This window comes from Falco peregrinus, chromosome 4, assembly GCF_023634155.1.
Source record: "Falco peregrinus isolate bFalPer1 chromosome 4, bFalPer1.pri, whole genome shotgun sequence".
Lineage (NCBI taxonomy): Eukaryota > Metazoa > Chordata > Aves > Falconiformes > Falconidae > Falco > Falco peregrinus.
In genome coordinates this window covers 66,389,414-66,496,640 of record NC_073724.1, presented here as the reverse complement: position 1 = coordinate 66,496,640, position 107,227 = coordinate 66,389,414, and the positions used below count along the sequence as shown (strand labels likewise).

The 107,227-nt window shown below is 43.1% G+C and overlaps 2 protein-coding genes across 3 annotated transcripts; one reads left to right on the top strand and one right to left on the bottom strand.

The window, feature by feature from the left end:
* Positions 1-645: 645 nt before the first annotated feature.
* CLDN10 (claudin 10) lies at positions 646-65,914 on the top strand. Of its 2 annotated transcripts, none has more exons than XM_005235620.4 (5): positions 646-859; positions 56,673-56,834; positions 56,999-57,080; positions 63,571-63,678; positions 64,432-65,914. In XM_005235620.4, exons 1-5 carry the CDS (start codon positions 646-648, stop codon positions 64,544-64,546), a joined length of 681 nt encoding a protein of 226 aa, XP_005235677.2. In that variant the 3' UTR covers positions 64,547-65,914. The 2 variants fall into 2 exon arrangements, with proteins under 2 accessions (XP_005235677.2, XP_055658750.1); XM_055802775.1 differs by lacking the exon at positions 646-859 and adding an exon at positions 50,108-50,361.
* Positions 65,915-66,279: 365 nt separating this feature from the next.
* On the bottom strand, positions 66,280-106,910 carry DZIP1 (DAZ interacting zinc finger protein 1). Its single transcript, XM_055802774.1, has 19 exons — positions 106,797-106,910; positions 101,768-101,837; positions 101,186-101,689; positions 98,315-98,399; positions 96,643-96,767; positions 93,395-93,556; positions 92,519-92,656; positions 91,146-91,208; positions 89,845-89,985; positions 87,399-87,447; positions 86,036-86,092; positions 75,449-75,594; positions 74,929-75,124; positions 74,432-74,561; positions 74,186-74,236; positions 73,151-73,353; positions 72,685-72,815; positions 67,620-67,791; positions 66,280-66,816 (listed from the first exon to the last, which is right to left on the bottom strand). The coding sequence occupies exons 2-19, from the start codon at positions 101,768-101,770 to the stop codon at positions 66,734-66,736; spliced, it is 2,439 nt and encodes an 812-aa protein (XP_055658749.1). The 5' UTR covers positions 101,771-101,837; positions 106,797-106,910; the 3' UTR covers positions 66,280-66,733.
* Positions 106,911-107,227: the final 317 nt, after the last annotated feature.

Sequence of the window (107,227 nt, the reverse complement as noted above, 5' to 3'; positions counted from 1 at the left end):
GCAGTAAATTTTCTACACTGACCAAAGAAGTCTCAATGGGGGCTACACAAGGTTCATTCGGCTGACTACTGCAGTTGCACCACTGCTCAGGGATGACTAGCTGTTTCCATTGTTGCCTCCAAGATGCTACTGTTTTAGAGGTGCTTATATGGTAGCTAGTTATGGCTGAACTAATTTCACAGCCTTTTAAAAATTTATTTTTCAAGTGTTGCATGATCCTGCTAAAATGTTATGGTAATCTGTTAAATAGCGCTGTACAGTTTGGACTCTGAACTTATTTTGCTAGATGCAATGGTTCTAAGTTTCCAATTAACTAAAAATTAAGCATTAACTGGAATACCTTAATTGAAAAAAATATTAAAACATTTTAATTAATTTTAACAATTAGAAATTAGTAAGTAAGTACTAGTAATTGCCTCCCATAAGATCATAACTCGACTTTATTTCTAAACATTTGTAATGCCTAGGGCTTTTCTTAAATCACTCAAGCATGACAGTTTCTTTCAGCCACATTAACTTTCTGTAGCGTTACTAAAGTTGTTCAAGTATAATTTGCTTATGTTATGCCTTTTTGCTTACTCACATGACTAAAGTACTTTTCTCTCCACGCAGTGGCATTACTAAGTCCCTGGGTTACAGAGAAACATGCTAGGAATACAGATTATAGCTTTCATATTTTGTTTCTGTGGGCTAGGAGCTGCTATTGCTGCTACTGCATCAAATGAGTGGAAAGTCACTAGTCGAGCATCATCCGTTATCACTGCAACCTGGGTTTTCCAGGGTCTTTGGATGAACTGTGCTGGCAATGCACTGGGTGCTTTTCACTGCAGACCTCACCTTACCATCTTCAAAGTGGAAGGTAAGTAAGTGTAATTTTACTGGAACATACAGAGAGCTATGTGTATTGCAAGATGTGAGCCTGAGGAGAGAAAGATTATTTTGGCTTGTACAAGAGATTACGATTAAAGCAATGTGATGAATATAAGCAAAGGATATTGTAGGCAGAATATCAGAAACAACTTTGCAGGAAAGGTTTGTATTCCAAAAAAGACAGTAAACTCTACTTGTGGTTGGTAGCACATGATAAGTATACCGGACAAAGTTCCAGTAAATACACTATCAGTAACAAACCACTGCTAGCAAAAAGATGGACTAAACTGTCTTCCAGCTTTATTTTCCATGCAAAAATAAGCATCCTGCTTGCTGGATGAGGAGAAGAGGAAAGATAGCAAGGCCTGTGACACCTACCAGTACTCTTCCTAGTATCTAATGAAATTAGATAGCAAAGAACCACATCCATGAATACTATGCAAATATTCATATGCTGGTAATTAGGTGTGCATGTATGTACTTTCTGTATCACAGGCTAATGTTTTAACATTGAAAATCAAAGGTGTTCTGTTTCAGAATGTCCATTTTAATGGAAAGCATTGGATTCGGAAACTGTCTATCAGAGCGTAAAAACAAGGGGGATCTTCTTGCCTTGTATCAGGAACAGGTTTTCTCAGAGACAGGGACTAACCAAAAATTTGCTACACAGTGTGTTTTCTGTTTTGCTCTGTGTGTAAAGCAGTAAATGAAGAGGTTTGTTTTCCATTTGCTGTTAAGCCTTGAGACAGTAAGCAAGATAGTGTTTTCAGTGAAACAGTATGTAAGCATTCATGAGGGCAAGGGCAGAGGGACTGCTTCTCCTGGATGTGGGCAGCACGCAAGCAAGATGGAGTCAGGCTGGAGTAGGAAAAATGGATTAAGACACTGGAATTTTAGGCAAACAGAGAAGAAATCCAGACTAGACAGAACCACTCTTCCAAAGCTTTTATGAGACCAGAAAGAAGCACAATTCTCAGATATTAACAGGCAGTGGCTGAATGAGATATAAAATGTACTGTTGCACGGTTGTTACCATATTACATAAACAGGGTCATAGACGCACACCACACCTCACACACACACATGGAAACATGGAATCATGGGGACGTTACAGATCCATACCTTTTCTTGCCTTTCACACCCCTGCCACATCAGACTGTGTGCTGAGACATACCCATCAACTCTTGCATGTACAGAGGATTTTGAGATAAAACTCATTATCATTTTTGTACACATTTTATCATGCCCTGCTCCAAACCATCACAAATCTTACATGAGGGATGTGAATGGATAAGAAGAGTTTTACTTCTTTTAAAGAATGCTGTTCATCAAAAATGGCTTAAAAGGCATAGAAATTCACACATATGCTTTAAAAGTGAATATTATGTATCTTTGCAAATAACCATTTATACATTAATTCTGCTGAGATTTAAAGAAAAAAAGCACCAGCTTTTCTGAGGTACACATGATCAAATTTTTTTAAGCAATGTAAAGTACTTCAGTAACTAGAAACTGCCATTATTGCTATTATTAGTAGTACAAAAACTGCTTTCAGAACAATCAGCTGTAATCCATTTGCCACTTTGTGTTGCTACTATTATTTGATCAGTAACAGATTGGAATCTGAATAAACAAAACACACATCACTACATGTGCATTCATTAAATATGTATTTATCTAAGTAAGATTTTGCTTATTTGCTGTTTAGAGTAACATAGACAACAAATTCACAACAAATTAAAGTACTGTACTCTTGTAAAGTAAGAGAGTAGCAAGTTGCTGTAGTGACATTTAGGAAGTCTAATTTTAACCTGCCAGTGCATGCACCAGCAAAGGGTAATGTTACATGTAGCATTAACACTACTCGGAAGGAGTGAGGCATTTTGTCTGGAAAACCTGCTAAACATAAACTCCTGGTAATCCAAGGAAAACAAGAGTTCAACAGGGAAAGAGCTTTGCACTCTCATTCCGTCCTACATTGTAAAACAATAAAATGCTCAGATTAAAGAAGTACATCGTCGTTATTGACAAACTGACGTCAGGGTGGGCTGGCAATATAACTTTTTCTTCTGCATGTTTATGATTTTATGGAATCTATTTGCATTTTATCCTATAGACAAAGATAACTCTGTTACACAAGCTCCTCACTGCATTCCTACCTATCCATCTTCAGGTTATCTCACAGAAATCATTAGTAATAAGTAACATAAGTCATTCTACTCCAAAGCAGATTTATTTGATCGTTAAAGTTTTGATTGTATTTTTGGGATGATTTTACAGGAGAGGCTTCTATGCAAGCTTTATGAAGTTTTAAGATTTTTTTACTATTTTGACAGTAAACAGAACAGACTCCAGAGGTCTTTCTTTGAACAGGATTACCCTGCGGTCATAGGCGGTATGTAGGTATTTGCCCGAACTGACTTTCAGCTACAGGACTAGTTGTGCTGATAGGAGCGTAGCCAAGGCAATAAGAGCTCACCTTCTGCAACCCAGCCCACCTACAGATCTTGAGGGGTTCATGTTTCTGGAAGTCTGGATTAGCACAACCATGCTGCTAACAGTATACAAGCTGGCTGGGCTCTTGTCAAATTGTACATTCACATGTACAGCCACAGTGTACTCCACTGCAGTGACCGAAACATTCAGATGAAAGATCTTGGGAGGAGTACAACTTATTTAATGTAGCACAGATAGTAATACTGTTGTAGCTACAGTCATTTACGGCAATGTTTGTGGGAAGAAGCAGTATCTTTTATTAAATCAGCTGCTTTGGGAGAAGTATGAAACAAAGTCATTCATCAGATCTGACACAAAATACAGCAAGCTAAATGTTATCTGGGAACATTGCCTTTTCAGTTAACTTGGTTATGATTATCAGTGTGCTGGATATACTCACGGAAATTATGGGATCAAAACCAAGGGACCATTACACACAGGCACAAACTCAGTGTCAACAAATGCCAGAAATTAAAACTAGCAGAAAGACAATATTGTTTAACAAAACCACTAACCTGTGATTAACCTCTCAGTCCTTACCAGTAAGAAAGACCCTCAAGACCCTTCAAAGGGTTAGCCTGAGAACTAAAGCTCCTGACTCCACTGGAGTCAAAGCTATCATGGACTCCAGAAAGATACTGTTTATGACAGTGTTTCCACCCACACTGTCTCCTGCTAACTCCTCAGTGCTCTCTCTACAGGCAGTAGTTAACTCTATTCTCATTCTTCTCATGTTTATCATCCTGATTTTTACAATCTCAGAATTATCCACAGTTGACAAAAACTAGCTTTTAGTTGCCTAGCACTGCTTAGACGCTTTATTTAGGTATTTTGCCATTGGTGATGCAACAGAGAGCTGTTTCATTCACATAAGACAGAATTGTAACTAGCAAAATTTATTGTGCCCACATCCCTTTTCTGTGACACTTCCCTCATCTGTCAGGGCAGCTACTAGGCTTCTTCAAACAATTAGTTCAGCATCTGGCAAGCCTTGCCTACAGCGCTGTTTCATGACTCCTTTGCACTCTGATTTTCCATACCATACATTCAGGAAGGTGTAGCAGGAAGTAGAAGAAAAGATTCCTTGAATCCTTGCTTGTTAGAGCCTCTCATCTTCCGCTGGCATCTCTTAGTCTTGCTAGTGCCTGTTTTGATGGAGCCAGGTAGGGCAAGTAGTGCTATCCTGATGGTAGCCAATATGGAAAGTGCAATGCCCATGCATTCTGGGTCACATTGACAGGCAGATTCAGAGCTCCCATTTCACAAAGCTGCCACTGTAGTGCAGCTAAGGAGTGGAAGGAAGCTGAAACAAGGCAACTGCTATTGCAGCACCGGTACCCAGATCAGCCTTGCACAGTCAAACACCAATTGAGTTCATCGGGGTGTGGAGAGCAATTCCAGCCACGCTTTGGGGTGGCACTAGCAACTTTCCCAAAGGGCTCAGCCTAGAGCAGGAAAGGACTGACATGAGAGTTTCCCTCACTAGTCAGAAACTTACTGCCAAGGAAAACACACTAGCCATTTGATTGCTGCCAGCCGACAATGACCTGGCCAGATATTTGCGTGGCAGCCAAGGCCAGGCTTCTCCTGAGCCTATGAGGAGCAAACCTACTGCTAAGTCCCCCAGCAGCCAATGTTGCTGCTCCACACACATCACAAGTGGGGTTACATGGCGGGCAGGCTGAGTGAGGACTGGGGCCAGCGAATGCACTCCTGCTCCTCCCTGCCTACCTGCTGCCTGCTGCCTGCCAGATGCCCATGCCCTGCCCACACCCTGCCCGTTGCCCACTGCTTGCTCTCCCTCTGCGTCTTGCTGCCTGCCGCTGACCACCTGCTGCCTGCTCCCTGCCAGCTGCCTGCCCACTCCTTGCCTGCTCTTTGCCCACTGCCTGCCCTCCCACTGCCCGCTCCCTGCCCGCCTGCTGCCCACTCCCTGCCCACTGCCTGCCCTCTCACTGCCCACTGCCTGCCCACCTGCTGCCCACTCCATGCCTTCTGCCTGCCCACTCTCTGCCTTCCCGCTGCCCATTCCCTGCCCACTGCCCTCCTACTGCCCACTCCCTGCCCTCCCGCTGCCCAGTCCCTGCCCACTCCCTTTCCTCCTGCTGCCTGCTCCCTGCCCACTCTCTGCCTGCTTCCTGCCTCCTGCCCGCTCCCTGGCCGCACCCTGCCCCCTGCCTGCTTCCCGCTCCCTGCCCACTCCCTGCCCCCTGCCCGCTCCCTGCTCCCGCCCGCTGCCCGCTCCCTGCCCGCTCTCTGCCCGCTCCCTGCTCCCGCTCTCTGCCCGCTCCCTGCTCCCGCCCGCTGCCCGCTCCCTGCCCGCCCGCTGCCCGCCCGCTGCCCGCTCCCTGCCCGCTCCCTGCCCGCTCCCTGCTCCCGCCCGCTGCCCGCTCCCTGCCCGCCCGCGGGAGGCGGGCGCGCTCCTCTCTCCATGGTGCTGCAAGGCGGCCCCGGGGACGCGCGGCCGTGCCCGGGGGGTGCCGCGCCGGCCGGCTGGGCCCGGCCGCTCCCTCTGCTCCCCGAACGGCCGCGTGCCTCGGCCCCGGCTTCCCCGGGCCGGCGGCAGGAGAGGAGCGGTGCAACCCAGCCAGAGCCGCGGCGGAGCAGCAGCAGCGGGCACTTCTGGGAGGTCCAAAGGGGAGAGGGCCGGGCAGTCACGCGGGGTGGATGGCTGCAGCCATCAGCAGGGAGAAATCCATCCGGGAGGTTTTCTTCAGACTGATGGCCGGCCAAGGAGAAGTCTGCTGAGGGGTAGTCCGGGTAGTCAAAGGGACCGAGTCACGGGGGTCTGATACTCAGGTTAGAGGATAACTGTGCCTAAGAACTTTCCTGTAGCAAGCAAACCCTTCTAGGAGAAGCGCCAACAGAAGGGAGGTATGGTTGATTTGTGTTCAATAGACTAAGCTACCCCTCCATTAAGTTTTTCTGCCCAATGAGTACAATATCATTTGCTAATTTAGAAAAATAGTCAAAACAGCATTAGCAAAGTTGCATCAATATAAAAAGAAATAGACACTAGGATCAATAGCGCAAATTCGGTGACCGTGAGACATGGCCAGAATTTATCGCAGAGTTTTATGGCTTAATTCCAATGTAATCGCAATTTCTCAGCAGGCAGAAGGGTCACTGGACTGACTGAAATGCTGATTCCAGCACAGGGACTTTTGTGTATGCAGAGAAATGGTGTTAAGCCCTGGTAACAAAACGTTCTCCACTCTCACAGTTTGCTTCTCCATTGTAGCAAAAGCCTCTTTCCAAGCTCATGGCCTCCATTCTAATATTAGATGACTAGGCCTGCTCCCAGTCAAACAGGGTAGCCTGAAATGCATGTTTGGTCTCTAGGGGAAGCTGGTAATGCACTAGAGGTCACGAGACATTGTTACAATATACAGCAATATTTTTTTTTTAATCTGTTGTATTGTATATTGTTGCCCACCCTCTCCCCTCTCCCCACCCCCAACAGTGAAAGAAGAACATCAATTGAAAAGTTCAGCCTGGGTAGGAGTTATTCTGTTTCAAGTAAGGGAAGGAATTGATTCGTATGCAGTAGAGCCATTCATGAAGCAGAGAGCCATGTTTGACCTAGAAGTCCCTGTTAGAACAGATGTGAACTGAAGGAGGGGGCTAATTCCCAAGTATCTAAGAGATTTCCCCCTAGTGAGCTCCACCAACAGCTTTGCAGTAGCTCCAGAGCAAAACCCAGGGCTTCTGTGGAGATGGAAGGATGCTTCCTAGAGGAAGCGTTCAGAGCCCAGGAATCCCCCAAGAGGCAGGACAACTCTGGGAAACACACATTTATGGATCTCAGAGCTGGAACACAGGTTAGAGATTTTGAAGTGGTTCACAAGGAATCCTGATGCCAAATTTTGTTTTCTCTTTGAGCTCTCTGTTTCCAAGATTTTAATCTAGAAGCTCTGGAAATTCATGAATCTAAACCACAATGAATCACTGTTTACTGCTATTTACTGTGAAGACTGTCTGGCTCTGACCAACTACTTGCGCCAGAACAGACCAGAGCTATGGGGCAGACTGGAAAGAGGTGTGCCTACTGCAGCCAGAAAGATACACAAAGTAAGTCCAAGAACTGCAGGACCAGACTGCATGGGCCAGCTGGAAAACACTGACCGTGGAGGTTTTCACAGACAGCTGCCATTTTGGAGGAGAAGCTGGTGGCAGGTTACAAAGGATAGGCTCTGACACTGCTTTAAAATCTGCAGGATTTCAGGAAAACATAAGGCATTGCAGACCAGCTGTCCTTTTTAGCTCTTGTTTAGATCTGGCGATTTGACAGCATCTCTTCAATCCTCTTTTTGTGCTATAAGCCTTCTGTCTTCCCACCTCTGTACAAGAGCAGAGGTTATGGTGCTGAGATCTTTTTCACTTTTCTCAAAACCTGGAGAAGAGCTTGTGCCAGGTGGACAGTCCCCCACAGGTGGTCTTCATTTGCAGAAAATCAGTGAGGCAATCTGGAAGGTGTAAAGTGCTGCTATTTGCTCGCATGGTTTCCACAAAGCTGGTGCAAGGATGGGAATGCAAAGCTTGTTATTGGGGCATTAATAACAAAGCCCTTTCATCTTCTAATACTCATGCCAGGATAGATTGTTATCTTTATTTTGCTTTTAGCTGTCTTTGATTACTCCTACATAGCAGCAGAGAGTGTACTGCAAAATGAATAGGACTCAGCAGTAATTGGTATGCAGCCAATGTCTTAAAATACCTTTGTTCAAACAGGTTTTTTACCCTGGTCTGCCTTGTGAACACCAAGGTGGGTGGGGAGCTTCCCTCTAGTGTGCACTGAGGAGCCTAAGGCTAGTGTACCTTTTCTAATCTTTCTAAGCAGTTGTGCTACAACCAGCACTTCATTCAAAGTTACAGAGATACAATCCATTTCATTTTCACAAATCCCTGCAGCAGGAGGGGAGAGGAGACCTGGCAAAAACAGCCATGGTAGGTGGATGGGTGAGAGAAGGAGAGAGAAATACAAATCATTAAAACTGATTTATCAGTTTTGGAATTCATACTGCTGAGATTCAAGATTTTAAATCTTTAGCCTTCTAGCACATACGACATTTTCCGGGAGCGGTACAAGGGGGAGGAGAGAGGCTGAGCAGCAAAGAGCTGGGGAATGGGTATGGGAAAATCAGTGTAGCCAATGGTCATGAGATGAGAAACTGGGGGGGGGGGGGGGAGTGTGTGTGTGTGGTGTGTGTGAAGTACTTAAAAATCATCTCTGCTGTGGATACCATATGGAGTTGGCTGGGCAAGTGTGAGTTAAGTGGCAATTTGGTAGCAAAAATAAATTGCTACACAGACAATAGGGGTATTAAATCCCTCAATGCAGGTGTTATTCTGTCTTACAGTACTTACACATAGTTTTGCAATGTCAAGCAAGATGCTAGATGAGTGCAGCCATTTTGATAGAGCTGTACACATGGGATTCCTCTCCATATTCCACATGCACCTAGCCCTACAGTGTCTGGTTATCCTTATAAGCCTTCTCTGGAGTGGGTGCCATGGGACTCTGGTGGTTTAGAGGCTGATTGATGTATCTTCTTGGGTGTTTCACTGATTCAAATTAAATCAAATACTTGGAGCAGAGGTGTTACCAGGGGTGTTACTGAGGGCTTCAGATTCCCGTTTTTTCAGAGCACTTGTTCCTTGACTCAGTCCTAGCGCCAGTGCTGTGAGGGACTTCTGGCTGTGCCCAACAGATGCCAGCAATCCACTCGGTCTTCTCTCTACAGAGTAGACATTGAAGTCCAAGGCTCCTGCATGGCTTTTCTCTCCAGGGATACATTTCCTAACAGAGGAGAGAGGACATCAACTCGGGTGGCTGTGCCTTAAAACAGGGCTTTGTTATTTTCTAGGGCACTTCTTTTTCGTGCTCACAGTCCATGGCCTCATTTGCCCAGCACAACCAGGCAGCAGCCCATGGACCTGATGACCAAACAATCAGCACAGGGGCAAGCAGCCAGGGGTGCAGGAGGTGAGGCAGAGGTCTGGAAGCTGGGCAGCTGAGAAGGGTCCCAAGCTGAACGTACAAGATAAACAGGCCTGGCAGCAGGGTACCTGGCAAGGAAAGGAGCACTTCCGATGACATTTCACTATTGAGGTGAAGAAGCAGCACCTCCCTTTTGATGGTATTCAGGATTTAATAATGGGTTTGTGTCATTAAAATCTTCCTGGATTTTATTACTTTTCTTTTTTTTTAAGACACATATATTCGAAACAAAATTCAGGTCACAAAGCCAAGCATTCAAACCTTCATTCATTTCACTATTAATAATAAGCTAGCAAAGTCTTCCTGTTCCAAGGGATTCTTTCTGTTGGACAGAAATGAGCAGAAAGGCATGAAACCAGGATCAAAGGAAACAGAACAAGAGACGTTAGAAGGAGTAATTTGATGAGGTGGCACAGATAACCAACAACCCTGCCAGAATCTGTTAGTGCTGACCCTATGAACTCACATTTAACTAGCTGAGGTCACTCAAGAACAAAGATGGTGGCTAAATAGGATTGACCTATAGAACAAGATGGCCTTATTTCTACTTCATGCCTGGTGCGGGACTGACGGGGGATAAGCAGATGTGCTGGCCTGGAGAGACAGTTGGAAAAACAGATTCCTGTTCTTCACCTACAGTGACCCTTTATGGGATGCTAGGAGAGCCTGTTCAGCCTGTCCAAATATTTTAAAAAATAGAACTTAATAATTTATGGTATTAATCTGACAAAGCATATATTGAAATTCAGGCACATGCAAAGTTTCCTGAGAACATTTTGTTCATCTGTCACCTTAAATACCTTGTACTGGTCACCCAGATATTTGCCCTCTAAATTTCTAAAAGAGGTCCTGAAACAGTTAAAAAAGCAGAGGCACTGAAGACTTCTGAAGACCATGCCCAACAGTCTACTGATGTGATCATTTTACAGTTATGTTTCTGTTTTACCGCGTTAACTTTTCCAAAGTAAATGTATGTTAGTCTGGAGGTAATTAACAAAGCTGTAGTAAAATGCATCCTCAGGATTAACTTCCTTAAAGATAGAATTTTAAAATTCCACGTCCTGAGCTAAGATTTATGTTATACTATCAAACAGTTTTCCATAAATCAAGACTTCCATGCCATAGATTTTAATACTGTACACCATCAACTGGATATGTTATTCATCTGTTATAAGGTGATTTTAGGTTAGACTCCAAAATTTCCTTGCTAGCCCCCATTTCCCCAAAAGTTCATTACAGACACTCTACTGGTATTTGAAAGAGTATGACTGCATAACCTGACAGTCAAAATGAGAAGCAAAACTGAATACTTGAATATTCTCACAGATTTGCTTTCATAATAACATATATACTGGTTTTCTACCAGGTCCATTCTACCAATTTTATACTTGCTATTATTTTTGTACCCAGTGGAGATGTGAGGATACTCTTCTGCAGATTGCAGTCAGGCACAAAGATGTGTCCTGGGCTTATATTCAGGGGAGCAGACAACTGATTCATATTTCCAGAGGAAATGAGAGTTCCGAAGTTCTGAATTTCCGCTGCAGATGGAAATCCGCCAAATTCTTCTAATATTTGGAGACTGCCTTTTCCTTCTTCACAAATGAATTTCTAAACAATAACACAGAATGTCAGATAAAAGCCTTTCTATTGATATTCCATCCTGTAAGCAGCAAAAACAGAAACCAAACCCCAGCCACTAAGAAACAGTGAAAGTTACTCACTAACCGTATCCTGGGTGACCAGGAGAACAGGACTCTCCAGAGGTATAAACAGCTTCTCCATTGCAAGACCACCATGAGCCCAAGCAGCTGCCCCAGGCTGGCATCCCATCCCAAGCAAGCAACACACCGCATACTGGGCCCTGAGTCATCCACCTTTTGTTAATAACAGAAGTAGCTATGTCACAATGTGGGGAAAAGAGGCATTTTAATTAACCAAATAATCATTAATGACATCTGGCTTTTCCACAGCATATTTTTAATGGAAATGTTCCACCTTACAAAACAGATGATACAATTATATTCTAGAAAAACTGATGCAATGAATTTACACCACCTTTCAACATCTTCATGCTGCAAGTATTTTTGCTTTACTCAGTGGCAATTACAAAACCTCCACTATCATGTTAACTTAATATTGTCCCTAGAAACTCAGTTCTTCACAGAAATTCAGCATTTCTTCATATTCATTGAAGAGTGCTGGTGAAGAGGGCTTTAAACTAAAGTTGCCAGGAGAGGGGAACTTCACTCCATCCCAGTCTTACCAGTTTGATGCCAGCGACAGCAACAGATGCCCAGAGAGTGGAAAGGGATGGCAGGGCAGCAGGAGAGCACCTGCAGAGCAGCACAAGAGAATTCCAGCTGCTCCAGCCAGGAAGTTAGCTTCCTTGGGGACCCAGCTTAAATACCTCTACGCAAACACAGGTAGCATGGAGAATAAACAAGAGGACTTAGAGACACGTGCATGCCTGCAGGGCTGTGATCTTATTGGCATCATGGAGACATGGTGGGATGGCTCCTATGACTGGGGTGTTGGAATGGAAGGATACAGGCTCGTTAGGAAGGACAGGCAGGGGAGATGAGGGGGAGGTGTCACCCTCTATGTCAGCAACCAGCTGGAGAGCATGGAGCTGTGCCTGGGGGTGGATGAGGAGCTGACTGAGAGCTTATGGCTCACAATTAAACAGAGGGCAGGGACAGGTGGCATTATAATGGGGGTCTCCTACACCCAAACAGGCCACCCAACCAGGAAGACTGAGTGGATGAGGCCCTTTATAGGCAGATGGGATCTGCCTCATGTTCACAATCCCTAGTCCTCATGGGGGACTTCAACCACCCTGATACCTGTTGGAGGGACAACACAGCAGGGCATGGGCAATCCAGGAGGTTCTTGGAATGCCCTGACGGTAACTTCCTTCTCCAAGTGCTAGAGGAGCCAAGGAGGGGAAGTGCCATGCTGGATTTTGTTCTCACTAACAAGGAGGGGCTCGTGGGGAATGTGGATCTCAAGGGCAGACTTGGCTGCAGTGACCATGAAATGGTGGAGTTCAAGATTCTTAGGACAGTGAGGAGGGTGCACAGCCAGCTCACTGCCTTGAACTTTAGGAGAGCTGACTTTGGTCTCTTCAGGGATCTGCTTGATAGAGTACCATGGGACAGAGTTCTGGAGGGAAGAAGCACCCAGGGAAGCTGGTTAATATTCAAGGATCACCTTCTTCAAGCTCAGGATTTGATGCATCCCAACAAAGGCAAAGTTGGGCAAAAACACCAGGAGGCCTGCATGGATGAACAAGAAGCTCCTGGAGAAACTCAAACACAAAAAGGAAGCCTACAGGTGGTGGAAGCAAGGACAGGTAGCCTGGGAAGAATACAGAGAAACTGTCCGAGAAGCCAGGGGTCGAGTTAGGAAAGCTGAAGCCCTGACAGAATTAAATCTGGCTAGAAACACCAAGGGCAACAAGAAAAGCTTCTATAGGTACATTGGTGATAAAAGGGAGACTAGGGAAAATGTAGGCCCTCTCCAGAAGGAAATGGGAGGCCTGGTTACCCAGGATGTGGAGGAGGCTGTGGTACTCGATGACTTTTTTGCCTCAGTCTTCACTGGCAAGTGCTCCAGCCACACCGCCCAAGCCACAGAAGGCAAAGGCAGGGACTGGGAGAATGAAGAGCTGCCCACTGTAGGAGAAGATCAAGTTCGAGATTATCTAAGGAACCTGAAGGTGCGCAAGTCCATGGGACCTGATGAGATGCATCCATGGGACCTGAGGGAACTGGTGGATGAAGTGGATAAACCACTCTCCATCATATTTGAGAAGTTGTGGCAGTGTGGTGAAGTTCCCACTGGCGGGAAGAAGGGAGATATAACCCACATTTTTTAAAAGGATAAAAAGGAAGAGCCAGGGAACTACAAGCCAGTACGTCTCACTCTCACCTCTGTACCTGGCAAGATCCTCCTGAAAAGTATGCTAAGGCACATGGGAAATAAGGAGGTGACTGGTGACAGCCAACATGGCTTCACTAAGGGCAAATTGTGCCTGACAAATGGCCTTCTGTGATGGAGTTACAGTGTTTTTGGATCAGGGAAGAGCAACTGACATCACCTTCCTGGACTTGTGCAAAGCATTTGACACCATCCCGCATGACATCCTTGCCTTTAAACTGGAGAGACGTGTTTGACAGATGGACCACTGGGTGGATAAGGAATAAGCTGGATGGTCTCACTCAAGGACTTGCAGTCAATGGCTTGACATTCAAGTGGAGACCATTGATGAGTGGTGTTTCTCAGAGGCTGGCATTGGGACCAGCACTGTTTAACATCTTTGTCAGCAACACGGACAGTGGGACTGAGCACACCCTCGGTGAGTTTGCCAGTGACACCAAGCTGCATGGTGGGGTCAACATGCTGGAGGGAAGGGTTGCCATCAGAGGGATCTTGACAGGCTTGAGAGGTGGACCCAAGCAAACCTCGTGAAGTTCAACAAGGCCACGTGCAAGGTCCTGCACATGGGTTGGGACAACCCCCAGTATCAATACAGGCTGGGCAGAGAATGGATTGAGAGCAGCTCTGTTGAGAAAGATTTTGGTGTGTTGTTGAACACACCAACAAGAAGCTCAACATGAGCTGGCAAAGTGCACTTGAAGCCCAGAAAGCCAACTGAACCCTGGGCTGCATCAAAAGAAGCGAGGCCAGCAGGTTGAGGGAGGCAATTGTCCCCTCTACTCTGCTCTTGTGAGATCCCACCTGGAGTCCTGCCTTCAGCTCTAGAGCCCCCAACATAAAAAGGACACGGACCTGTTGGAGCGAGTCCAGAGGAGGGCCATGAAGATGATCAGAGGGCTGGAGCACCTCTCCTGTGAAGACAGGCTGAGAGAGTTGGGGTTGTGCAGCCTGGAGAAGAGAAGGCTCCAGGGAGACCTTATAGCACCTTCCAGTAGCTAAAGGGGGCCTACAAGAAAGCTGGAGAGGGACTTTTTACAAGGGCTTGTAGCAATACAGCAAGGGGTGATGGCTTTAAACTGAGAGAGGGTAGATTTAAATTAGATCTGAGGAAGAAATTCCTCACTGTGAGGGTGGTGAGGCACTGGAACAGGTTGCCCAGAGAAGCTGTGGACGCCCCATCCCTGGAAGTGTTCAAGGCCAGGTTGGATGGAGCTTTGAACAGCCTGGTCTAGTGGCAGATGTCCCTGCCCATGGCAGGGGGTTGGAACTAAATGATCTTTAAGTTCCCTTCCAACCCAAACCATTTTATAATTCTATGATTTTCAAGTGTCAGTGACTCTTGTGCCTCTGTGTGCAGCAAGGCTCAGGTCCTTTTCAACAGACCTATTTGCCTGCCTTGTTGCAGGGCTGCCACCCAACAGGGTTTTTGACCCTCATGAATGCATCCCTGTTCAGATTGAAGCTCCCTGCTTTCCTGTTGAGCTGGGTGTCATCTTACTAGGCTACAAAAATCTCCATGTTGGGTGTACGCAGAGGTGGGATTTGTTGAAATGCTGATGCAACCTGACAAAAATGCTCCACCATATGAGAAGTCACCCATTGTCCGACTCAAAGCCCTGGACCTCAACTTTTAAAACAAGGGCACCCACCACAGCCAGGGACAGGATGTAAGTGGAAGGCAGAAAATTTGTTTTCCTCCTTACCAGGGATTTGGGTCAATTCCTGCTGAGTCAGAAAGACTCGCTGCCCTGATGGCAGCCAGAACTCGCCCCACAGTCCCAGAGGTTGAGCAAGCACCACAGGCTGGCACTGTTCACTGAGCTCTGCCAGGGACCTCACTGCCTGGGGCACTGTGATCACAGTATGGCCATCCTGCACACCCCCTGCCAACCCCATGGACTTCATCTTGTTTTCTTTTCTCCCTCAACCTTATTGTCCCAAGGGCATCTCCAGCTGAGACCATCACAGGGCTCCTTTTGTGTTTCTGGCTGACACTGGAATCTGACAGCACAGGCTGCAGAGGGACCGCGATGTTACTGCTGCCTCTGTGTAGGTGTTTGAGATGGGTACATCCTTCCAGGAGGTGCAGGGAACTCGGCTGAGGTAGAAGATGGGATTGTCAAAGGCAAAGAAATAATCTACAGCTGGAAATGTGTGTCCCTGAGAGAACAGGATGCTACAAACGGTAGAGCCACCTTCCCCTAAAGCAAATGCGATGCAGCATGGTTGGAGATGTTCAGTGCAGGGGTACAGCAGGGAGCAAAGGGGTTGTGCTTCTCCAGCTCTGTGCATCTCATTCGCTTTCCAGCCTGTGGTACAGGGCTCACTCTCAGAGGGTCAATGGCCAGTTGGGTCTCTGGCTAGGACATCCTGCACTGCTATAGCCATACTTTGGCCTGGGCTTCACCGGGGGTGCAGACACCCCCAGCCTATGGCTCAGCTAACTTCCTTCCGAGCGGTGAAGCTCCCCTGCCCTGGCTGCTGGTAGTAGTTCCTCTCAAGGAGCTGTGCCTGCCACATCTAGGGAGAGAGGCAGGAGGAGAGACAGGCAGCTGAAGCCAGCATCCCTCCCTGCAGGCAGCAGTAACCGTTTGTGGGCCAGCTCCTGCCCAGACATGTGGCATAGGGGTGCGGTGAGCTGCGCGGGGGAGTGCTGAGTCCTCCCCCTCCCTCCCCTCTGCACGCACCGAGCTGAGCCCTGTGTGTGTTAGCAGGAACAAGCATAAACATTTCCAGCCAAGGTACTTAACACAAGTCTGTTTGCCAAGTGGCTTCACTACCTTCTTTGGTTAAGGTTAAGAGAAACGTTGTTGCTCAAAGGAGAAAACAAGTGGGGGTGTTTTCCCCCTCACCCTTCCTGTCTGCAAATCCAGGCATCTCTGGTCTGCAGTTCCTTATAAACAAAAGAAGGAACTTTTGTGGAGGCTGTTGATAAGAGATACTCCACACCACCCCACATCCCACAGTCTTTTATTATTATTTTTATGTTTGCAATAATATGCAAATGGTTGAGCACTTCCTAGGGTCACTTGCTAGTCCTGCTGCAGTGTGGTGATTGCTCTGGATACTGCAGAGACCTAAGGGCAAGCCCAAGGCAGAGTAAGGCACAGTGGTTATCTGGGCCAGCTGATAGGACTTGCACTGAATCAGCAAGATCTAAGTATGTAAGACTGAGATGCACCCCAGTGAAAGGAGAGTCAGGAAGATAGGAATGGCTTTCTCTTGCACTCCTCTTGCTTGGGAACAATTTGCAAGGAGCCCAAACACTTGCAGCCAAGGGAAAGCAAGTCTGATCTACAACAGCTGGGTCATGGGGCAGGGAGAGAGCTCTTGACAAAACATATAGGCCACAGCCACCCAAAATACATCAGATAGTTTGATGGAAGGAGATGGTTAGGAAAGCCGAAAGAGTGCATGCAAAGTGCAAGGCTCTGCTTTGACCTGGTGGTGACAATTTGGCCACGATGTTCAGCACAAGAGGGACCAGGCTCAAGTTCTCTGAAATCTCAGCAAAGGCTAACTGCTCAACTGGGAAAAATTAGATCATTTCAAAAAACTTCTAGGATTTTAATCAAAAGAATGAGTGGGAACTCTTATTTAAAGATTATGAGTGCTTTCAACCACCTGTTCTTTACAGTTTTACCATCCTGGATCATTTCAAATAAAAATCTGTGTCCAGCAACAGTTCCATGTTGTGCTCACTTGTGCACGCAGCCCTGCAGCAAGACGGTTATAGTTCATAATACTGAAGGGAAAGCACCGCTCTACAAGGCAGAGGAACTAGGAAGCAAAGAATTGTATTTTAGGTGTTCAAGGCTCCTGAGTAGCTTTTTAAAAGAAGGAATGATGAGGAAAGGTCTATTTCCAAACAAGATTAATTTCGATTATGCATGAGTCATACAAAGTGATTTTTAGAGACAGAGATTTTTTTCACTGTCATTGCTCACTTTTCTCAGTAAGCGAAAGACATAACATTACTTCAGGGTTTGAAGTTCACTGGGTTACATCTGCTTTCACTCAATTCTACCAACGGCAATATTTTCTAAATGGATTTATTTCTTTTTTTTCCCCTTTTCTCTCAATATCTTTGCAGCCTTACTGTCTCCTTCATGCCACTAGCAGAAATGGGATCATAAACTAATTCAATGCTATGTCTCATCTGGTACTGTTGCTCAAGCAATGTCAAGTTCTTATAACCTATCCCCTCCTTTGCCTCAAAATATCTACCTTCTCCTTTCTGAATAACTTACTAGAAACTCAACAGAAAAAAGCTCCCGCAAGCTTCTGGTCAGCTATCAGATCTGTGTAGATGGACCAGCAGGGATCAATCCAACATCCAGGATCCTCTCAGCTGGGATCAGACAATGCATGACATACAGCTTGTGCTGTGCTGCAAAAACAAAAAGCAAGTCTTTATAAAAAACATCTTGTCTGTAAGATGTGAAATGGCTTCTGCTTTGCCAAGCAAAGCCTCTGCTGCAGTACTGTGTCCAGCTCGGGTACTACACTTGGAGCAAGATGCAGAGCACTTGGAAAGAGCATGCAGATAAGAGCAACTAGAATCCCTCAAGTTTACAAAACGCGACCTATGAGGAAAGACTGGAAGAGTTAAGGCTGTTTGGTCTAAAGAAAGGCAGAAACTTTAGGCATGAAAACAGCCTTCAAATACTTAAAAAGTGGCTGCAAACAGGAAAAGCATAATCAGTTCCCCTTGCCCAGTGGTAATACCACAGGAAATAGTGGGCCTGGGTTACCACAAAGACTATAAGCAGTTTTAGCATTCTAACCTAAAAGCAACTGTCCTTTTTTGTCTGCCTACGAACCGCCTGCCTCTAACCCTTAGCTTAATTTTGTTACTCTGCAGTTGTTTTGCTCTGTGGTTACCTGGATCAGGTCAGCCTTGTGGTCAGTTCTAGCTGCCAGAAGTGAAATGTGCCCCCTGATGTCCTCCCTCGCCTCTTCTCTGTCAGACTTCCCTTTTGCAGCCAGCATGCTTAGCTGGAAAGCTATAATTCAGAAAATAATTTATAAAGTACCTAAGGCCCATTTTTAAGTAGCCTTTACTCTGCAAAGGTCTTTTAGTGGACTTCTGATCTGCAAAGGTTGGTTGGTATTAAATCCTCTTGTGCTTTTTTATGTACATTTCCTACTCCCTGCCTGAATTTGGAGTGGGCATTTTGCTCTATGCTTGCAAAGCCCATAGTCCTGTGTAACACATTTGATACCAATGATTCAGCCTAGATGTTGCTGAGAGATCCACAGTCCTAAGCAAAGGCAGCACCCTCACATTCATCCTGTTTCACTTCCCTGTGCTATTGTCTCGTCCAAACAATATTCTCCTAACATATCTGAAACAGCCCAAAATGGAGGAGGCGGGGAGACAGTATAGGCCAAAATGCTTTGAGTACTCAAGCTGAACATTATCTTCCTTGTATCAAATATAAACAGCATTTAGACTCAGCCTGAACAAAACCCATCCAGTTAATGGCCAGCTCAGGAAAAGAGTCGAGTGAGGCTGGCAGGGAGAAGCAATGTTTTGAATAAGCTTGATGTCCTCTGTAACAGCTGGGATTTGCCATGAGATTGTAATCCTGTGTACAGAACGGAGAGTCACACATCAATGATCTTGAATTGTGTGGGTCCCCTAGTTTTTCTTTCTTCCTACTTAGGAAATGTTGTCCTGCTTTATCAGTCACCTGAAGTTAAGTACAGATGAGGTGCTAAAATTGCTGTACCACATCTCAAGCATAGGATTAGGATTTATCCCAGACCACTTTAGACATCTGTGGTGTAAAATGCTGTGTGTGAGCTAGTCACCCTGTGATCACCAGCCAAGAGGAACAGGGAATCCTGTCCCCTTCTAGGACAGGATCCGTCCTATCTCTGGGAGACACCTGTACCAGGTCAGAGGAGCAGTCTAGACATGCCAGTTGACAATAAAGTAGATGGATGATTAGTGAAGGTATAGGCATACTGGGCAGGATTCAACTGAATCCCACCCTGACTCAGTAGATGCCTGCAGGTGAATCCTACCCTATCTTAGATCAGCTGGATGTAATTTATACCCACAACTTTCAGTCCAAACCAGAGTGCACACAGAGAGCCATTTCATTCTTTCCTCCTGCAGCTAATTTTTACATCTCTCCTCTCTCCCAATCTGTGCTCAAAGGGAGCAACACTTTCACCAAAAGCTGTTACAGGGCTAAAACACTGCAGCTCTTAAAAACTCGCCTTGGGTTGAGGAGCCCCTCTCCATCCCACATTATTCAATGTTCATTGAATAGATCTTTAGCTGACCAGGACTCAAACTTTCCTTGACGTGCAAAGCCTTGTTTCCTCCTCTTTTCACACAGCCTACATGCCCCGATGAAATCCACATTCTTCTTCAGCTATAGTGCAGTGATGGACATGAGTATGGAAAACAAGTCTGATAGGCATTCACTGACAGCCAGGATCTCACTCATGCAAGAGATAATACCAACTGTTTCAAAAACTAAGCCTGCCATTTATTCTTTTGATAGAGCTTTTACATAAAACATGCTCTGTGCACACACACGTGCACACAGTCATAGAACAGAATCGTAGAATGGTTTGGGTTGGAAGGGACCTTAAAGATCATCTAGTTCCAACCCCCTGCCGTGGGCAGGGACACCTTCCACTAGACCAGGTTGCTCAAAGCCACATCTAACCTGGCCTTGAACACTGCCAGGGATGGGGCATCCACAGCTTCTCCGCAAGTGTTCAAGGCCAAGTTAGATGGGGCTAGTCAAGCTGTCCCTCATTGTTCTTGTGCAGAAATAATGCTATCCTTCTTGAAAGATGCTTCACTAATACCAGGCTGGTGGAGAAGTAGTTACAGTGAGCAAAAAGGCTAAACAAGAGGAAGGGCTAGTTAAGCTCAGTTGTTTAAGGCTATATCATTGCTAGACAGATTTTGGGAATCAATAGATATTTTCATAAAGTGGTTAATAGTTAGAATGCACTGAGAAAATATAAACCCTTTCCAAAGGAGCCCTTTGTTGAAAAGTTGGCAGTATATCTCTGGCTGGACTCAAATAAATTAGTCATCAGATAAATCAGTCATGCCAGCTATGAGAGTGACACCAAAATAAACAGAATGTTTTAGTCAAATCTATGAAACAAAAGGATCAGCAAATCTTATTTAAAATTCCCCCATGTAATTGATGCATAATTAAGCTTCTAAACATGAATGCAAGTATGCTGTTCCAGAGTATGTGACGATGAAGATTACATCTTTAAAAGTAAATGGGGATCTCCGGATGTGATTAAAAGCAATTTCTGAATTGCTGGCTCCAAGTTCCTACTGGCAAAATCCAAGAAATTCAAAGCCTGAGTCATTCCTAAATTACTGCATTTTTAACGCCAGGGAAACTCCACAGGTTTTGATGGAGTTACATCAGACTCAGACTGAATCAGGCCAATAGAACTTAGTCCTATTGAAAGCATATTGTCAAATTTTTAAAAATAAAATGTCAGGATAAGTTTATAGAAATCACATTCTACAACAACAACAAAAAAATAAAAATTGGGGGGGTGTAGCAAGTGGCAACATGAGTTGGGATAAGGCAACATGACTGTGTTGCGACCCAAAAGGAGTAGTTTAGGACGACCTTCCTCCCTTTGGGTTCAAGGAACAAGTTCATGATACCCTTGGACTCAATTAAGGTGAAACGACACCAACCAACCAGTTTTATGATTTATTAATATGAAATACAAGACATGTGGTTAGATACGATAGCTCAATTGCGGTTAACTGGATAAGCAAGTCCTGTGCCGTACGTTGTTACTCATATCTGGTCAGTATTCAATAAAAAGGGGGGGGGGGGGGGGGGATGGGGGGGGGGATGGGGGGGGATGGGGAGAGGGAGAAGAGATATCACCACCCGTGGATTCAGCAGTGTCCTATTAGTCCTCTTCACACTAGGTGTCTTGGGGGGGGTGTCCCACCTGAGTTTTCATCGATTCGAATTTCATGCTCTTGAGAGGACACCTCATTGACATACAAATTTACATACCTGTGTCTGTGCAAGCTCATGGTGTGAGCAGTGGTCACAGGGCATCCTCACTGGTGGTTGTGAGGGGTTTAAGCAACCCCTGCTGTGCACATGAGCAGTTGCCTTATGTTGTACCACAGCAGTTTTTTCCAGGACACGCCACCTAGATCTTGCCTGCGCAAGACCTAAAGCCTTTTCACCCTGGACCACCTTATGGTTACCAAGTTAGGCAACAGTGGCTCACTGTGCAGCTACAGCTCATTTTAGCTCCTCTCCAATTTGAGCAGAACAGGGTTTATTTCAGCAGCTCTGCTTGAATTTGTGCATTAAGCAATGTTTAAGGCAATTATCAATATATTGGTTCCTTACAGACTGCCTTATCCCAGATATGTTGCCTTAAGTAACTTACCTTACTAGGTCTAAAATACACAATCTGAACTCTTAATTTTTTCTTGTCCTAAAATACAGGCAAAATAATAACAGATATATAACATTCGTTAATATATTATTAAATATAAATCCAACCCAATGTCATTAAATATATAAATATTATTTAATTTATTTAATTAATCAATATAATATTATTTAACGATTTATATTATATAATCAATATAAGATATTAATTTAATAAATGTAAAATAAAAACAGATACCTTTATAATTATTCCAGTTATCCTTATATTTAGCTCATATATTAATCATTATTTCCATACCAAATACTTTTAAAAAGCTACTTCTTTTACCAGTGTCCTTACCCCACTCCTTGGGATGCCTGTCAGTCTGGTAAAGGACCCAAGCCCTGGGAGGGGAGAAGTAGGGCATGAGAAAGAGACCATCGATTGTAGCAGTGTGACCAGGCAGCAGCTTGTGGGAGGGAAGAAGCACTGCTGTTAAATGGGTTGGGGAAGTTTGAAATGTTGCAAGAAAGCTTTTCTTATCCTGTTGGTGTTTGTTTCCTAATAGCCGCTATCTCAGCCCAAAATATTATGCTTTGGGTGCCTAATGTCAGATAAGTAATCGGTTAACTGGCCTTGTGCATAAAGGATGCAGTTCTCACTGGCTTTGTTGTCTGAGCCTCTGAAATCAAGTCCAGAAGGGTTTAGGGGCAGGTTCTCCTTTACCCAGAGCATATTTAGATACATCAAGTCTCGCAGCTTTGCAATGAGCCTCCCACCATCCTCCCACCTCATGCTTCCCTGTGCCAGTGTCAGTGCCAGCGCTACCCTTCCCGTGCAGCCATGGCCACCTCTGTCCTGCTCCAATCCTCCCTACACCAGGTGCAGCTGGTGATCATGTCCTTTAGGCAAGGAGACCTGCAAGGGGATGGCTTGAGTACCAATGACCCATACCAAAGTATTAAAGCAGTTAATCCATTTCAGCTCGGATTGATGATGGGATTCCCAACAGAAGCAGTACAGAGAGGTCTCTCAGAGGTAGAATTTCCCCTCCTTTGCATTACTGAGCGCTTGTTTCCATGAGATACCTCTCCCAAACACTAAAAATGCTCCTCACTTACCAAGTCCCTTAGTAGGACTAAAAGTCCTAAAAGTAACAGCCTTTGTCACATTTATTCATTGATAGTCTATTCAACATGCACATACAAGAAAGGGCAGGCCATCAATTCTGTGCACACTCACCAAATTCCACTGAAAAGACACTAAGGAAAAAGCTTCAGATGTATATGCTTTGGTGGAATATCCTCAATGCAGAGAAATTTCACATTTCCTCCCGGAAATGGAGGAGCTTTGTTGAGATTTGGTGATGTGTCTGATAGTAGTGCTAAGGTTTGACTAAGATTACTTCCCTTTTACAGTAGCTTGTATACTATTGATTTCCATAACTACATTTTAATTCCAGCGATAATGTTGCATTCTTTCTCTTGAAGGATCAAACTGAAGTCAACACTGTATTTGCATTGGAAAGGCTGTGCCACTTTCATTATTACCCTAAACCACACAGATTTTAGAACTGACAAGGACTAGAAGGAAAATCTTGCTCTGTAGGGTGCTTAGGGCATTTGTGAATCTGTTCCTGCTTCCTGAGAAATTTTCACGGCTCTGCTGATGGTCGGCTACATTCACATATTTGGGGGATTACCTCTGTCTTATGCAGTGCTCCACCAAGGAACCAAACACAGGCATTGTGCTCTGTTTGCACTTAATAGAAACCACTGAAACCAGAACAAATATATATTATTTATTATTATTATTGTTATTGGCTTCTAGAACTAAATCTTGTAACTGGCACTGTGCAAACACAGAGCACAAAGCACAGCCCTGTCCCAAAGCATTTCTAATCTAGGGAGCAAACTTCAGAACAAGCAGGTAGGTTTATGCCATGAAAGAGGAGGAAGAAGGAGGTGGAAGAAGAATGAGCTTGTTTGATCACACTGCTTCACAAAAAGCAAAAAGAGAAAATCCATTGGATTGGTGGGGTTTGTAGGCTTTTTGTCAGGCTGTTCCTCCAGGGTTCTGGGAGTTACTCCACCAGTCACTGCTGCGTTTCCCAGCTTGGAATAATTTCTGTCAAAATCAAGAAGGTACAACATTTCGGCTCTCCTTTTGAAATGTTTTATAGTTTATAGTTCTTTGGCATCTTGAAGAAAAGGATCAAAATATCCAGTCAGGCCACACCCAGAAATGAGATGGGAACGAGAACCATTTGCCGCAGCGTGACCGCTGGATAGGAAAGGGCATCTGTGGTGGCAGCAGCGGGGGGCTCAGCAGACCCCCTGCTCCGCAGCACCCATGGGACTGCAGGGACACCTTCCTCTGCTGGGTGGTGCAGGTGGGCAGCCCATGAATGGCAGAGCGTTAGACATGGGAAACTGGATCCAGTCCTCTCCAGCTCTTGAGTTTCACACTAAGCCTTGGTGCATCTTAGGGCAAAACACAGTCTATATGATGAGAGGGTGTTTTGGGGTGGTTGATTGACACTGGAGCTAGAGAGTAAGCTTGCGGAAAAGGGACTAATTGTGGAAGAGAGAAAACTCAGTTCTGAAAGCCCGTGGCCATGTTCTCAAATTGTTTAATGATTTCTGAGTTGGTGATAGCACCCGAATACTTTTCTGGTATCAGTACAAGATTCAAATGGTGCCTCCACTCACCACCTAGACAAGTCACATTTTAAATTGATTTATCTGTTTTCCAAGGAAGAAATAATTTAAACACATAAAGGGTTTGACTGTTTAGCTCCAGTCTGTTTTACACAGATAACGCTTTTAAAGAGGGGGGTTGGATTACAATAATTATTTTCTTGAGAAGAGGACATAAGATAACGGAGATTTCCTGTGAGAAAGATGTCTCTAACTTTTACTCTATTCAAACAACAAATCTGAGGCCGAGAAGAATATGTGTAGGGAACATTTATATAATTGGATAAAGACTGACGTCTTGATCATACAGATTCTCAGTAACCACCATGGAGGCAGAAAGTCTCAGTGGTGGAGATTCCCCATGCTGTCCCTCCAAAATGATCAAGAAGGTTGTCAGTTGGTACAACCTAGGAAGAGATAGGGTAGTTCTGATCAATAATGTGCTTTTAATTGCATAATTTGAAACCTTTATCACACAAAACAATTTGGATTTTCCCCTTTGGTACAGTTAATGTAGCTCACACTGTGCTCTTCTTTTTTTATGTGTTGGGAGAAATTAATCTGCGAGCATGGGAAGTAAGGTTCGATGTAGGCACCAGTCTGGCCCTAACCATCTGAGCAGGAATAGGTTGTCCACTTATCTGAGCTTCTGTATTATACCTAAGAAGAAACAGATGATTTCTTTATGTTTGCATCTTGCTTTTGTGCTAATAACTGATTTTTCTATTTTTATATATATAAAATTTAATAATAATTAATTGTCTATTAACTTGCATATGACAGAAGCTCTTATATAGCCAGTTACAGCTGACACTAGGGTCCAAGGAGCAACCATTAGAGGAAGAACTTTATGTAAATGCATCAAGAATTGGCATGGTGGCAGTTTTAAAATTTTTTATGTGATCCTCTGGGAGAAACATGTCTAAAAAAATTATGTTGGGATCCCCAAATTACTATGCAACACAGGAAAACAAATCTTTCTCACCTAAAGACAAAAAGGAAAGTGTCACATTACCTAGGCACAGGAGTTTTTTCTTTCTCAAGTTCCTCTCACTCTTTATGCTGGCCTGTTCAACCGGACTTAACTTGTAAAGAGGAGAGGTTCTACAGTGGATAATCCTTTTTGTCCTTGAAATGCCCTAGAATGTGAACCTTGTTGTTTGCCTGTTTTTCTCCTTTGAATTTAACTCCTATTCCTAGAGATTCAAAAGTTCATCAGTAAAAACCTAAAACTGTTCTCTTAGGCTGTTCAGTCCAATTGTGACTAAAACATGTAATAGTATACAAACCCAGTAAGGTTTCTACAACATATAAAACATTATCCAATGTTGTTTACATGTTTCATTTGAAATGTTGTCTTGCATAACCCTTGGATGTTAACGTATGTGATTAAAGCTTAAACTTACACCCAGCACTTGTTAATCTGCTTATAGCTTGCCTCTGCAATATCAGTGAAATGGGATACACCAAAGCTGATGTAATCAACCTGGGTTTATATGAGTCTGGGGCATGGCATTACCGTGTTCAGCTCTAGAGCCCCCAACATAAGAAGGACATGGACCTGCTGGAACAAATCCAGAGGAGGGCCGTGAAGATGATCAGAGGGCTGGAGCACCTCTCCTATGAAGACAGGCTGAGAGAGTTGGGGTTGTGCAGCCTGGAGAAGAGAAGGCTCCAGGGAGACCTTATAGCACCTTCCAGTAGCTAAAGGGGGCCTACAGGAAAGCTGGAGAGGGACTTTTTACAAGGGCTTGTAGCAATAGAACAAGGGGTGATGGCTTTAAACTGAGAGAGGGTAGATTTAGATTAGATCTGAGGAAGAAATTCCTCACTGTGAGGGTGGTGAGGCACTGGAACAGGCTGCCCAGAGAAGTTGTGGATGCCCCATCCCTGGAAGTGTTCAAGGTCAGGTTGGATGGAGCTTTGAGCAACCTGGTCTAGTGGAAGTTGTCCCTGCCCATGGAATGGGGGTTAGAACTAGATGACAGCACACTCCAGAGAAGGTATGTCTTGGGGACAGCCAGTTGGTGTGGCCCAAACTGAGCCATAAAGTTGTACAGCTGGCAGCCGATGTCCCACCCTAGGGCTCATTGCTTGGACTTTCTTTACAGAGAAATATGCAGGTACTGAAAATTGCATGAACTTCTCTAAGACTGCTTCAAACTCATTATCTCATTCCAGGCTACAACTAGGACATCTGCCTGCTCTCTGTAAAACAACAGCCCTTGTTCGCCCACAGTGTGGCACACAGGCACAGTGCCCTGGCTGAATGCCCGCTGGGGAATTCCCGCCCCATCAACGTGCCTCCGAGACATTAAGAGGACATAGCAAGGGCAGAGAACTTTATCCATGGAGATTTTGCTGCCGCTTTTGATCTTTAAAGATTTTTTAAGTTATCTTCTGTCTTTAAAACACTTTTTAGAGTGAAAGGAATGCTTCAGGTAGAATTACAATGTCACACATATCACAGCCCTTCAAATATGAATCATCCTTTAAGAGTTTGGCTCTAAGTCTGTATCTAGGTTTTTTTCAGACAACATTTTTGCCTGATCCCTCACAGTAGAGGGAAGTTGGGAAGCTTCAGGTCACAAACCATGCTTCAGGTCACGTCAAATCATGCTTTATAATGTTGGACAGAAAGGCACCTCTTTCCAGACTTGATGAATACCACTTGCATGTGCCCTGGATGTTCCGGCGGTTCTCTGTCATCCCCAAATACTACTCTCATGGGAGCTTTTGAAGGCTAAAGGAAGACTCTCCAGATAAAGCAGCAAGGTCTCCTGACCCTAGCAATTTAAAGTAACTTAGCCCTGACTTCCTTCGCTTTATGAGAGCTTTCCCTAAAAAAAAAAAAAAAAAAGTGAGGGGTGTTTAAAACTCACCCAGTACTACACGGGGACATAGAGAACAAGCCAAGTGCCTCGGCTTCGGGTTTGGTTACCAAGATCTCGCAGCGCGTTCCTGCGAAATGCTTGTCCCCTAGCGCTCCATGGATTCTTTGGATCTGCTGCCCCCTAAAGGCCATCCGGTGAATTACGGCGTTGCCCTGAACGTCAATCAAGTCTTCATGCAAAATCAATTCTCGGTTGTATTCCTTATCTGGAGCGGTGTTTGAGCTCTACGAAGGAGAGGAATAAATACTTTAAGGGTTACTTCTTGATGTAAGAACGTTTAAGTAAAGTCAGATGTTTTATCAGCAAGCAGAGGTTTTCATGATAAAATTTATCTAAAACTGAGTCTCAAGCATAGATGTGTTTAAAGTAGTACCTTCTTGTACAGAAAAGCGAAACACGGAAGTGAACTGGGTTGTCCAAGGCAGAAACCAGGATCTGGCCACCCTTGCTGCCAGCCCTGTGCTCACAGGAGTAAGTGATTCTCTCCAAACACACTGGGGCCTTCAGCCTCTCAGGTGGAGCTGCAGTATTGCTACAGTTTCGTGTGATCCCAGGCAAGGAACTTTCTGGTGTAGTAGAGTCTGGGCAGACTGTGTCTTACTTCAGATGGTGAATTGCTCCTTCGGATGAGACACTCAGATGTGCCATGAAAGACCTTTAACTGAGGTGCTGGATTCCCACAGCACCCAGTGGATAAAGAGAAGCCCAAGCTGGAGTGGCACACTAAGAAGCTGGTCATTTTGTTTGCTTGGCTAGGAAAAAAAAACCCAAGGCATTTAAAGTTTACCTGCTTGTTATTTGGACAGACCATGAGAAATAGCATAATCTCTAAGCATACCTGTAATCTGAGTAATAAACATTGTCAACCAGCGTTTGTGCTGAACTTCAGCACTATGCAGACATCTCTGGAGGGGAGGGGATCAAACCGTAGGTAAATTAAGTACCTCTCTCCAGTCCTCTCTGCGAGAGGAGCACAGGGCAGTTATACTCCTGAATTAAGTGGGATGAATTGGGGCCTGAGAGAAAGGCTCATCTAACTTAGACAGAAGGGAACTACTGAGGTGTTTAAGCACAGGTCATCTTAAAAGACCTTAAAATATCTGAGACTTTCCACAGTCCTGGCAAATACAATAGAGGAGACCCACATCCCACAGTCAGGGCAGTACAGATTGGCTCTACCAATAGCCAACACACTCTCCTACACATGCCGACATGTTATACTGGGATGCGAAAACTTTAAATTCAGTTTCACAACATAAAAACACTGAAAAAAACCTACCTTAACATTCATAATTATGTCTTAGAGCCATCACTTAGTATCTGGAAGAGATCCAAACCAAATTATATATCATAAGATCCTGGACAATTAGCTTTAGCGACAACTAGTGAGTGGACATAAGCCACCCTGCAAATTTGGCCTGAGAGCACCGTCTCATCCCCAGGAGTGCCTTCAGCTATGCAGAGGCAGCCCATAATTCTTATTCTGTTAGGGAGGTACCGAAGCTATGCATGAACACAGCGGCCAACCCAGCTGACCACGCTGCTCACAGTGCTCTCTCAGTCAATAGCAAAGCCATTGCTACTGGCCACCTGCCAGAGGTATGAGTCACAAAGGTATTGCAAAGGAAATCCTCTGCAGATCTTTACCCTCTTCAAAGCAGACAGAATGAATTCAAAATTAAGCCACCTTGGCGATTTAGGTTCTTTGGACTAGATCTGAATCTTGAGCTACTGTATCCTTTCACGACGGTGCACCTCCTTTGTTCTTCAAGCTAATCCTGAGTCCAGTTTCAGTGTTTCTTAAGACTGCTCATCTTTGCTTTGTGCATCCCTGCCTTGCAATCTTCTGCTTAACTCCTTCTGTTAATGAGAGTACTGCCACATACCTTGCACTTTCTGAGGTCAGCCCAAAAATATAAAGCCCATACAAGCAACAGAACATTCAAACAAATGAGAAATTGTTAAAATAGGTGAGAGAGCAGATATCGCCGAAGGTGTTTTGGAATGGCTACAAAACATTACACATAACCAGTTTTGCAAGAACTGGGTCCAGAGTATCTGCAGAGTCCAAACCTCTGTGAGAGTCTTCTGTGAGAACAGAGAACAATATACAGTAAAATGAGATATCCTGAATAAAGTTAAGTATTATTTACAGAAAACACTATGTTCTTTGGCAGGTGATGGGGGCACAAAGAGGTGTTAAGATGGGGAAGGATATAAGGTACATCTTCTAACTTCATAGAAAGTTGTATAAAACCAGTGAGATTTTATCACTTGTAGACCCAATGCATCCTACAGCAGTAACTCAGTCCAGTAAATACGGAGATAAAAAGGTTAGTAATTATGTTCATTAGAAAGCACTGTTCAGAGTACAGCTGGCTTGCAGGAAAACTGTTCTCAGAACTACATGACAGACCTCAAGGTCACTCAAGATTAGCCAGTCTGGGATTCCTTGTTCATATAAATGTGCAGAAAGTGCAAATAACTATTTCTTCTGTCAGGTAGTTCACTATCCTGCAAATGCGAAGAAAAATATCTTACCTTCTTTCAAACACCATATGATTGAAGGTATCAGGTTGTCACAGCTGAAGATAGAAATCCTACACTGTCCAAAAAATGGATGCAAAGAGGACGATAAGAATTAAATAACTAACTTCTGCTCTCCCTACTGTCAAGAGAACGAAAGAGGCAACTTGCCCCACCTATCTCAGACAACTGTTTTTGGATATCATGTCCTCTCCCTCTGTTGTCTCTGTCTTGCCTATAAAGAGAGCCTAGAGAATTGGCATATACTATCCCCTGAAATTTTAGTCTGCTTAAGTTGGACTAGATGAGAAGCATCTTAACAGTGCAAGTTTCTTGCATGGTGTTTCATCCTGGAGCTAGGATGATCACCTCTTTTAAGAGAAGTTTATTTACCTATCTGTGACACTGGCAGATGGTCCATGTGTACTATTTGTAATGGTCATTTGGTGCCTGGGCACCTTCCGTAGCTGTCTGTGCAGGTAATTTTATCTCCATAATCTGAAAGGACTGGCTGTAGAGTCTGTAAGTTACGCTCCCATTTTGCAAAGCCTAATTTTAGTAAAGGTTTCCAGGGATTAAAGTGCCCTGTACTAAAGCCAAAAAAAAAAAAAAGGTCTTGGTAAATTTGAAAAGAAAGTTCATAGAGGTGTAGTTTGGTTACCTCAGGAGCATTTGGTACTAGACCAGTTACCCAAAGTATCACAAGTGCCTCAGCTGAGAACTCTGCTGAAGCACTACCATGTCAGGGTCACTACGACCCTGTCCTCGACTAAGCCCTGTAGGTACCACAAGCATTTTCCCCTCCATCACCTGGGGAAAAAGTTTGAGTTTAAATAAAGGTTTAAATGTTCCTTGTAGGAGTGCCTCCATGGAGTGCTCAAGGTTAGAGAAATGAATCTGTAGCACTGATAAATACAGAAGATAAATACAGAAGCCATTGAGAAAACATACAGAATTGTGTTTCAAATACTGCAAGTCTTAGGTATGAGAAACAAAATGATATGAGGAAAACAGATGCTTTCATGTGCTCAAAAGGACCACCAACCAGATCACTTGCTATGATTTATTTTTAATTCTGCTGAAAGGCTGAAATGTAATAGTACCTGGAGAACTGATGTTTGGGAGGTCAAGCAGACTCATTCATCAATTCCAAATAATAAAAGTAGCATTTACTAAGTACCATCAAGACAAATACATAGGGAAAAAATGAGCAGGTGTAACACATCAATACCATGTCAGCTCAGCTTTTTATAACGGCAAAGGAAAAGTGGCAGAACGTCCCAAACACACACAGGTCTCTCCCCTGCAAGAGCAAACGCGTGCCTCCTGACCAGGAAGCAATGTGCCACCAACTGTTGCTGCAAATGGAGCTTGCCTTAGAAGTGATGGGGAGGGACAGCTTTATGGGTCCTTGTGAGAGGGAGGCAGAGATGGCCATTTTATGCTGTTACCAGCATGTTGGTTCCTGTGTTCCTCTCTCATCAAAATGGGAATTAATCCCCTTGTCCAAAACACTTTTGCACTCATTTTACAATTACGATGTAGCTAAGACACAAGGAATCCTCAAGAGCAGAAAATAATGTTTCCTGAAATATAAGGTGTGCTATAATAGAGGATAGAATGTAACTTGCCCTGTAATAGCTGAAACTCTTCAACGGGACACAGAGATAGTTGGGCTTATGAAAGAGAAAAAATAAAGAGTAACTAGGTGGGATAAAGTTGAACAAGTCAGTATAGAGGGAAGGAGCGATCCATATCCTTGGCTTAGGGCTGTGAACGGGAAGAAAATAAATACACAAGAAAAACAAAAGTGATGACAGAAGAGTAAAAATGTAGCGAAGGACTTCGGGTAGGAAATGAAGCAAGTGAAAAGCTGTTCCCTCCTCCACAGAGATGCCGTGAAGTGCAAATGAATAGATGTAAAAGCCCGTCAGATACCTTAGCTGAAGAGCATCATGATGGTTTGACCAACAAATGCTCAGCCCTACTCTGGCAAAATTTGCAGTAGACCTTACCCAGGAAAAGCATTATATGTAGGACAAAACCACTCACACTGGAGCTTTCTACTACCTCACCAAACGCCAAACAGAAAAAACCCATCCATTTCCATACAGATCACTTTGCACAGAATACATTTGTCTCAAAACCTCTCATTGACTCCTCCATTTCCACGCCAAAAAATGTAGCAGTCTCTTAACAAGTGGTGAGAACAGGTGCAGACCTACTCCCAGTGAGCAGCTTAGAGGTATATGTTGATCAGCTCCCAATTCTGCAAGCGCTGCTTGGTAAAGCCCTTGCTTACCTTCCTCCCTCACTGCCCACCGAGCACCAGAAGGACCCGGTACTGGAGACGGGAGCAGCAGCACCCTGTCACATCTTCCTCCCAGAGGCAGTGAATGACTCGATGAACAAGATCTATGTGAATAGATACCTGAAGAGATGGCCATAATTCAACTGAGGGCAGTAAGAGGACATGCCAAGGCAAACACATTCCAGATGACTTGCAACACTGTGTGAAATTTCACCCTGTCATAAATAACACAGTAAATACAAATGTATTTCCCAAGGTACTGGTCAGACACATCCTTTTCCCTAAGGAGCAGATGTGGAGGAAATGTAACATCCTTGCTCCTTACCCCTGAAGGGCAGATCGGAGGGGTTCCTGCTGCGAGGATGATCATGGTGCCCACTGATCCCACCTGCTGCCTGCCTGGGTAGAGAAAGATGCTTCAAGAAAAGCTGCATACTCTGGCAGCCAGGGTGCACACTGCCAGTGCATTACATAAACACTGACGGTTCCTGGGAAGACAATGAACAAAGGTGTATTCCTTCCCCTTTCCCAGTGTGACCTTTTCCTTGTGTTCTAGCTGCCTGCAGCACGACACCTCAATCCCACAGTCATCTGAGGCCATATCCTTCCACATGTGTAAAAGCCAACCCACTTGTTACGCTGAAACCAGACTTTTTGATTGTGTCTACACATTATTAGTCAATAGCTTGGCTCATCCAACCATGGCTGGAGCAGGCATCATCGAAGAGGAGAGAAATCTTTCCCAGCTGTGACCACAGGGTCTGACCACAGACGGAGGATGACACAGGCAGGCACCAAACTGTTGGCAGTGTGTACGGTTTGTCACTGCTCCAGAAAGTTGCCTTTCCAGAGGCGCACAGAAACAGTTGCTCATTTCAACAGCACTAGTGCTTGAGTTGAGCAGTCGTAGGAGGTGGGACTCACCTCACCGGTTTTAGCAGTCTAAAGGGGATGTCCAAGGTAATCGTCTTGAACTCCTTCTGCAGTAGGTGGAAACAGACAGACGTCCCCAGAGGGCAATGCGTATGAGGTCAGTGGGCTAGATCACCTCTGGAAGCGTCCATCCACTGTACACGGAGTTTAAAGTCAGTGGCTTAGGGTAAATCCAAAACTTCCAACAGCAAAGTTAAGAGAGACAAATGCCATCCAAAATGGGTATGTGGCTCAGGCTTGTGGCTCATAGGTGAGGCCCATGATTTGTGTATTACAGATTCTCCGTGGACTCCTCTATGTTCATAGCTCTATTACATGAAGAGTAAGCCTTTCTTACAAAATGACCATGTATCTCATTTTGCTGTGCCTTCCTACCTCTGTGCCAAAACACTCCTAATTGCTGAGAGGTTCTTCCTCAGGTCTTGTTACTACTTCTCATGCCTGTGTTTTCCCTGCCCATGGGCAGCATATTCTGAAGTACCACACATTTCCAACTTTCCTGAGTCCACAGGAGAGAGGTTTCTTTCTTTCAGGTTTGTTTGAGACTGATTTGTTTCCGTCTTTCACTTTCTCATTTTTTTTCTGCCTTCCATTCCTGTTGCAGCCTCTGCATCCCCACGCTCCCATGTTGCTCTTACAGAGCATTGAAGTGTGAACAGACCTATTCCTCTGTCACAGTGCGGAGTTTGGGAACTCACGGGAAATTCTGTTCCCAAAGAACAGATTTTTCCCATCCCTGTTGCTGTAAGGTCCCAGTAGCAAAATGTGTTCAGGTCCAAGATCAGCTGGAGTGCAGGAAGCCGGGCAGCCCTTCAGGTCCGCAGGAAGCAGGAGCCACCGTCAGTTTGCACAGGCAAGGCTGGGAGTGGGAAGCAGTCAAGGCTCCCTGGGTGCAGAGCTTGGCCAGAGCTGCAAGGTCTCCATTTCAGGGCATGAGATGATGGTTCTGGGGACGGTGGGGGCCACCGGGGCTCTGCTAACCCTGCATGGCTCTGCCCACTGCACAGGGATGCTGGTGGTTGCTGCAACGCCCAGCACTGAGCAGGAGCTGCACGGTAGGACCCCACACCTTTACCGATGCAACACGGGGGCATTTCCAACAAGCCATTTTTGTGCAGTTGTAGTTAAGAGCAGCTTCACACCCAGCCTGCTCTTTGTGGAATGGCAAAAGGTTTAGACATGAATTTTTTCTTTATACTCCAGTGTTAGTCTTTTCCCCCAGAGAGGTGGTGGGTCCACATCTTTGGACATCCATATGCTGCCCCCTTGCTCCTCCTTTTTCAAGGACAGGTAGCAAAGCTAACACCTAACATCCCAACAAAGGGAAGCTAACAGTCGGGCCATTGTCTGACTTGATCCTGCCTTATCCAGACTGGAGAAGAGAACTGGCCTGACGGACAGCTGATGTCACAAAACAGATCTCATTTCTTCTCCCTAGCAAATCTTTTCTTTCTGAAGCTCAAAATGACTGGAGGGAACTGACGATTCCTGTGACCCTTTTCAGACCGTTGGCTAAGACTCTGCCAAAGATGTTATGACGCATCATTGGTCTGTCAGCAGTACAAATAGTAGTTTGTGATCCTCACAATTGTAACACAGTAAACCCATCTGTTGACAGAAGTGTTTATTTGCTATTCACTTGCTGATACCTGGCCAGCATGCAGTAACCTTCTGAGTGATCACACACCTCCAACACAACTGCATAGTATCAGTGGAAAGCAGATACCCTGCAAACACTTCTGCGGAGAGCATACCGACTGGGGACGCTGGTAACTAACTGCTTGCTCCATTTTAGTTTATCCTGCTTAAATGAGAAGTTTGGAAGAGGCGTCATTCAGCTGAATAGGATGAAACTACTGAGAGACAGGAACGTGCAGATCCCACCTGGGAAGTTGTCTATACTCTTCTCATGCCCCTTTTCACACGTGTTTCAAGCATCAATGAACCTCCCACATGAGTGGGTGAACTGATAGCTCTCCCTTTTTTTGATAGCTGAAATTACCGTTCTTTCAAGGACAGACTCACTAGGTCCAGCCCTTTCTTTTGCTTGCATTATCAATCTGCCCACATTTCAGCCTGTTCAGGGAGACAAGGTGTGTGATGTAGTCCTGAAAACTGACACTTCTTCTTACAAGTGGAATCATAATTGCTGTTTTGTTTCCTATGACTGGATATGGGATCTGATTATGAACCCAGAGCTGCATAAATCTTAACAGTGTAGATGTTAATTGAGTGATGTTGCTATAAAACTGCTATAGTTGATTATATACAGACTTGTCGGGTCGTTTTCTGCTCTGGATTTTCCAGGTGAACAGATACCAATACATGTTTGTTTGGGGTTTTTTTTAATCTTTGTTTTCATTGAGCTTTGGTGTATTTACTTGGAAGTCATATGTCACAAGAGACCACAGTCTGGTTATTAACCTCATCAGCAGATAAATTCACAGATTAGGAGCTATATGTACCAATACATGTACATGATCAGAACTGAACGAACAGTCAGCATCTAAGAAGTTGTTCATTGTGCCAAATCTCCTCTAGGAAAATTAAGAGAGGACTTCACTGTACAATCTTTTTTTTTTTAAATATTTTTACATCACTGTGCCAAACATTTTTTCCAGAAGAGGGCGCAAAATTTATCTCCAGCAATACAAAAGAACTACGCTGCTGCCAGCCTGCATTTGCAAATGCCAAAACCTTTTCAGGTTGTTTCTATCTTCATTTGTGAATATGGAATTCGACATTAAAGATAGTAAAAATCCCATCTTGTGACATTTATAATATAGATGACTATGCATTAATCTGTCCATCTTGGTTCCTTTTACAGTCAGTAATATGAAACAGACACTTCAGGGGCATAGTTCACCCCATTTCACCCTATATTTGATCAGCTGAGTAGCTCTCCAGACTCCTTTGACTATATTGCCTGCAGCTCTAATGACTAGCCCAGATGTGAACATCTGTACTTTGGACATCTAAGTTAAGAGAGAATCCCACCTCTTGCATTTGCAGGTAATGCTCTGCAGTAACAGTGTGGGACAGGATTACCCCTGCTGTGCTTACTGCCAAACACCACTTGTCATATTACATCATATAAATTGCAAGTTTAAGTGAACTTGTGGAAATTTCCAATTCCTTTGTTTGTGGAGCTGTTATCAACATTGCAATAGAGACCAGGATGAAGGGCCCCTTGCAGAGGCACGAGAGAAGTCATAATAAAAATGCCTGGCAAGGGAAGGGAGAGGAAGAGGTGCATCGCTGTGGTTAGACAACACTGCTACTTATGCCAGCTGTCGCACAGATCAATAGCTCAGTTTATTCACGTGTCATCAATCCCTGTTACCATTTTGCGTGGCCTTTGTCAGCTCACTTTAAACTTCACAGACTGACAGATCTTGAGGAGCGGTTGAAAGCTTGAAGTCCTTCCTGCTAAGTCTTCCTCATAACTGTCTGCATGAAAATGTACAAGTGTGGATCATTATTCAAAATAATGACTCATTTCAGAGATGTACGTGTTTTGTAGATTGTGCCACCTCCACTGGCTAAGATACAATCTTCAAACACAGTCCTTCTGTGATTTATGTATTCACAAAGGGTTGCTTTCAGCTCGGAGATGTAACCCTGCCCCTTAAGCATATATACAGCAGTCATCACACAAAACCACTTCTGTTAAGGTGTCTCTGCATACTCAGGTGCAAGGCAAGCATCACATTTCTAGCTGTGGTCCAGCCAAATGGGGAGATTGCACAGATGGCCCTCCTGTTGTCTCAGCCTACACAGCTGGGAAAAATCTTGCATTTCTCTGCAGTTTTCCATCCGAAGATTTCTTCGCCGGCACAAGCACATTTTAACCTCACCCTTGCTCCCAGCAAACAGGGATAGCTAATAATTATGTAGTAGTATTGTCTTAGTTTAAGAAGCAACAAAAGTAAGTCTAAGATAAATTCATGAGCATGTTAATACACAAGGCAAGCTCAACCATTACTACCACAGTTTAGAGAGCCTTCCTGAAATGAGCATCAGAAAAGGGTTTGGGAGCTGGAGAAACAACATTCACAGCTTCACACCTACATTAAAATACTCCCATATTAACGTCATAACAAACTAAGTCCCTCACTGACTTGCTTTTTATGGTGTTGATCTTTCACTGCTTCCAAAATAATAATAAAACCCACCAGGATCGGGCTTGTAATGACGAAAGAACCACAGGCAACTGGGTTTGGATGTGAACTATTTAGTGAGCCAGTCGTGAGCAGACATCATTCAAATACGACTGTACGTTGCTGGATGCAGAATGCAGAAATAATTGTGCAAACTGACGACTGGCTGTTCTGAAGGAAGACACCAGGCAGAGTGGGACTACAGCAAGTTTACATGAGCTGGCAACTTCATCCTTTTAACAGAAAACCTGGCAAGCTTTCCTGATGAGTACAAATTACTCCAAAATTACACACACAAGAGAGTGCTTATACAGGGCCACCATCAAAGCTCTGGGTACTCCCAAGCTTACAAATATATTGGGACAGTAAAGCTAAAGTCGCTGAATGTGATGGAATGCTAAAGTGAAAATCACTGCATTGCAATGGTACAGAGTGTGCCTGCAGAAATGCTGAACGCTATCCTTATTGCCCACAGGAGTATCAGCAAGGGTTTGAGATAGCTTACCTTGCCAGGCATTACTGCTCCCATAAAAGTGAAATCAGCATCAAATGCTAGAAATCCACAGAGAAAGAACCTCAGAAACGCCTCTGTTCAATGCTACTGCAGCCCTATTGAAAACAAATGGAAATTACTCAAGTAACTTACTTCCCCCACTACAAAAATCCCAGCCGCTGCACAAACAAACCAAGCCAGAACGTCATACTTCGTCACAACCTGCAGTTTGTGTGGAGGTGATGAAAGATAACAACCCATGATTCATAACTGACTCATTTGGGAAATCTCTAATGGATTTAACACATTAAAGCAAGTTCTAACCACCAAGAACACTAATAGTGCAGAAGGGGGTAAAAAAAAAAAAAAGAGGATGACAAGCAAAATCCTAATTATATTAATGTCCTGATGGGTATTTTTAGGCCAACGATTTTTAAAGCAAAACAGCAAGGAATCTGTTTTCAAGTAGTTCTAGATAATTCCTGACAAGGCTAATGAATTGTTGTAATTATTACATGCCCATCCCTCTTCTAGTCATGAAAAATCCTAGTGATATACAGGTGGTAGGTGGTAGTGTGTAGGAATATCTAATGCAGAAGAAATTCTGTGTATAAAGAGAAGCCCTGTGATCAGACACCATTTGCAATCTCCAGTTGTAGCCTTCTGTAAGGAGAGGGAAAAGATCTCATTTTTATCTGCTTAAGGGAGGGGTGGGAGCTGGGTTACTTTGGTCTCCTCTACTTATCCTAAACTTTTCTTTCTCTCTTGCTGTTTTATGAATTGGCTTAATTAATTTGTAGTAGCAATACTTACTGAGCTGTACATGTGTTTAATTTTGTTAAGAAAAGGTGAAACTGTGGTTGGTGGGTTTGTTGGCTAATATTGTTGCTCCTGTATCAAGGAAATAGCACTTTTGGTAACAGCTTGATCTCTCTTTCCTGTTCTGAGACATAATATAAGGCAGGGATACAAAAAGGTCTTTGTATCACATTCTTTCAATATATACATCCATATATATGTATTTATATATATGAGTGTACTTGTTTGCTTTGTTTGAAAATGTGAGAGATTTTCTTTGCAAAAGATTAGTGATTGGTATTTCAGTCTGTTTGATAACTTGCAGAGAAAATTTTGCTCTTAGGGACATGCATTCTAGTCTAATGGCTTTATTTATTTACTCATGTATATTAGTATATTCAATGGTGCATGTGCCACATAGAGGACTTGGGATTATTTCTCAGCATGATGAATATGTGGCATGAATTGTTGCTCTAGGTGCAGCTACAGGCTTTGATGTATTCAAGGGTAGGCTTCCTCCGCTAAGTTTAAAGTTCAGGAGTTCAAAGGCACTTCTAATTAGAAATTAACCACGACACTTCAAAAACAAGAAGGGAACAACCTATTCCACGCCTGAAGAACTTGGCAGGGGGCATTCTCAGAAGCCAGCAGACACTGGCGTGCTGAGAAGTGTCTTGCAGAAAAGGGGTTGAGTTCAGGGGCAGCACAAACAGGAGAGTGACCTCTTACAGTCCTGCGTTGGAAAACAGGCCCCTCGGCTCCTCTAGGCCCTGTCTTGAGAGCAAGGTCTGCACCGTGAGCTGTAACAGGCTTTATTTACAGCTGTCTATATCACTCCGACCACATGGTAGATATCTAGCTGAATATCCAGATGGATGCATGCCCTCGGGGCATCATACCAGCCCCAGCCCAGACAGTTCAAGCAAATCTTTAACTTTCCTGTCTTTTCTGGTGTGGCGCAGAAACTGAGAAGCTGACAGACAGAGGCAGCAGGTTAATCACTGAAACGCAGCTGGGCAAAGAGCCTGTCAGCTGCCAGGCGTGCATCCAAGGATGCTGCTGGTCCCTGCCAAGAGCCAAGAAACACACTGGTGCCTGAGAGGTTCACCGGGCAATGGGGCAGTTTCTGCTTGCACGACATGCTCACCTGCGGCAGCCACTGTTAGAGGCGTGAGAGGGGCCGATGGATGAGGGTGTTAGAGACGTGAGAGGGGCTGATGGATGAGGGCTCGAGACTCGGAGATGTCCATTTGCTGAGCCACTCATGCCATGACTCGTCAGGGTGAGAGCAGCCAGCCGACGCGTACCGTTAGGTGGGAGGCCTGGAAGAACCCAGGACAATATTAGGCTGGTTGGAGTGGGCAAGAAAAGGCTGCTCGGTCAGCGCTCCAGGAATCAGGCTTAAAAATATGCACAAAAATAACTTTTCAACTTTTGTTGAAAGTTTTGTTCGAGGATTGAACTTTCCCTTTGTTTTAACTGTATCTTTTCCTTTTTACACTTTAAACTCAAATCCTCAAAACCCATCATTCCTTTAATGTCTCTGGTCACCCCGTGTAGAGGTCGGGCATAACTCCTGCCTGAGACTGGTGACCTCCAGCCGCATCCCCTGCAGCAGCAGTGGCTTGAAACAGAGCTGCTATGGGGCTCTGCAGAGGCAGATCACAGGCAGGTGAGAGGGGCTTGCGCCTTGGGTCAAGCTTAAGCAAACCTCAGCCTGCAGAGGTGTCCAGCACCGGGAATTGTGCTGCCAGAGCTGGAAAACATTTGTGGCAGAGGTGGGTAAAACCTCCTGCAAAGTACTGGCAGCAAAAGGGCCAGGAGCAAACTCCAGGGCATTGCGCTGGTTTGATGAGGATCTCAGCCTGAGGTTAGCTCCTATTTGGGATGGGAGGAAAACTGAAACTAGTCCAAGCGTGTGATCCCCAAATCAATATTTTCTCAGCTCAGAGTATGTGATGTGTCACCAGAAAGTGCCCGGCAAGGACAATGGCTGGCATAGGACCACAGCTCCACAAGGCTCTAGTAAGCTCTGCCACTGACCAGCCTGCTCACAGGCATCCATAAGCTGATGCTTACGCCGAAGGCAGTCCCTCTAGGTTTCCTTTACAAGCAAGAGAATTCCTCTCATAAATCAGCACATCTTCCAGAGATGCCCTATATTTAATGGGGCTGGAGGAGGGAGAGTGGGATTTATGACAGGGAATTGAATTTCATGCATGATTATGTTTTGCATTCATACTAAAGTGCCGTATTTTGCATTAACAGGATATCTAGCAATAACACAAACACTTCCTCCAGCTGAATTTTAACATTTCTGTCAGGTTCTTTAATGGATGCAAGAAACGTGTAGCTGTTGCATGCCAGGTTATGTCCTAACTCTCTTACCAAATCAGGTTTGTCCCGTATGTACATAGAAAAGTTAACACTTCTCAGAACCCCACATGAAAAAAACGCTCTGGGTGATCTTTCCAAATAAACCCTTAATCCTCAGACACCACTGAAAGTCATTTTTGTCAATAGTGCACTATCTCATGGAAAAGAAAAAAAAAAAGAGTAGTTGCTACAATAAGCACTAGTGTCTCCAGCCTCACTGTTTGGCATCTGCTGGCAGTTATATTTTGTTGGTATTTGTCAAGCAATTTAGACTCAAAAGCCACCACTTTGCCACACTGAGACTTCTGAAATTTATGAAATTGCTGTTGGAAGTTTTTCTGATTCCTGCCTACACATCAGGTAATTACACCAGACACTGGGAAAGAAAAAGAAACTAAATTTCCCCAGAGCACAAAGTAAAGAGGTTGCTTCATTATTCCATTTTCTCCCACTTTACAACTTTAGTTACTAAAAAAAAAAAAAAAAGTGCAGTGCAATATTTAAATCCACATAAAAGCCTTACTATCAAAATCAGAAGCACCGGCTCTGTGCATACAGCATCATTCTGTGCAGCAAACTTTCCTTACAAACAGGAGTTGTCAAAACTGTTTGAGAATTTCTCTTTTTTCTAAAAGTTGGAATGTGTTTCTGACATGAAAAAGACTTTACATAGTTTTATTACTAAATTCTCAAAAGTACCCTTCTTCACGTGGCTTGCAGCTAAAATGAATTAAAGAGCTAGAATGAACATCTAAATGAGCCACTGAAATAAACAGCTGAGAAAAGACACTTGAACAAAGAGGTAAACAGAAAAACACAGTGGAAAATGCTTTATTTCTTTACAAGGGCAATAGCAAGGTAGAACTTCTGCAATGTAATGAAAGAATTTTTTTTCTGTATGGGAAAACGAAAGCATTAACATAACAGGCAGAGCACATTGTGTCCTGTCCTTGGCGAATGCCTTGTTGGATACTCTGGACTGTAACCCAGCAAAAATAAGCAGCCCAAATGCATTTTCTCCTAGGTAATATACTGCTCCATTTACCATGTGCAGTAGACACTGGCAGCCTGGTTTTTTTGAGAGTCAGTGTGGGGGCACAGCATTGCTACTGAGGAGTAGGAAGACCCCGTGCTGCACACAAATTGCACACAAAAGGAACCGAAGCACTGCTTCGTACACTAAAAAACCTTCTGAGTACATTTGATCCATTTGATTTTTGACAAGGCAGTGCTCTTGGGGGATGGGAAGACAGGGGGAACCTAATCATGTCCCCCAGCACGTGCACACTCCCATCTGCATCTATGGTTTTAAAGTGTTTTTTTCTGGTCTGATCTCATTACTGTTAGTTTTATTTGTGATTCTTTAAGCTCAGCAAGTTTAAATTTTATTTTAGATCTGTGCTCTTTATCCAAGAGCTTCTGTGCTTGCAGGCAGCCCCCCTTTTTGCTGGAGGGTTTTACCCACTTCTGTCAAATCAGTCTGGCTATCACTCTATTTCAAATACACACACCACTTCAGAAACCAAACCAAACCAGCAGGCTCAAAAGAAGCAGTATTGCTCGTGGATCAAATGCATGTTAATTTCAACCCGTTTATTGATTTTTTTTTTCTTAATCTGTATTGATCAAAACAAGTCACATATTATTTCCTTATTCCCATTGTTTCTGAGTTGCTTGAGCATGTTGATCTAAGTCAGCTTTTAACTGTGCTTTGTCACTGTGACCTTTTTTGATCCCAGCCCATTTGCTCTCAAATGAAGTCACGCTATAGAAGCTCTTTTGCTCCTTGTTGTGGTTTTCATGCTCTCAGTTAAATGAAACTTTTCTATGTCACCGGCTGGGGCAGCTGGTACCTGGTAAACAGCAGGGCCAGAGACGGTAAACCACAGCACCCTCCTCGTGGCACAGCCCTTCTCTGAGTAAGTAAGGGACCACTGTGGGAAATGGGGAGAAGAACGGGAGGAGGGCATGGAGAAGAGCTTGCCTGCAGATAGAGATACTGGTGGGAAGGTGTGAGGCCACTACCTTGACTCACCTTCAACTGTCTCCCCTTCCTCCCAGCTGGAAGCTGGGAGAAATATGTGTTGAGGGCTGTTGTACCTAAGCAGGGCTAGGTACAAAGAGCATGGTGTAAATTATCACCCCTTGTCCATGCTCTCCTGCAGCTTATTTCTGTCTCCTCCAGGGATTTTGCCATGCCTGTCAGTCACCTCACACCGTGTCATCTCCTCAACCAATGTCTCCAGTTGCTACCACCCCTATTAGTTGAAGCACACGCTTATCAGCTTTGTTCCTTGCATCCACTTGGGAAATGAGTCCCTTTTTTCCAGAAGCTCGTCTCTTCTCTTCATCCCTGCCCTACTGTCTCAGGAAGGTTATTACAGTGGCACAGCTAAAGACCTCCGTGTCATGCTCCATGCTTTAGCATATCCAGAGGCATCCTCAAAAAAAAAAAAAAAAAAAAAGAAAAAAGAAAAAAAGGATGACCATTGGAAACATTTCCCTATGAGTAAACAAACAGCTGGCAAAGTAGTTAAATGTACCACTGTTATGAACTGAGATACATGTATTGGTGAAAAGATTTCGGCACGTGGGCTGAGTAACAGGATAGCAGGAACCACATGCAATCGTGTTCTGAGTGTAACATATAATATATAATCATTAGTGCACCAGTGCGCCACTTAGAGCTATAATAAGCCAAATGCCTCCCAGTGCTACCACTCTATTTGCTTCAATGAGGTAACAAAATCATAGGGTAATAGAGTAATTCAGGTTAGAAGGGACCTCCAGAGGTCATCTAGTCCAAACCATGTCTGATCAGCTGGGCTTGTTCAGGGCCGTGCTCAGCTGAGTCTTGAAGACCTCGAAGGATGGAGATTCCACAGCCTCTCTGGGCAGCCTGCTCCAGTGCTTGACCACCCTCATAGGGAACATTTTTTTCCTAATAACTAATGGGAATTTCCCATGTTCCAGCTCATGCCCCTTGTCCTGTTCCTGTGCTTCTCCCCGAGGGTCAGCTCTAGCTTTTCCAAGTCCTCTGACCGGGAGTTATCCTGGTGTCTGCAAAAGGTGACAGGCTCCTTGTGCCCAGATCTGTCAGGTGCTCAGGAAACGGCAGAGACCTGCCCCTGTGTGCCGCAGCCGAGGACACGCTCGGTGGGAAAGTGTTCCCACTCTGGGAACACCAAGGTCTCAACCCTGTCCTGCAGCTCAGCCACCGGTAAGGACTCAGCCTCCTCATCTTTACGGCTCACTGCAAGGATCGTTTCTGAACACTGGCTGCTTTGGAAAGACATTTGCTTATCTGCCTCCCACCTCCATTAGATCCTTTTAAATTCCATCAGACACCGTGTTCTTTTATTGTGCAGACACTTTCTAAATCACATTACGTAAGGCCACATGTTCTAAAAATGAGCCTGAAAGTTTCCCTCCTTTCCTCTGCAACCTACCTGCATTTAGCAAACCTTGATTTGATGTGGAGGCAATGACGAGAGCTGCACCTGTGCTGTTGACCAGGTGGAATGCACCTCCAGTAAAGTAGGAGATGCACTTCTTCACATTTCCTGCTTAGTTTGTTAAACTGGTTATATCTATTTTTAAAAGCATTGTATTACATCAGGGAACAACACAGGCTTTTTTCAACAAAATTAAGCTGACCAGGAAAAAATAAAAAAGAAATAACGCATTAATCTCAGTGTCAAGAAACAAAGTCTGTAATGTCTGAACGCGCTGCACAGAATGGGAGAGGGGAAAGTTTATTGGCATGTGGAATGCAATTTTTCACTCCTTTAAAATGTTCTGGGTTGTCACTTCCTATTAATTTTTTACTTTTTGTTACGTAATAGATGAACTACATAGCTTAAAATCATTCTTGTCCTGGCAGTTTACAAAAGACGTGCAGTAATTTAATTTAATTCCATTTCTGATAGCTTAAGAAAAACAACAGTGGCGGCCCCAGCAAGGAGTGGTGATTATTAACTGATGTTCCCACTCCAATGGATTTTTTTTAGGCAGTGCAGAAACATACATTTCTCTGCTCTCCTTTGGAGAAGAGGATCTGGTTGCTCATTTTTTAGGCAGCACTTTTTGTTCTGCACAATGCAGAACACCACGCAAGGCTCCTCATTTTACAGTTGTGTTAATCTCCTCTAAAGCATACGCCAATTCGAGATTTATTCCCCAGATCTATCACCGACAGCAGACCTGATCTTGCCCTGGTGATGACACTCTTACGAGCCTGCCTATATTTCCCACATATCTGCCTTATCTTATCTTTTCAATATTCAGATTCTCAGGGAAACCCTAGCAAACAAGGAAGTTGTCCTTCAGCCTTAGAAAAATAAAGTTGGGGGTTTTTCTTTTGGCACCCTGCTCTTGGCACCCTGGAAATCATAACACGGCAGAGCCAGGAAAGAGTCTCAAGTTGCCCAACCTATGCATGGTAAAATTACAAGAAAAATTACTCCGGTACAAAGGCATGACGACCCTAGCTTGCTTATCCTGGCTGCAGAACAAATGTTGTTGTCACCTGGTGTTTAACTTATGAGGCAATAACAATTGCTTGTGATTTTGATCCTGCAAGAGCTAAAATAATATCCTGTATTTCAGACTTGAGAGCAAAACTGTTTCTGAAGGACTCTTCCATACATAGTAATACAATAAACTTTTGTACATTTTAAAAATCCAACTATTTAATAATATTCCATTCTGATTTGTAAAATACACACAGTTCAAAAATCTTGAGATTCTGGAAAGTTCCCCCCTAGCTGGAAGCTAGCCGATGACATTCCAATTTACAAGAAGGCCATGAAGGAAGACCCAGGAAACCACAGACCTGTTAGTCTAACCTCAGATCCTGGAAAAATTATGGAGAACATTATACTGGGTACTGTTGAAAGCCACATAAAGAACAATGCAGTCATCAGCCACAGTCAACATGGGCTTACAAAGGGAAAGTTTTGTTTAAATAATTTGATATCCTTCTATGATAAGGTCACCTGCCTGGTGGATGAAGGGAAGGCGGTGGATGCAGTTTTTCTGGATTTCAGCAAGGCTTTTGATATTGTCCTTCACAGCATCCTACTGGTCAAGTTGTCCAACTGTGGGATGAGCAGGTTCACAGTGCGCTGGTGAAGAACTGACTGAAGGGCAGGGCTTAAATCGTTGTAGTGAATTGGGCTGGCAAAGAGTCACCAGCGGTGTTCCTCAGGGCCAGTCCTGTTCAACATATTTATCAACAATCTGGATGCAGGAGTTGAATGCACCATCAGCAAGTTTGCTGATGATACCACACTGGGAGGTGCTACTGGCTCTTTTGAGGGACAAGAGGTCTTGCAGAGAGATCTAGACAGATTGGAGCGTTGGGCAATCATCAGTGGGATGAATTTTAAGAAGTCCAAATGCTGGATTCTGCACTTGGGACAGAGTAACGCTGGGCACAAGTATGGTTTGGAGGAGGAGTGGCTGGAGAGCAGCCCTGCAGAAAGGGACCTGGGGGTGCTGGTGGGCAGCATGCTCAGTGTGAGTCAGCAGCGTGTCCTGGCAGCCACAGGGGGAAACTGCACCCTGGGGTGCTTCAAACACAGCATAACCAGCCGGTCAAAAGAAGTGACCGTCCTGCTGTATTCAGCGCTGGCACAGCCTCACCTTGAGTAGTGTCTGCAGTCCTGGGCCCCACAACTGAAGCAGGATGTTCATGTGAATGTGTCCAGAGGAGGGCAACAAAGCTGGTGCCAGGGCTGGAAGGCATGTCCTGTCAGGAGCAGCTGAGGACTTTGGGCTTGTCTAGTTTGGAGAGGAGGAGGCCAAGGGGTGACCTCGTTGCTCTCTGCAGGTTCCCAGGAGGGGAAGTGGGGAGGGAGATGATGATCTCTTCTCCCTGGGATACAATGACAGGACATGAGGGAACGGTCCAAAGCTGCACCAGGGAGGTTTAGACTGGACATCAGGAAGCATTCCTTTGCCAAGAGGGTGGTCGATCACTGGAACAGGCCTCCTCGGGAGGTGGTCGATGCCCCAAGCCTGTCAGTGTTTAAGAGGCATTTGGACAATGCCCTTAATGACATGCTTTCACTTTCGGTCAGCCCTGAATTGGTCAAGCAGCTGGACTAGATGATTGTTGTAGGTCCCTTCCAACTGATATATTCTATTCTAAACACTTACTAACAATTCTGCTCAAAATGCCATTTTTGTGCCCAAGAGTCAATGAGACTTACCACAAAAAGTGAACCACAGGGTTCAGTTTTCTTACAAAAAGGTGTGAGCACATTTCTTTCGCAGCCTGAGGGAATAAATCTACACTTCTTCAAATGACCCAGCACAAAACTGTGTGAATGCAGTGATCTGATCAATTCATGTCCAGAAAAAAATAACAGGAATCAGTCCCACAGCGGTCTGAGCATCTTAAATAAATAAATTCCCCGAGTCATAGCTTGTCCCAAAACACAGGAACAAGAAACAAAGCAAAGGCCAAGTCTTTCACTCTACTACACAAGTTAAAAATAGCTAAGAAAGCCAAGTAAGCAAAGCCACAGCCAGAGCTTTGGTAGCAGGAAAACAGAGGCTTGAAGGGAGTTATAGACATGTCTTCACATGGGTGTGAAGTTCCTACCACAGCGATGGGGAGAAAAGGGGCCATTATTTTCTGGAAAATTGTAAGCTGGAAGATGTGTAATTTAAGCTCATGACAGAGGGACTTGCAGATGCACCAGAGAGAGGAACTGAAGATGTAACAAGGGGAGAAACACAGCCTCACAGATGAATGTTTTCCAATGTCTAATCCCTGCAGATCCCAGCCAACACAAAGAAAATGCCATGGGGAAACCGTATCTCTTGCAACTTCCCTTACACTTCAACCTGAAGTGAATACTCAGCCATGCACAATGTCACTTGGGGTTTACACTACCACAGGTTAGATCAGAAGCTCATCACCTTACTTTGACTTTAGATGAGAAAGACAGTAACAACCGGACGAGTAATGCAAACATCCTCAGAAGCAGCAATGTCAGGAGCAGAAAAAGACAAGCCTTTCCCTGAAGCTGAAGTGACTCTGGTCCTCACATATGCTGAGGCCACTTTACATCATTCTGGATAAAATGTGGTTTACAAGGGAATGAACATTTTAAACCAGCCCTGCTTGAAGGGTCCTTACTGACAGGCAGAGAGTGGGTTTGAGGTGGAATTAATCTCGTCTGTCCTAAGCCACCTGCATGGGCTCTCCCTGAAGCCCCTGGCAGCAGGGACACATGGATCCACACTGCAGCTGAAGTCCAGCTCTGCTGAAAACTTCACAACACAGCGATCTGGGACAGCAGAACTGGTTATCAAACAGCCCGAGCCCGCAGCAGCTTCAGCAGGGTCACCCACCCAGCCTGCCCCTTCCACAGCCCCTGACTGTGTGTCAGGAACCTCCTCTTCCTCCTCCCTCTTCCCCGGGGTTCAGGCTCAGACCTAGAAGTCCTCAGGCCATGCTCCTATCCTTCAACGCTCACTCCAGCCCTCTGGTTATAGTGTGGCAGCACGCTGAAAGCTGCCGTGGGCCCTGGCCAAAATTTGCCCAGACACTAGTCCTGGGGTTCCACAAGCTTTACACCAAACAAAGCGGCTTCATCACCAAGAGAACAGGCGAGCTCCCCACATCAAGAAAACACGATGACCCAGACTTGGACTCCAGTCTCCTACCCCCGACTGGATTCGATCCCAGCTGATAGCTGCTTGGATCGACCTAGCTTTCCACCATCAAGAGAAACCCAGTCTTCAAGACCTCAAAGTGCTATGATGAGGGAAAATATTCAAAAAACCTTTTCTTTTTTAATCCTTTCCGTTGCCATGCCCTGCTATAAATAGATCATAATGTCTTGTAGATGAGACTTGGATCTACAGCCATGCCCCTACTCTTTGACCCAGAAGCACTTCTCTGTGCCCCAAAGTGGGCTCTGGCTGCAGCCTGACACCACGGCAGAGTGCAGCTCACCCACATCGAGACCCTTTCACCCTCTTTTCCCTCCAGGGGAGAGGACGCCTCGGCAGGGAGGCTGAGCGGGAGCTGTAGCACACTCTGCGAATGCTGCCGGGCAAACAAGCCCACTGCCTGCTCCCCCCTTCTCCCTCTTCCCTGCTGGTGCCTCTGCGGGTCACCCGCGTGTCAAGGGGTACCAAGGAGGCAGAGAGCGGGCAAAGAGCCATGGCATCGGTAAACGCAGCTGCATACCCCATTTTATCCTGCTGGGGCATTAGCAAATCAACAAACAGCCCGTTCCCACTGAGCTCTGACAGGCGTCCAAGGGTACACCTCAATAGCTGTTTGGTTTAGTTGTTTTTTAATGTCTGTAAGGTGACTGCATCCGGGTTTGTGTCCACACAGCAAAACCAAAGAGCATTCATCAGAAGAACGGTGATGTAAATGTGGCTTCTTATCCTCCAGTGATTGCCCGTCTGGCAAAAAGGTTTAGAAATTGTAACAATAGTTTTGAAATAAATAGGAGGAAAGTAAAGACCGGCAGTGTACTTTCCACATCAATGGCAAATATATTACTGGTGTGGAAAGCAAACAGCTTCGAACAAGAGGAGAAGCCGTGGTTGATAACCACCCCCGTGAGCTGCAGGCTCGAGTGCCAGCGCATCAAGACCGGGGTAGAAACCCCAGGTCCATCCCCTCACACGGCAAAACCAGCTGTCAGAGGCCGCGCCGCCTGCGGCCGGGCAGCAAGGGGAGCCCAGCTGAGATTCGGGGGATTAAACCCCCCTCGCCGCCTATTTCCGAGCTTACCTCCCGTGTGAACGCGGAGCGCCCGGTGTGGGCGGCACACCGCGAGCAGGTCCTCACCCCCCCGCCCCCTCCCCGGGCAAGGCTGTTTGCGGGGGCGGGGGGCGCCTCCTGCGTGCAGGATGCGCAAACCTGACCCAGCGCTAAGGAGGGACCCGCCGCGCTGCGGCCGCCCCCCCGCACCGCTCACCGGCGGGGGACGGGGACGTCGGTTTGCCTTCGGGTCCCGTTACTGCACGCCCGGGGCGGGCGGCAGAGCTGCCCCCTCCCGACCCGAGCGGCCGGGGGGACCCCGGGGGCGGGGCGGGGCGGGGCGGGGGCGGCCCCGGGGGCGCGGGCAGGTCCCTCCGCAGCTGGGGCCGCCCCCGCCCCGCTGCGCCCCGCCCGCCCGCCCGCCGCCGGGACTCCGCCGCCGCGGCTCCGCGCCGCCCGCCCGCCGCCCGCCCGCTGCCTGCCTGCCGCCGGGCCCATGGCGAGCACGTCGGCGGAGATCATCGCCTTCCTGCTGACCATCTCGGGCTGGGTGCTGGTCTCCTCTACGCTGCCCACCGACTACTGGAAAGTGTCCACCATCGACGGCACGGTCATCACCACCGCCACCTTCTGGGCCAACCTCTGGAAGACCTGCGTGACCGACTCCACCGGCGTCTCCAACTGCAAGGACTTCCCATCCATGCTGGCGCTGGACGGTCAGGCTCCCGCCGACCCCCATCCCACCCACCCACACCCCCCGCCCCCGCGCCGGCCCGGGGCTCCGGGGCTCCTCCCGGGCGGGGCCCGGAGCCGGCGGGGCCGGGCGATGCCCCCGGCGGGGCTGGCGGGCGGGGGGCGGCGGGGGCGCCCGCGCGGGCTCGTGGGCAGGTGCCTGGGTGTCCGTGGTGGCCCCTCTGGCTTTCCCTCCCTCCCTTGCCTCCCCCCCCCCCCCCCCCCCCCCCCGCCCGCCCCGAAGGCTCCGTGCGTGTGGATTTGACACAAGAAGAATGCGGGCAGATTTTTCTTGCTGATTAATTTTCCGACTGTCGTGACATTCCACTTTTTTGTGGTTTTGCCAGCCATGCTACAGTCGGTGGAGAAGAACAAGCCGTGGCGTCGTTTTGTTTTAATTTATGTTCCTTTGCTTTTTCTTTTTGCTGAGCAGTTATTAACTCGGATGTAATTGCTTCATTGATAAATGACAGTGTAAAAGCTTGGGGCGGTGAGGGATGCGCAGGTATGGCGAAGTGATGCAGAGCTCAGCCTGGGTTTAGGCGGTGTTATTTTGAAGCAAAGCTGAGAGTTTTGCTGTAGGGCCTGAAACCAGAGGCTGCCTTGGGGCTGCGCTTCTTCCCTGGTTAAGGGCTGCTTCCCTGGTTAAGGGGAAAGTGGCTTGCCCTTTTGGGAAGCCCTGCTGGGAAACTGGGTCTCTGCAGGAAAGGTTTGCAACTAAACTTTTGGTTGATAAGTCTGCGCTGATGATGGCTGGGAGAAACAAGGGAAAGTGAAGGTCATGCGGGTTTATGGGCTCAGGAGTGACTGTAAAGGAAGGAAGAAAAGGTTTTTAAAATTATGGCACCTTTTCCAAGTTTTTATAGTCATAAACAAATGCAATATACAGTGTTCCAGTGGCTTTGATACAAAAAAATTTTAATAAATCAGGCCTATTGTTCACGCTCTGGCCAGGCACTCCCTTTGCACTGGAGTCTGAGAGTGGATTTTGCTGTGAAAGGTTTGTTTGAAAGGAAAAGAAAGTCTGTTAATCGAATTACTAACAGAGATGAATGTTATCATCACAGGGATTAATGTTATCATGAAGCTAATTAATACCACTATCAGAAAACCTTTAACCTCTGTTTGTACAAAGGACTAAAAAGAGGTAATGCAGGCAGCCCTTAAGCATCACTGTTGCAGGATGCTTCCCTTGGATGGAGAAGTACCATTCCCCAAACCTTCTTTTGAGCCAGCCCCGTGGTGGCGGGGGGGTTTGCCAGTTCCTCCAAAGGGCTGGGAGGCCGGGCTGGTCTCAGTTGGCATCAGTCACCCTGTCACCCTATGGCTAAGTGTAGCAGCTGAGAACGTGGTTTCCAGGCTGAGGCAAGGAGCTGTGGTCTGTGTGCAGGTGGGCATGGAGCGATTGCCAGTGTGTAACCTTTTGGATCCACCAAAATTTAGCTGTTCTTTTAGTTCTGCATTAATCTGTTTTCAGAGTGAGAAAAGCATAGTTACAAACAAGGTGTGCAGAACTGGGAACACTTAAAACTCCGAAAAGAAGAAGAGACTTGACAGCAAAGCCCTTACCACCCCTTCCTCCAAACACTGGTGTGTTGAGATGTGGTGTGTTGGGTAATGTGTTCTACTTGCCCAAGGAATGAGTTTCTGAGGCACCTTGTGCGCAGTGAAGCAGCCATCAGAGCACTAACGCATTTTGGACAGAAATGAATCTGCAATGCATGTCTGGAAGGGCCTTATCCCCTCCTCCTGGCCAGACTGTTTGTCAGTAGTGGAAGTGGAAGGTTCTTGGCATCAGTGTTTCTCAATAACATCTCTAATACGCTGTGGGGCCAGGTCCTGGTGTCCAGGCACAATGTGAACGAAGGGCAGGCTGGAGAGAAACACCATCCGCACAGCGTGGGCTAGGCAAGCTGGGAGGGGGCGGAGGGGCAGCCACCGCAGTCAGAGGTGCTCTCCACAGCTGGCCGAGCCCAGACTCCCCTCCTTGTGGTTACGGGCTCTGCTGGAACCCGTTAGTGTCTAACAGTGGGTTAGACATCCTCTTCTCACCCTAACCCTTCCCCGGTGCAGGAGTGTACCTCAGGGTTGCGATACGTCACACATCACTTTGGAGGATTCGTGTGTCAGCACTAAGGCAAATCTGCCTTGGCCCCCGAGTAGCCTCTCCCTTCCCTCCTTTCTCTCTTTGCACAGGCTTGCAAAGCTGCATCCCATTCCCTGTGATCAGGAGCACGGGAACTTCCTCACTCCATCCTCAGGTGGGGGTCTCAGAAGACACAAAAAAGGACAGATCTGGCTTCCCATTGTCCCTGAAGAGTTTGTGAGCAGAAACAATAACCCTATAGAGATATATGTAGTGATAACATGTTGCTCTCCTCAAAACGCTAGGGCAGGACTGGGAAATTACTAGAAATACTGTTGTTGTCCCAGGGAAAGGTGGCTCCGTTCCCCTCCTTCACACAGCTGGAGAGAATTTGCCTGGCAGAGCAGCTCCTGCTCTATGGCAATGCGTTTTTGTCAAATCGGAAACCTCAGAGTTGTGTTGGATTTCTTGTCTAGAGAGACTCCTCAGGTCTGCCAGAGGTTCAGAGGCAACACGAGGGGGTAAGAAGTCGGGGTGTCACCATGCCAGTTGCTGGGTCTCTCCTCTGGCATGCAGGAGAAGTGCTTCCTTCTTCAGAAGCGGTGTTGCAGTTTGGGTCAGGAGTGATCCAGAGGTGGGTCCCTCTTACCCTTGATTTGGTTTGCACCATGGAGTGGTCTTGGACTGTGTTCCCCGGATTGCTGTGAGGTGGCATGGCCGCAGGGCTGCCCCGATGGCTTTCAGCCCATCGCTCCACACGAGTGGCTGCCAGAAAAAATTGCATGCGATGCCCTTCCACATTTATGCATTCCTGTGCAAGAAATCAATTGGGCCAGCCCTTGTTAAGGGCTCAGCCCCACATTCTGTATGCAAGCAAAAATATTCTTGCTGTCTGCGGGACTTTTGTGTGCTACCAGTCGTAGGTAGAACCTTAGTGATGAAACCACCGCCCAAAAGAGGATGTATCGGTTTCCCTCTTTCCAACGGTGGATCCGATGACCTTTTGCTAGAACAGAGCTGAACAAAAATTTACTCATGAGTTAAAAGAGGGTATTAGAGCTTAGAAAAACATACAAAAGCAATGGGTGTGTACTTTTGGAAGGAATCTGTGCTGTATCCGTAAGGCAACCTCTTCCACTTCACGTGATGCAAACTGCAAGATGCCACCAGAGGCACTTATTGTGAAAGTGACAATCCCCAGAACTTTGCATATTTTTTTTCTGAGTGTCATATGATATGAACATATGAATTCCTCCTAACTCTTCATGAGCATGAGAAGCAACCGTGGGGGCAATGAGGCAAAAAAGATGAAGATCTAACAAGATTAATTTGAATGCAAGACAAAACACATCTGTTTAAAAAAAAACGCACCTTGAAATAGGTTTCTCTTGGAATGCTGCTAAACATGACTTTATAAGTAATGGATGTTTGTCTGCTTGTCTGTTTAAAACACATGGCTTTTTGTTGCTTGGGAGCTTCATTTGGTTAATACGTACATGACAAGCTCCCTACAGGAGTTGGTGCAAATACAGAAAATAAATGTTTGGAAAAGGGACAGTTTTTGATCTTGAGTGGAGGAGTGTGGAGAAATAGGCAGCTCCCCTTCACACTTCTCTGCGTTATAACCCTTGGTAAGCAATATAATGTTCTTGCTTTCCTGCTTTCTAGCAAGCCAAGAAAAAGTTTAATTACTCCTACAGCCAAGTGTTATGCATCGTTTTAACTGAGGATCCAGATAATAGGAGGCTGGATTTGGTGAAAAGGTTAATTTCATCCTTTCACGCATCCTAATGCTCCAGTCAGCCTAGTGGGACTAACTGAGTCTTTTGCTCTTCCATGTTACTGGTGTCAATTGTGATTTTCTTTTTTTCTCGTATATTTTGTTTTAAAAATGTGTGCCAGTTGGATGATTACACAGAGTCTTCTGCTTTTCCACGTTATTGGGTGTAGATTGTGGGTGGTTTTGGTATATTTAGTTTTAAAAATATGTGCCAGTTGGGTGATTGCTGTGGTGAACTGAAACAAGTCCCCCTGTGGTTGGCCGGCCCAATTCGGTGAAATATTTAGTGAGGAAGGTTATTCATTCAGCAGAGCTGAGCAGTCCCCCAGCTCATGCTGTTTATAATTGAAAATGATTTCTGGGTGAGTTAATTATTTCTTGCTGTCTCACTACCCTCTAACCCTCTACCTATTCTAAAACTGTGTATTGACCTTCAGGAATAGCTGAATTTCAGCCCTGTGGTTCCTAGCATATGCTGGTTATATTGGTTGGGGTGAATATTTACTGTTTCTCCTAGGAGGTTCAGACATAAATAAAAGTTTAGAGGACCTCCGGGTAAATATGTTCATGGTTCAGCACTTTAATGTGTCAATTAGCTACTAACAGTGTCAATAAATTGGACCTGTCAAAAATAATAGCTTCCTTGCCAGTTTTCATCTCCTGCTTTTTACCTGTGTGCTACAAGAAATACATTACACACAAGTAAAAGTAGTAAAAGCCAATTTTTCTGTGCCTATAGCAAAAATTAACAAAGCAAGCCTGCTTTCTTCAGACCTGGGTCTTGCACAAATGTGACTTTCTTATATTCCAACATGCGAGTCGTACAACGCTTACAGTTATTTCATTGATTATTGTATTTCTTTAGCAGACGGGTTACAGAAGCATGTTGCAAATGGAAGAGGGCTGTATGTGTGCCAGCAGGTGTAGGTAAATGCCAGCAGGTTGCACTCACAGACGTGCAGCACAGCACCTAAGCTCGATAGGACTGATAAAATGGGGTGTTAGGAGCTACAAATCGCCTCTTGTGAGCTGCTTGTTACACCAAGCTATGATTCAATGGGGTTTTTTTAAACGTTGTTCAAAGACAGAGTGGTCGTCCTGGAGCTGATATGCCTCCAGCAGCGGCTAAAGTGGGCAGCAGTAAGGAGAACAGAAGATGGCCAAGCATCCTTGGTGGCCATCTGCAGCTCAAGAACCTGCCGGCCAAACACAGATTTCTCTTTAATGAATGTATCTAGTCTCTTTTTGAATCCCTGTAAACTTTTAGCATCCACATATCCTGTGGAAAGGAGTTCCACAGCTTCATTACATGAACAAGTGCATTTTTTGTATTGAATCTGCTCCCTTCTGGTTTCATTAGATGTCTTCTAGTTCCTGTTTTAATATATTAATCTCCTATATATTAAAGACTTCTATGCAGGGGTGGGGTTTTTTTTGGTTTGTTTATTTGTTATTGCATAAAATTTGGTGTAATAGGCAATGAAAACATGGTTTAGCTTTCAGCATTTCCACCCACTGGAGATCAAAGCGAAAGGAATGAATACCCTAACAGTGGCAGTACATTTTCACTTTAAATGAGCAGTAACAACAGGTTATGAAGAAAAATATGTTGTGATGGTTATTCAGCTGTGTAAGATTGCAGTGTTCCACCCTCTACACAGTGATATGAGATTATCAGTCTTTCAATTACAAGATAGTCTCAGAAGAGAGAAGAGGCCAAGCAACCCATTGTCCTGCTGAAAGTTCCTGGATGAGGGAGGTCCAGCTCAGAGCAGTCTCAGCCAGCACATCAAAATTGTATGTGGATAAAGCCAGCCACAAGTCGTTACTCCAGGCCTAAATACAGCAGTGATTTGTTTTATATCAAAGGGCTACTGCTGTCCATAAAGCTGAGCAGGTGTTTGACTTCCCTGCAGAATGGGGGTCTTCTTGCTGGATCTGAATCAAATTGGTGGCATGTCCAGGCAGGGCCAGGACCCCAGCCACAGTCAGTGCTGCCAACCTGCTGTCAGTCATGTGGCATCTGCAACACACATGCACAACGTGACTGACATGTAAGTCTTGCTTTGTGTGCACAGAGTGGCTCTGCAACCTGGGACAGCCACTGCGCAGACCACATGGAGTTGCTCTTCAAAACCTCATGGGTACAACCTCTTGCAGATACTGTGCCCAATACCATGCGATTGTTCTTTGCAGCCCTGAATGCCGTTCATAGTATGTTTCTTATAAGCTGGGCTCAGGTGATGATGCCCTGTGGAGGGTGTACATCATCTAGAAGAATACGCTCGATGGTAAGGTGACATTACTCCAGCCAAGGTCGGACTGAGTTGGCAACAGTGAATGCCTAACGCTGTGCAGAGGGAGAGGAACTACAGCAAAACCTGTTGTGATCCCAGTTCTCACAGTAGTCTCACTCTTTCTCACTGCAGGTTACATCCAAGCCTGTAGAGGACTGATGATCTCTGCTGTCTGCCTGGGCTTCTTCGGTGCTGTTTTCGGACTGGTTGGGATGAAGTGTACAAAAGTCGGAGGCTCCGATCAGACTAAAGCAAAAATAGCTTGTTTAGCTGGACTGATTTTCATACTTTCTGGTAAATATACTTTATTTCTCTAAGTTTGCATATTTGAAGTCATACCAGAGCTGCTTCTTTTCTGCAGAAATCCATGCACAATTCTCCATGACTTCACTGGCTTCAGGGTCAGGCCCAAAGCTCTTCTGCTGGTTCCACTGAATGGTTTGTCTTATGCTTTTCAGGGTTGTGCTCTATGACTAGTTGTTCCCTGTATGCAAACAGGATTACGTCTGAGTTCTTTGATCCTTCTTTTGTTGCACAAAAGTAAGTACTTTCCTATACCCATAAATCTTTCAAAGAAGTAGACCTTAAGTTTCATACTGCGCACCAGAGCCCATTTAGACAGAGAGCAGGCGCTTCTTGTGTTGGGCGGAGAAGGAGAGTGGGCTGCAGTTTTATTTAATAATTTTTTCCAACTGGAGTAACCGTGTGCTGAAATCCGCTGAGCGAACCCCTTCCTGTACAGCGGTTGCTCTGTACTCTTTGCGCCCAGGCTTACTGCGGCTTGGCAGGGCTCTGCCCCGCTTGCTGCAGAGCAGACAGGGTTCATCAGGAGCGAAGCTTGTGTGTATGTGTGTCAGAGATGCAGCAAAAGGATCGCACAAGGCAGAGGTTCCCGTTAGGCACATCGTTCGATGGGAAAGGAAGAAAATGATTTCCTTAAGCTTTTGATAGAAGGTGGTTTCCATAAAGGTATCGAGCCTTGAGTCCTCTTGAAGAGAGGCCTCTGCAGCTCTGTGCACCTTTTGCTGACAGATTTTCAAATCCAGGTGCTGAAATTTGGGTTGTAGGCCTTACCATAACCTGTGATCTTATAAGCACTAACATGAATGCTGTGACTATACTTGTGATTAAATTTAAGGGAGCGTTTGTAGAATTGCAGGATCCATACCTGGAGTAATGAGCATCCCTAAAGACTCACTTTAAAGCTGTGCAAATTCTCAGGATCTACAACAGCAGCAATTCACGGACCAGTGCTTGGATTTTGGGTTCATGTCTTAACTACCAAATCTTGAAAATGTTGGCTGCAAGTTGTAGCATCATAGAATTTCCTGGTTTGGCCTCTTACACAACATAAAGTTAACTTTCAAGGCAGGGATTTCAAAGTTTTCTTCGTGGTGATTCCAGCATTGGGTAAACATTTCCCTGAGACCCAAGTAAGGGCTCAGTAAGGAACCCCAAGCCTTTCTGTTTCTCCTTGATAGAAAGAAAATAGCCTGAATAAATAACATTAACTGGATCCACATTTGCAGTCGGGCTGATGCTGTTCTCCTGTCTTGAAAACAAGTTCATACTTGTTTTCTCCATAGTTCTGCTATAGTTTCTGCTTGTTTGACACGGTGAGGACAAGATTGAAAAGCCTCCAAAGGAAACAAGAATGTGAGGTACTGTGAAGAAAACGGAGCCTGGCTATACAGCCAGATGTTAATTATTCACCAGGCTTACTGTTCCTAGTGAAAAATATTGTGGTTGTTGTGAGAAGTCCCTTTCCTACTGTATTCCTATGCTCCTCTGCGGCAAAAGAACAGGCAGACCGCCCAGTGGAATTTTACTGTGAGGGAATAAGAAATTCAGCTTAAATGTTGAAATAAAGGTAGTAACACATCCTCTGCAGAAATCACCTTTTTCCCTGAACAACCAGCATAGCTCAGCTGTGGGCATATGTCATCACAGCTGCAAAGATAAAGGCAGAGGGGAAAAACCAGAAGCTGTGATTTGAGTTGTACAGGGTGTTTGCATCTCATGCAGTGACCTTGCATCAGATTAAGCTAATGGTGGCATTCGACTCCTTTCTCTCTCAACCATTGTAAAATATGTTGGAGCTATGTATTTCATTGCTGTCTGTGAACTCTTCCTTTGATATGCATTGTAGAAGCATTTAATATGCTTTGGTGCAGTATTGTGGAAATCTGGTATTGGCTCTTCACTGAGAGGGTTGCAGCCTTCCACCTTTTACCGGACCTTTCTCTCCTGAAGTTATTCTGGTGGTGTCAAAGACAGGCTTGAGATACTGTTGGTGGAAGACAAACGATAAGAGATGTTTAGCATCATCTCAGCCATCAGGATTTTCCTCCAGCCTTCTGCATTTGGAAAAGGCACCCTGACTATGTATGGGTGCAGGAAGAATCAGAGACCTGCCCTCAAGCTGTTGCCTAAGAGACTTCTGGTTTGAATTATGCACCTTACTTGTTGTAGTCGGAGTCCAACTCAGTCAGCCTCACACGGGGCACCAATTGTTGCAGCACAAACAAACCAGTAGGCTACAACAAGGCTTTTACCATCGGTCAGATTCTGCTGTCTGAGCTGTATCTCCTTCCTCCAGAGGTCAGACCACACTGCTCCTCCTCCATCTGACACCCCCCCCCCCCATCCTCAGAGCTATTTAACCACTTAGCGGGACGAGCTACAGCTGCACATCGTCCATGTCAATCAACCCACCACCTCTGAGGCAAGGCCACAGCTGCGTGTTAGCAATGCTGATCGACCCACTGCCTCCATTCCTCTACACTTACCAAAGAATGATGGGCACCACAGGGACACCCTAAAACCAGCCTTAGAAAGAAATCTTAGGCTGGACTTTATGTCCCAATGCAATAGTTAGCACTGCCAATTTAAAACAGCTCCAAAGGAATTGATTGTTTGACCCTATGTACTAACACACTCAGAGTCTTGGGGACAGCACAGGACGCCTTGCTGCGTACAGCCAAAATGGATTTTTTTTTTTCTTCAGACACCTCTAATAGGGGAAAAGCTGTGCTTCTGTTTTGCTGTCTTGCTGACAGTGCTCCCACAGCTTCTCTTAGGAAACTTATTTTGTCACTTTACTACTTTTAATTAAAATAAAACCACAACCCTCTTATCGTTTTTATCCTTTTTGCCCCTTGCCACAGTTTGAACTCTGTAATCACGATCATTCTTAGCGATGAACAGGGTTAGTTTATCCAAGCTGTCTGCCTAACTTCCCATTCTCTTTTTTAGGGAATTGTTTCCTTCAGCTTTCCTGGCTCTGAATGGACTGTGCATAGTTCACATAGGCACTCTTTCCACTGTCCCGCTCTTACATTTGATTCTATTTTTCATTTTCAAAGAATCATAAGATTCATAGGTCTTATTTATGACTCATTGAAGTCATAAGACATTCAACTTGTGTATTTCCCTTACCTAGCTGTGCTGATTCGGTAGGCAGGCAGGTAGGTTTACATATGCTGACATCCAGTCGGCCACTGAAGCTTCCACTGGTTTGGCTGGAAGTTTACTTCGTGGTCCTAATGCATGTAACAAATAGAATATTGTTCTTATATGCTGATATTGTTCTTTATTTCACTGAATTCTGCCTCCCTGTCTCAAAGCAAAAAATCTGCTTTCAGCCTGCTTGGTCAGAATCGTTGAAGGTGGCTTTCAGTTCTCTGCAGCTGAATTCTTGTAGTCCTCAGCAGTTACCACCTCTTAAGCCTCTTCATCAATGTTCCGCTCCCCCCTGAGCTGCCAGCGATCTCTAATCAGATTGATTTCCCTGGCTGGAGACCGTGGATATGTGGCCACAGACTTTGGAGAGTGGCTGCTTTGGTTCTTGCAACCAAGAATTGTAAGAACAGAAGAGTGTGTTTCCTGCAAACATTTCCATGATAAAAGAGGGAAAGGAAAACCAGCAAGTGCAGAAATTTCATCTAAAAAAGCCTATAATCTTTTTTTTCTTTTTTTTTCCCCTGGAGGTACCAATGTATGTAAGTTTTTACTTACATATGGTGAGGTTTTTTACATACTGGATTTTGATAAGAGGTTAGAGCTGGCTTTCTAAACGCTGAAAAGATGGATTGGGTAAAATCCAGGAAGCCACACAGGCTGATATGCCATTGAAAATTTGAAATTTTCCTCATGAACACCAGTGTAAATCAGAAAGTTTTTTTTAAGATGTGGAGGAGAGACCAATTAGGCCAGCTCTGCCACTCATTAACCTAGCGGTGTGGCAGTCACCCGAGAAGGGTCCATACATGCAATCTGGTTATACGTGTTGCAGTAACAAATGTTGCTTGAAAAGTACAGGCAGTCCCAAGGACAAAGGCTGGAGCCCATGTCTTCTTTCCCAACCCGAGGCAACACTCGGGTAACCCTTTTCTACCCAATTAAACCCAATGAAATCTTGATTTCTTTCCTGTACAACTTCCAGAGGGGAGGTGGGGATTGGCCTCCTCTCTTTCACACTAGCCTCTGGGCTACCCTTTCATGGTGTTAGATGGAAATGTGGAAACGAACTTGTTTTCCACTTTCTAGGCAAATGGTCTTGGCAAGTAAGTTGTTACCGCAGCAGCAGCCTTCCTGGGTCTTGGTCCAGCTGTGTTCTTCAGCACCATGGGGGTGCGCTGACGTTTGTGGGTAGCCTGGCCCTGGTCCCTGTGCCTTAGGTGTGCTCTGGCAGTACCTGCAGGGATGGAGAGACCCCCCAGGAGGGGGCTTAGCTCATTTCAAAGTTAGTCACTTCAGTCTGCCTTTACAGCTCATGAAAAGAGGTGCCTTGAGGGTGCTTTACAAGTGCACTTTGTATGTCTTGCGTGTTGACTCCAGCGGGATCTGGGATCCTAGGTGATGAGCTCAGCTGTAGATGTCTGCTTGCACTCAGAGAACCCCGAGTCCTTAAACAGACAGAAATCTGCTCAAGTCCTCGGAAAGCTGTAGCACATGGTTGGAAATGTGAGCATAGCTAGAATTAAAGCTTTACAGGTTTGGCAGATTTTGAAGTCAAACAGGGCTGGGTGCAGAGTTTTCCTGGGTGAAAGGCAGCAGAACTATGGTTTCCAGCAGCTTAATTTCAGGGTTGGGTGGCAAAGTCCCACACTGAGTATGGAGATGTTTGGGGGAATCTGATGCTTTTTTAGTGAGGGATGATAAATAAAAACTCTGTTTAGATTATGTGAATGGAAAATGAAAAAGAAGCCTAGAAGTTACAGCAGTAGCAGGGCCACAGAGAGTCCTGTGCAAAGTGTCCTACCTCTGAGCTCTGGTGTCTCCCATCTCTTTTTGGCAGTACCTCCGCAAGTCAGACATTACTTGAGCCTTAGTGTCCGTAGCATCTGGCACTGATATCCTCAGTGTGGTTTTTAATCCCTGTGACTTTTTTTTTTTTAAATCTGTGCTTTACATCTGTCTAGAATCTCAAGAAAACGTGGAAAAGTGCTATGTTGTTCTCCAGCCAGTGTTCACCCCCTTGTAAGCTGTTACAGAAGCTGCCGTGTTGTTCTCTGGGTGTCTGGGCTCACAGGCAATTTTTGAGTGTTTTTGCAGTTTCGCCTTCGTAAAGGTACCAGTTCTGTAGAACAGCTTACAGGTGTTTTTGGGTTACATATTCCAGCTAATGTGAAATTGGGATCCGTTCACACGGGAGCATTCGGAACGGGCTGAGCAGTACGCAGCTGCAAAGTCTTTCAGTTGTAGAAGCAGGCTGGCAGGCAGAGGTTGCAGTTCAGCTGCCTCACCAGAATTTACAATAAATAAACTTAATAAAAAAGGCTTGAACAGCTTAGCCACCTGACTGGTAACTGCAGCTGGAGGCGGGAGAGGGGCCTGTGTTTGCAGCTCAGGAGGAGCTTGTCAGTCAGGAGGAGATAAAGGTTTCCTCAAGGAGGAACTGGAGCAGAGAAGAGGGAGCAAGGGACACATAGTCTGTCCTAACAGTGAGCAATATGAGACTCTGGAAGCTGGTGGGCCTGCAGTCTAACGCAGGTCATCCTGAAAGTGTTTTAAAGAGCAGTACCTCGGGCAAAGAGCTGGGGAGTGGAGCAGACAAGTGGCAGCCATGGCTTGCTGCTCATCTTGAAGCTCCAGAGCTCGGGTTATGGGCACTGAGCTTGAGCAGGGGGAGGGAAAGAATGTCTTCCCCATGCCCTTCTTCTTCTTCATTTACTACCATAAAGTAGTTGTTTCTAAGGAATCCTGGACTTACCCTTATGTGATAATGCTCCTAAAGCACCACCATCTCCTCTCGGAGTCAAACGGAGCAGTTTGTGGCTGCCCTGGCCGGCAGAGGGGACGGTTACTGGTGACCTGGAGCTGTGCCCATGGGCTCGGAGGGGATGGTGCCTTCCAGCTTGAATGCAGCCATGGGGACCAGAGAAGCAGAACACTGCTGGCACATGGACATCTGCATGTGTGCACACATGTACATCTGCATGTGTGTACATACCTGTATGTGCACATGCGTATGTCAGATACATCTGTATATCTGTGTGTGTATATGTTGCAGCTTATGCATATTCTATATGTACAAAACCCTCATGTTTTACACAGGTTGGAGTGTGGGCAGGGAGGGAGAGAGATCCCAAGAGCTTAAGGGAGGAGTTAAGGAGAGCTGTAGGCAGCAGCTCTAGTTGCCGGCTCAGCAAAAGCCCCACTCCAGTTTGGGAGCCAAACCCGGGACAAACCCGAAACGGTCCAAGGGGACAGGAGCTGCGTGCCGTAAGTGGGCCAAAGAACCATGTAACCCGGCAGCCAAGAGGAGGTGTGGAAAAGCCACCGGGCTGGCTGCGTGGGGAGATAAGCATCGCCCAGGCGTACTGCAGGGGCAGAGTTTGCCTCCTGAGTCAGAGGGGAATAATGACAAGAACACAGGTGAATGGCAGAGCTGCTGCTTTTGTGATGAATAATGTGTATGTCGATGGAAGTTATTCAGGAAAAAATAAAGTTTAGTTCTTTTATTCTGAAAAAAAAAAAGTTAAATCCACGCTCTCTTTTGTTAAACCCATTTATTAAATTCCTGTAGGTATGAACTGGGAGCAGCTTTGTTCATTGGATGGGCTGGAGCTTCGCTCTGCATAATTGGTGGCAGTATATTCTGCTTCTCCATAGCTGAAAACAGTAACTCTCCAAGGTAAAACACAAGTTGTACATGTTGAAAGAAATCAATACTAGCTCATTTGTACCCGCTGTATGTATGTAGCTTGATTACTTTTCCGAAACATGTTGTAGTAAGGTTCAGGAAGAGATTGTGTGGATGAAAGAAAATAATGAGGTTTAAGGGTAATGCTCACTCCATCATTAATGTAATTAAGAAAAGCTATTGACTTGGAACAAATACTTGTGGTATATATCCTTTGTAAATTTACTGCCACTGAGAAAAAAGTGCGTGCACTGACATAGGAAACGTGGTTAGGTCACTTCACAGGTGTGAACAGACAAGCTACTTCAATCCCAAATCATCAGATTAAAAGTGAGAGAGGTGAAGGACAGCACTGGTGGCAGTGGGAGCTCCAGCAGCAGCAGAGGGCCGGCAATGAAGCGGCACAGCTGCAGGGAGTAACTGGTCACCTAGGATCTGCCACAGCCTAAATACTTCATGACTGGGCCCTAATTTCCTTAGTTGTGAACGGGGAATACGCTTATAGAAATACAGAAATATACAACTATAGAAAAGCAAAAGGCAAAGAGAGATGCCGGAGGGGGAATGTCAAAGCAGAATGAGACCACACAGGGAAAGGAGGTGTCCCCCCTGCCCCTTCCCCTGAAATTTATAGGTACGTTCCTATACACTTCTTCTGGTTTTATATTACTACAATGCTTGGATGCAGAGATGTCACCCATCTGCGGCATGAGCTGCAAATGGTGGATTCTCTTTTCTTTTCAGGAGGGGCTATGCATATAACGGAGCCACATCTGTGATATCTTCTCGTACAAAGGTCCACAACAGCGTCCCAGACAAAACCCCACCAAAGCACTTTGACAAGAACGCTTATGTTTAATTGTACTGTTGGAAGATTCAAAGCGTTTAAAAAATGAGTTTGTATGTTTCATTCAGAGTGATTTTCCCCCCACACCCCCAATGTAGTTACCACTAAGACAATGACTTTTTAAAACATTATCTTGCAGCTTTTTACATATTGATGTAAATGTTATTATATAATATTTTAAGATTTATGTTGGTATTGTAAAGTTTATACCTGGAAATCATGAGCTGGAGTTGCTTCCTTGAAAAAAAAAAAATAAATGAGGTATTTACCAGTATGGTATGTTAATTGCTTGTGGGAATGGCATCACAATCACGGTGACTGCAGTGCATCATTGCAACCCCTTCTGAAATGGGTTTGGTACTGGACAAAACAGCCATACTTCACGCAGGTTAATATGTCAAATATCTCACCACTGATTAGCAGTGATGTTGGAATTACAGAGCACACCGTAACTGCAGCACCAGACCAGGACAGTCAGCAGGAAGCAGCAGGCTCTTGCGTCCTTATATTGCCAGGGTGGAAGAATGTGTAACTTGGTCCATTCAGTGCCACAGGAGTAAGAAGAGGAAGAGACTGGGTGAAGTGAAAGTAAGTATGGGATTTGGGGAGCCCGGAGCAGGTAGAAAGAAGTCAGGGCCAGCTGTTTACAAAAACAATCACTAGAGAGGGTCTTGCACAGCCCAAGAAGAATGCATGCATAAGAACGAACGCACGCGTGATCGTGAGCTTTCATGTGCATGGCAGGGAGAGCAAAGGCTGAGCGAGGCTGCAGCCCGTGGGGAGTTCTGCGGTGGGTAAGACAAGGCTCGGAGACAGTTCCTATGTTCTGCATTTGCTTTGTGCCGCTGGGCTCCCACCTGCCTCAGCACTCATCCCTGCTAGTGAGGTCTCTTCCAGGTTTTCACTCGCTCCTGCTGGGCAGGGTGCTGGGACACCATCAGCTCCAGAATGGCTCCAAGCCAGCAGCTTATGAAAGGGAAGAAAAAACCCAGGCAATGCCAGCTGGCCTGCTCTGCCAGTGACACTGCTGAAGGGCTGACCACATAAAAGCAGGCAATACTTAACAGCACCTTTGGATAATCCTGATTTAGTTACAACAGTTCAAAAATTCAGCTAGTACGTTTTCTTTTGCCTATCCTTAGAAATGTGATGGCTTCTGAAGGAATATTCATACAGCGACTCAATAAATGAGATCAGAGATTACGAATAACCACAAAATGCCTTCTAGACGTCTGACACAAACTCAGGTCTGTCTTGAAGTCTGAACTGATGGACCCCTGGAGTTTCAGTACACTGGTTATTTGGGGACAAAGATGTAAATGTAAAAAAATGAGTAGTCCTATTTAGTAATGGCACAGTATGACAGAAAAGGTTTTGTATCTGATACCGTCTAAAACATATCAGAACTACAAAACCATTCAAGGTTCTTTTTGTTACTTTATTTTTGTATTTGACTTAAGTCAAAACACTATTGTGTTTTTTTTAAGAAGGCAGCTAATACAGACGAAATGCAAATATGAGAGTACTTCCATGATGGCAGGTCAGTGCGTTCCTCACCTTAGCTTGATGGTTCCGTTTTTTTTCCAATTTTGTGCTTTTACATTAACTAAGACTCAACACTAATAACAAAAAAGCCCCAAAAAACTTACCAAAATAGGCATTTAATAATAATAGTTTTATAGCTGAGGCCTTTTTTTTTTTTCATTTGATGTTTATTGTAAACCATGGTAGAAACTTAACATTTTAATACATGGGAATATTTTCTTTAAAATGTTCACAAGTTTATATAAATATTATGATAAAATACAACAAAATATGCATTTAAAAATTTATAAAGTAATACTCTGCAGTAAATTCTGTTCATTGATTAATAGGCTTTCTTGCAAGACCAGTTTCAGTCTTTAATGTAAACATCAGAGGCAAAAATCTTTACCTCAGTGAAATCGAAGAGACTTGCACCATTGAATTCACAAGAAAGAAGAATTAACTCTCAACTTCCAAACAGACATGGCCAGTAATGCACATATGAATATTCTTGTTTCAAATTCAGGACTGAAAGACACGAGAGCTCTCTAAACTGTATCCCCTTGTTGTGACATGACCGATATAAGAAATGACTAGGAAACACTTGATGCTTTCAACTCCACCTTCAACCCCAACAGAACCCGAAAGCAATGCCTCCCATCAGCAATGCAACAATTAGATATCTGAAGAATCACTCCAATCTGTTACAGTGACTAAGCTGCTTTTTAACGTGCTTGTATTATCAGCTTCATGAAGGCCTGTTAAAATAACAAAAAAATATTAACAATTAGTAGTACTATTTTGGGAGTATTTTTACTTTGTATCCATCTATGAGATAAAAATCGGTTGCTATGTGAGCAAACACCTGTGTACTCCAGAAGTCCAGAATTTCAACCAGTGAGGGAATTACAAGTGTTGGTTAATATGAAGGCTGTTTCTGTCACAGAATACAATACACACATAAGCAGTCAGTGTCAACATTACTCTCCTCTTAAAAGCAACTTGAAGTACTTCTATAGAACTGACACAGCTTTAAGCTTTATGTATATTGAAATGTTAAGGCTAGAAACTAGTGTGTAAGTTACATGTGAGACTGAGGCTATCACTTTATCAGTAGTTCACGTATTTATCTCAGCCTGGCAGATCACTTAGTTACCTTCAACAAACCTGGAATTTTATTATTAGTCTCCAGACAAAGTAAGAAAGTTTCCCTCCTCCCTTAAATTTGGGAAGGGAATTAATTTTTAAATGAGGCTGAAGCCCGATAGTACTATATGTTTTAAAATCTCAGTTTCTTGGCACCTCTGTATATCTATGTGTGTGTGCTCTTTATATATATAGGTGTGTATCATAAATATCATGATATTTATGATACACACTTTTACCTAAACATCATACATGATATTTGTGACTTAAAACCACGCACACAGTTTTTTCTTACTTGTTCTTTTCATACGAAAGACCACATATTGCATTGCAATGTGTAATGCACTAGACTTAAGTTCTCCTCTAGGTGTGTCAGTCGCTTAAGGCTTATAATGTGGAAGTATGAATACATTACCTTCCTCCTTTGGTACACTTGTCTTTGGAAGACCCCATGCATGTACCACAGATGCAGCATTTGATTCATTTTTCTGAACTGTCAATGCCTTCTGACTTCGATCATCTTTCATCAATAAAAAGTCATCTTCTACCGATGATATATCCCAGTCATCTTCATCAGCTTCTGTGAACTAACGACGAGAAGAAAAAACATGCGTTTTTCCTCTGTCTGTTAAAAGTTGTGCTGAAATCTTCTGTAAACTCAACAATGTGAAACTGCTGAAGAAAAATGCACTGGCACATATCCTTTATGACATCTATCACCACAGTTTTAAAATCCACATAATTCAATTACCTAAATTATATTAATTCACTAATATAGTCCCAAAGCTAGAAGTGTTGGGTTTTTTTAAATCAGGAACTGCAAAAATTAAAAGTTCTGCCAACCTATGTTTTCAGGTATTACAAGTCTAACTTAAAAAAGGATCATTGTTTCTGGGATATGAGCTATTTCAATGAGATGGAAAGTCCTTTAAGCATTAAAAAGTGTATTACATGCAAATAAAGAGATGACATGTTACCATGCAAGTGGCAGTTTTGTTTGCTATGTAAGCATTCTGTATTCACACTAGAAAAAAATCAATATTACAACATAGAAAAAATTAATATTGCAACAATGGCCTTTTCAATTTAGAACTAATTTATTTAAAGAGAAAATTAAATAATGAACATTACAAAAAAATCCCACATGGTGCTCAAAGTTAAAACATCTATTTCTCTAAGACTCACTGTCAGCATGTACAAACATATTTTTAATTGTGGTGCATTTGCAAAATGAGTCAAGCCAAACAGATGAACCTGAAGGCAGCGAGTCTGTAGCCCTTCTTACCTTATCTGCCTGAGAACTAAATATCTTCATTCAACTTTTGAAAGAAGAGCTACAGCATTTCCCTATTTGTCAATCTGATGTGGTTCAATGGAATCGAGCCATTATTAGACAGCTTAACTGTGGAAAGCAAAAGATGGTTTCTCACAAAGCTGAAACCTTACTTCACTGGAGTCTCTCAGTATTACAGTAAGATACAGAAGGTGCTTCCATTGCACAGAAGAAAGATTGAGATGCTATCAGAGAACAATGCAAGGTATGTACATACTAGAGAAAAATCAACAAATACGAACATCATGTATCTTGAAAGAAGGTAAGAGACTGCAGTAATGCTCTATCTTGCAACACAATTCTATTTTACCATTGCAAACTGTTTTTCAAAAGCTGACAGATCTGCTCAGTATGCTTTATTATTAACATACCAGGATCCAACATTTTGCTGTTTTATCTTACCTGCATTTGGAGGGCATGGTAATGGGAAAGTCAGAGTCACATATATTGAGAAATGCTGGAGGAAGAGTTTCCTCAAACATTCACTAAGTCCCAACTGATTTTTAAAGTACAAAACACAGAGAAAAATCTCAACTTCAAACAGAACTCAGTTTTGATCAAGTGTAAATACACAGCCCCAATCAAAACTGCTAAGCAGTTTTATTAACTCAAAGACGTACTCCAAAGAAATACCATAATCCATACAATGTCTGGTACAGGTGAACTCAGGTAAAACAGCTTCAGGTAAGCACAAAATAACTTTTCTCTAAAAGATTTTGAATTAACTTCTGTGAAATGGGAGCTTTATAAAACACATGACAATGGGATACCTTGAAAAGGTTTTATGGTATTGTGGGTTTTGAGAACAACCATTAACACCTGTTAAGTATTTAAGCTATTAGTATTTAAACCAATACAAAAATCTGCATTTTCAGAGAAGCCATCATTCTAATGGCATTTTGTGTTTATCTTTGGGCACTTTTGAATATCCCACCTAACATTTAAAGAATTAACTTGAAGTATACATCTACATTTAAACATACAAATACGGACATGAATATACACACATTCATATACAATTAGCAAAGAGTACAGGATGGTGTGTTGTTCTGTAAAGATTCCAGAAACAACGTAGCAATGCCTGCACTGGGTTCATAAACTTATTTCAGACCCATCACATCCATACAGGAAACCACCGCTGTGTTAGTACATCATGGACACAATGTATCCTAAATGAATTATAACAAAAATATTTCTCATAGAATCATCGAATGGTTTGGGTTGGAAAAGTCCTTTAGAGGTATCTAGTCCAATCCCCCTGCCATAGGCAGGGACACCTTCCACTAGATCAGGTTGCTCAAAGATCCATCCAACCTGACCTTGAACACTTCCAATGATGGGACGTCCAGAACTTCTCTCTGGGCAACCTGTTCAAGTGCCTCACCACCCTCATCATAAAACAAATGTCCTCCTTATATGCAGTCTAAACCTACCATTGTTCAATTTAAAACCATTGCCCCTTGTCTTGTCACTACAGGCCTTGGCAGAAAGTCTTTCTCCCTCTTTCTTATAGGCCCTCTGCATTTTGAAAGGCCACGGTAAGGTCTTCCCAGAGCCTTCTCTCCTCCATGCTGAACAACCGCAACTGTCTCAGTCTTGCCTCACAGGAGAGGCGCTCCAGCCCTCTGAGCATTTTTGTGGTCCTCCTCTGGACCCACTCCAACAGGTCCACATCTTTCTTGTACTAGGCGCCCCAGAACTGAACGCAGTACTCCAGGTGGGGTTTCATGAGAGTAAGGAGAAGGAGAAGGAGAATCATCTCCCTCGACCTGCTGGCCATGCTTCTTCAGATGCAGCCCAAGATACAGTTGGCTTTCTGGAACGCATGAGCACACTGCTGGCCTATGTCCAATTTTTCATCCACCAATACCCCCAAGTCCCCTCCACAGGGCTGCTCTCAATCTGTTCAATGCAGACTAGGGGTTGAACGGGATTGCCCTGACCCACCTGCAGGGCCTTGCATTTGGCTTTATTGAACTTCATGAGGTTTGCACAGGCCCATTCCTCAAGCCTGTCCAGGTCCCTCTGGATGGCATCCCATCCCTCAAGCATACCAAAAGCACTACTCACCCTGGTGTCATCTGCAAACTTCTGAGGGGGCACTCAATCCCACTATGTCATTAAGAAAGGTATTGAACAGTACTGGTGCCAGTAGAGAGCCTTCAGGGACACCACTCACTTCTACTTGGACATTGAACCATTGAGTGTAACTCCTTGGGAGACGGCCATCCAGCCAATTCCTTAGCCATCTAACAGTCCATCGATTAAACCCACATCTCCAATTTAGAGGTAAGAATGTTGTGGGGGACTGTATCAAGGGCCTTATAGAGTCCAGGTAGATGACCATCCATAGCTCTACCCTTACCCACTGATGCCATCACTCCATCATCAAAGGCCACCAGATTAGTCGGGCACGATTTGCCGTTGGTGAAGCCATGTCAGCTGTCTCTGATCACCTCCCTGTCTTCCATGTTTCAACATATCTTCCAGGAGGATCTGTTCCACGATCTTACCAGGCACAGAGGTGAGACTGATGGGTTGGTAGTTCCCAGGGTCCTCCTTCTAAAAACTGGGTTTGATCTAAAAACTGGGTTTGATGTTTCCCTTTTTTCAGTCAGGGACTTTGTCTGACTGCCATGACTTTTCAAATATGATGGAGAGTGGCTTGGCAACTACATTAGCTGATTTCCTTAGGACCCTGGGCAGCACCTCATCAGGTCCCATGAACGTAAGTATGTTCAAGTTCCTCTGGTGGTCTTGAACCTGTTCATCACCCACAACGAGAGGGACTCCATTCCCCTAGTCCCTGCCTTAAGGTTCAGGGGCTTAAAAGATGTGGGAAAAGAGGCTACCAGTGAAAACTATTGCATCTCTAAAGCATAGATTTTAAGGCTTATTTTGCTACAGCTCTTTGCTTTTGAAGCCCAAATTCCTTAACATAGTGGCCCACCATCTACAGATCTTTACAAAATGTAACATCCCTTAAATTTAACTGTGAAGATTTTACAGTCTTCTGTCATCTGACATTGCAGAGAATTTGAAAGTAATATTTGGACAGAAAATTACACTGTAATAGTCATATCCGAGTTGATGATTTTGAGTCTGGTGCGATTTGCAGCTCCCACACAGTCAATGGACAAGTTAGGTGTCACCAGTGGCAATTAAGAGCACATAGGCTAAATGTCATTACCCTATCATTACAGCTAAAGTTGATTAAGACAACCAACCCTTTCTGAAAACTGAAATAGAAGTGTCACTGTTTCTGGAAGGAGTGATAAATTTCAGATTTAACTGGAAGTCAGGAAGCCCTAAGGTATCAGTTCTATTATGGGTAACAGGATTCTCAGTAATTATTGTTTATTTAGTGAAAAGATACTTTCTTGAATGCTAGAACTAGTACCTGGCCATCTGCTTCAATCTAATAACTACTAAAAATTAAATAAAAACCACTATCTGCTGTTGACTTCTGATTTGGAGTAACTTTTGCTGCTTTTAAACATTTTTCAGGCAAATATCAATGTGCATCAAAGTGATTTACCAATAATAAAACTCTAGACTGAGGGGAAGACTGAGACCTTAGGAGCCTGAGGAGTTAAGACTAAGTTGTGTTAGTACTCTGATTGTGAACACATGCCATACTCAATGGATAGACATCAGTGACAGACCTGATGTAGTCTGAAAAGTGTATAATTGTAAATAGATGCAGCAGAAAAAGACCATACAACCAGAATTTTTCCTGTATCAGATAAAGCTCTAAAAATATTTTTAAATATTAGATAAGCAAATTATTTTTTTCCTCCATCAAAACAAGATACTAGGAAAGCAAGTAAAGAAGGGCTCTTTCTATGCTGCTACAATAGGAAATAAAAAGTATACCAATTGTGCCCAAACTTTGGGCTAGCTGTAGTGATCCAAAACAGTCACGGTATAAGCTAATAAGCAGTGTGGTCACTTGCCTCAGCTCACTTGCTAGCACTTTTCTATATACCAGTACAGACGTACCCAAAAAGACTACTTAGCTGTAATTCCAAAACTGCCTTTGAGAATTAAGTTCTTCCTGCATCAAGACGGTTTCACCATGACAAAACCCAGATAAATATATAGTTCAATTACTTAATGAAATAATAATGACTATTAAAAGTGATACCTTCAGTTCTTTCACCTCTTCTTTTTTAATAAATGCCTGTGCAACATTAATCCCTCCAGCTGGTTTGTTCTTATTGGCATGGTTAGAAAGACTCTTTCCAACTTGTTCGGTAAGTTTTTGAATAACTGTTCCTAAAATTAATAAAAAATTATATTGACAGTTTTCATTCACAAGCAAGGGACTTTACTGTAAAACCTCTAGAAATCTTCCACAAAGTAAAAATAAGTAAAAGAAGTCTCTCTGAGGCAGAGATTGTCTCTTTTTCTGCATTGATATAAACTAGCACGATACACACTGCATTTGAACTGACCCCTCTAGGTATTAATATTATTAATATAAACACATTACCAAACCCATGAAGTGCTCAAAAAATATATATACACTCAAGACTAGACAGTGTGCCTTCATTATGTTTTCTAACACAGAGATATTATCAACAAATGCATATACAAAAGTAGTGAAAAACCTTTTGAAGTTTTGGCAGGTGTCCCAGTTTCTTCAGTTTCACTTTCCTCCGTCCCATCCATATCGCTTTTGACAGAAGCCTTCTGAAAAGCAATGACTTTGCTGCTTGATGGTTTTGACTGCTTTTGCAGTAATTCTGGTGATACATGAGACTGTTTAATATCATCTTCATCTGCTTCTTCCTCTGAACTGAATGGTGGAGTTCTAAGCAAAAACACATACAATCAGAGGACTTACTGGATTTCAGTGACTGCATTGCTATGTACATATTTAAGCTTCCTTGTATTTTCCTTTCCAATAATACGCATTTTTCTTCAGTGAAAAAAAGAGGAGCTCCCAAAAATTCTAACTATCCATAAAACTATTTAAAAGAAATCATGCTGCTAAGTAATCTCAGAATGTTCTCACAAAATTACCTCTTTTATAGACTATTCTTTTCCATCTTTGCAACTATCTTTACAGAAGAACAGACCAATATATTACAAATCTTGCCAGGCAAACAAAGATAGGCTTGCATGGATCAGCAGGGAAAACCAAGTTCAGGAGCAAGGAATCTGTACCACAGAAGGTCTGTTCTGACATTCTGTTATTTGAAAATAATTTAGGACTTTTCTAGGAATTTAGGAAATTGCAAAGTAATGTACCTGATGTGAGTGGGATCTGGAACACTGTGTTTAATTTTTGTCATAGTAAGAAAATATCAATGAACATAAAAAATTGGGTCACCAATGTCTTTAAATGCTTTTAAGTGGGTCAAAAAAAGCATCTGAGAATGAAACTAAGGGAACTGACAGTACCTGATTTTATTGAATGTCCCTCTCTAGCTTATAACAAAGAATACATCTACTGAAAGGAGAATGTGCTTTCAGGGATTGCGATAACACACTCAAATGGAGTGATACTTTAAAAGAGAACACGAAATACACAGTCCAGAAAGTGTTTATAATTTTAGCTTAATAATAGCTTTTGTGTGGCAAGCATGTGAATATTGTCACCAAAAATATTTTCTTAAAAAATATAAGGGAACAAAACATACGTGATGCTAGATGTCTTTCTGGAAACTCCATTTCCAAAAAGCTTCCTGGATCTAAAAGTAACAAGACAAGTTATTTCAAGGCCGACAGTCAGCTAAGTAAGCAAGCATGAAGTTTACATAGAAGTAATGTGAATTCTTTGCTCAATTCTTACTACATTAGCAGGAAGTGTTCACATCAGTCAAAACACTCCAAACTCATAGGATTGTCACCTGGAGTATAAGTACTATGAGAATAGCATTTCTTACTTTGGGGTAGATGTATTCTCAGCAACGGCTGTTCTTTGTTCTGCTGGGCGGACAGCTGTTGAAGACCGTTTTACTGTTTTTTGTGGTGTGACAGATGATAAAATTCCCAATTGATTGAACTTCTGTTTATCTACAAGAAAAGTTATCTATCTCATTATTAGAAACAATGTTTGATATCTTTTATATTTAATTTCTAGAATTAAAGATGTCTGCTGCAGATTATAGTTTTACAACAAAGAAGAAAAAAGTAAATTTTTTTCTTCAAAGCAATTCAGAGTTTCCATGTATCTTGCCAATATAGGAGCTAAGATTTCTTCAGTTAAACACAATGTCAAGAACCCTTTAAAGGAAACTGTTTAGTTGGCCATAACTATATAGAATATTTATATGAAACATTATGAAAGCAGCTATACAGAAATGTTGCTAAATAAAACCTTATATAGCAGTTACAAAATATAAGAGAATGAAAAAAAACCCCAAAACAACACCATTTTAACCTTCTGAAGGAAGTTGAGGACAGGAAACAGGTCTATTACAAGATGATGATTTCTCTTCAACCCTAAAGCTAACTTGGCGTTCAAGATGTTCTCGAATTCGGTGAATGTGAGGCTCTTGCTTCTGTTTGCATTCTCTAGCAGATTCAATAGCACGCAAAATTTTATTTAAGCGATCATTTGGGATACCACGAACACCCTAAGGAAACAAATTGTATTGTAAACACAGGGGCTATTATTTCTGGGATTTATATCCTACAATCACATACACTCTTTTAAACTTCAAATATCACAAAGCTTGTAGAAAAGTCATAGAAGTTGGTAACACTGCTCACAGGTGTAGCCATATTTTCCATAGCTGTAATTTGAGGGCCATCCTCTCAGGTTAATGAATTACACTTCTTTATAACAAGTGGAAATTTACCTTTGGATTTTATAGGTTGAGGGTTGTGGCACAAGAGTGAAAGAGCAAAAAAGTGGGACAAAGATGACCCCTCTTTTATATAACTCAAAATAATCTTACTGCTTTAATTCCCAAGGATTCCAGCTTCTCCTCCAGTGCTTGCTCCAAAACAACTCGTAATTCTTTAGTTAAAGAAGGATCAGTCTTCAAAGCATTTATTAAATAGTAGTTACTTCTACCTGTTTTATAATCATTTTTATCAATTTCTGAAATAAGAATGGAAAAATGCACTTAAGAGACATTTGAAAAAGCCACAGTTCACAAGACAACTGCACTGAAGCATGCATTTTTTAGAAACACCATAGACATACATGTGCACTTTTTTTCTACATGGAGTTGCACTCTTTTTAAAATCTTGGGCTAGCTTATAGAAGCCAGGTCACTAAACCTCAGCATCTTGTGCTCACCATCACAAATATCTTTTATTTTTCTTGTTACAGAATCGCTGTAAACATATATGCCTGAATATTTAGCAACAAAGATCTTTAGTTTTAGAACTGTACTTGGAAACTTCTGAAAACAAAAGACTATCTTCTGATAATTAAGTTCTTTAAAAGTGGTATTTCAAATCGAAGCTGAACTCCAGCAGGAATTAGGACAGGAATATGACAAGCTTGTTCTCAAGAAAAGCTCCACACAATGTAATGTTCTCTGATAAAAAACATCTGCTGCAATTAAATCTTTGGAAAGCAGTAACACTTGCAAAAGCCTTGCTAAAGACAAAATCTCAGCCTGAGGCAGACAGTTTCACAGAAAAAACATGACGGACAATACTTATCTTCAAAACTCTTTCAAGGACAAAGTTCTCTGTTGTGTTTTCTTCTATGCAGGTCTATGACATCATACATACTTAAAAGCAGACAAAGAAGTTTCTATCACTTTTCCTTGCTTTAAGTGTCAGTAATGACATGACCCCTCATGCAAGAAAATCACCTAGACAGATTCTTCCATCTAAATTAAAGGCTGACATTTAAGGTAGGCCAAAGTATTATAGGGTCATACGGGGGAGTAAAGCAGCAAAGCATACACATTTGGAACCTGCTTATAAAGTGTCTCCAGAAAGATAAAATTTTACTGAATGCTACTTAGACTAAGAGAACCAATAATCTGTGGGACCATAGTTGCTGCTTCTGTCTGGCAGTGGTCAGCACAGCTGGCAAAGCGTACATAGAGGGGTACACAACATCCCAGGAAAGCGGGGTACACAACATCCCAGGAAAGCATGCTGCAAACCACACTCCCAGCTTCGCACACCCCACCCCCACCCCCCCCCCCCAAAAAAAAAAAAAAAAAAAAAAAAAAAGGTAAATCTTGGACAGGAGTTTGTCTCTTTCCAGTGTGCTTCACCAGGCAGCAGAGTCATTTGCCAGCCCACAGATAAGGACATAAATGAAGGAATAATTCCATATTGTGACCTTCAAATGTTTTCTTTCAAAACAAATGTGCCGCTTTTCCTATTTATAAACAATGATTGCTTAAAAAGCAGTTTCATTTACTTTTCATTTTTCTTTAAGGGAAAGATAAGCACCCTGAAGAGTATCCAAAAAAGCCTAAAGATACACAAATGATATTTAGGTTGTTTTGAGGAAGTGACCTCTGATGGATCCTGGAAATAACTGTAAGTAATGAAAACTAAAAAAAGAGTCCAGCTACCATAGTAAGAGATCTGTGTTGAAGAGGACAGGATCTGGCTGAAATCTTACCTGGCTTTAGGAACTGTGTGGACAACTCAATTCCTGACAGAAGTGGGATTAAAAGTGATTTGGCTGGAGAGCCAAGTCCTAGAAGAGGCAAACTACTGGTTGGTGAGGAAATGTTGGTTGGTCTGGAAGAGGTGCATTATGCAGTATGAAATCCTCCCAGAAAGCCAGACGTGACATATTTTAAAGTGGAAGGCTCCAAGGAGCCTTCTGAAAATCTTGTCCCTTTCAGATCTTAATCCTTACAATAAAATAGATCCATCTAAAATTATTTTTAAATTCATAATTACTACATACTAATATGGGCAACAAGACTATTCAGCACTATCCTAAGTAATGACAATATTAATTCTTGCTAGTTAACTCAAGCCAAATCATCTTTGCCAGAGCCAACTATTTAAGGAACTGTTTCCTTACTCATTTAAAAAAAACCCAAACAACAAAACAACAAATAACTAAATACTAGATTTAACAACTTTGCTGACAAGGGACCTTAAGTTTGGTCCACTGTCTCAGCTCCTACATAATCCTATGAAATAATATGCCAAGTCAAGAATTTTCACACTCTCCCTTACAAGTGGCTGTTACTGAAAACAAAAAAATCTTGGTCTATCTTTTCAGACTGCATTCTTTCTTTCTTTCTTTTGTACTGCAGGCCATGCCTTTAGGCACAACAGAAGAATCAAAGACAATCCATCAAGAGAGAAGATGGCAAGCAAGAGAAATAGTAGAAAGAACGGCAAAAATGCAAGCAGTCTTTATTTCAGATTGCTCAGAGTCACTGGATTTTCCCTGGGGAAACCTCTCACACACAGATGTATTCAAACAACAATTTTGTTTTCAAAACAGCATCATTCCTTCAAAATTTAAACTCATTGGCTATAAAGTTCAAGACTGATTTTGATTTTTGCACACAGTACAGATTATGATGCTATTCAGCTGTTTGGTGTTTCATCTAAACTACTGTTAGCCTTGTTCAGAAGAATACCACGCAGGATGAACCAATGCTTTCTCTTCCGCTACCATAAACGTGGCCTTCTCTAAGTTTTCCTCGGATGAAGCAGAAGAACTGCTGCCAACACTGGGCTACATCATTTCATTCAGAATTGCACGGCCCTGGCTGGAGCTGTGGCTGCTTTAGAGGTAGGTGTAACCTAGATTCCTTGCAAAAGTATCTTTGGTACAGTTATGAAAGCTGGGAGCTTCAACCTTTACCAGCAACTTCCTTCTTCTATATGAACTCCTTATCCTCTTACGCAGAGTTTGAAAAATAAGTAAGCACACACTGCAACAGTGTCAGCACCAAAAATTTCCTGGTAAGGGGGTATTCCCCATCAAAAATTTTTGCTCTGCTTAGCACAAGTACTTTTAGACATATGGAATATGCCTGCTTTAAAGAGTTAGCCGGATTTTCATAAAAACAGTGAACTTGGATAACGAAATCATCATATTTACAAGCACCAATAGCAAACAGGAGACTGACACAAACAAGGAATGTGCCCACTCAGATCACATAAGAAACTGAAATACACTGAAAAATACTGTAGGTATCAAATAATATTTACTTTTTATTTTCAAGAAACGCATGCACCTGTATTTTGAGCTGAATCAACCATTACCTTTTTCCTCTTCTGAAAGCTCCTCTATGGGCTCCAGCATATGCACCAAGGGTGCCTGCTCTAATAATGAGGAAGAACAGGAACACCAGACAAACAGGACAGAAGAAGGTCAAGGTCCAGAGTGGGAAAGTTAAGCAAAAAAAACACACTGAAGTCAACTTTCCTGATTGCTGACAACCTGCGTAACAATCACAAGCCCAATGCAACATGACTCTTCACTGCCTTAGGTGGTACTTTTTGTAGAGGAGACCCTAATACAATAGTCACTTGAGGAGCAGTAGTTGCCCAAACATGGGTGTCTAGTGTCATCTCAGATACAAAAGAATTTTAAGCCATCAGCACAGGGCCGGCTGATAGGTCACACAACTATAAAAAAACCTGTGCCCTTCTGGAAAGGCACCCAGAGGCCAGGTGGGATGTTTTTAGGAATCTACAATGACAAGGCCACCTAGGATTAAGTAAATGAATACTGTCATAAATTTTTCCTAAGAAGCGCTTTAATTTTAGAATTTATTTCAAAAAATTGTTTATGTGCGATTTGATACTAGAAGTTTACAAGAGGCAAGTGAAATGGACAGACACAGAAATCCTCAAAAATATATGGAAAAAATAAATCAACTCATTATTCCAGAGAATTATTAAGTACTGAGATCATAAGTGGGAGACACAGAAAAATTTTATAAATATATAATAATTTCCAATAAAACCTATTTTAAAAAAACATTCACTCATTCCAATATAGTGAGATTAAGTATTATCATGTGCTTTAAAGAAATCTTTGAAATGTCCTCTGCTGAAAACAGCTTCCTAACCACATTGAAATTATCATTCTTTAGGCTGTCAGGTACAATTTACTTTATATCAATGAAGCCAGAGTACAGTTAATTTACAACTTGATAGACTTCAAATATAAGGGATGCATGAAGACTTGTATGAAGACTAATAAAAATTCAGTGGTTTATAATGTTAATGTTCAAATTATATATAAATAAATAGAATTAATTTATTCCAATGAAAACTAGAACTTGAGTTTCTTCTAGGGTTTAAAAGGCAGAGATGTGCAAATTATACTTTCAGCATTCATCTACTGGCAGTATAGGAGAAAAACCAATTTATTGGCCAACGTTTTGGGCCAGCATACATTTGCCCAGCCTCACAAGAAACCTTTGGCACTACAAGTGGTTGCTACACTGTATGGGTAGAAGGGGAGGAAGTGACGCTGTAGTAAAGATGCCTGCTCTTCAGCACCTCTCATGCAATTAGGTACAAACATGGATGCACTGTGATGGGTAATCACAACAAAATGAGCACATGGAACTAAGTGACACTTACTGTCACATCTCCAATATTCCCCATGTGAAGGGAACTAAAGCTGGCGGTGTAAATACTTAGGTGTGGTAGCAGCTCTCTCTGTGCTGTCCATACTTGTGGTTATATTCAGCCTCTCACCTGCTCTTCCAAGCAGGTTACCAGACTAAAGATTTGCTTCTATATAACCTGCACTAAATAAGTAGTTGTAAAAAAATGCTTCTTACACCATCACAAGATGCTAACAAGATGCAAATTTCAGTGTGTTTTATGGAAATGCTTCAAAGCAAAACTCTGAGAGACAAAGTCTTCTGGTCTTTCAGTCTCTAAGGTGGTAAAATTTAACAGTGGCCAGAGCATTCCTGGGCATCGGAACATGATCCACCATGCTACTGATCCTGGAACACTGTTGCCCTACACCAACTAACATTCTCCAAAACAATGTTCAGGCACAGCTTGGGATCATTCCCAAAAGCCTGCAGTAGGCCTGTTTTGGAGGACAGAGCCTGAAGCACAGATGAGATGTTCTGGGAGGATTTAATCTAGCTGCACAGGCATTGAGGCCTCCGAGTTTCTTGGCTGGACCTACTAGACAGCCAGTTACTGTGTAATTGGATTTACACCATAATTGTTTTACCTGTACTTCACTCAAATGCAATCTGCTTAAAGGAGCTGACTCATCTCTGCACAAGCCTTTGTCAAGTAACTTAACAGGCAAAGCCCAGTCCCCAGAACTCAGACTTGAAAAGAGTCTGCTGATCTGGCATAAAGGTACATGCTTCTCTTCCTCAGTATACTAGAAACAGAGGAAGTTAAAAATCAGTAAAAGAACAATGCCATGAGCAAAACCAAACTGTATTATTGTTAGTGTAACATTGTTGTTCACTGCATGACAACAGAGGAGATCAAATGCTAAGACATAGGGGAGTGCAACATCTGGAAGCACCAACTTCTCCAATGTAAGCAAGCTTTTTCTTTCTCTTTACTGTAAACATATTCTAAGAGATATTTATTAAATATCACATTGGAATCAAATATAAGCAGTGGCTTGGTTCACCACTCCTCTGGTTTATTGACAGATGTGTAGATCACCCTGCTTAAGGAGCCCTCTCCTTACGTTTAGCAGAAATATACTTCTGGCCATCTGATCAGACCTCTCAGCTCTTGCCTTAGTACGCATCCTTGAAATCAGCAGCAACTAAATATCATCAAGAATATTTCCAGGAATCATTTAAATCTGACTACCCAACCAGACCACAAGTCTGTACAATGCAGTTTTTGCTTAACTTAAAATCTAAATGCAGTTTTTGCTTAACTTAAAATCTAAAACAATGCTGCTGACGCAGATTGAAATCCTAACTACTCTGAATTACTGTAACCTTCTCTATTTTATCTGATCTTTTTGCCCAAAATCTCACCAAGCCACAATCCAAGCCTTAAACAAGTAGTCGCTGCTTCTGATTTAAGTAGAGCCAGTTACCTTATCAGCCCTAAATCTAGTTCAGCTGATCCTAGCCGATGCTGTTCTACACCAACATCTTCAATGTCAGACCTTGCTGGCCCAGATCTTATTCCTACCTTTCATTCAAGCCTGAGTGGTGAACTTACACATACTGCTTACCTCAGGTTTTGGACTCACACCTACAAATAAATCACTTGCTCCTGATCACTTCTCAGGTCCCCACTCCAGCCGAACAGCCATTCTGTGTCCTTGTCTTACTGGAAATGGATCCCAGAAGGCTGAAGCAAGGCCAGAGGCTGCTTGTGCTCCAGCAGATCACCTGCTTTGGACTTCCAGATTACATCAGTTTTCAGCTCAGATGCAACACCAATTATACTTCGTTCATTGTCACAGTTTGAACCCTGGCTCTTATCTCCACCCCTTTCTTAGCTATAAAATAAATTTCAACTCCATACTTAAACCTATTCAGTCAGGCTCTGCTGATGCTTAACTTGACCATAACTCTCTTTTTCAATCAATGTCTGTCTGAGCCTAACCCTAACCCTAACCCAAGCTCAGCGATCCCTGTAAAACCTTGGTTCAGCAATAACCAGATGTCTCTGGGTAATACCAGCCTTTTGCAGACCCTGCCATAAACCAACTTCTGCTGCTGGCATGAAACCCCTTAACTCCAATCCTAATTCATTTGGTCCTCCCCAACAGCCCCCACACCTGACCCTAACCAAACAATATTATTGCTAAATCTTATACCTAGCCCAGTGGCAAATTCTAGATGCATCCCCCCCATATGTCATCAGCCAGCCTCAGTCCCAAACATAGCCCTACCTTTTTCCTCTGAAGAACAGCTCCTGTCAGCCTTAGGCCTGAACCTATCCAAATGGCAGCTTCCAACACCAGTCTTAACGCATGATGACTGTACCCATATCTCACTGGCCTGAACCCAGTTATATTAATTCTAGCCATCATTAAGACCAGCAACCTTAAGATGACCTCCACAATGATGTATCTGCTGTCCTACATCTCCCAGAGTATCTCTTCTGCCTGCTAATATGTGTGGAGAAATAGATGAGATGTATGAAAAGTACAGGTTGCCTTAATTTCTTCAGTGGATAATTATACTGTTGAAAAATTATGTGCCTGGCATACTTTGACAAATCATTAAATATCTGTTTTAAATAATATTTGAAGGTAATTTCTATGCAGCTAGAATAGGAGAATATTTTTAATAATAATGAAGAATTCAGGCTGTGTATATTTCAAGCGTATCATATATTATTTGTTCTTAACTACTAGTTCAAAAAACCCCAATATTCTGACAGTCCTGCTGGCAAAGCAGTCTTTGGCCAACATTTAAAGGAGAAATCTTGTCTATTTTCTCTGAAATATGAAATGCTAAAGAACTTTTAGCCTGAACAGAAGTATTATAATTATCTATAGTGGAGCATCGCCTACAGTGAGCACTCTGCACTTGCAATATGAAAACCCAGGATAAAATGTACCACTTATTTGCTGTAAACTGCTTCACTTCTTAAAGATGTAAGGAGCGTAAGCCATGGCTATAGTCATTATATAAGCCTTTATTTAATTTATACTCTGATTTTACATCCAAAGAGCTGCCAGACTTAATTGTGACACCTGTAATTTTGAGAGTCATCCTTGAATCAACGCACTTCATATGTTTTTCTCTTAACTAATCAATGGGAAGCCATACTGCATATAAGCAGCACAAATATTAATTTTAAACCAATATTCTTAAATATGATGAATTTTTTACACTTACCTGAGGCCTCTAAGTTAGGAGCCTAGTCATCTCAGACTCCTTCTACAGTCAACGCAGAGACACAGGCAACTTAAAAGAGCAATTCAGATCTTAGTTCAGCTGAACCAAACTCTGAAGGTGCCCCTTTTCTCTGTTCATTGTCTAGGAAGACTACTTTGACTAAATTTTCCTCAAATGCTTCAGCTACATCCCTAATGATAGCTGAGCCTTAGTCCATACCATGTTGGAAGACTGAGACATAGGTTTTAATGGACAATCTAATATCTTTGCTTCTAAATTTGCTTTTTTTCCCCTTATCTAATATTATTGACCTAACAAAGATTAAATACGGAACAAGTATCAACATTTTAAGAGTAATATAGGAGCCAAAGCCTGATTTTAAAATACAATTTTTAAAAACAATTGTAATTACTCTGTTGCCTTTTTGAGAGACTGAAGTAATCTTTGAAAATAAGACTGAAGTTTTATCAGCACAAAACCCTACAGCTAGCTACGAAGTAGAAGAATGGCCAGCCAGGACAGCATTCAAGGCACACTATTAGCTCTCACAAGAAATAAGGAAGGTTAACACAAAAGCACCAGGCTAACACAGTTATTCCACTGCTTTACACCTAAGATACCCAAATTACAAATGAGGTATCTTTTCATAACATAGATTTAAGGTGTGCAGAATGAAAACTAGGATGTAGAAGTTTCCAAGCAACTTTGAAAAATGTACTGAGGTTCACATTACAGAGCCTTTTCCAGAATTAATTTTCTTTCAGAGAAAAAAAAAAAAAAAAAAGGAAGATATTCCATACGCAGGCAATTTCTTGGTAGCAAAACTACAGCTCTTGTGATTTCAGACATGCTCTGTGCTACATAAATTTGTGTATAGGAGTTACCAGCAAGTGCTTTCATTTTCATAATGGCACGAGATGCAGCCATGATGTCTTAATTCAGTATGTAAGTCATTCCATTGAGGAGCCCTGAAAATCTTGGGAAACACGCTATAACTTCTGCTAACCTTTATATCCAGAAATTAGGTAGGGTAAGTTTAAAAAAATCCAGAAGGGAAGAAAAGGGACAGACAGAGAGACCTGCAGAGATAAATAAAATAATCATCAGCAAAGGAATCCGAAGGAAAGACCTTCTTTGAGGTTTCATAATAAACTGATAGTGAATCTTTTGTATATCAATAGCAGGAACAGCCTTTTCTATCTTGAGAAGTTTCACGAAGTGTCACAGATTTCATATTTGAAGCAGCAGGACATCAGAAAAGATCTGAATGAGCTGATTTATATTGTCAAGAGTATAGAAAATACTAATGTTCACAGAACTCCCTTCTTCCTCAGTACAAATGAAAGTAAATGCACTAAGAAAGCAATGCTTGGCAAGCTTGGCATGTAAGCACTTAGCAGTAATGATCTTCATAAAACTAATTTCTTAAATTCAGGGCAATAGTTAAGCTACTTGCTGTGAGATCTCTTAGCCAGAAACGGCACTACTGTGTTGGTGCAATGAAGCTGGTTTGAATGAAAAAGAATTGGATTATTTAAAACACTATTACTAATAATCTATACTTAATATATCATTACTTTTCTCTGCGCAATATTTCATCTATATAGCTTCACTTAAAAAGCTTCAAGCAATGAACTACTAACCTTACATAGGTTAGAAAGAAACCTCTGTATTATTCAAATAATGTTACCATGTAATAAATAAACTCTTTGTTTCCTTCATTTAATAATTCCTGTAATAACAAATATTTTGAAATCAGCATATTTCAATATGAGGAAATCAGCAAAAAAATATGAGGAATATTTTTCATTCCTCATTAAGTTACTGAAAGCTTCTGTTGTATACTGCCCCTTCTCCTCATATGCCTTTTCAGAACTTTTTTAATTTGTTGAAAAAGAAAAATTCTGTACAATTTTCTTAGACAAATTCAATTTTGTCTTCCTTTGGCAGGTTTTAAAACTGAGAGAAATAATAATAACCCCCCACTATTTAATTAGAATTCAATAATTCAAATAAACTGGTTTTTAACATTTAAATATTTTACTTGCTCAAAGTTCATTTTTCATTATTTTCCTACTTAAAATGAAAATAAAGAATTAATTGATTGCAGAATATTGGCATAGTAACAATACTCACCATTACTTTGCATACTGAGAACAAAAAAGAACTATTTTCACAAAGTACAAAACAATGTAAACAGAGGTTCATCCCTTCCTCCCACTTCTAAACAGTATCACAAGATGACAAGTTAAATCCTAAGTAATGATCTATATGTAACTACAGATACAGAAGAACTATCTAGATGGAATGACTCTACTTTGATTACTTCTGTATTTTTTCCTCCTTGCCATTTGAAGTCACATGGAAACTACAGTATTTCGAGACTTATAAACAAACATCTCCCCATATTTCCCTATATAAATTCCAGTAAATGCATATACCTATCCAGAACATGCATATACCAGGTAAGAATATTTTCTATAAGAAAACAAATTTTATTTCCTCAATTAGTTTCATTTACCTTAAAGTGCTTCAATACTATACATGTGTTAGGAAATATTCTCTAATTATTTTCCTTTGGTTTTCATGTATTCTTTTCAATAGTCATCTTTACAATTACTTGACAGAAATTCTCAATGCTGACATCCAGCAAAGCAATTCAAATTATGTTCTTTCAATATAACTGCTGTTACAGCTATGATGTGACAAACAACACATCTGAGAAGACAGAGTGTAAGATTTAAAAGTGCTGGATCTGGACCTATCGAAAAAGCTTACCATGCATCACTGGTAGACTTGGTTTAGATTCTTCAAGAGGCTCTACAGTAGTGCTCACTAAAGTAGCATAAAAGTAAAAAATAAGTATATGTATTATACTAAACAGTAACAGACATACAGATTCTTAAATGTAGCAATATTTAATCATATTTATAAATAATGTAATTTTTTGCTTTAATGGCAAAAAAATTTAAACAAATCATTTACAAAGTAAAAAATGGTCCTTCACAACATAAAAGTACATCTCTACGTATGTTTAAGATTTTTAATACTTCTAGAATCAGGAAAAGAAACTAGTAACTACAACATCACTGAACTGGAATGTGATCATCTCTGGTCACATCTGTATGCCAGTTTTGTGTCCCAGGGAAGAATCCTTGGCCCAAAGCTACTTAGTTAGGTCTACCCTGACCAAGGCTTGCATTCCCTTGCATTTCCCAAAGAGGATCTGCTGCATTTGCACTTCACATCATTTAAAGAGCACAGCCTTGGAGTGAATTATCACTTCAATTCTACGTTATTCAGATCAGCTTGGGGCCTAGGATCAAATTTGCTTGTGTGCCATGGTCTTACATTTGTCTGTGCTTCAGTGTGGCTGAACATGACCAGCTCCAGTCAAAAAGTCATGCAGCCATACCATTACTTTGCACTCCCCTGTTAAGATTAACCTGCTCTCCACTGTTAAGATTCAGTTCAAGCCAAAGTCTTGCTAAGAGCAAGATGGTTTCCAAAGTGGGATTAGAATAAATTCAGCTGTCATGATCTACTGCAATAAATTTATTTCAAGTCACTGCAACTGCAGCATCAACTATATGGGTGTTTGTGGTGCAAGACTGCATCCTAAAACCCTATTATCAAGTTTAGCTATTTGTAATGGACATCAGATGTTAAAGCACTGCACAAACAAAAACACTGGAGTACTTAAAATTCTTTGAACACTTGTGTCGTAACTGACAAACTAATAAATTTTGTCTACTCTTTCAGTATTTTCCCTTTTGTGAGTTCTGCAGTCTAAGGACAGTCACTCATGAAAAAACAATTGAAATTACACTTCATAAAGCAAAGCTAAAAGTTGTTTACATAATACAAAATAGAGTTGCTGTATTTCACAACTCTTCACTATTCAAGCAATCAACTTTTCCCATTAGAAGCCCGTACAGCTGCAAAACATGAACTTTGCAAACCACGACACAGAAACAGGTAGGTACCCTGTGAAACACAAATACATCACCAATGCTGATTTGATTTCAATATTTAGTTAGCAAAGTTGATGTCTGTATTTTTCAATGAACCATAACATTTGTTTTGGCCAAGCTGCTGAAATCAGAAACAAAACCTGCTTTTTCTTACAGTTTGTACCTACCGTCATGTGGTTTAATGCTTGCAACTGATCTTGTGGACAATTCCTTTATCTAAAAGGGAAAAAGCATACGTGAATAGTTAAAAATGTAAATGATCAATATCTAGAAATGAACATTTAGTACAAAATACCTGGCTTCAGTACTATTCCATAAGAGAAATTATTGTTTATGATTTGGGGAGAAAAATACTACTTTTGCGGAACTCTGCTCTACTGCTACTGCCTAATGTGTATTCCATTTATGCTTAGTCAATGCTGAAGCTTTACTTCTGTTTGTTGTCTTACATGAACTTACGCTTTGTACAGCCTGTTATTGCAAGCTATAAAGAGAAACAAGAGCAGGCCTATGAGCCACTTCAGCACTTACAGTTTCAATACTTTCTGCTACAGCAATTCATGTTCAATTTTGCAAGTTTAGCTTCACTCCAGGGAAACACTTTACACATTGATTTTAAATGTATGAACAGTTCTCCTGTCTGCTCTACAGTTTTGTGTATTTGACGCCAAAGACATGCACTGAACAAAACTGAGATGGCAGAGGAAAGAAGCTGGCTATGATCTGATCTGAAGAAAACAGGAAACTTGTGAATCATCCTGTACCATTAAAACAATGGTGTTCTGCACTCCCGTTCCCCAAACAGAAGCTAAACCCAAACCATACAGACACACAGTCAATGTCAGCTGGAGCTAGCACAAGATACTGGACCCTGGTCCTCTTTCATTTATCAGTTTTGCTACAGCCAGTAGTGCCTCAATTCACTGCCCATCCAGTTCAGATTCTACAAAAGTGTTAGCTATTTCTCAAGCCCTTCCAGTTTCCACAGACTGAGAACATAGATCTTCACAACTATACTTCACGAACACCAGACTCGGATCCCTCCAAATCCACTTCACGTCTGTCACCATACTGTTCTGTTTTAAAAGGTGACCTTACTGTAAGAAATCTGTCTAGGATTAAGTCCTCTATTGCTCTAGCTATTGAATTTGTTAAGGTGGAGATGTAAAAACTATTATTTGTCTTTCCAGTTCTTTAAGCACTTAAGTAAAGGTTTAACATTAATCTCAAGAAAAATGTGTAAAATCAGGCGTTGGTTTGTAAAGAATGCATTCTGTAAAAGAGCAATAGGTTCTAAGGACAATGTAATCACGCCGTAGTGTAAACTGCAGACCACCCAGATCTTCACCCACCCTTCACCTCAAAAAAATCTATAGTTATTTTTGAACAGAAGCATATTTTAAAGAAAAAACAATTAAATTCCAAACAAACAATTTCACAGAAGCATACACTATTTCAGGTTGGAAGGGACCCCTAGGATCATGGAGTCCAAGTCCCTGCTCCTTGCAGGACTACCTAAAAGTAAACCATACGACTAAGAGTGTCACCCAGATGCTCCTTGAACTCTTGACAGGCTTGGTGCCATGACCTGGGGAGGCTGTTCCAGAGACCGACCACCCTCTCGATGAAGAATCTTTTCCTAAGATCCCATGTGAACTTGACACAGCTTCATTCCATTTCCTGTCATTGGACACCAGAGGGAGGAGATCAGCACCTCCCCTTCCAGTGCCCCCCTTGAGGAAGCTGTGACTTCGATGAGGTCAGCTCAGCCTTCTCTTCTCCAAGCTGAACAAGCCAAGTGATCTCAGCTGCTACTCCTAAGCCTTGTCGCCCTCCTCTGGACACACTCTAATGTTTGATGGCCATCTTGTACCGAGGCACACAGTACTTGGGGTGGAGCCACGCCAGCGCAGTGCAGATCAACCCCCTCGACAGGCTAGCTATGCTGTGCCTGATGCATCCCAGGACACAGCTGGCCCTTCTGGCTGCCAGGGCACACTGCTGGCTCACTCAACTTATTTGCTTTTTTAATTTTTAATGACATTAAGCCAAACGCCCACACCTCTTCCCACCGGGCTACGCTCTAACCTCATCCCCCAGTTTGTACGTGTAAACAGGATTACCTCATCCCAAGTGGAGAACTGGGCACTTATTCTTGTTAAATTTCGTATGGTAATAATTCAATTAATTTTCACAATACTAAATATGATACTTTATTTTTAGTGGGAAAAGTCATGTATTACTTTCATCATATACACTACGTCTCATTATGATTATTTTGTGGCAGATTAAATCCCGTTCACCATCAGAAATTTTTCATCTGTAGACATTTTTTGGTGACTGCGCCCTATTAATACTTTAACTCTGTGTTGAACTTATTAAAAACATTTGGGTTTTTTAAGCCTTTCCTTCTAATTGTGTTTTAATTCATGGTTTATATTCCTGTATCTCTTCTCCAGGTCTGTAATTTATCAACATAGTTTTTAAAGTGTAACCAAAATACTACAAATTGGGAATATTCAATATGCAACCATAGATGTATCACAGACCAATTGCTAGTAAAATGTTTCTGTGTCCTATGCTCTCTGAAACACAGTGTTTCACAAAACAGACCTGCTTCTTCTGAGTAATAATCAGATCATTCTGCTCCTGAAGCCTCTGTCCCAATTCTTCTATCCTCCTCTTATAAAATGTATTATTTTTATTCAGGTCTTCTCTCACTGATGATTTAAGCTTATCAATCTGTGACAGTAGCTAGAAAGCAAGAAGAAAAGTAACTTCACATTAACAGTATATAAAACATTTTAATACTCTAAGTTTAAACAAGCGTCATGCTTAAATCACTTTTTATTTACACCACGAAGACTACCTAAATCTCAATACAAAGAAAGGGACATACAAACACATTGCTGAGATTGCCTACAAATAAAAGCATACAACTCTATAAAAATGTTTTGGTTATAAACAGCGCCAAATAATGATATTTTAAGGAGATGAGGTATGAATTTGCATGATGAACCTAATATGTTAGTTAGCTCTGAATGTAGAAGAAAGGGAACAATATTTTAGGAGCATTATCCCAAAAGTAATACTTACATTACTCCTCCCTTATTCTATTCTTGCATTGTATGTGCGTGTATCATTAACTACATCCTTTTGGGGGAATGTTCCATGGTTCCTCCCCACTGCTTTCTTGCCAGAGGAGGAGAAGCATTGGTCAGACCACTATGATCTGCTCAGTTCTTACATGGTCACGCAGATGAAAGGAAAATGAAAGGAAAAGAAGCAAGAGAAACAAAGCAGGAAAGAGATTAAAAAGAAATGCAGACACAAAAAAAAAATCTGAGGAATAAAGCTTTGTATAGTAAAATATATAAACTGATGCAAAATAAAATGCCATGGTGTTTTTTCCCTGGAAAAGCTGAACAGATTCTGCATTAGAAAGCTACAACAGAAAAAGCAGCAGAGAAGTGACAGAAAAGAGATAAAAAGATTGAGACATGTGCCATAGGTCCATGGTAACAGAAGGTACAAGGTAGATGAAAGCTACATGTTGGTAAAGTTATATCTCAACTATCCAGCATATCCAAGTAATACAGAAAACACTGCGTAATACAGTGCTCACAGAATTAGTTGTAAACTCTCAAAAGAAAGATGCAGTTTCAGGTGTCTGTCAGATTCTTAAATGACAAATTCTGTTTCAGCCTTGGCCTTAACTGAAACATCAAGATCCTAGCATATCAGAAATACAGAGACAATAAATACATCTAAGAGGAAACACTCTTATAAACTCTTGATATCTAGGCTTTCTAATCCAACAGATGTATTATAGCACATCAAGAACTACTGAAAGGGTACGAACACAAGGAAAAAAATGTCTCCTTTTAGTTTAAGTGGTTTGCTGTGCCTCTTACCAGGGACTTTTCTGTCTCATGGTCATGATGAAGGGCTTGTATTCTAGATGTCCACTTACTTTCCTGCATAGAAGAAAGCAATACTAATTCCTGTTAACAACACATTAACATTTAGTTTGATATATGCAGCTTTATTTCTTGTTAATAACATATTAGCATTTAGTTAAATATATGCAGCTTTATTTTTCTAAAAAAGCATAAACGCTGAAAAGATTATTGATGATATGAAACATGTGTAACCCCATACTTAAGACCTAGAACAGTTATTAGCAAGTTTCATACATCCAAGTATGGTTTTCTTACCAATCACTCTAGAAGCTATATTTTTGTTCCTTGATTTATATATATAGTGACTGTGAGTTAGAAATACACAAGTATTTTGATATATCTCTGTGTATTAACAATAACAGTAGTAAGAGCAGGTTTTTTCCCCCCAAAATAATGTCATTTCAAGCACTCATTAACAATTTATTTTGTGTAATGATGATAAAGAAAACAGTACTAATATATGAGTTTGAGAGTGAACTGAATTTTCTTTGATGAAATAAAATAACATAAAGTAAAACTAAATTTTCCACATCTTTGAGCAGATGTGACCAAACTTCTAGGTGATACCAGCAGTATGCAAAGATCTTCACACCCCAAGAACCACAAAATATATAATGTGTGTCTCAAAGTGTAAAAACAAAACCCACAAAATACAAAACAAAAAAAGAGAGAGAGAGGAGAGTAAAAAGGTTTGCAGGTATTTCCAAAGGCCTCACAACTCATTTTTTTTAGAGGAACAACCTAGACATGCAAGTGAGTCTCAGAGCAACGCAAGGACCTTGGCCTCAGTGGTCCTTCCTAGCTCAATCTTTCCTGCAGGTGGGACTTCGGATTGTCCAACAGATTTGAACTAGCACAAGCATCTGTGCTGGTCAGATGACACAGTCCTAGTACAGAAGTTGCATCTGACAAGCTCAAGTGCTTCATATGGCTCAAAAGCCACAGGCTGACAAATCCTGTCAGAAAGTTAACTTTTTTTTCATTTTGGAAAATAGAAAATTCCAATTTTTCCATAAGTGGCCTCAGAGATCAGCAGACATAAATGGTTTATCAGAGCCTTCTGCAACTGAACTGCAACAGTATCTGGTAAAGCTAGATATCAATAAATAAATAACAATTAATTGATTTCTAAAGAATAAGGGAAATAATTCCTTGATTTCTGTTATAAAGATTGTACTAAATACTAGTAAATCTTTAAAAACAGCTATTTTAGGCATTGAGAGGGATGAGAATTTTATTTATGGATTTAAAATCCTACTCAGAGATGTACAAAAATAAAAAGACCAATAGTCTATCAAAAGCAATACATTAAGTTACAATGTTACCTGTTTTTCAAGAAGCTTAAGCACACTGTGATAATCCTGAGAACTCTGAGGCTTCTCTTCTGTAAATTCTTGGCTGTCTTTCAGCGTCCCTAGATTGGATTTTTGTTGCATATTGGACTTTTGTAATTCTAACAATTGCTAAAAGGATGAGCGGAGGGAAATTAAGAACGTGTATAGAGATTTTGTTAACTGTCATTTAATACAAAATGTACTGTAAACATAACTATCCAGAGACTGCATCAGATACATTTGAAGTATTTCACATTTCTCATGAGTTCAGCATTTATCAAATTTCATGTAATTAATATATACATGTAGCAAAAATATGTCTTGCAAATGTGCACAGGACCTAGCAGCTACAAAATATAAGCTGCTCTGGTAATGCTGTGCATACTTGTTTTCTGACCCACCTATACTTTTACAATTCTCTTTCTAGTGAAAACTCTGAAAAGCATTTCCAAAGCACATATTGAAAACACATGCAGTTCTACTGTCAGGACTATAATGCAGAGGTTAGTCCCCTCCGTGCCAGTTATGAGAATATTAATATAAGGATACCCAATAGTCAGCAATAACAGTATCTACTAATCTATAAACAGGCATTCAAATGTTGAGAAGTAAGGAGAAAAAAAAAAAGACAGTTACTGAATGCATAATTCATTCATCCAAGACTATGCTATTAAAAAAGAACTGAAATTATGTTAATAAAGTACCAGTATAAAAAGATACAATTATGGCTAGCATTCAACCATTATTTTTTGAGTTTTGTAAGACAACCTCTACGATAACTACATCACATTTCAAATACGTGAAGTTCACTGCCATATATTGTAAGGGATTCATGCTTTAAAATGTTGGAAAATATAAATCACTTACATTTTCTAATGTTGAATTTCTTGAAGATAACTCCTTAAGTTCTTTCATAAACATCTCTTTCACTTTCTCTATTTTATCGGCTAATTTCTCTTTTTCATCCTCTTTCCATTTATGAAATGATTGTAGAATTTCTTCTTCTTTTGATTTTTGCTGTTCGCATTCCTGAAATTATTTTAAAAACTTTATTTGTTATTTTTCCCCACATGCAATAGTACTTCTAGTACCCAAACTATGTGTGGGAAGCAGTCACTTTCAATGGAAAATACCATGACATCAAAAAACATAAACCCCACCAGTTTCTGAAGAACTGTGAGTAGCAAACTATACATTTTGTTAGCAAAACAAGTACACCTCAAGAAGTTTTGGTCATTCATCATTTTTCATTGACTAACACATGAATGACCTTATTTGGTCATATCAAAGATCCATCTAGTTCAGCATCCTGTTTCTCACAGAGGCCATAAGCACATAGGTGAGAAAGGGTAATATCAGGGCAAGCAAACATGTGTGTTCTCCTTTGTAATCTCCAAGCTGCCAACTGTTTTCAGCTCAGAGGACCTCCTCAGCCTGATATAGTTTGGCAAACTTAGTAACCTTCCATACATTTATCCTCATATACTTTTGCAGTCATCCCTTGTGGCTGCATCAGCTTTTAACAACTGCAACATCTTTTGCCAGCGAGCTCCACAAGCTGCAGGAAGAGCCAAGTACTTTTTTTCTCATCTGAATCTGGCTCCTGCTAGGTTCATTTGATGGATGCTAAGTCCTGAACCGAAAAAAGAGAGTGAATCATTGATACCTATTCACTCTATGTAAACTCATGACTTCGCAGACATCATTATCTCACCCTCCATCTCCACCAAGCTGTTGTCTTTTTCAGACTGACAATTCTTAGCATGCTCAGTCATTCTAAATAATGACTGATCACCTCTGTAGCCCATCTTCGTAACTTTAATAATTCTATCACATCCTTTTTGAGATGAAGGGACCAGACCTACACACAGTATTTAGGCTGTGGCTTGCTTAGTGATTTTTCAGAATAATTTGTAATACTTGGTTTTCTTTGCTGGCTGCTACTAGCCAGTGTCTACACTTCCCTGGAAGTATGTATCACAACCTTAAGATCTCACCCTTCTTCAGTAATAACACTCAGCTCAGAACGCGTCATTTTGTAGATGAATTTAGAATTATCTTTTTTACTCGATTTTATGTTAAAATTCCTTTTACCATTCCATTACCTAGTCAGTCATTTTTGTGTAGTCCTCAACTTGTTGAAAGTCCTGCATTTCACCGCCCAGAATAGACACTTTTTAGGCAACCCCTACCTCTTTCCACCACAGCATTCACTCTGAATTTGTTCTCCAACTACAACAAACAATCATTGTACATTTACAAAGAATGGGATCTTCCGTATCATTTCACCTCGAAGGAGCAGAAGGAACCAAGAATGCGAAGCATGACAGTTTTTATCCACGTTCCCTACAGCAGTGGTTCTCCTAACAAAAAGCACAGGCGAAAGATCTTCCACTCTTTCAGTCAAAAGATACCAATACATAACAATACCTGAATTGACAGTGGATGTCAGTCATGGCAGACAAACTGCAACTAGTCATGCTTCACATTTCTATCTTCCCTGACATCCCAGAAAAACACAGAAGCTTTGAAAGCTTCTTGTTGTGCAACACTGCAGGCTGCAGCTTCAGGACATTTCAGGCAGTCCCCTTGTAGTTAGGAGACTCAGCTTCGACAAGTGACTTCAAAATAGGCCCCTAAGGCACAAAAAGTCTACACTGCACTGTTATGACTGCTCCAAGTTCCATCTCGTAGGAAAAATAATGCTTAAAGGGCAGAAGAAGTATGTTATAGATGTACTCCCAAAAATAAGGCACAGATGAATGAGTACAATACCTAGCACATGTTCACGCAGGGCCAAAGCCCGTTATTCTGCCAGTGCTTGCACTCCTAAGTGAAACTCTACGCACACTCTTCATTTGGTCATGCATTACTTTTGAAAATGGAAAAAAACCCAGGAAATTGAATGGTCCTGAGAAAAGGGGAACAAGAGGACTGAAGAAAGGAAAGTCTGAAGCTGTGCTCAGGGAAAGAAACACTGTGTCTTACAGAAGATCAGTCTTTCCTCTGAAAACAAGGAAGAAAATTAATGATAGCCATGTTTTATTTATTCCCTTTAAATTCAAAATGTAGTGTTTCTTCCAAAAGGTAATGGTTGGTTTTGTTTGAAGGTCCTCCAACTCCACTAGGAAAGCCATTTATAAGTTCTGAATATTGGAGGAAGGAAGGTTGTCACACGTTATGTTAACAAGCACAAAACACTGCTTTTCAATGTGATACACAGCAAACTGCAACTGCAATATAAAGATCAGTGTTTAATTCAATCATGTGAACTATCTTGTCCCTTATGCCAAAAATGTGCTCCTCAAATTGAAGTGCAAAGACCCTCTCCTATTAAAAAAATTTCCATCCCTATTTCTATAATTATCTGATTGCATTTACTTAAACAGAAATGAAAACTGTGAGATTATCTGAAATTATCAAGCTTTAAAGAAAATAATAAATTAAACAGCATACTTACAAGATTCAGTATCATCCTAAACAAAGCCTTCCATGTGATTACAAACAGATGATTACTGCTTTTAAAGTATTCTGCTCTAAAGTCTTTTTATTCACATAGAAACAGTTAAGACTACTTTCTGCTTTTGCTCTCTGGTCAGCCCAAACCCTAAGCACCTAAAGACCAACATGCAAGACCTAGACTGTTTTGGTTTTTCTCAGTCTCTCTTCCTTGAACTGCTTTACTCCTGTTAGACAGTAAAGTCCTCCACAGGAAAGAATAAATCCTACTCAGTTTATAAAGCCACATGTAAAATCATAGCCATATCTAAGAAACAATCATCACAAAATATCATTATGTCAAAAATAGCTTGTATTTCACCACAGTGACACAATTTTATCTGCTTCAATAACAGACCACATCTTATGGACTGGCAAGTGCTAACAAAGTGTCATCTCAAGCATTCTTTTCAATTATGTCTAAAACAAAAGTAAGGAGAAAGTGGATGTTCAGTATTATGGGAGGCAAGGGAGCGCTATGCTCTAATGCCCAAGCACCATCGCTGATGGACAGGCAAGCTGTAGATGCATTTTTGTCCTATTCCAGTTACAAAAGAGGGAACACATTCCAAAGTACTAATTCTTTTGAGACGTTCACATTACTTAGCACGTATTACCTTAGAAAACCTGGCCATATTAGCCTGTTGTTCAGCCTCTAACTGGGACTTTGTCAGCTGCAACTGTTCCTTCAATTTATCAATCTCATCCTGCAATTTGTCCGTCTTTGCTTGCCTCTTCTGTTCTGTTTGAAACAAACACAGACAGAAAAAACATTTGTTGTAATTTCTGGAAATATGATAGTTACTGCAAATGCATTTCTATAGTGTTTCAGTAACATCTTCATGAAGTGTGACTCTCTTAGACCACTTACCCTCACACTACAATGATTCTCTAAAGATACTTTTAAATACGTATGTTCTCTGGACTGCTAACTTATCCCCAAAGACTGAAAAATACCAGTATTACTGACATGTGAAATAGTTTATGAAATATTTACGACAAAAAGTATTCTATAATCTAATTTCAAATGAATCTAAGCAGCACAGGCTCAAAAAAGGATGTATGAAGGACAAAGTGAAACTCCATTATGCAATTCTGTTAGGTTTAATTTATTCTACATAACTTTTGTAAGGAGTACATTTGGAATACAACTCATTATTTACCTGGAATGAGTCAGGGGAATGTCACTGTAAAAAAACCCACGTTAAAATATGCAAAAATGCTAACAATCTTTAACGTTGAAACATTTTATCAATTTACGAAGGATTTACCAGCCCATCACCTGGGAATCTGAGCACAATGCAGAATATTATTTCAGAAATAACTGCATGGAGTATTTCCCTCATACAGCCATTTCAGACTAATTCTTTGCATGATTAGTTTAGCTGTTTCTGCAGCATCTTCCACTATGATTTTAATCAACTGTAAAGTGCACAGGAGCTTCTTTCTTATTCCAAAATATGAATGCTTCCTCAGACCCCTCTCACTGTTCCTGCTGTTTATTTGCCTGACAAGCTACAGTTCAGACTTTGCTGGATTCTTCCCACTCTTTCTCCTCCCAAATGCTCTTTTTACCTGACTCATTTCTTATCACTGCCATTTGTCAATACTTGTTAGTCTTTACCAATAAATCACAAGCATGCAGCCTAACAGGAAGGAGAGACTTTAAGAGATGGGTGAAACAAATTTTGAGAGCCTTGTTTTTCAAACTAAACCTTTTTCAATGAAGAGAGACAAAAGTACGTAAATTAACGGTATAGCAAGATTATGATAGATACATGAAGTCAAGAGTAATCTTGACAGTTTATTTTTCTTACTATATTTTACAGTCAATTTAGTTCAGGAAAGCCTAATTCTATTCAAACTGATTTCAGGTGAGCTGGATTATTTCTGTACTGGTAATTCATACATACCCACAAAATGAATTTTCCTTAGCACAACTTGTTCATTTAACCCACACCTTCCTAACATGCATGCCTAAAGAGAAACTGTGCTCAGAACTCTGCTACAGACTAAAGTACTCAGCGGGATCACTAGTTTGAAAAGGTACTGTAAATATGGCATACAATTTTTTGTTAATTATCTTCCAGAGACTGAAATATAGGGTGCCCAATACATTTTGTCAGTCAGTGTTCCTTGCATTCACACAAATTGGTATCTGCCACTTAAAAATGGAACATGAAAATCATTCTTCCCAGTTACACAAAATCATGGACTGCACATTCTCACTATATTTACACTTTTCTAAACTGTTTACCTTAATATTTTTTATAACATTAAAGTACATACCCATCTGAGATTCTTCTGGATGACGCCTTTGCATGTGACTTTGTAAAAAGGAATAGTTCATAAAAGCCTTTTCACAAAACTGACACTACAAAAACCAGATAAAAATATTTTAGTTATTATTAGTAACATCTGTTTGGTAAGTATAGTTGTTACGGTTTTTAACAGGTTACATCTTATCCATACCTCAAAAGAAGGTAACTTTAATAAATTCCATCTCACAAGAATAATGACTAAAATTTTCATGATACCAGATTTCTGCTAAGTTATTAATATATTTGTGTTATGTAAGGTCTTTCAGTGATGGTCACGGGCAAGAATCTCATTGTGCTAGGCAGTGTACAAACTCTGAACAAAAGACTCCAGCCAAGCAAGTTCAAATTCAGATATAAACCACAGATTAGAGATGAATATAGGTAGGTAGAGAACTGTAAGGGAAAAGTAAGACAACACTATTCAGCAAAATACACACTGACTCCAGCCAACTAGTAGGTCAGGTATTAAGATTCTTGTATCACAGGAAAGGACAGCACCACACAGCTAGGAAGAAACAATAAATGTCAGTTGTAAGATGACAGTATTAGAAAGACCATAGATATGTAAAAAGCACAGACATTTCAATCAGAATAAGGTAACAGTACACAATTTTGCAAGAAGTACATACACACATTAGTATGCTACCTAGCATCCTTCCAAAGCGTAAAGCCATTTCAATTACCATGCCTATAATTTACTTATTAGTTTTGATTTTCAATTTAAAATCATATTTTCAGGCAATTTTTTCATGTTCAAAGTACATTCCACTAATGTTCAGAATAGTAAAAAGAGATGGGTAGTACAAGGACAGAAGCTACACCTACAGATTTTACAACATACTGGTATGATTACGAATCAGAACCCCTAATCGCTTTAGGCAGCACTGCTCTTCATCTCTCTCATACTTTTTTTCCCCATAAATATATTTTAACAAACCACAAATACTCAGCTGAGTCCTCTTCCCTTATCAGTGTGATATGACTGTAAGAGATTGACTTAACAGATTCAAGATCTTCTCACCGTAATCAAATTCCCAGACTTCATCTAATATTTAAAATACTGCCACTGAGAGTCAGGTATCCTATTAAATACATCTTTGAGCAAACACTAAAGCCATTAATTATTGAGACGAATTTTGTTGTACAAACATAAAAAAAGGTGCTAACATAAAACCAAAGTAGAGATATAGTATGGCAGCAAAGCATTACTGCCAACCAAGAGGGAGCTTACAGTGCAACAGATTGCACATGATTTATGGAATTAAATTGGCTGTGAAATAATGTTATCCATTCAAGCACAAACTTCACGTCAGTTTGACTTGTTAGTAGTGAAAGAAAGCTCTTACTGCAGGAGACAGGACTAACACAGGGAATATTTAGGTTTTGAATTATGTAACATTATTCTTGCAACTACTTTTCACAGTGTTAGACACAATGTGCGCTTTCAACCTACATCATGAATGAGGATATAAAGTTTCTGAACAAAGTATCAAAAAAGTGAAAAATGATTGTATAAAATTAAATTTGTATTACTCTGATGAAGGTATTGACCAGCAAGTATTAAATTTATGACCTGTAGGCACTAGTACCATTTTACAGTAGTATTTGGTAATACCTAGCTGACAATCACAGTCTGAGAATTATTTAGGTTTACACATAAAATGATGCATGCAAATAGTTTTCTTTTGCAACACAGGACAAACTGTTCTTTAAGTTGCCTAAAGGCTTTTTAAAATTATACCACATCAGCAGCTTGGCCTTAAGACTAACACTCAAATGCACTGAAACAAGGTTCCCATGAAATCTACCATATGTATAGCTCTGCTCTTGGAGCATGAAGTATTTTTTCCCTTACAGAAACACTTGAATCAACTTAGCTGATGTCTTAAAAAACTAAACTTTGCCAGCCTGCTGAAATTGGTATCATACCATGGGATAAGATTGTACGTTCTTAAGAAAACTTGCATTGGTTCTGTACTGCAACTATTCCACTGTTAAGGAGAATTTCAACAATCAGGATTGCTAGTATCCCAAGAATTAAAAAAAAAAATAAAAAGAAAACTATAACTGCAAACATAGGTACAAAGAGCTAGCCTGAAATCATGTCAAGTCTGTGTCCAGTGTACTCTCCAGACTTCAGACTACAACTGAAGATGCAATCTGCATTCCTGAAACCTGCTGAAAAATGCTGAAGCTGAAAAATATTTAAATCATACTATTACACCCAGAACACAAAAACCTCTCCCTCAAAAAATGAGTGCCGTGACACAGAGTCAGAACAGCAACGTACTAAGGCTCTTAAGGAAGAACCTTAAGGAACAGATTGTTGTGGAGTTAAAGATGAGCTACCTCACTGGGGCTCTTTAACATCATGCCTGAGTCACTTCTGAGTCATGCACACAAGCAGAAACTTGGTGCCTGGAGAACATTACTGCAGGAAAGTTTTGATGTGCTTGCCCTGTGTGTTTTCTGACCAAGTCGTTGATTGACAAGGAAAGACAGCAACAGAAAGCAGTAGCATATTTATCACAGGTTTTGTATGCGTGTGTTTGTGACACTTCAGATGCATCAAAAGCGAATCCAAAAATAAAAAGCAATTATTAGTAAAAAGAGGATTTGTTAATATGATGTGGCACTCTCCCAAATGTCTGTGAAACACAGACGGGAAGCGAAGCACCCTACTCCCTTTTCCTAAGGTCACCGGTCCCTCAGCTCCAGCCTTCCACCCCGCAGGTGACCGCACCGCAGCAGAGCGGGTCTGTTCTGCCACCTGTCCCCAGACCGGCTCGGAGCTGGCAAGGTGTGGGTGTGCCGGGGCTGCCAGGGCCTCTCCTCTCACCTGGTGGTAGCTGGCTCGGGCCTCCAGCATCATCTGCTGGGTGCTGATCATCTTCTTCCTCCGCCGGCACTCCTCCTTGAGCCCCTTGATCTCCTGCGAGTGATGGGCCACCTCCTTGCCCAGCTGGTCGCGCTGGGCCTGCGCCGCTCGCAGGGCCTGCTCCAGGCTGCCGAGCTGGGCGCTGAGGTACTCCTGGGAGTGCAGCAGGTACTCGGTGCACAGCTGGGACAGGCGCAGCAGCTTCAGCAGCAGCGGGTCGGCGGGGCCCTGGCAGTGGGGACAGCGCTCCCGCTCGGCGCTGCAGAAGGTGACGTGCTCCAGGTGCTCCTGCAGGGCCGCCACGTCCCCCTCCCGCGACACCCGGCCCACGTCCACGGCGCTCAGCCGCCGCCAGTCCGGGCTCTCATGGCGGCCGCGGAACTGGAAGGCGGGAAACGGCGCCTGCCCCGCGCCGCCCCCGGCTCCCCCCGCCGCCGGCGGGTAGTAGGCGCGCTCGGTGAAGGGCTGCGGGGAGAGAGACACGGCTCAGCCCGGGCCGGCACCCACCCCACCCCGCCCCCCGCCCGCCCTCCCGGCGCTCACCATGGCCGAGCTCCGTCCCTCGGGCTCCGCTCGGCGCCGGCGTCCTCCGCGTCGCTATAGCAGCCTCGGCCTGCGCGGGTGGGAGGCGGGAGTCAGGCCCGGCCGCACCGCCTCCCGCCCGCCCCGGGCCCGGCACGCCGCCCCCCGCCCCGCCGCCCTCCGCCCCGCCGCGGGGGCTCGGCTCCGCGACCGGCACAAACCCCGTCCCCTTCCCCGTCCCGTCCCGCTCCATCCCGCGGTGCCAGCGCGCTCTCCTGGCAGCGCCGTGCCGCCACCCTGCTCCCGCGGGTCCCCGCACTGCTCCTGCCCTGCACACCCCGCGTGCGTGCCATCTTCACGCACTACTCACACCCAACACATACGTATCCTCAGCCACACCGTTACCTGCACGGACCCTTACCACAGCTACACAGCACGTGTTTTCTCTCTCCACATTCCTTTCACTTCTAGGAAGCCCTTACGTGGCGCCCTACAGACACATTTCACTTCACTGCATCGACGTGCCACCCCACCCACCACCCTGTCCCTCCTCCCTGCTGCTCCTGACTCATAAACTTTTCACACTCTATGACAACGTTACACGCCTCCACCCCTGTGCCGTCCTATGCCCTTCTCCAGCCTCACCTACTCACCTCCCCGAAGGGGTGACACCTGTCACCTGCCCACCATCAGCACATGGTACGTATGCCATTTCTCTCTACATCGACTTCACGCTGCTGCACTCTCATGTGCCTCAGCTGGTAGCTCCATGCAGTCTCTTCAGTGCAGTTCCATACCCTCCCAATGCCTGCACAGCAGCCTCCTGCCAGGTGCTTCCATGCACCTCCCTCACCCTAACACAGTCACACACCTTTTGCATGCTGCTTCCACATGCTCTCCTCACTCGTCACACCAGCACACCTCTGCCTGGTACCACCAGACCTCCTCTTGCAACCACATAACCCTACAGCCTCACCACATAGGCCCATCATTCCTGCCTCATGCTACCAATCCCAAACACTTCATCCCCAAGAAGCACCTGGTGGGTTGTGTATATTGCCTACTTCATCATCCATGCTCAAATAATTTTCTTCAAGGCAACCAACACCTGCTGCCTATATCCCTGTCTCACCACAATTCCCAGTATGCCCCAGCTTAGTGTTCCCATTTCCTGCTCCTGCTCAGTCACTTCAAACACTGTCCCCAGGCAGGAGCATCCCTCTCCTGCATCACACAAAATTACCCTATAGCCTTGCTCATCCTTACTACTGTCCTCCAAAAGCCTGCTGTTCCTGTTAACACTTCTTAATATTTCAGTCCCCTATGCTACCTCGGCCTTACTGTCACATTCCATGTTTATACCTACCTGACTTTTCAGTTCCTTCCACACATGCTCTAGTTTCTCATCCCCCTAGTCCCTCCTAGATACGTACCTCTCCAAGAACATTCACACAACATATACTTAATCATACATTCACACGACGTATACTTAATCATACATTCACACGACGTATACTTAATCATACACTCCGTTCCACAGGTTCCTCTACATCATGGTTCACTGAGTCACATAAATGTTGTTCACAAGGGATCTCTGGTGATCATCACCTAGTCCAACTTTCAATGCAGGGCTGTCACCAACACTAGTTCACATCACGTTTGGCATTTAAGATGAATGAATGGTCCATGACCTCTCTGGGCAACCTGGTGTATGGCTGTGCTCTCTTCTTCGTGAAAACATTTTCCCTAGTATCTCATTGAGAATCTGCTACTACCAAGAAAAACATGGTTCTGATATTTTTGCAACTATTCTTAAGTAACTGTAGGCCACTATTAGAGTGCCCCCTTTGCCTTCTCTTCCCCACACTAAACAAGCCCAGCTCCCTCAACCTCTTCTTGCAGAAGTAGTGCTGTAACCCTAACCATCTTGCTAGCCCTCCTCTGCCCCTTTCAGCTTCTCCCCATCCCTCAGACTTCCCCTTAACATTTTCCTCCATTCACCTCCTAGGAACGTGCAATGAACCTCATGTCTCATCTGCACTTTTAACATTACCCTTTCCAATATAAATGGTCACATGTCTACCATTAACCACAACATACATCTACTTCTATGCAAATACCAACAATGCCGTTACATGCACTGATGCAAGGTCTCACAAATTACAAGCTCTTAGGTTTATCTAGGTTTTTATATTGGTTGTACCAAAAATCTTGTTTGCTTTTCCCACATATAAGAATTGATATAAAAAAAAATACACCTGGACTAATTTAATTCCCCTATCTTAGCAGATATAGATTGAACAGAATAGAACAGAACAGACTATTTCAGTTGGATGTACAGCGATCATCTAGTCCAGCTGCCTGACCGATTCAGGGCTGACTGAAAGTGAAAGCATGTCATTAAGGGCATTGTCCAAATGCCTCATGAACACTGACTGGCTTGGGGCATCGACCACCTCTCGAGGAGGCCTGTTCCAGTGATCGACCACCCTCTTGGTAAAGAAATGCTTCCTGATGTCCAGTCTAAACCTCCCCTGGTGCAGATTTGAACCCTTCCCACACGTCTTACCACTGGATCCCAGGGAGAAGAGATCATCATCTCCCTCCCCACTTCCCCTCCTGGGAACCTGCAGAGAGCAACGAGGTTGCCACTTGGCCTCCTCCTCTCCAAACTAGACAATCCCAAAGTCCTCAGCTGCTCCTGACAGGACATGCCTTCCAGCCCTGGCACCAGCTTTGTTGCCCTCCTCTGGACACATTCACATGAACATCCTGCTTCAGTTGTGGGGCCCAGGACTGCAGACACTACTCAAGGTGAGGCTGCGCCAGCGCTGAATACAGCAGGACGGTCGCCTCTTTTGACCGGCTGGTTATGCTGTGTTTGAAGCACCTGAAGCACAGGGACAGCTGCTCTGTGGTGCCCCTCCATGAACTCTGCTCTCCATATGGACATTGGCAACACTCTGGCTCGGCCTCAGGAGGTGAGCAGGCTGAGCATCGCCATTCCTCCTAAAGGAAACCTGGGCACACAGCAAACTCACACTCCAAAAAGATGGACTTCTGCCTGGGAAAAATGAGGGTCTGGTACTGAACACCTGCAGCAGAAGTGTCTTCCTTGCAGTCAACACACCCAGCATGCATCCCAGAACCACGACCATGGGATACACCTCTGCTTCACAGTACAGACCCACACATTTGCTCCAGTGCTCAGCTACCAAAACCTAGACCCAGATCAGTCTCAGTGACGGTCAGACACTCACTTCAGCAACCCAGGGTCCAACTCTTTATCAGCCTCTCCCATTCTTCACACTGACATCTACCCCTGCACAAAGGCAAAGAAGGAGGAGATTTCTTTTCATACCCACAGAGAACCAGGAGGACTTCTCTCTTGTTTTATCCGCATACTGAAAAGTTACACCCTTCTCTCTTCCCCATTTTTATAAAAAGCTTGAAATCAACCTTTCCAAGAACATATCTAGGCCCAGCACAAGGCTTCATTAATCTACAAAATTAATTTCAATGTATGGACATTGGAACTGGGAAGTTAAAAACATGAACGCAGTACTGTGGGCCCTCCTGCCTGTTGGCTCAAGCCACCCTGGAAGGCAATCTTCCAAAATACTTAGCACTACAACTTCCTTTTTGGACCTTTAACCTCAAGTCTACTGGCTACGCTTTACTGCAATGCCGGAGGTTCCATACATCCCTCATTCACATTCTTCCAGCACTCACCACTTTTTTTTTAATTTAGAAAGATACTGTGTGGTGTTCATAACATTGCCATCTTCTCCTGCAAGGATGACATTTTTGCCACCCCGTTGTCCATGAACAGGGCCTCCAGCAATTCCTACCTTTAAAGAAATCTATTTAACATTTTTTATTTATATCACATATAGATCTGCCTGGTTTACTGCTGAACTTTGCACTGCTCTGACTCCCTAAGTAGTAAGAAAATATACTGCTAATCTCCTTTAAAGCTATTTCTAGTACACTGCAGAATCACTTCCATTTACAGTGTATAAATACGCTTCTATTTGTAAGCAGCTAGATTTTTAAAAAATGCTCAACTACCCACTACTGTCCAAAATGTTCATGCCTCAAATTCCTTAAAGCACCTTGAAAACTTGTATTTGGATATTTTTCCTAGGCAAAGGAACTGTTAAGCTGTACATAACAGAATTTATCTCCCAAAGATCTGAGCCTAGCACATGCTCTATCTATTTGACATAGGAGAAACTTCTTCACATAAGAAAACATGCAAACTACCAATTTCTGTGTCAAGCAGAAGGAGCCTGAAAAAGCACACATGCAACAAGGGTCTTTAACTCACAGATGCATGGATTTAATAAAAAAAAAAATTAAAGACTGCAAAGTTAAACCAAACCCGTGGCCATGCTTATTCTCCTCGGCCAACGTGTTTAGTCAGGAATATACATATGGAGTTTCATGCTGCTGCAGCTAAACTCGCTTTAACTGAACGTGACCTCACAGCGATGCATCACGAAGCTGCGGGGAGGCACAAGCTGCCCAGGTACATCCATGGAGGCAGAAACAGTACGTACAGGCTGAGACAGACCTTTTCCATCTTTCTTTCTGTCAGATTTACTCCATCATTGGAGCTGTGCCCATGCAGGTCAGGGCTATCACCCACCCGCCGGGCCCCCTCCGCTGGGGGTGGCACCGCCGTAGGGTGGCGGACGGCGGAGGAGGCCTGGCTCCCCCAGACACCCCCTCCCCCGGGGTGGGCGGCACAGGGGAGAAGCGGCTTTTCACCCCGGCCGTGCCCACAGGCCAGGCCCGGCCCCGGCCCGGCGGGCGGGCAGCGGGGCGCACGGCGGGGTGCGGCGGGAGGCGCCCGAGCAGGGCCGGGCCTGCGGGAGGCCCAAGCTGGGCTCCATCTCCCAGCCGAAACCTCAGGCTCCCGCCCCGCTCCCTCCCGCTCCCTGCCGCCTTCCCCTGAGGAGAGGCCCCGCCGCGCGGTTCCCTCCCCTCACCCCCCGCGCCCCAGCGGCTGCCCGGCCCCGGGGCGCGGGGCGAGCCCCCCGCTCACCTCAGGCTGCAGCTCCGCGGCGGCCCGGCCCGGCCCGGCGGTGCGCGGCTCCCCGCCGCCGGGCGCGGAGGGGTGGCGGGGCTGCGGCCGCTCCCCGCCCCCGACCCGGGCGGTTACTGGTGCATGCCGCAGGGGGAGGCAGCTCCCCTCCTCCTCCTCCTCCTTCTCCTTGTCCTCGCCTCCCCCGTCCCCCTGCGCCTCCCGCTGCCCCGAGGCGGCGGAGGATGAGCCGGGGCTGCGGCAGGGGGGAGCGGCGGCGGGGGGCTGGGGCCGGCGCTGCAGGCGCAGGCGGGGACCCCCACGCTGCTCGCCGACTCTCGGCTCTTGACAGTCGCCCGGCAGATGTTTGTGCCCAGGCGGGGTGTCCTTTGTCCTGGTCCTAGCCCAGGAGCGGGTCCCGAGCCTCTTCGGCCAGGGGCAGTTTGCTTTTT

What these genes read in the sequence shown, in the direction of transcription:
- CLDN10 (XM_055802775.1), top strand. Translation starts at nt 50,142, where the DNA reads ATGGCGAGCACGTCGGCGGAGATCATCGCCTTCCTGCTGACCATCTCG. An exon ending in ATCCATGCTGGCGCTGGACG is followed by an intron (nt 50,362 to 56,672) that starts GTCAGGCTCCCG and finishes TTCTCACTGCAG; the next exon opens with GTTACATCCAAGCCTGTAGA. An exon ending in CCTTCTTTTGTTGCACAAAA is followed by an intron (nt 57,081 to 63,570) that starts GTAAGTACTTTC and finishes AAATTCCTGTAG; the next exon opens with GTATGAACTGGGAGCAGCTT.
- DZIP1 (XM_055802774.1), bottom strand. An exon ending in ATGAGACAGAAAAGTCCCTG is followed by an intron (nt 89,986 to 91,145) that starts GTAAGAGGCACA and finishes CTTGCTTTCTAG; the next exon opens with CTACTGTCACAGATTGATAA. An exon ending in AAGTCTACCAGTGATGCATG is followed by an intron (nt 75,595 to 86,035) that starts GTAAGCTTTTTC and finishes TTCTTATTTCAG; the next exon opens with AAATTGATAAAAATGATTAT.